This window comes from Coffea arabica, chromosome 6c, assembly GCF_036785885.1.
Source record: "Coffea arabica cultivar ET-39 chromosome 6c, Coffea Arabica ET-39 HiFi, whole genome shotgun sequence".
Classification (NCBI taxonomy): Eukaryota; Viridiplantae; Streptophyta; class Magnoliopsida; order Gentianales; family Rubiaceae; genus Coffea; species Coffea arabica.
Window position 1 is genome coordinate 15,977,238 of NC_092320.1, and position 144,179 is coordinate 16,121,416.

General features: G+C 34.3%; 9 protein-coding genes, 1 long non-coding RNA gene and 1 pseudogene across 20 annotated transcripts in view; 5 read left to right on the top strand and 6 right to left on the bottom strand.

The window, feature by feature from the left end:
* Positions 1–227: 227 nt before the first annotated feature.
* On the top strand, positions 228–6,246 carry LOC113691931 (uncharacterized). Its single transcript, XR_003448825.2, has 2 exons — positions 228–584; positions 5,843–6,246. It is a non-coding gene; the product is annotated as an uncharacterized lncRNA (long non-coding RNA).
* A 19,965-nt stretch (positions 6,247–26,211) lies between these two features.
* On the bottom strand, positions 26,212–28,850 carry LOC113692426 (zinc finger protein WIP2-like). The gene is made up of 2 exons (XM_027210838.2): positions 28,079–28,850; positions 26,212–26,997 (listed from the first exon to the last, which is right to left on the bottom strand). Exons 1-2 carry the CDS (start codon positions 28,730–28,732, stop codon positions 26,554–26,556), a joined length of 1,098 nt encoding a protein of 365 aa, XP_027066639.1. The 5' UTR covers positions 28,733–28,850; the 3' UTR covers positions 26,212–26,553.
* A 9,690-nt stretch (positions 28,851–38,540) lies between these two features.
* LOC113692355 (potassium transporter 5) lies at positions 38,541–43,777 on the bottom strand. Of its 2 annotated transcripts, XM_027210750.2 has the most exons (8): positions 43,418–43,777; positions 42,798–43,023; positions 41,961–42,203; positions 41,037–41,087; positions 40,497–40,757; positions 40,230–40,397; positions 39,696–39,950; positions 38,541–39,598 (listed from the first exon to the last, which is right to left on the bottom strand). In XM_027210750.2, exons 1-8 carry the CDS (start codon positions 43,637–43,639, stop codon positions 38,670–38,672), a joined length of 2,355 nt encoding a protein of 784 aa, XP_027066551.1. In that variant the 5' UTR covers positions 43,640–43,777; the 3' UTR covers positions 38,541–38,669. The 2 variants fall into 2 exon arrangements, with proteins under 2 accessions (XP_027066551.1, XP_071909209.1); XM_072053108.1 differs by lacking the exon at positions 42,798–43,023 and having other exon boundaries at positions 43,418–43,776.
* A 1,705-nt stretch (positions 43,778–45,482) lies between these two features.
* LOC113694136 (NADPH-dependent aldehyde reductase-like protein, chloroplastic) lies at positions 45,483–46,684 on the bottom strand. The gene has a single exon (XM_027212991.2). The coding sequence runs from the start codon at positions 46,508–46,510 to the stop codon at positions 45,722–45,724; it is 789 nt and encodes a 262-aa protein (XP_027068792.1). The 5' UTR covers positions 46,511–46,684; the 3' UTR covers positions 45,483–45,721.
* A 2,938-nt stretch (positions 46,685–49,622) lies between these two features.
* On the top strand, positions 49,623–55,323 carry LOC113694100 (target of rapamycin complex subunit LST8). Of its 4 annotated transcripts, none has more exons than XM_027212950.1 (11): positions 49,623–49,894; positions 50,078–50,194; positions 51,845–51,946; positions 52,068–52,180; positions 52,282–52,351; positions 53,242–53,319; positions 53,614–53,730; positions 53,886–53,980; positions 54,229–54,308; positions 54,412–54,471; positions 54,976–55,323. In XM_027212950.1, exons 2-11 carry the CDS (start codon positions 50,087–50,089, stop codon positions 55,098–55,100), a joined length of 948 nt encoding a protein of 315 aa, XP_027068751.1. In that variant the 5' UTR covers positions 49,623–49,894; positions 50,078–50,086; the 3' UTR covers positions 55,101–55,323. The 4 variants fall into 4 exon arrangements, 3 of the variants coding, with proteins under 3 accessions (XP_027068751.1, XP_027068750.1, XP_071909210.1); XM_027212949.2 differs by having other exon boundaries at positions 49,636–49,894; positions 50,082–50,194; XR_003449252.2 differs by having other exon boundaries at positions 49,668–49,894; positions 50,082–50,194; positions 53,886–53,967; positions 54,976–55,052.
* A 2,222-nt stretch (positions 55,324–57,545) lies between these two features.
* On the bottom strand, positions 57,546–84,028 carry LOC113691473 (DNA-directed RNA polymerase I subunit 1). 3 transcript variants are annotated; one of them, XM_027209616.2, is made up of 21 exons: positions 83,648–84,028; positions 82,941–83,113; positions 81,455–81,614; positions 80,987–81,292; positions 79,626–79,904; positions 78,647–78,826; positions 78,373–78,535; positions 76,392–76,582; positions 75,171–75,434; positions 68,775–68,863; positions 68,535–68,682; positions 68,196–68,414; positions 67,686–68,003; positions 67,443–67,581; positions 66,269–66,474; positions 64,667–64,869; positions 61,432–61,630; positions 61,085–61,323; positions 60,387–60,527; positions 58,841–59,612; positions 57,546–58,313 (listed from the first exon to the last, which is right to left on the bottom strand). In XM_027209616.2, the coding sequence occupies exons 1-21, from the start codon at positions 83,663–83,665 to the stop codon at positions 57,681–57,683; spliced, it is 5,040 nt and encodes a 1,679-aa protein (XP_027065417.2). In that variant the 5' UTR covers positions 83,666–84,028; the 3' UTR covers positions 57,546–57,680. The 3 variants fall into 3 exon arrangements, with proteins under 3 accessions (XP_027065417.2, XP_027065416.2, XP_027065418.2); XM_027209615.2 differs by having other exon boundaries at positions 76,392–76,585; positions 83,648–83,900; XM_027209617.2 differs by lacking the exon at positions 76,392–76,582 and having other exon boundaries at positions 75,171–75,463; positions 83,648–83,900.
* A 13,710-nt stretch (positions 84,029–97,738) lies between these two features.
* Positions 97,739–98,834, bottom strand: LOC113693024 (uncharacterized oxidoreductase At4g09670-like; annotated as a pseudogene).
* A 3,728-nt stretch (positions 98,835–102,562) lies between these two features.
* LOC113692395 (triacylglycerol lipase OBL1-like) lies at positions 102,563–104,658 on the top strand. Of its 3 annotated transcripts, none has more exons than XM_027210798.2 (5): positions 102,563–102,911; positions 103,027–103,220; positions 103,388–103,421; positions 103,500–104,113; positions 104,201–104,658. In XM_027210798.2, exons 1-5 carry the CDS (start codon positions 102,605–102,607, stop codon positions 104,492–104,494), a joined length of 1,443 nt encoding a protein of 480 aa, XP_027066599.1. In that variant the 5' UTR covers positions 102,563–102,604; the 3' UTR covers positions 104,495–104,658. The 3 variants fall into 3 exon arrangements, with proteins under 3 accessions (XP_027066599.1, XP_027066600.1, XP_071909212.1); XM_027210799.2 differs by having other exon boundaries at positions 103,078–103,220; XM_072053111.1 differs by having other exon boundaries at positions 104,178–104,344.
* A 3,121-nt stretch (positions 104,659–107,779) lies between these two features.
* LOC113693739 (1-acyl-sn-glycerol-3-phosphate acyltransferase 2-like) lies at positions 107,780–114,347 on the bottom strand. 2 transcript variants are annotated; one of them, XM_027212381.2, is made up of 12 exons: positions 114,153–114,347; positions 113,943–114,069; positions 113,473–113,595; positions 112,494–112,533; positions 112,296–112,369; positions 111,430–111,489; positions 110,236–110,313; positions 109,899–110,057; positions 109,120–109,245; positions 108,626–108,718; positions 108,314–108,400; positions 107,780–108,213 (listed from the first exon to the last, which is right to left on the bottom strand). In XM_027212381.2, the coding sequence occupies exons 2-12, from the start codon at positions 114,021–114,023 to the stop codon at positions 107,974–107,976; spliced, it is 1,161 nt and encodes a 386-aa protein (XP_027068182.1). In that variant the 5' UTR covers positions 114,024–114,069; positions 114,153–114,347; the 3' UTR covers positions 107,780–107,973. The 2 variants fall into 2 exon arrangements, with proteins under 2 accessions (XP_027068182.1, XP_071909213.1); XM_072053112.1 differs by having other exon boundaries at positions 113,943–114,159.
* A 16,740-nt stretch (positions 114,348–131,087) lies between these two features.
* On the top strand, positions 131,088–131,744 carry LOC113693025 (hyoscyamine 6-dioxygenase-like). Its single transcript, XM_027211614.1, has 2 exons — positions 131,088–131,204; positions 131,298–131,744. The coding sequence occupies exons 1-2, from the start codon at positions 131,088–131,090 to the stop codon at positions 131,742–131,744; spliced, it is 564 nt and encodes a 187-aa protein (XP_027067415.1).
* A 4,905-nt stretch (positions 131,745–136,649) lies between these two features.
* Positions 136,650–144,179, top strand: part of LOC113694184 (uncharacterized) — an 8,363-nt gene continuing 833 nt past the window's right edge. The window contains exons 1-15 of one of the 2 annotated variants that reach the window (XR_011815910.1): positions 136,650–136,875; positions 137,425–138,012; positions 138,298–138,391; positions 138,870–139,056; positions 139,146–139,401; positions 139,850–140,065; positions 140,154–140,240; positions 140,326–140,460; positions 141,349–141,462; positions 141,604–141,851; positions 141,967–142,047; positions 142,219–142,450; positions 142,693–142,791; positions 142,889–143,074; positions 143,703–144,179. The exon at positions 143,703–144,179 is cut by the window's right edge and continues 171 nt beyond it. Coding sequence is in view for 1 of the 2 variants with exons in the window: in XM_027213047.2 (XP_027068848.1) it covers positions 137,563–138,012; positions 138,298–138,391; positions 138,870–139,056; positions 139,146–139,401; positions 139,850–140,065; positions 140,154–140,240; positions 140,326–140,460; positions 141,349–141,462; positions 141,604–141,851; positions 141,967–142,047; positions 142,219–142,450; positions 142,693–142,791; positions 142,889–143,074 (2,385 nt within the window). In the remaining variant the exon portion in view is untranslated. The remainder of the gene's footprint in view (positions 136,876–137,424; positions 138,013–138,297; positions 138,392–138,869; positions 139,057–139,145; positions 139,402–139,849; positions 140,066–140,153; positions 140,241–140,325; positions 140,461–141,348; positions 141,463–141,603; positions 141,852–141,966; positions 142,048–142,218; positions 142,451–142,692; positions 142,792–142,888; positions 143,075–143,702) is intronic. The other variant, XM_027213047.2, reaches the window with a different exon arrangement.

Here is a 144,179-nt window from a genome sequence, read left to right on the forward strand (position 1 = left end):
TTAAAAAAAAGAAAAGATAATTGAGAAATTTATTAACACTATATTCCAAAATTTTTCTACAAAGAAAAATCACAATCCAATTGGGCTCTTATAGTTGTCCGTTTTTTTTTTAGTTAAAAAGTTGTAATATTGTCTATTAAATCAATTATTTAAATGAAACATCACAGGAAATATAATTATATTATTACAATATAAACATTAGTAACCATACAACTTGTGGAATTATATGGCTGTATTTAACTTTGGAAATAGAGAAACCTTCAGCATTCGGAAGAATGCTATGTCTATATAGTAATAAATAATTTATCAGGAAATTTGGATTCGTATGTATCTATTAGTATTATCATATACCGCAACTTTCTTTATAAATCCTTACCCAAAACGGCTACTATGTTTGCCGCCACTGGATTGTCTGCTGAAACAATTATTCCCTCAGCTGGGACAATTCCTCCGGTCCTTTTCCCTAACTCCAAAACGGGAAAAAAAGAAGGAAATTTCCATTCTGGGCTTGGAAAATTGCTAGTCTTTGAAGCTGTTCATCATCTGGTTTGTGGAGTTCCAAGAAAATGACAATCTAAATTAAGGTTATTCTTCTGTTTCCCTTTAATCTATTCTTCTCTTGTGATCTATAGTTTTTTTTAAAAAAATTTTTTGATGGGCTAATTTGATAACTAGTGGGAGAAAGTTACATTTTGTAGTTGTGTTTGAGCTTATTCGATGTAGTCATGGGTTTTCCTGATGAATTTTTTGGCAATCGAGAAGAGGGCTTTTCTCTGTTGTGGCCGATTCATATTCCAGTTGTTTCTTTTTTCCTACTAATTGCATCTGATACCTGGCAAAATTCGCATACTGAATGTAGGAGTGGTTCGAGATGGAAAAAAAAAGGTGGTCTTTTAAGGCCTTCGTGAGATTGGTTTTAACAACTGCTTGCAGAGACCTGCAACAATTGAAAAAAAAAGTGTTTGAGCATAGACAAGAATATCTGTGTATGTCCTGGTTTTGATTGGTCTATCAAAGGATTTTGATAGGATCAGTGAAAGTCAAAGTGCAATTAATTGAGAGCAAGAACTAGAATCAGATGGTAGTAATCAATTAATTAAAGAACTGGAAGCAGGAACCAGTTCTGGATATTGATTATGTGAAGAATAGAATGATCAGAGTGATCAATGGTTTTGCTTCTGCAAATTACACTATCAGAAAAGAACTGGCTACAATCAACATGGCTAATCCTACCTCATTATACGTAGTTACATAATACAGCTGTCAGTTAGTTATGATGCTACGCTGACTAACTACTTGTGACTGCTGAGCCTGACTAGCTATCATCTTGACAACTACCAAGCTGTCCAATCACGTATCAGATCAATCTTAAGCTGATGATGAGCTATACTCCTGATGATCATGGCTTCATCCACTAGTCTCTGATTCTCTTACTTCTCTTGATCAAGTGCACATCTATCAAGGATTTCTTGTCTTGCTACATGGTGCTCTTTGGATCTCTAATATCGCTAATTGTCTTTCGCCTTAACATTCCATTAACCTCCCAAACTTATCCTACTTAGTTTGAATGTGGTATCTAGACATTTTGTTTTCTATTAAAAGTTAACACAGGATGCTTACCATTTTTTTGGAGCATGCTATTTTGCTTTCTAACTTTTAATTCTGACGATGAATACCTCAAGAGTTCTACCTACGTCTAATGAAAGAATCATTGTCTGACATTTGTCTACTCATGCACCTTTTTGTAATTGATTGTGTTTTCTAGATATAATGTTTTCTTGAGAATTGAGGGGTTTCTGGTGGACTTTCTCATCTTTCAAACTAAGTTGTTTGCTTAATGAGCTCGTTAATAGTGTTTTGCTCCTGTAGTATTTTCTTTTTTGGTGCTTATGTTTGTTGATATTATGACGCTTTTAGACTTGCTGAATATCTGGAGTAGCTCTTTAGCAGATGCTCTGAGCTTTCGGTGAACATATACCACAATGACTATTGTGAGTGATTGAAGTTTATATATTAGCTAATATGTTCCTGTTCAATTTTAGGGTCCATCAATAGCAGAACATCAGGCTGGTTGCTTCCACAAAAGAAGCATGTGTTAGGTGCTAGGTTTCTTCATGCAATAAGTTCTAAATATACATTGTGTAGAATAATTGTGCTGAAAAAGTTGTCATCTCTGTTTGAAGTTGCATGTGTTTAAGCTAATGGTTGGAATACATGGTTGAAAGGTTAAAAAAAAAAAGATGGACCATTTATAGAGGCTTAGGTGTTTTCAGTTAACAGTTATTTGGTGGTTTTTGGTTGTCTAGGCACTTTAGGGTTGCAATTTCTAGTTCAAGAACATAGACATCAATGGTAGAGTTAAAATTGAGTTAAGACAGTTTAAGATTGAAACCATTGCTGGAGCAAAAATTTTCTTATTCAATTGCTACTGAGAAGGAAAAGAATGGGGAAGCCTAAATAGACACACGTGATTTCCTGTTACATTCAGTTACTTATTTTCCAGGTTTTCAGCATGGTCAAGTAAGCTTACTTTGTTGTATATACTCTGCATTCATTTTGCATATCTCCGCCATCTTTCCTGGAGTTGACTCTGGAAAGTTAAAGACCATGAAACTGCTTATGCTAGATTTTGTCCCTGTTCAATCTGAAACTGGTTGTATTAGTTTTGCAAGATATGATCTAGAGGTTAAAATGGCTGCAGGTGGTGTTGTGCATGAAATCCTCATAATGCCCATTTTCAGTGTGGATAAGCTCTCTACATGTATGTTCTTTCATCTCTCCCTCTTTCTTTATAGATGTGTGGAAGCCTCTGGAAATATTAGATCCTCTTACTGTGTCATAAGTGGTTCAAATGTAGAGTAACTTCTCTCAGCATTACAGCTAAAGTAATAGCTACCATATATCAAATTTTTGCTCATTAAGTTTTTGCTTCCGTTAAAGGGAATGTTAAAATTGATATAGTGAAGCAAACTAGAGAGTTGCTGGAGAGCAGTCTCAGACTCTTACAGGGTTGTGTTTAGTTTCAGGATCCTTTCATAGTTTGTATTATTATTATTTGTTTACTAGCCCGTGAGCATACCAAGTAAGGATTTTCTCAACCATAGGTAACTAACCAGTCAAGCACTCAAAATGTCATATGTCAACCCAAACATAATACTTGAGCTCAAACTAATATTCTCTGCATCCAAATTGACAACAAAAGCAAGATGGTTCAACCATCAAACTCAGATATGAGATCAAACTTGGGGCTTATATGAGCATAAACAAAAGAGACTAGAGGTAACTTCTCACTTATTGGTCCTCACTCGACTTGCTTATCCAATGAAGGAAGCTTTGCACATTTATAGAATTTAAAGTATTGCAACACTCATAATAGTGGCTGGCCAATGTTGTAGCTTGTAGTACGTTAAGACTACCGTTCTGAGTAGATGTATCTACGTAGTTTTATATGACACATTTGTGAAGAATTTCCCAGAGACTGAGAGGGAGTGGAGTTAAAGATGTCTGATAGTCTGTCTCAATGAAATTCTGGCATCCAATCTAACTGGTTAAATTTGTTTTTATATCCAGCTCTTGGTAAATATGTCAGAAACTTTATAATCTGTGTTTATTGCTTTCATCTCAAAGTCACATTCACTTTCTATGAGAGAGACTTGACGTGCTGTCTTCTTGGCTCTCATCTGTAAGTCATAAAACAGCACTCTATAGGACAGAGCGATTGCAGCAATGGATTTACAAAAAGCTTTATATCTAAATTCCTTGGGCCAACCACTAGGATCAGAGAGTAGTTCTTGATTCCATTTCCCTGATTCCTCTCTTGTTCATCCTCCATGTACTTCTTTACAATGAACTTGCTGTATAGCCAATTTTTCAAGTCTTTAGGGTAATAAACTTTGTTGTCTACATTAGAATTTTCCTCAGGACAGGTGAGGTTGTTAAGTGGAAAGGAAGTCAATTGAGGGTAGAGTTGGGAAGCTACTAGCTCTAATCTCATGTCCATATGTCTATAGGAGTCACTTATGCCTAAGTTTGGTTTTATGTGCTGAGCATGACGGCATGAAATCTTCGAACTGTTTTTTTGGTCGGTCGAGAATCATTTCTTCTGTTATGTTCTAGAACTATTTGGAAAAATTAAGAATTGGTGTTTTGAAGTGGAAATGAAAATTTGGATAGGTAACAAAAATGTGGATTCAAACTAGGACAGGATTATATTATTTTCCACAATGTAGTTAAACTTGTGATGGGGATTTACAGGAAAAGATGAACCTATTTTATTTGTTCTTGAATATTGAATACTGCAGCTCACATAGCAGGCCACAAAAATTTGGCCGTTCTTTGGTATCTCTCTAGCTTACTTCACTAATACTTGCTCACTTACATGTCAGTCTCGAAATGATGTAACGAATGGTTTTGCTAAAAAAGACACTTGATTACTATAGGCTGTTAACTTTTTCAGAAACAATTTATACATGCCTGCCCAAAATTGTGTTTCTGAATAGTTTACTACTTCTGACTGTCATGATGATGGTCATTGAGCTAGATGTTTTTAGAGGGTTTCTAACATGCTAAGCTATGAGAATGATATGGTATTGAGTTCACCCATTTCACATATTAGAGGAGGTTGCTCTCAAATGTTTCTTGAAAAATAAAATGACCCATTCCTGATTTCTATTGATTACCTAGGACATATTCTTGGATTTGGGCCCAAGTTCCACCATGCATTTTCATGCTTTTAACTTGCAATTTGCAAATCTTGTAAAGCCGAGGTTAGGTAATGAATTTATTGCAATAACTATTGAAAGTAGAAGAGAAAACATGTGGTAAAGAGACTTCAAGTTACAATGTTCAGAGAGTAATGGGATGCAGAAAGCATGTTTGAGTACTGGTTTAGCCTCTTGCATTATGATATCTGCTATGCTTCCAGCTTTGAAAGGTATTCCCATTTTCAAGTCAATGGTACTTATCCTTCTTCAGAGATTTTACAAGCCAACTTTTTTTTTTTCAGTTCATGAAGAACCAATATACTCATTTTACCTTGTCAAGATTGGGGGAAAACTTACATCCATCTGTAATGCATTTTGAATAGTTTGGTGATCAAATATTATGCGTAATTTGTTCTATAAGTAACACTGCAATTAATTTGCATATGACCAACTTGATAGATTAAGTTGTTGAAAGCATCAGTTTTTTCGTAAGTATAATTAGTTTGTGCTTTTCTTTTTCTCTTTCTTTTTTATTTAAAATTCTCTAATTCTTCTTTTTAACTAAAATGATAATTTCATAATTAAACATCACCAAAATGAAGTTATTACTCAAAATCAGACAGTATTCAAGGAAGTTATTTTGGACATCAAAAGAAATCAATCATAGCAGAGGATAACAAAATAAATTCACATTACAGGAGTAAACAAAATGAAGCCTCGTTTTATAAGTGAACATGTCTTTTTTTTTTTTTTTAATTGTTTTTTGGTAAGTGGGAGGTCTTGAACCAGGAGCTCCTACTTACAATTGCTCCCATTTTATCAACCAACCCAACTGTCCCCCTCTATAAGTGAACATGTCTAGAGACAGAGAACTTGGAAATGGCTAGGTCTCTAGAATGTAATCTTCCCAAATAGACGAGGCTGCCTTGTCTATTGAGATTTATTTTTATGAATTAATTAGAGTGAGCTTTACAGTTAGATCTCTATAAACAATCTTTTAGATAGCTGCTTAGAATTGTCATGATGAGCCTGAGTTTGTGTATATCTAATACATATCAGAGAAGGTAGTTTAAATTTGATACCCTCAATGCAACCTTTTACGTTTTGGTGTTGACCCAATGTTGTTGGATTCTAAATAGCTGTGGATGCTGAAGACTGGTTTTAGCATGCCTGGATGCAAAGGTATAAAATCGAAGGATTGCTTTAGCTGTCATTGTTTTGGTGTAGAAGGCAGGGTGGGAACACAGAAGTTCAAAGGCTTGAGAATGTGCTGAACCTAGCTGCCTCGGAAATGAGCGCTTGGCAAAACCACCATCACAGTGAAGCATTGGTGTTTTGTTGCAGATGTCTTCTCTTAGAATATGGAGACAAGTATTACATGTATAAAATCTAGCATGAACTTTTCACCATCTGACTGTACAGTATCCCTCTTCCACATGTAGCATTCACTCTCTGTAAATAATACTGTTACCTATTAAGAAAAACTCGGAATCTGATAATTGAGCACTCGAGTGATAGGTCACTTGTGGAAATTGAAGTTTAATCAAGATGTGCATGTAGATCAAATCTTGAAAAATGTACTTTTCTTTCCCATTAAGAGTTGTCTCTTAGGTTTCCTCTTTTCTTTTGCATAATAAGGCTTTTTTTTTTTGTGTGGCTAAAAATAAAATCCAGGTTTATCATTGTAAGTAGTACAATTTGTACAATCTCCTCTGGCTCCTGTTTTTATCTTCACCCTAAAAACTTATGCAGCACTTTCTGCTGGGGGACAAGTTCCATTGAATTCCTCCTGATTTGCTCTCTTTACTATTGCTGTAACTCTAAGCTGGTCTTCATTTTGGGAAAACTGGTTTCTCTTGTGTGGAGAACTCACATGACGAACAGCTATAGACATGTTCAAGGTGACTCTAGATTTGCGAAACACTTACCTCGGATTGCTGTCACTTCATGTTTCTTTCCGTGGGCTTGGTTCTTGTATGAATTGAAAGTATAGGCTATAGCTCTGTCCTGTCATAACTTATATGGGCTACACCTAAATTCAGGTTCTTAGTGAAATACTTCAAGTAATTTTCAGGTTCTTGGGCTCTTGGTCACCAAGACGTCTTTAAATCTTGGTAGAGGTGGGAGGTCAAGGGTTTGATCCTTGCCTCCTATCAGCCACTATTTGTGGCTTCTCCCTCCCTCTTCCTGTAGATTAGGTTAGAATGGATTATACAAACAGTTATCGTTGTTGGCAAAAAAAAAAAAAAAGTAATTTTTAGGTTCTTAATGCAATCATTTTTTCTAAAAAATTAAATGATACCCGTTGGTTCGATCCTATCTCGGCGAGTACCCTATAATCGGGTTTCCGTTGATATGCAGGGCAGATAAGAATCAAAAAATGGTTGATCCGTAAAATATGAGTCAGATCAGTCAAATGATGGACGGGCCGAGTACGGCCCGCTCCCATTCCTGCTACCTAAGTAGCTGCCATAAAAGACAGTACTTGGATTGCATAGTTTTGAAATAAAATAATTTACTTTACAAATTTCGATTACCTTTTTATCTTTTCAATCACATTTTTATTTCATATATATCACATCACAAAAAGTGTTACAGTAATTATCTCAAATAAATCATCCAAATAAACTCCTATCCAAACAAACTGTATAATCCTGTGGATTCTAATAAGTAGTAGCCCTCTCCAGAAAGGACCAAAAGAGTAACCACAGAGGGCCCTCTTACTGAAGAGGGATACATGAGCATATTTGGGCTTTAACTGAACCAAAAGCGTTTTCGCATACTGCGTAGTTTTCTAGGCATTCACTACATACTAGATAATGCTGCGGTGTTACCCATACCCCAGTTTTGTACTTTCATCATGAATGGTCTTTTACAAGTGGAGCAACTTCAAATTCTTCTTCCCTTCCCTGCTCGGCTTGCCCTGTGGGGGTTCTTTCCCACATCGATAATAGGGGGTTTGGGAATGGGTAGGTAAGTCTCTTGGACGCCTTCAAAAGTTACCGGCTTTTGAAGGTTGCTCAGAAATCTAGGTTTATCTTGCCGAATTTTTGAGTTTCTTCAAGAAAATGTCAGAAAAAAAGGTCACAACTATTTGCAATGGAACAAACTGAAGGTTCAGGAGAGAAAAAAATGTGAACCACTGAAGTTCTAATGATCCTTAAAAAGATCATAAAGTTCTTCTTGAATGTGTGTCGTCTAATTGGCTTACACAATAAGGTTTATGAACAGAAAGGATAGCTGGTTCTTGGATTTTTCAACAATCACTAATTTTCCAAGAACATGGCAAAAAAAAAAAAAAAAGAATAGTATGACCACAGAGTTTTTGTTTATTTATTTATTTTTTTATTTGACTGAGTCAGATTTTATTAGTAACTAAAATGAAATACTACCAAGTATAAGTGGCATACCCCCGGCACCGACAAGAAACGAGAAGGCAAAATTGCATCACTGATAGACTTATCAACGAAAGACCCCATACAAGTCTAGGACAAACTTATCAACAAACCTAGGAAAGTCAAAATGGATTAATTAATGGATCATTTGATGAGGGTTCATATTAAATGTTTGGCGGATAATATTAACCCAACCCACTTTAGATTCATTAAGCTCTCACTTAATTTTCCCAAAATCATTCTCTTACTACTACTAGGTGAATAGATAATTGAGATCTTTACTTGTAAAACTCGTTTTTTTTTTTTAAATTTTTTGAATTCTTTTTTTTTTAGCACCAAAAAAAGAAAGAGTTAAAAAAAAAAACAAAAATAAAACGGGTTTTACAGGATGTGAATGGCTAGACCTTCCACCAGCATTAAAATCACCTCCGGAAAAAGAATGCTCATATCGTTTGATAACCACGAGGAGTCATAGCTGAGTTGGAAACTTCCTTTTCAGTACAAATGAATGTATATGGATCCACATTGATTGTAAAACCACCATTTTAATGGGTTAAGTTGGATAAACCATTTAGATCCAAGATACATTTTTTTTTTCTCATCCAAATCCATTAAAAGTGGATGGATCAGGATGGATATATGGTTTTGGATTAAAATTGCCCCCAAGGAGTTATTTTTCTTGGAAGATTAACATGCCAGTGATATCAGGTACGTGGCTCATAATTGGAAGCTTATATCTGCCCGCTAGTTCTGGATGATGATGGAGCAAATTGGCAGGATGAGCGCTTAGGTCCATTGATAACTTCTATGTGCAAGTAGCAGCAAGCTAGTCAGATACAACATGGTATTACGAACTTCCTGTCCTTTCTTGTCCAAACGATAGCTGCCTTACTTATTATGATGCTGCATAACAACGAAAGAAAATGATTTTTGCAACAGTCCATCAAATTTTGTTCATCTGCAGTCTCATTCTCTTTGGTAGATGGATATTCCTGCAATCCATGTGGAATGCAGAAGCTTTTAAGAGATCTAGTTTCCAGCTGGGAGTGATGTTGACTGCCGGAGAAAAATCTCACGGGCCTAAGAGTGCGGGTGAGTGCCCTGCTAGAATGCGACTGTAGGGTCATTTTCCCGTTAGTTTCTAGGTGATTTTCTATCGTCAGTGCCCGGTTAATTTTTTTTTTTTTTTTTCACATTTTTCAGTTTGTTATAACTGAGTTCCAACATGCCATGCCCGGGACATGGCCAGTGAAAGATATTTCTTTACCTGTCTATTCTTCTTGCCTTTATTGAGAAAAAGCAGTGCATTGAGTGCATTTGCAAAAGCAAAGTTTAGGAAAGGATTTTGGAAAAGGGAGAGACAAAAGATACCTTACCTTAAAGCAAAAGAGGGATAAAATTTACTGCTGTTGTAATTTCTCGTGTAGAAGTAGCTGATTGTAGGATATGTTTGGGATTTTGCTGTCCTCCTTTTACCTCTTAACAGGCTTTAGGGAGTGATCTTGTCTATCTATAGCTAGGTGCCATTTTTTTCCCTTTGTTTTCTTGAGTTGATTTTGTAACAATCATCGAAAGCAAGAGTATAGAACTAGCTATCGTGAACCTATATGCTAAACTAAAGTTTCATTTGTAAACAGACTATTGCACATTCTACAACCAATTGTTCACTTGTGTTGAATGCTACATGAAAATTTAGAACTCACCCTTTCCTCTTCTTTGCTCCTGTCATCCATATAAAAGAAAATGACAAAGTAAAAGAGGATATTTTGAAAGCCTAAAAGAGGACTGGTTTTTGAGTGAAGCTTTTCCAAAACTAAAAACTGGCTTGGCAAAGCTGAAATTGATGTACCATATAGAGACTGCCTCAAATATGACACTGACATATACGGATGAAGTTAGAAGTTGATTGGCATCCTTAAACTGATTGGTATGGGCTTTAAAAAGGACGTTGTGGCTCATGAAGAAGACCAAATATATTGAATCCCAACTGAAAACCTTTATTTACTTTTTAGCTTATAATAGGCTTTTATTTCAAGTTTGAAAAGGAAATAGAAACTAAAGAATGCTCACTGGAACTGGCCCCTCGTGCATTAAAAACGTTATGCTGATGTTTATCATGTTAACAAACTCGTACTAGTTGTCATGTCGGTTTAATAGTTTGCATTACCCTTTAGGTTGTATGATTAAGGGATTTCTACTCTTTAGGGTGTTTAATGATTGGAGGAAAACAACGGGAAAATGAATTTTGAGATCGAGTTGGAAATTATCAAACGGATGTCTCAGGATACAGACAATCAAATTGCTGGACAAGACTAGACAGGCACCAACAACTAATAGTTTTCCTAATCTTGGTGATAAACGTTGCTCATTAATGTCAATCAATAATTATCTCCACACGCGGGCAGTAACTGCATACTTTATCATTGATTCAACAATCGTTGAAAAAGCTAAAGATTTTTTTTTTTTCTTGTGTTTCTTTTACATGTATTATCAACTGAAGTAAAGTTGCTAAGGCGCAATCCCATTATACCCAAGTACTTAGGTATCACGGATGTTCCAAGCAATCATGAAGAACTTGCTAGTCCTTCCTGATCGATCCCAAGTAAGTCGAGGCCATGAATCTCCAAAAAGCTAATTTTTTTTTTCTTTTCGGCAAAATGGGGCTTACTTGATTGGATATACCAGAGTTAATTCTGCATAATATCAAGCCTTTTCAATAAAAAAGAAATGATTTGTTGTTTTCTCCTCCTTTTCTCACCATCTGTTTTTGGCATTCGCAATTTCTCTAGGAGCAGAGTAGGTCCTTGCCAACAATAATCGAAGACAGCGCGGTATGGGAATATGATTGGCAGATTTCTACATCACAGTAGCAGCAGTACTGCATGCATCGATGCAACCGTGCGCTAGATACAATCACTTGTATGCCATGTCTAACCAGATTTGGCACAATAATTATTTCTCTATCAAAGTATGGAGATATGTATCTCAGTTTGATCAAGCAAAATGGGAAACATGATAAATTTTTTCTTTTCAAACGAACCAAAATGAATGGGCTTAAATGGTTCATGAAGATTTTCTAAAGTTTGAGTTGGATATGCCTGTCCTCATGGATTGCCTACACTTTTTACCATAACTGGGGACTGAAATAAGGAAAAAAAAAAATCCACCGTGAGAATAGAGATCAAGTAAAATCACGTTTCCAAACTCTAAAAGCGCTAACAATGGCAGAAAATCGATGCTTTAGCAACAAATACTTCTCTCTATCTAATATATGTTTAAGAATTTTAGTAGCATCAAGACACGGTAATATTAAAAGTTAAGGACAAGTATAAGGATATTGCGTGAGTTTCTGAAACATAGGATCGAGGTAAAGATGTCTAAAATTTAGGAAGATAAAAATAGCCATAGGTTTGAAAGAATAGTCAATAAGGATAGTCTCCAACTTTAGTCATAGTGTCTCTATAACTTCCCATTTTTCATTTGTTTTAAGGGTAAATTTCACTTTGCACCTTTCTATAGACCTGAATTTTCACTTTGAATCCCAATTTTGATACTGAAATGCTTTACTCCCTCGAATATAAAATATGTTCTACTTAAATAAAATCTGTCCCATTTTAGTTTTTAAAGTATAAATTTTTTTTCCACTAAAGTATACAATTTGTCACACTTTAGAGACTAAAGTATAAAAAAAATTGATATTTTAAGAATTAAGGTGGAATAGATTTTATTTAAGTAAGATAGACTTTAGAGACTACAGTGTCCAGTTTAAAGTTGAGAGATCAAAGTAAAAGTCTAAATATCATTGAAAGATGCAAAGTTGTTAGCACAAAAAATCGTGCAGCGAAATTAACATTAAAATCTTACAATAATAAACAATAAAAAAGGCACGCGAGGAAGAAAAATATTCTGCTTCAATTCATTAATTTCCTCGAACTACAAACCTAGGACTGCAAGTGCTTAAATAAAGAAATATAACCACAAATTCTATTCTAATGATAATACTAAAATATGACAACTCTGTTTCTCAAACCAAATATGACTTAACTCTATAGCAGTATAGCTCACACGTAACTCTAATTTAATTGTTATCTCCAACTTCACCGATAGGAGTAGGACATGCTTGTACTTTGCATATAATTCGACAGCCAATTCGCTTGATCAAAAAATTCATCCATATTGACCCATTCACTATTAGAGTCTCCATATTTTCTTGAATAATAATAATTCACACTATTTTCAACCAATAAATCATGGCTTCCATAATATTCTTTATGGCAATAATTTTCGCCGTAAAAATTTTCAATAGACTCAATCACCTCAAAAATATTGTCATGCACATCTTCATTCAAATCAAAACTTTCACTAACAATTTCTTTTTGCTCTTCGTCTACAACCAAATTAATGCATTCACTAACAAATTCTTCTTCATCAATCACCCAAACAAAGTATGCAAATCATAATTTTCAATCATATAAAAAATGTCGAAAATCTCTTTGTCATCAACAAACACATCCTCTTCTAAATTAACTGCCCATTTCAAACCAATTTTTGACTTATGATTAGATTCATATGGAAATTCTATCACCAAAATATAAAAGAGATCTGACTAAAACTATTGAAATGATTCAGAAGAGATGATAAGTCTTTTGTAATACTCTTCAACCATTGATTTTCGCATTATTTTGAAAAATAATTTGGCCTTCCTTCTCTTAATTTCTTTTGATGGACTACTATTTAAATTGATCTCAAGAAATTCACCCAAACAACACCTTTTAAGATATTTGTGTACTCCCTCCGTCCCGTTTTGTTAGTCTTGATTTTTTTTCACACAGATTAAGAAAGTGTAATTAATTTGGTTGGAAACATAAATTTAGATTAGTAATTTCCTAAAATACCCTTATGCTAATCACGAAGAGTGCCAATTAATATCAGTTACAGCTAATGGGTTAGTATTGGAAAAGTTCAATGTATTCAATGTAGTGGGTTAGTATTTAATAACAATGTATTAATAACAAGATATTTAATAAGGGTATTTTAGACAATTTGAAAGATTACTACATTTCTTAATGGGAAAGTGGACTACAATTTGGGACAGACGAAAAAGGAAAACAAGACTATCAAAGTGGGACGGAGGGAGTATTATTCTTGACCATTCAGATCTTTCTTTATCACTGCTAAGTGTGCATAAAATTTAAAATTTTTCATCATTGGTAAATTCTCTCTCCATAACAATTCAAAACAATTTACTTACCTTCACAAATATTTTTTTTCCTTGCTTGAATTTCTTAGCCTCTCTAGCTTTAGATTTGATCAAAGACCACTGTGATAACCAACAATTTGATAGGATTTTTTTTTTCTGATTACTACACAATACCAACAATGTCAACAGAGTCCTCTTTTTAGACCTCTGTCCAATTAGATTCACTTTTCCCCAATTCCAATCAATGAATGAGTACACTAAGACTAACTCTTGTGGTTGAATTTTTTTAATATACAAGTACTCTACCACAATTTTTGTACCCTTGTATGGCACAAATTTCTCCATCAAAAACTTTGCACACCCTTCAGACACCATAGATACCCCAAGATCAAACTCTTAAAATTAGGATTCTGATACCACTTGTTAGTACAAAAAATCACGCAGCGGAAGTAATATTAGAATCTTACAAATAATAAACAATAAGAAAAGCACATGAGGTAATGAAATATTTTGGTTCAATTCATTAATTTTTCTCAACTACAAACCTAGGACTCCAAGTGCTTAAATAGAGAAACATTACCACAAATCCTATTTTAATTATAATACCAAAATATAACTCAACTCTGCTTTCTAAACCAACTATAATACCAAATTTAATATACTTACCAAATAACAAATCAATTTTTAAAACTATTAAAATTCCAAATATTCTTGGTTTAAAATATGTCAACAAAAGTGAAATTAATCCTATGTTTAATTACGATTTTACCTAACAGATAATCGAATTAGTTTTCAACGAACGGCCGAGTCATGTCAAATAAGAGGGCAAGAGAAATGAATAATTCCCCGAAGAAAGTCTCCTTTGGAACTAACATTTGAACTGAGGGTCCAACAAGTGAATTCTTACACGCCAAAAACAAACCTTTACAGCCTCTTATAAATGCTTGCCTTCCCCGTTACTTAATCAAAAGCCAAATTGTACGAAATTCAATGTACAGGAGAGCTAACTCTAAATAGTAAATGTGGAAATAAGCAGTTGATGTAGGACCTATCTATGTTACTTCAGGCAAGATGGCCCTTATTCTCTTTGTCTGTAGACTTCAACCAGCTTTTAGATCCCGGTATGGTGGCTTTTGGGATTTTGCCACAGATTTAGAGGGGGAAAAAAAAAAAGAAAACAAAATGAAGAAATATACGGGAATAAAGAAGTATTATTTGGATTATAACTTTTTTAGGAAAAATTTTTGGGAAAATGACCAGTTTCATCTCTTATATTTCACAAAATTATTCTTTTCATCCCTCACTTTTAAAACGAAACAATTTCATCCTTGACATTTAAAAATAGAAGTTATTACGTCCCTGAACCTAATTTTCAATATGAATCAAGCCATCATCAACCTAATTACAAATTTTGGGGGTATAATTGGTAGATCACTTGACTAACTCAACTTGATAGTTACGTGAAATTTAATGAATCCAAAAATAAAAAATAAAAAATTATAACATAAAAAAGAAGAATGAATCTTTCCTACATTGTCATTGTATATACTGACGGGTTTATGTACCTGCCACATCATTTCAATTTAAATTTAAACACCAAAATTTGTATTTATGATATACATATAGACTCGCAACCGTATATACTAACGGTACATGAAAAGATTTACCCAAAAAAGAAACCCTATTACTCCAAGACAAAGAATGACATTTTATATTATACTTTTTATTTTTTTTTTTTGTTTCAATAAATGTCATGTGTATATGATGGAGTTCACGGAATGATCTATCAATTCTATCTCTGATATTTATTACTGGCTAATTGCATGGCTTGATTCATATTGACAATTAGGTTTAGGGATGTAATAGGTTTAATTTTTAAATGTCAGGGACAAAATTGTTTCGTTTTAAAAGTGAATGACAAAAAGAATATTTTTGTGAAATGTAAGGAATGAAATAGATATTTTACCCAAAATTTTTATATTTTTTGTGAATATATTTTTTTTATCATTTTTTTTATCTTACATATATCAATTTATTATAATATATTTTTTATAAGAATTCTTAAAAATAGCAATCGAAACAGAACTGTGACCACAAAATTGAAGTTGGCAAAGCACTGTGCCATTCGAGCATATATAGTACGCGAATTTTGGTCTGCATGGTAGAGTAATATGTCAATGTGGAATGCTTTGCAATGGACAATAACTCCTTTTCTTTTGGAAACTAAAATGTCAAATACCAATACGAAAACTCATGATAATATTTCACTATCCCCCTATTTTATATCTTTGTGACTTCTTCAATACTTATTAAGACATTAAGGAGCCAATTTCGGAAGTTGAGATTAATGCACTTGTATTTGAGCTAATAAATAATTTTTATGGAGTGAACTCTATAGAATTCCTAAAATGGAAAAAAAAAGAAAAAGAAACAATTGACTACAAGGAGATTGTAAGAAAGAATGCAATTGATATTACATGCAATTTTTTCCCTCATTACTGTTCTCTTTCAATTTATTCTTCTCAATTTTCTTCGTTTGTCAGACTGTATACAAAATTGACCATAATATATAAAATAGAGCGGAGAAATTAATGAGTAGTGTACAGAAAAAAAAAAAGACAAAAGAGAGTCTATGTGATAATGTCATGCACTTTCCTAAATCGCAAAAGACTCGTTTATTTGCACTTTAGATATGCTTATCTTTTTACTTGCATTCTGATTGGACTTCGAACTTAGAAGTGAACCCTTCTCTCCATTAAGTTGGTTTTTATCTACTTTAGCAAGTTTTCAAAAGACTGGAGATGGTTAAAGTTCTTCGTTTTGCAGGAGTAGTTTGCCTTTAAAGTTGTGATTCGATTCTTGTTTTTAACAAACTGCAATGATTATTGGGACCCATAATCTTCAAAAATATATTTAGGGAAAATTTCAGAAACCTCCCTTGAGGTTTTAACAATTTCATTTAGCTCCCTCAAGGTTTTAAAATTACACATACCTTCCTTATCATTTAAAATGACAATACTACCTTTAAATATTTTAATAAAGTTCCCTTGTTTGGTATGCTTATACTTAGAATGACTTTTAAAATTATTTTTCATTATTTTTCCTTCTTATTCTTTTTTTAAATTTTTTGCCAATAAAATTGTTGAACTAGTACTATTACCTATAGTTTCTATTGTAACCAAATGTCGAAATAGTTTTTTTATGAGTTAACTTATATGTAATCCAATATTTTTGCTAATCTTTATTTTCTATCTTTTAGTATTAAAATTAATAATAAATAAAAAAGAAATGGCCCTAAGCCCCTACTAAATTATGATAATCCCACTACTCGAAAAAATTCATAAACTCTAAATAAATTACTTCAACATTTTCTTTTCTATCTTATAAATCTAAATCTATAATAAAATATTATCAAAAATATCCTATCATAGTGATAAAATTACTATTATAGTTGTTTATCAAATAGTAGGTATGGACATGAAAAATTTGGCATATTTTCTTTATAATTATATTAGATAATCTTATAATTGTATAGGAAAATAAATTAAAACTCATTACACATGGGCATTTTTGGGTATTCATTTAAAAATTTGACTGAGTCAATATTATTTTAAGGTTTTGTTACTAAAAGGGAAAATTGTTCAAAACATCCCTCATATTTTGTAAAATGACTTTTTTCATCACTTACTTTTAAAAGTATAATTTTATGTCCCTTACAAATTCACATTGATCAAATTTGGTTTCTGTCTAGGTTTTCAACTAGTTTTTTATCAGAATTCATCATGTGCTTTACGTGTGATCATTTTTAGGGGCAAAATTGTCAAATTAAAATTTATATAATCCAATCCATAACCTCTCACATTTGACAAAATAAATTTTTTTGTCCCTTATATTTCAGAAAATGAATTGTTTCATCTCTCATATTTTACAAAATAAATTTTTTCATTCCTCGTTGATCATGTGTATGAATAATTTTTTTTAACTCATGTATATATCTATTTGATTTTACCTGAACAATACGAATAGTATCTAATGTATCTCTATTTGATTTCATCTAAACGTATTGTTCAAATGAAATTAAATAGATATATACAGGGAATTAAAAAAATTATTAGTTTTCACTCATGTTCATTTCCTTTTATTTGAAAATTAAAAATAAAGAAGAAAAAATTAACAAAGGAAAAGTATGATAAAAAGAAATAAATGATTGACACTTTCAAATTTTAAAACAATCACAAGGCAAGAAATTCAACTATTAGTTTAAAGGAGACGAGTAAAAATTTCAGATTTAAACTATAATTTATTAGCATGACTATAGAATTCGATTTAGCACCGATTAATTATATGGCGTTATTACACAATTCAATAAATGAATTATTATCAAAAGAGAAAATGCTATAAATATTGAGTAGATTCACATAGTGAAATCAAATAGATATGTATATATATATATATATATATATATATATATATATGGGGTTTAAAACAAAATTGTTAGTTTTAAATTCATGTACATATCTATTGAATAGCATGTATATAACTATAATTAGTCTGTTTATGTGAAATCAAATAAAGATATATTACATACTATTCATACTATTCAGATAAAATTAAATAGATATATACATGGATTTAAAAAAAAACTATTCATACATATGATCAATAAGAAATGAAAAAATTCATTTTGTGAAATATGAGGGATGAAAAAATTCATTTTATGAAATGTGAGGGACAAAATAATTCATTTTGTGAAATATAAGAAACTATAGATCAAATTATGTAATTTTTGATTTGAAAATTTTACCCCTAAAAATGATCACATGCAAAGTATGCGACGAATTTCGACCAAAATCTAGTCGAAAATCTAGATGGGAATCAAATTTAATTAATGTGAATTTGTAAGAGACGTAAACTTACATTTTTAAAAGTGAAGGATAAAAAAAGTCATTTTACAAAATGTGATGGACATTTTGAACGATTTTTCCTTACTAAAACTATCAAATCAAGGGAGGTAGGTATTTCCAAACCTGGAGGGAGCTCACTGAAATTGTCAGAAACAGGGAGGTTTCTAAAATTATCCCATATATTAATTTAAGAAAGCAATGTCTTTGGTCCAAAAAATAATGGAATCAACACAAGATTAGATCAGAACCTTGATTACTAATTATTTAGTTAATAAAGTTCATATGCCATAATGGTGTTGTTATTTACATGAACATGCAAAATACCTATTCCTAAATATTCTTCTTAAAATTTAAAATTTTCTTAAGGTAATCCAAGTCTGTGTTACATCAGCCATTACAAGAATGACAAATGAATCCTATTCTGAAGGACCGAGGCTATGGATGTCAAACGAATTCTTTTCCAGTCTACATAAAATTAAGGCCTTATGAAATCTTTAAGTTATTCCTGTGTTAGAAAATATTATTTGTGTTAGATAACAAAATTAGTTCCAATGACATCATTCATTGGATGTCATTATAAAATTTAAATGCATATTCTACATTAATGGCATTCAGGAATAATTCAAATTCACGAAAGAAAATTTCGTATTTATAATTTCCCTAGAAATCTCTAGTTCAGACGTTGGATTGAGATGATCGTACTATTGAGGCATAACAATAAGAATTAAGCACCCCACTTTTTTTCTATTGCTTCTTGTAACCCAAAAAAAAAAATTGCTATTGCTACAAACCTAAAAGCCATTGCAAGTAACCGTCAGTCAAAAAATCCCCCTCACAGCGAAGTTCACATTACGAAACAATTTTTACTAACCGAGGCCAAACCATATATCAAAATTTTCAGGATTTTGATTTTGAATATCTCATTTTCATGTTGGGTTTTATTATTAAATCCACATATGTCAAAAACTAATTCATGCTATCATTTCTTTATTACTTTATTAATTTGTTGTAAGCCATTTTGAAATTGGAGCAAGAATGCCTACATGTGTGTGTGTGTGTGTGTGTAGGACATGCAAGAACTAAAGATGTTTCAGTTAATTATATGACACAGCTGAACCTTTTATTTATAGGTCCTGACTTTTAGCCTCTCCCCTAACTTTTGTTCATGTTTAGGTTAATTGCACTTTAAAATGGTTACAGCTTTTTCTTTGAACTAGCAATTACATCATTCATATTTTGAATTTATTCTACATAATCATCTCAGAATGTGTCGCAGGAAGTGATCTTTAATTTGATTAAAATTAATTAGCTCATTCAATCAATTAAGTTACGAAATTTTAGTATATTCTTTCTCATAACACTGAGTACTAAGCAAAAGAGGCTGTCCGACTTTCCATGATCTGTTATGGAGTAGACAGGAAGTGCTTCTGCTCTTTTTAAAGGAGACATTAATCTTCGGATTTCAGAAATGCATAATTATGTGAGCTTCTTATTTTTTACCAACATTTCGTTGAATGAAGGATTTGTGTGGCAAATATCAAAATCAAACATTTGGGAGATCAAAAAGTAGGTTTCTCTTGGGCACCTTAAAAGTACCTTAAACTTAGCTCTTGACTGCCAATGGCGATGCAAAATTCTCCATATAATTTCTTAATTAATCAAATCAATCCTTTTAGCAAAAGGTTACTACCGGTGCCCTCAAGACATTCGTTAACATGCTAAGTATTCACCTAACCTATTATATATGTATACACACACACGCACACTAACAATTGCTATCCATCCTTACATTTATATACTTTTTCTATTTAATCTTACCTACCATCCCTTTTATTTATTTATTTTTTCTAATTAATCTTGTATTTTCAAAAATGTAACACCTAAACTATATATTAACGAATAGCCTATGGGCACCCATTAAATAGTACGTTAAAAAGATACCAATCATAATTTAATCCATGGTTTCCAAACAATGATTAAATTTAGTGCTTAATTTATGCAAACAATGCAAGATCTTTATGAGTATACAACAATTAATTCTAGCTCAATCCACTCAAATACGTAGTAATATGGTTCTACAATGTACAGTAGTAAAGAACAAACTGCAAAATACATATAGAGTAAATTGTAGTTTCGTCACAATTTTGAGTCCATTATGAACACAAGTACAAGATTTATAAAAATAAGATGTCTAAACAATATTATTCCAAACAAAAATAGACGTGTATGTTGTATAGACTATACTACATTGGCTAGTTCCTGACATTAAATGGTTTTAGGAGTTCTTTTAGAGTATTTTGAAAAAGAAAGCCACAGATTTTTTTGTTGTTGTTTTAATACCTCAATTTCCATATTCTAGTTGATGCCAAATTAAGAACCTTTTCTTAAAGTTAATTTAAGGACATTAAGGGCAAGTCACCAAACGAAGGAGTATATATATATTTAATTTTTTTTCTAAAAATTGAGGGATGGAATTTAAAAAACGAGAAAGGAATGGAGGATTTGAAGTCAAAACTTCTAATTCTTGGGGTGATATTTTTCTTTGCGGAGGGATAGCAAAAGCACCAAAATGTCGGGCCACAGCAAAAAAAGAAAAGAAAAGAAAATAAAATAAAATGCCTCAAGGATACAAAACTTGTCAGCAAATTGGTGAGGAGCTAATATTTTTCCCCCCAAAACAAAAAAAAAAAAAAGTACTTTAAGGTTTATATCGCGCATGACTGCATATGGGCAATCTGTAAGCTATCCGGGCTTTACGTAGCTTTTTAGCTATATGCTATTTTGGTACGTAAGGAAACAAGTTCTTGCTTACACAAGTAGGCTTGGTTGGTCGATATGTGTCTCGATTATGTACGAAGGTTCTTCTTTACACCATATTGGAGAAAACATTCCAATATCTTGATTTGATGTTCATGAAAACGTCAAACTTTACTTTTTCTCATGAGCCAAATATTGCAGAGAGAAAAGCCTAGATTGTGCTTTATCTTTCACATAAAAATATGCAACCAAAAAGAAAAAAAAAAAAAAATTCTCTCTTGCTTCATCATGAAGATTTCGTCCATATATACTATTATTCCCATGAAACAAAGATACCCCAATACCAACAATTTGGAGAATCTTCAAAAATCAAAGTGACAAAAGTTTAGCACAAGACGTATATAAAAAAAAGAAGCTAGGCATACAGCATGGATAATGATAAGGGAAAAAGGGTATCACCAGGTATTGTCCAAAAGAAGAATTTTTGTTACTTGTTGTCTTTCTTTTATTTTTCTACAATTATTTTCTTCTTTTCAAAGGTGATCATCATGGGGTCAAAATCATTTTTTTTGCCTTTTCCCCTTTATCTTTTTCTTCAAGGGCCCTGCCAACAAAGTTGTCTCTTGTCAATTATACGGAAAGAGGTCTCTAGCTTGTTCTTGGACATGGCTTGTCATAATTTAACTGGCTGATTCTTTTTGTTCTTTTTTTTTTTAAGTTTACATTTATATAATGGACTTAATTCAGGACGAAAAACTTCAAGGAGTTAACTTGGAAAATCTACCAAAAAATTACGTAAAAACCAAGAAGCAAAATAATTTAGTTGCTCCATTTGAAGCAATTTGACTCCGAAAGTTCCAAGAAAAGGGAAAGGAAAAAAGAGAAATTCATCACTCGGGAAAGAGGTACGAGTATTACTGTTAATGCTAAAAAATAAGTAAGTTCCAAACGATTAGTGAAAAAAGAAGAATATATTAACAACAATTTCTTTTCTTTCCTAACCAACCTTGGGAAATCTTTACGATTAATGAAGATTTTTTCTTTTCGAAAATCAATAATCTAATAGTAGATGCTGTGCATGTCAAAGTTCCATGAAGCAATAATGTCATATCATAGAGAAATGAAAAATACATAAAGAAAAAAAGAAAAAGACTAATCTAAAAGATCTCTCTCTCTCTCTCTCTCTCTGAGTAACAGGAACAAAACTTCAACTTAAGCTTGCTACTACCCATGAAGTGTGGACTATATCTTGAGAATAGAAACGAGTGGCTTGAACTAAAAATTATGGAAGAAAAAGGCTAGTGATTCGAGCCAAGGGAACAAAGCTGTCTCCCTTGTACTGGAATATGAATACAAATGGGAAGGATAAACATATACCCATATTCTTTCTAGCTTGTTGGGATGCTTGGTCTCCTTGAAAACTCCACTTTCGGTAGCAGTATATATGCAATATCCACGGGTGGTTCAAGACTAGTCCATTACTAATATAAATCAACAATCTCTTGAGAAGCTACATAGGAGATGAAGAAAGTTTCTTGGGATTTTAATCAAACTATCACCCCAAAGCAGATGTTTCTGTTAATTTAATTTAATTTTCATACTCGCTACACCTGCTAATACCACCATTACCAGTTCTTAGGCTTGCTATTATGGTATAATGATAATACACTTGTAATTTATCTACCTAATTAATGCATCTCTGGCCAACAAATTATAAAATGTATTGTAGGATTTTTAAATTTTAAATCTCATGTTTTTGTAATAAAGGTACTAATTAGCAACTTACCTAACAGGTGCAAACACCGTTCCCAAGTGCATTGCATGGGTTAAAATGGGTGTACACTCCAAAAAATGTTCAAAGTGCTGCAATCAAAGTTCATCAAAATGACAGAATACCACACAATTGGGAGCCAGGGAGGGAAAGGGGTTATGGCATTTGCTGATGAGCCATGTACCTATTGCCATTCACGGGTATTATTTATTTTAAAAGAATTCTGCTTTCATCCACTCAAAGCCAAGGTTTATGCCCTATTTCAACCAAAAAGATGTTGAGATCAAGCTGGTTATTTCAAAACAAGTTTTGGATAGGAAGGGGGAAATGATCTCATTTATCATTAAAAATGGGTTCTGGCTTCCAATATCTTCAATAATTGATGTCAGAGACGCAGTCAAATTCTTGTTCAAAATGTTTTCGAGGTGCATGTATTTAATTGTGAGTACAATTTAGTTTTCAAATTAATGTGTGTCTTTTCTAATATTGAACAACTTTATCTCTGTTGTAGAACATTTTATAACAAGAATGTGAAAACCTTCAGCAGAAGTAAAAACAGGCTTATGGATTACAGAATAACAGCAAATGTGCCATTTGACAAAATAATAATACTAGTAATAATAATACTAGTAGTAATAATAATAGTAATAATAGTATTAATAGTAGTATTAATAATAGTAGTAATAGTAACAACAGTAGTAACAGTAGTAATAGTAGTAATAATAGTAATAATAATAATAATAATAATAATAATAATAATAATAATAATAATAATAATAATAATAATGATAATAATAATAATTGGGTCAGAGCGCCAAGTGGATATTTATTATGATATGGTTCAGGTATTGATTATTTTAAGATATAAAAATAAATATGACAATGTATAAATAGAAAAAAATAATTATTATAAATATGTGTATTCACACGATAGATTATTAGGTTAGATGTAGAGGTGTTCAAATTTTGGAAAAAATTCAAAAAAATGGTTGATCCAAGCCAGATTGGATTTCAGATTTTGATAGAATTGAAATATATCCAATTATAATTTTTGACAAAATAGTTTGAGAATGAATAGTTGAATACCAAGAATACATTACCGAATTACTGATTACCGATTGAATTACTGATTTTTCAATCGAAATCTAATTACTAATATTCAATTTATCAAACTAAGATTTGGACAATAATAGAAAATTGGTCTCAAAAAATTGATTCTCAAATTTCAAAAATATTTTGTTACCAAAATTTCGGTTGCTGACTCGTGAACATCCCTAAATAGATGTGATTTAATTGAACGAGTGTGCCGTGCCATAGACATTCGTGAAAAAAATCGATAATAATAACGTTAGGAACAAGAGAGAGAGAGAGAGATTGGTGAATTGGCAGGCTGACAGTAGGTAGAGATGCAGGTCTTGGAGTTGCGTTGATGCACCCGTCAGAGAAACTTTTACGTTCATGCAGACAAAAGGATGGTAAGAATTCGTAATATTTTGTTCGTTACTTTCATAGTATTCCCCACTGCCCATTATTATTGTTTTTCCCATGACCTATTCACTCATTCATTCTCACTCATACATGGTCACTCACTAGACTCTAAACAGTAAACGGAAACAGCAGAAGCAGTAGGAGTGTTTCAGGCTTCAGAACCTAAACGGATATCAGTCAAATTAATTATTGAAATGTCGCTTCAATCTACAGTATATATCAGATTGGTTTTCCTGTTCATGTACTGAAACTGAAGGCGATAACAGTACTTGTATGTTTCATATCTGCTCAACCAACCAACCCTCCAAACTAGGCCGTAGGCTCTATACTGTTGCACTTCGTCCCTTCTTCAGTTCTTCTTCCTCGTGTCTCTTTCTCATTCCCCCACCAGCCGGCAGTATTCATTTAATGCTAGCTGTTACAGAACCTTTTTAGTTTCTTTTTTCTGTTTTTCTTTTTCTTTCTTAAACATAGTATGATAAGAGTATAAAATTTGCATCCTTAATCATGTATTAAGTTGGTTGGATTCTTGATCTTTAGCTTTTAAATCTGTACAACAACCATTTGAATTGTACCTCATCTTTTTATCCATCTAGCTATTGGACAATCTCCAGTCTCTCTCTAGCTTCTTGCTAATCATTTGCTTTTTTCCAAGCAACAGTGAATCTCAAATGGTATATGTTCCAACACCATGAATAATCACATGATACACAACTCCACTATCCAAAGCAAAAGGGCATCATACGCACCCCAAAAGCTGATTTTCTTTCTTTCTTTCTTTTTTTTTTTACAGGATGAAAAGCCTAACTCAAATAGATTTTGGATCAAATATGCTGGCCTGGTCATGTTATCCAGTCACCTTTTGCCTAAGAATATGTACAACCTTTATACCATCTATTTATGATACTACTTGCCTAAGTTAAGTCTTCATGTGGATGATTGAAAGATGTGTGTTCCCACTTGGAGGATGGATCATTCCTATTGCATGCATAGTATTCCCCATAAACAGTTGCTATGTGCATTTTGAGCTACTGGACATCCCTTTTATCACCTCATAGCATTACCAATACCAACAAATAACTAGCAAGGACAAACTTGGATTTGCCGATTCAGTACGCGTATACAGGCAAAAAGTAATATCTAGGTACAAAAGCAAAGGCACAGATTTTCCCGGGTACTCTTGGCAGTGAGTTCTCTTAAGTTTAAACTTTTTACCCTTTGAAAAGCATACGTGAAAAAACTAACCAGAAAACCTCAAATTAACTTTTCATTTAGCCAAAAAAAAGGTTTGGACTTATTTTAAGCAAGAATTAATAGCCAGACTTTTTGCATCTTTTCCTTCTTCTTCCTTTTTTTTAATTAAGAAATTTGATTTTTGGTTACTTTATCACATAAACAAGATTAATATGAAGCTACTCTAGCTTATTACCCTATCTTCGTTACTAACTGTGACCTAGCCGGCTTTGGAATGTATATTAAAAAAGGGAAAAATAAACTGCGAAAGGTGTTACTCATGGAACCCACTATAGAGGTCTGAATGAAAAATTGGAAGATTTGGAACTGCTCATTCATTATGGAAATGAAGTTGAAGATGCATGGATTTGGAAAAACCCCTTCTATTTTTGTCCTAACAGAAAACATTCTCCATGTCCGGATGGTGTTCTTTCTGGGAAAACTCCGTCCTACAGAATTTATCATTATCTGTCCAACCAAAGCTAAATACCCAATTCTTGGGTAAACAAAAAAAATTTCCAGTCCTTGCTTCTTTAATTAAAATGCCAGAAGCTTTTGGCATTGCTTTCCCGTACTTTATGGGACTATGTTTCCCGTGTCCACTGCCCATATGGTTTTGCTTCTGCTAAGTATAACTCTAGTTCCTTGATAGGTGAGTAGCTATGCACAATGTTGTCAAACTTGGTCTTTCTTCACTAGATTTCAGTTGTTAAGTCCTCTATCATAGGTTGCAATAATAGAGAATCACGCTATCATACAGTTAGAAGAAAACATCATTAAAGCATAAACTGAAAGCGAAAAGTTCTTTACATGGAGAACATAATCTAAACGAAACTTATGACCGATCCTTCATTTTCTTTTTATCTTTTTTCTTGATCCTCGGGGAAGGGGAGATGCTAGAAAGTTGAACTCTTGAATCATTACTACCTTAATGGCTGAGTAATACTCAGAGAGGTAACTAGTTGCAAGTCTAACTAAATCAAAAGCTTTGAGGGATTTTCAAACTTGAGAAGCCATTGATATGTAAATCCTACTTGAGTTCGACTACTTGCTAGTTGCTAGTTGAGTACCCTAGACCACCATTATATTTCTGGATTTGTGGTCATGAGTGCATGGACTGGTCATCATCTTGTTCGATCTCAGAAGCAGGTTCGTCATCTTCTTCAAAGCTATTGACACCATAAGCTCCATGTCCATTTCCAAAAGCTTTAATGTGATCCTTGAGGGATCTCTTGTGCTTAAAATCCGACCCACAAATGCAATACCAGAGCTTCCCACAATTCTTCTCATGAGTCCTCCAATCTCCTCTTACTGCAAAAGCTTTGCCACATTTTCTGCACATGAAGGGCTTGATCCCATGCTTCCTTTTGTAGTGTGTTTGGAGGGTTCTGAAATCTTTTAGTGGCTTTGCTCTTGGATGATCAATATTGTTTCTGCAACCCGGTGCACAACAATAGCAAGGGAGCCTTAGCATTCCAGTAGGTTGAGTCCCCCTTAGAGATTCAGGCCCTTTTCTGTACTGAGATCCATGCCCCCACATATGCATCTGCATCACCGACACATTGAAAACTTCTTGGTGAATCTAACAGTACTTATGTCTAGAAGAATTCTGCCAGATAAAAGGGGAAAAAATACAAAATGGAGGAATAAAAGACAATGCAAAACATCTTCGTGGATGAAATAAAGCATGTAAATGTTGAATATCATGACTAAAGGATCCAAGAGCATATCAGTAGTTATAGGAAGCATTTCTACACAAAACGAGAAATTTAATTGTAAGTAGTTAAATGAAATGGTTCTTGAAAGAAAACAAAACAGAATTCTTGATTTTTTCCTAATTTGTTTGGAGATACTACTATAATGGTGGTAAGATCTCCATATCATAGACAAAAATAAGATAGTAGTTCTTAGTTAAACAAAATATTAAGTTGACTGGAGCTAGGAAGATTTGCGTCAGATGATAAAGGGCTTTGATTTCTTAAGAATGGGGTTTGCTGGTTTGCAACCTGTAGTTTTGGTCTCGACCGTGGGGACAGTGGATAAAAGCTTAGAGGTGGGATTCTGTTCCTTAGTACTTCAAGGAAAAATCCCGGAAAACTGCAAGATTTTCAGTTGGAATGCACAGTGCAGATATGTGTGCAGACAACAACAAACTTCGAAATGTCTAAAGCAACAAGGAACATTGTCTGTGTTGTTCAATCACATAAATGAGTTCACTGCTCACGCACCTAGCAGCTTTAGTTCAGTTGGATCAGGTGTGGAGAATTACGGCATTGAAATTGAAAGAAGTCATAAAGAACATTGATAAATACCGAATAGTTAATTCCAAAAATCCAATAGTACTTTTAAAGTAAATGAAATTTTGGAAATAATTAACAACTCCTCCATATCCATATCTAATCCTTTTCTTAAAGTTCAAGCTTTTAGAAAAAAAAGGATTAGAAATTGGGAATTTGGGAGCCTATTCTTATTGAGTTTAGGAATTGAATTTGGAAAAAGGAAAAGTAGAGAGAGAGAGGGGGCAGGGAGACTCACAATAGAAAAAAGAAGAATAAAACGAGGAGGAGAGAAAGCTTTGGAGTTAAAAATATTTCCTGCGGCTGCTTTGATCTGTGAAATTGACTTACTTGCATGTTGTTGTATCTGTTGAAAGTTTTGCAGCAAACTGGGCAGGAAAACTGAGTAGGACCAATAAGAATCTGGGAAGGAGTAGGGATCCAATACTGGCCCTTGTTGAGTCTGTTCATGATGGGGTGGTATCCAGCAGCTGAGACATCTCCATCTTGATCATGATCTTTATCAGTGGTTTCAACTGAAGAAGAAAGAACGGAAGCCAGATCAGCTGCACTAGGGTTTGGTAGTCCTATATGTAGTGCTACAGTAACATCTTCATCATCATCTTCAGCTTCAGCTTCTTCATGAACCTCATGAACAGCTCCGGGAAAGAGGGTTTTTTGGCTGTCTTCTTTGGATTTACTGCTGCTACTTCTTTCCATATCCATTTCCTGGCAACAGGGCTCTTCTGAAATTGCTCCATGATCATGCCTTGTTGGACTTAAGCTGAGGAGAGGAAGGGCTTCTCTTAGAGGAGGTGAGCTTGGTGGGCTGTTGTGAGAGTGAAAAGAGGTGCTAGTACCATTGTACTGAATGCAATTGTTCGAGTAGTAGAAGTTTTGGACATAATTAGGAGGCTGATGATTTGAGGAGATTGAGGAAGAAAAAGGGTATGGAGTGTTGAATTTGAACCATTGATTGTAGAAATTTGAGTAAGGATCAGTCATGGTGAAAAGGTGAGCTTTGAGGAGAGAGAAAAAGAGAGAGAGAGAGAGTAGAAGATGGCCAAAATGTGATGGTGATGAGGAGCAATCTGGAGACTGATTAGCACTCAACCTTTTTCAAAAGGAGCTGAATGGTGAAATATATATCACCTTACAGGTTCCTACTATATACTTTTTTTTTTATCCCCCTTTAATAGAAAACCAAAGAAAAAAAAAAAAAAAAAAGCTACCTTGCCTTTTACCGAGGTGGGAAATAGATCCATGGACCGTAATTTCTTTCTTTAACTTTCTTCATCTCATGCCTCTTTTCTCCACTAGGTTTTTGAATATTTATTGACCCAAACATTGCATTGATATCACATAACTTTAACAAACCTTGTAGTGTGAAAAATGGATTTCCTATGTCAAATACACAGAACTGCAAGTTTTGTTGAAAAAAGTTCCTGCTAAATAAGAAATTGTGGGACGTTATAATTGGGAATGCATAAGTTCCCAAAATTTAACCAACTAGCATTTCTTCTATTTTTACGAAAAGAACTCTGAAATGAGTACTACTTTCTTTAGGGTTGTAATCACCTATTCTATGAGAATTGACAATAAATATCTTAAATCTTCAAATCTTTAGTGAAATGTTCCTGTGTGATGCATGAGAGGGTTAGTGAACACTATTAGTCAGCACATTTGAAGATTAATTTTTTTTTATATATCTGGCCATTTATTCTAGATGCCCCATCGAATAAAAGAATGGTTTTAGTTCTTAAAATACTTAAATATTGCGAATTAGTTGTAACAAAATATTCAACAGCAAAAGAAAGGATGAGTGGGAAGGTTTAGAACATTTGTTGATTAATTTTTTAGAATTAATTTCTCCAACGCTAACAATTTATACAGATTAGCACAACTAGATACATGATATATATGTAAAATTTAGAATATAATTTCCAATCGAGATTATTATTTGTCAGGGCTTACTTGTGTATACTATCACTATAATAAATATTAACTTTTTTTTTTTCATATCTAATCATTTATTCTAGATGCCCCCTTGATGAAAAGACTGGTCTTAGTTTGTTCTATTGAATATTAGTCTTACCGGAATGATCAACAGCAAAAGTTCATTTCTGGTTTCATTTGGATGTAATCAAGAATCCCCCTCCGATTACTAACTTTAGGGGTTTTTATAAAAAATGATACTGCAACGATCTGATATATGTAAGGTAATAAAATAATTAAAAATTGTGTTCACAAAAAATATAAAAATTTTTCAGTAAAAAAATCACAATTCAAACAAGGCAGTTTAGAGGGGGAGGAGATTAGTGACACAGTATTTAAATTCACATACCCATATCTCTCTTTGCAGCAAAAATCCAAACTCATATCTTGCACGTTTGCCTAACCTTTACCCCCCAAAAAAAAATTTCACTTGTACGGCTTTCTTTCTTTCTTTGTTTTTTTCCCCCCGTAAGACTAGTTGTTATCAAGACACGAAAGTAACATTTTACTCGATCGTCCAACATTGAATTGTAAACCATAATAATCTTGTCAATTTCAACTGCTTGACTTGTGTCGCTGTTTTCCACCAGATATAGACTGATCAACTTCCTGTCTTCTGTCCTTATAATGCACACATGACATGTTATACATCAACTCCAAGTATTCCATATCTTTGTTACATTACCCCTGGCCTAGGATTGATGCTAATTTTTCATAATTAAGCATATAAAATTTATTGTCAATTAATTCTTCTCTAATTTAATTACCATCTGTTCCAGGTAAAATAAAAGATCCTCTTGACCATTAATAATGTTTAATTTTAAGGATTCAAATATCCCTTGTCCATAGGAAAAAAAAAAAACTAGGGGTAGAACAAGATAACATGAAAATTACACAGTTTAATTTATTGATGGGGTTGTGGGAAATGTTTCACCAAACAAATACTGTACTATTCATGATGCTTTAGTTTTTCTTCTTCAGTTCTTTGTATTTTTTTTTTTTCCCTTCTTTATATGACTATGATCTTAACGTTGTTGAAATACATATGCTGCAGCTCATAATAATTAAAAACAAAACAAACATACTTGTTGACTTCATGGTTGACCATGCAGTCAACGTTTTCCATGTCGAACCTACCGCGGAGGTGATGGGCGACTTGCCGACTGACGATGATTCGATAAAATCTTAGTGCGCGGATGGTGAAGTTGACCTTCGTTGCAAAAAAGTGTCCACCAATTTCTATCTTCAAAAGGATGCCCTGCGAATTACAACTGTACGAAATTTACATACGTATTGATATAATTAAGAAGTATATCTATTTTCTTTTCAAGGGTCCCAAACACATTTCTTGTGTTATTTTATTCCTAGTACTCAAAACTTGCAAATGGAAAGTTAGGAATGGATCCCCCAAAATTTTTTAAAAACACACTATTAGTTATGGAAATTTATGACAGTTTTAAAAAAATTCCAAATATGTTGCCCCCTAATGCAAAATTTTTTACCCATTTATTCTTTTTAAGAAGATCAACTTTTTATCAACTGGATCACGCTTCACTGTTAAAAAATTTGATGCCCAACTTTCTCCTTAACATATCAATCTTAGTTTCCCTCTAACATACCAATCTTTAGTTTCTTAACCCAAAAAAAGGGAAAATCGTTCAAAACATCTCTTACATTTTGTAAAATATCTTTTTTTCATATATATTTTTAAAAGTGTAATTTTATGTCCTTTACAAATTCACATTGCTCAATTTTAGTCCCCTATCTAAATTTTTGACTAATTTTTGGCCGAAATCTACCACGTTTCTTACACATGATCATTTTTTAGGGGTAAAATTGTCAAACACATTTCACATAATCTGATCCATAATCCCTCACATTTCACAAAATGAATTTTTTTGTCTCACACATTTTGCAAAATAAAAATTTTCATCCCTCATTGATTATGTGTGCGATAGTCTTTTCTTATTTTTGAAAACTCATATATATATATATTTATTTATTTATTTATTTGATTTCATCTAAACGGTACAAAATAGCATGTAATATATCTTTATTTAATTTCATCTAAATAAGCTAATTGTAGTTGTAGATTAAATCAAATACAAATATATTACATGCTATTTGTATTGTTCAAGTGAAATCAAATAGATATATACATGAATTAAAAAAAAAAAGAAACTATTCATACACATGATCAATGAGAGATGGAAAAGTTTATTTTTTAAAATGTGAGGGACGAAAAAATTCATTTTGTAAAATGTGATTGACGAAAAAATCAAATTTTGTGAAATTTGATTTGATAAATTTGCCCCTCAAAAATGATCACGTGCAAGGCACGTGGTGGATTCCGGTCAAAAACTAGTTAAAAATTTAGGTAGGGACTAAATTTGATCAATGTGAATTTGTAAGAGATGTAAAATTATACTTTTAAAAGTGAGGGACGAAAAAAGTCATTTTACAAAATATGAGGGACATTTTGAACGATTTTTTCAAAGCAAAAGGTAAGATACCAATTAAAATGGAATTTCAATCACTAGCTCGCTACTATTATGGGAAGATTTTTTTAGGTCATTTATTTATTGACTTGTATATCTCTTAATCATCATTTGTAACCCTAATTCCCTATTAGTTTCGTAGGATGAATCTTGATCACAATCTTATAGGTTTAAAATTCTCATTTCAAACATAATAATCTTTTGTGCTTTCCTACTACACTTTGATAGTTTTCTTAATGAATTTGGGATGGATGGGAGACTTATTCACATCCAAGGCAACATGTGACTTGTTAAGTTAGATTGAGGTCGAGAATTTAAAGATCATGGGTTCAAATTGCTCTTCTCCCTCTGTGTTTCTAAAATCACACCTCTCACTTGCTAAAAAACAATTACTCCCCTTATTAAAAAAAAAGGGTTAAAAACAAAAAAAAAACCGTGGTATATCTAAAATACAGAAAAGGCCCCCGTAGTTTTAAAACATACAAAACGACACCTCATGTTTTGAACTAAATTGTAAACTAATAGAATTTGTTAAATTTAACGGAATCTGTTAAATTTAACGAAAAACTTAACGGAATCCGGTAAACTTAACGGTAAATTTAACGGATTCCCGTAAGTTTAACGGCCGAAACTGTCATTTTCGTTAAGTTTAACGAATTCTGTTAGTTTACAATTTAGTTCAAAACATAAGGTGTCATTTTGTATGTTTTGAAATCACGGGGGGCTTTTATGTATTTTAGGTATACCACAGGGAACTTTTTTGTTTTTAACCCTAAAAAAAGTGACTTGTTAAGTGATTGACTTCGTAATTACATGATGATAACAGAATATTGTATAGGGAAATTACTATGTGGATAATATTACATCTAGATAGTACTTTGAAATAAAGTGTTTTTTGTTTATTTTTAATTTTTCTCATGATCATTTAGTTGAGTTAGATATTTATAATCTGTTCCCCTAAACAAACATCCTGCCTCCATCTATTAAAGTTAGTGAAGTTTCATTTTCGTACTATATACATGCTTTGTCATTTCAATTAGAGAAGAAAATACATTTTTTGTTTAACATGCATGCACTCACGTTTTGTTATATAGGGATTTAATATTTAAGAAATTGGCGCCTCCCACTTGAAAAATAGAAACTAATACGACAAATATATGTACTAACACAAATATTCTGTGCGTCCGAGTTCAAAGTGAGTTTAGGCTTTGAATATGCACTGATTTAGTTTAGGCATCCACAATATTTTAAGGGAGTTGAGTTTGATCAGTACGTCCGAGTTCATTGTGCCTATAGACTACACTATCTAGAATTGTTTCACCTAAAGATTACTTTATAGCCAATGGTAGCTAGAGATTTCACATTCTCATTAAGTTTATTCTATCAATTGTTGTTTACCCTTCTCAATGATGAACAGAAACGTTACTTCTGTTGACAATAAAGTATGATACTTCTTCATTAAGTTCGAAAAGCATATTAAAAAAAAAAAAAAGAAAGGAAAAGAGTAACATGCCAAACGAGAACAGATAACCTTCGTTTCTTGGTTTTTTACAATTAGTTTTTCTTATTGTGATTAATTACTAGGAAACTGATGAATGGGACGTAAAAAATGTCTGGTTCACACACAAACATATGGGCGGCAAAGGACATAAATGGAGGCAGAAAATAGCCTAACAAGAACAAAAAGGTCCCTAGTCTTCTATCTGTTCCGGCAATTCCTTTGGGATGTGAAAAACGCTGCTCCTCCTGTTCCAACTGCAAGTTGGAAGCCTGTCTCTCTTGCGCACCAGAAGAACTCCCAAGGTTGAAAATTGCTCATCATTTCAAATATTTTAGGAAGTACAAGGACCCAAAACCGGGACCAAATTCAATTGATGCTTTTACAAATCGATTTTGATACGTGAACAATAAAGACGGGTACTTATTAATGACTATGGTAGGCACTATTCATCTGCACCACCCTATCATAGTTTAGACTTTAATCCCAGTTCATATCTTCATCATTTACGTTCTAACAAAGAATAATTGCTGAGGCCCTCATCCCCAACTTTACTTCCTAGCCAGCCAGCAGAAAAAATTGACCATAATTCTTTCTGGATCTATAATATATTATTCACTTTTCGAGATTGCACGAGTGTATAGTATAAATATAAGCTTCGAAAGGCGCGCCACTTGAAACTTGTATTCTGATCATCAAACATAGTTGTCCCCTGTACCGCAAAATCCCATGAATAAACAATTCAACATTACGGTTTTCTAAATTGAGAACTACCGCAAAAATATGTTCTCTTGTAAGTTTTTGCTAATTAACATGATAAAGATCAACCCTGCAAGAAGTGAGCCTAATTATACGTATTAACATGAAGGGATAATTTCAGAAACCTTCCTTGAGGTTTTTAACAATTTCATTTAGCTCCCTCCAGGTTTTAAAAATTACGCATGCCTCTCTTGTCATTTAAAATGACAATACTATCTTTAAATATTTTAATGAAATTTCCTTGTTTGGTATGTTTATACACATAATGACTTTTAAAATTATTTTTTTATTCTATTTCCTTCTTATTCCTTTTTTTTTTTAAAATTTTTACCAATAAAATTGTAGAACTACCACCACTATTACCTATAGTTTCTATTATAACCAAATGTCAAACTAGTGATTTTTTGATGAATTAACTTTATATTGAATCCAATGTTTTTGCTGATCTTTGTTTTCTATATTTTGGTATTAAAACTAACGCTAAATCAAAAGGAAATGGCCCAAAACTACTACTAAATTATAATAATCTCACTACTAAAAAAATTCTTAAACTCTAAATGAATTATTTCAATAATTTTTTCTATCTTATAAATTTAAATCCATAGTAAAATACCATCAAAAGTATTCTATCATAGTGATAAAATTATTATTATAGTTGTTTATCAAATAGTATGTATAGGCATAAAAATTTGGCACATTTTTCTTATAATTATACTAGATAATCTTATAATTGTACGGGAAAGTAAATTAAAACTCATTATACAAGGGCATTTTTGGATATTCATTTAAAAATTTGACCAAGTCAATAATATTTTAAGGTTTTGTTACTAAAACTATTAAATCAAAAGAGGTAGGTGTAATTTTTCAAATCTCAAGGGAGCTCAGTGAAATTGTCAGAAACCTCAGGGGAGGTTTCTGAAATTATCCCTAATATGAAGTAAGATCTTGCATTGCTTAATTTAATATAGTAATATACAAGTGTCATAGTGTATGTACATATGTGTATAATCCATACCAAAAGCTAGTTACTATCCAAGAAAATGGAGTACAAATCTAAGTGCAAAACATTGTTTTAAGAATCTTTATAGTAAAATTTTGCAGTTAAACTTATCCTTCAAAAAAAAACAACTTATCCCCCAAAAAAAAAAAGGGACGAACAAGAAGTTTCTGGGCTTGTACAAGTTTACAAGATGGTAAAACCGGGCTCAAAAGTAGCCCATTTAGAACTTTGGTTTTGCACAGCTCAATCTTGTGAGTTGTTCATATACAGGGTCCAATGCTCATGCTCCAAAATCCCAATAAATCCCATGATTTAACCATTTTTAGCTAGATAGAACTTACTTACAAACTATTAGTCGTTGGACGATTGTCTGCTGGTGAAAACAATTTGAACCCAAGACTGAACCAACGGCCCAACTTTCGGATCCCTAGTACTGACAGTTTTTTTTTTTTTTTTTTTTAAAGCTAGAAAAGAGTGCAAGTGTGATAAAAAAAAAAAGGCCATTCAGGATTTTTGTTGAGAAAATTTTTTTTTTTAAAAAAAAAAAGTTTTCCAAACAGAAGTAATTAAGTTTTAATGAGATTATCAGTTTACCTATTGGGGTAATATGATGGAGTAGTAGTATAGAACAATTTTTTCTCAACATAATAGCTTCTGCAAATGATGTGTAAAATTAAGTTTGAATTAATTTTTTTTTATCTGCTGGGAAGTTTTAACCCAAAATATTGGAAACATTATTAAATAATGAATCCAAGCTGAATTAGAATCCTATGCACGAGAAGAAGTAGTGGAACGTTACGTTGTCAAGAAACGTCCAACAAAAGCCATTATTTTCTATATAATCAGATGTAGAGAGATGAGATATTCAGAATGAGCCCCCGGGACTTGGTCTGGTGGCATGGGATTGCTGAAGAAGGGAATTGGTCCCTGGTTCGAGTCTCATTGCCAGTAAGTTACGGGGGCGGGGGAATTAGTCTGCAGGTGCACTCTCTGCGGGACACCAAAAAAAAAAAAAAAAAAAGAGATACTCAGAATGAAAGAACTGGGGATTAATCTTCACCCTCATCACCATGAATGTGACATATTTCAAGTTCTTGAATATGTTGAAATACAATAATAATTCACTGTTTTTGAATTCAATCAGTTGCAAAATATATACAAAAGAAAGTTGAGAGATTTGTCATGTTGAAATGGACTCTTGAATCTTGCATGGCTTTAGCAGCAAGGTTACTATCTAGCATCTAGTGCAGCGGAAGATTAGGCTGTAGAACAGATTGCTGAATTGTTAAGCAAATTTTTTATGTAGTATAGGGGTGGACCCTGGAGACTTCACCGTAATTTTATTGATGGAAAGGTTTTTGAAACTGCTTCCCATCCTATTACTTCATTGGTGGACCAGAGTTAGGCTAAACTGGCAAGACATAAATGGACTAAATTTTCAAAATGAGTGATTTTTTTTTTTTTTTATAAAATTAACTCTCAAAAGATGGCATTTTTCAAGCCTCTTCTCAAAGGATAAAATCCGCAATGCCTTGTTTCCTTAAAAGGCAGGGACATAGAATGCGTTATTTTATTTGTCTAAGCATCTTTTTTTTTTTTTTTTTGGAAATGTATTCAATAAATGCATTTTTTAAAAGACGCATTTGGTGAACACATTATTTCAACTTCTCACTATTTGGGAAAACTTCTTTAAAACTACCAATATTTGAGAATTTGCTCTATCTTATAACAAAACTATAGTCAACTTTTAGTTCTTTTTTATTTGACAAAATGCTAAATTATATTCTCTCAATCTTTGTTTGGATAGCTTCTTATTTGCAAAATGTTTGATTTGGTTGCGTAATAAATACGTTGTTAGTTATCTTTTTATTATTCCAATGATCATTTTTGTTTCACATACATTACATTACAAAAACTCTATGTTTTTATTCAAAAATTTTCAAATAATCTTATATCCAAACACACTTGTTTTATGAATATCTCGAAAGTAAGGCATAATTCATTCAACATGTAGATGAGTTGAAAACTACTTTATACGAAGTGTAAAGCAAATTTGTTTTTATCTCTGTAAAATCAAAGTAGCCTTAACTATTGCTTCAAATTTAATTTAGTTAATTTAGGTTTTATAAAGTGAACTTCCCGTTCTTCGGTTAATTGCTTTCCAAAAAATTTTCTTAGCCATAATATTTTTTTTAATGGCAAATCCCGTATATGGGGAGAGATGCCAACCTCTTATTTTATTAATAAATAAAATAAATAATACAAGAGTTTAAAGGGAGCCAAAAGGACTCCATAAACTCTTGTTCTTAGCCAAAATAGTTGTTTTCTTCCTTCATCTAATGAATGATTATTATTGTTTACTTTACCAGTACAAACACAAGAACTAAATACTGATAAGAAATTTTTATATTTTGTACCTTAGAGGCATAAGGTAAGCATACAAAATAGGAAAAGTAGATTCACTATAAGTTTCAAATACTATTATCCACATTCTGAATTATCGTACAACATCATTTGTATGATATTAAAAAAAATAATATTATGATTTAATGGTAAAAATATTGTGAGTATATAGCAAATTTGGTGGAACATAACGGCATTAAGAATTGTTTATCAAAGTTGAATCCATAATTTACCAAAAAGCTCAAAATAAATCCAAAAAGAAAAAGAAAGCTCAAATATATTAAAAAATCAATATATCAAAGAGTTCGTATTTGAATAGTCTTTCTAACAACAATTGGTTAAGGAAATTGAAAATATAAAATATTCTATTAATAGGTAAACAATCAAATTTCACAAAAAAAAAATACCTAAGAGATGTTATATTTGAGTTAATAGAGTTACGCGCAAAGTACGTGAACTGTTTCTAGTACATATAGAATTAGTAATTATGCTTTAGACATATATCAAGACGAGGAAGTGATTAATCTTCAATGTCATTGAACACTTTTATACAATTTTGATCGAGTCTTTACTTACTACTGTAAAGTTACTTATAATCAATACAAATCACTTGCCGCTTTGGAATATATATTTATATATATATATATGACACACATTCCATCGATGAAAGAAAGAACTTAAGATATTGTACTGCTTCAATAGTATTTGAAAAGAGAGTTGTAATAGGGAAGAAAATTAGAGGGTGAAAAGAAGGCAAATTACACTAGTAGCTATAACTTGGAATATGTCCTACAGCTCGTAAGTCATCCCAACTTTGAGCATTCGCTTTTGAGGAATATCGAACACCTCATTGCTTTGCCTCAAGTTCCTCTTCAAGAAGTTAAATGCATAATCTATCAAAATCCTCTTCCCTAAGCTAGCTCCTTTTCCTGCCACCACCTCTTGTTCCCCTACAAAATGAACAATGCCTGCACGCCATGCCTCTTCCAGTACTTCAATGTCTCTTTTCACTGCCTCCTGATCATGGTCAACATTTTCACCATTGCCTGATCCATCACCGTCCATTTCTTCATGGTTTCCCTGAGATTCTTCAACAATAGAAAACTTGTAGTCTTCCTTTATAAACTCACCCAGCCTTTCAACCAGCAATTTCTCAAAGGGCTCTTGCTCGTTACGCACATCTGTGTATCCATATCTCACCACACAGCGGAACACATTCAGATCATTAGGCCTTACTCTACGAAAAAGGAACCTCTCTTCCATTGGAACTTTGCTGATAGGCAACGATTTGATGGATACAAAAACCAGGACGGAGGGGAGTGCTGGTACATTTTCGACATAATGCTTAAAAATTGGTGGGATGCCATGGACAAGTTCTGAATAGAAGATTGCAAGCCCAGGCAGGCGGTAAGAGTTTGTATCGATGATTACCTCCTTTAGCTTCTCTGGAGAGACCTTGTGATCTAACTCAAAGTAGTACTTCTTCCTATAAACGTAGTTCCAAGTGAACATGATGGACATAAGGAACATCGCAAAAGCTACTGGCAAGTAGCCGCCCTGATCAAACTTGTAGAGAACCGAACTTAGGTAGACAAGCTCCACTGATGCAATGACCAGAACATACAAAATAACAAGAAGAATCTTGGTTTTCCATATCATAATCATGATGAGCACTAGAAATGCTGATGTGAGGGTCATCACGAAAACCACAGCTATCCCTGCATTGAGTAAATGGTACTAGAACATCAGACGCTGAACTAAGATTCGAAAACTTTCTTTCCTGGAAAAAAGGAAACGAGAAAAAAGAAGACCTACCATATGCGTTGCCGATTTTGACTGTATTCTTAAATGCAAGAGTGACAGCTACACAAGCCACCATCAAAAGGTAATTGATTTCGGGTATGTAAACTTGGCCTTCATACTTGCTTGATGTATGAACAATTTTCACCCGAGGAAAGCATCCCAGTGATAGTGATTGTTGAATTATCGAAAAAGTACCAGAGATCATCGCTTGACTTGCTATGATTGCAGCAAAGATAGCCACCACAAACATTGGCCAATACATGGGACCTGTATTACAAATTTCGTACCTACTTAGCAATTATAAGCATATAATTGCCCTTTCCTCCATCCCTGGAAGTCCAATTCTATATTAAGGATAGGTATGGCAATCAAATTTATGAATTGTCATGCATGACTGGCTTCCATACTTCGTTGAGCCAATATTACTGGGGAGCTTTTTATTCATGCATAATAAAATGTGATGCAATTTCTAATTTGGAGAAGAAAAAGAAAGAAAGAAAAGACAAAAAAAAAAAGGATTGAAATCTAATAGTCAAATTTATCGACCTGGAATAGACTTGAAGAAGGCATCGGAAACATCTGAGTTGTTCTTGCGAAGATACGCAGCCTGTCCTGTGTATGCTAATATAAGTGCAGGGTAAGTCACAGCACACGTGCTGATTCGTATGGATCGAACACTGAAGTGACCAACATCAGCAAATAATGCTTCAGTTCCTGCATTTTGTGGTAGGTAATTCAGGAAAAGATGTTCAGAGAATAGAGCAACATTTCCTTTTGAGGTATCCAATTCTATGGAGAGAAATACAAGCTGACCTGTTGTACAAAGAACCACTCCCCCAAGGGAAATCCAAGCATTTTTATGATTTCTTCTGAAGTAGTCTAAGATGTATTTTGGGTTCAGAGCTTTGATAACCAGAGGATCATACTTGATGAAGTTGTAGATGCCAATGCCAGCAATGAATATGAACCAAACAAAGATTATAGGAGCGAACGCGTAGCCAACTTTGTCCGTTCCCATTCTTTGAAACATAAATAGGAAGACTAAAATTCCAACTGATATCCATACAATCCTCTCTACAAGAACAAAACTCAATTTCTTGAGAACAAAATAAGTACCTCAAGCTTTACAAACCCAAAAATAATAAATGATATAGTTACTGAAGTACGAATACAAACCATTGGATTCAACATAGATAAATGCATGTTGCACATGTAAAATTTTTTTAAAATGCAGTATACATACAACACATTGTAATGTTGTTGATATTGCAGAAAGAAGGCAAGCAAGAAACACATAGTGATATTATTGATACAACACAAAAGTTTTAAGTTAATTTCTGAGTTCAATAGTACCTTCTGTCATGGCAGAGGTAGCTTCTTTGATCCCTCCTACTGCTGATAAAACTGCATTTTTACAAATTGAATGTCAGAGAACATGTTAATCTTTGACAGTACAAATTGTTCAAATTTCATAAAGTTGAGTGAGGGGAAATTAATCAGTATTATGAGGCCTAGTTGGAAATAGAATTCAAGCTGGCTAGAGCTATTGAGATACTCGAGCCCAATAAGGACCACATACGTATGGTTTGCAGTGCCCCAGCAGTTGTACTATCCCACTTACTGCAGCTGAATCAATGGCATTACCCTATTATACATGCGAGTAAATAGTAACTTTCACAGAACCCATGTGCATTTGATTTTTTTTTTTCTTTGGGATGTTTATTTTTGGGGGTTGGGGTTGTTTGGTTGGGGGGGGGGGCTCGGAAGGAATGAAAACCGAACAAAATTTCATGATCAACTTGCTAATGTTGCTGTCAGTTGAGTGGGTCTTGGAAGCAAACTCGAAGGGAATTGAAATCTGATCAAAATTTCATGATCAACTCGCTATTGTTGCTATCAGTTGAGTGGATCTTGGAGACAAAATATATCAAAATTATATTTACAGTACTTATATATTATATGTCAACCAACTCTCTTTATACGAGTTGGCTATCAAGTAAAATATAAAATAATAATAAAATTCAAAAGGTTCGGAGTAGTGCACTTCTAGAGGTCGAATCCTCTTCCTCTAATTCTCGCTGGTCTAATTGGATCCTCTCCTAGGCGGATGCTATTACATGCCAATTACATAGGTAGAATAATAGGAATAATACCATGTACCTATTCGCAGCGCATATGGTACTTATTCATAAAGAGATGTAAAACTGCAAATAGGTAATACTAATTATTTTAGAACAGCTTAAAGTCGCATGAGAATGAGGTAAAGGAAGAACATACCTGAAATTGAAGGAGTGAGAATACCATCCCCAATCACCATGGATGTACCAAGCATTGTGATTATTAGGAGGAAAAATTTGGCAAATTTACTTTTTTCTAGCTTGGATTTGAATATGGATGCTCTTAGCAACCGATGATTTTCCAGCTGAAAAGTCGAAACATCTTGATCTGCTGGTTCTTGACTTGGGATCAATCCAATCTTGGCATGACGACATATCAAAGAATACATTGCGAATGTTCCACCTAAATACATAAGACAAAAATTTTTTGTATGTAAAAATAAGTGAATAAGTGATGAAATGATGTAAATGTTAAAGATTTAAAATGATTATCTTCATTTACAAAAATAAATTTTATCTTTCAATAACTTCCAACAACTTTATTAAAAGTTTCCAAGCGAAATATTAATTCGATAGCCAGAACTTTGATATTAAAAGTGTCCTTGGTTTAACATTCCCCAAATCCACATAACAAAAGCGTTTCTTTTCTTCTATGACTATGCATATTTCGGTCACAGAAGCAGTACGTATGCAAGATATCTCTTCAAATCTTCTCAATTATGAGTGACACAAATCTGCACTTAACACTAATCACGGTAACCTACAAAAGGAAAACATTATAGACAGTATGTACAATGTCTAAAAATTAAACTCCACTTTTTTTTTTTTTTTGGTAACACCAATTTTTATTTTCCTTGTGAAAACCCTTTCCATTTGTTATTTTCTCTTGAAAAAGAAACTTGCAAGAATTCGTTTCAAACTGCTCTGATGAAGTAAAAACAGCTGCCGAGTGAAGAAAGTTCAAAACTTATTTAAAGAAATAGCTGCTAGGTCTTGCCTTCTCCATTGTCGGTTGCGCGTAGCACAATGAATACGTACTTGATGAGGGGGATCAAAGTGATGGTGTACAAAATCAAAGAGAGAACAGCAAGTATATCATCGTTATGGTTAATTCCCCCTGGAAAGGTGCTGGAAAGTACGTATAAAGGCGATGTCCCAATGTCTCCATAGACCACACCAATGCTTTGGAAAGCCAAATGCAAGGTTACTAACCATCCTCCATTCTTCAAATTGCAATAAATAGCAAGCGAAAAAAAAAGGGTTTATTTAGACAAACAATTCCCAATAACTCACAAAAAGAACAAAGATAAATCAAATCATATCAACCTCAAAAGTCTTTAAATCGCAGTATAAATAACTTTTTAATCGCGAAGAATAGATGGTTGAGTTGCTTACCACTCGTGCTCGCTTCTGACTCTAAGTTAGAGTAATACAAGCATATTTGTATTAGCATAAAACATAGATGTGTGTATTTATATATATGTCAATAGGTAATCGATTTCTTGTTTCTAAACTCTTTGGATCACTTTAAATCGATCATAGATCAAACATATATCGCCCCCAAAAGCGAAAAAATAAAATAAAATGAAAAGAAATTACTGTCTTGGAACAACAAACCTTGGAGCTATGGTGATTAATGGGATGAAGCTTGTTGGCTTCAACGTCCAAGGAGTCATATCTTGAGAATTTCCGGCAAGAAAGTTTCTGCTCTTTGAGCTGTATTTGGGATGGAGGACTTTCACCGCTGCTTATTTCATTGGTGATTTTAGTCTCATGAGTGTTGGTTTCTTGAGTGGCAACCTCTTCAGCAATACTACTAGTAGACATTTTTATCCACATACAGATTCTAGTGGGAGAAGGGCTGAGAGATTTAGTCAGCCAGGCTGAGGAAGTATCAAGGAAAGGAGAAGCGATTTATATTTACACGCCGTCGCCATGCATGAATGAGCTTTTTTGGGATACCACACGGTTCCTCCGTGGATCAAAACTGCCCATATTTATATCATCAGCAGGATTCATGAGTGGGAAAAAGGTTTTCTCCTTATATGGATTCATTTGGCTAGTGTGATTTTTTTTTTTTTGTCGTAACGGCACATGTCTAGCCTACTCCTACTCCTACGGGAGCGGAGGGAATCTACTATATAAGGAGGCCCAACTAAGTGTAACGGCACATATCTAGCCTACTCCTACTCCTACGAAGGCGGGGAAGGGGGGAATCTACTCTATAAAGAGACTCAGATCTCATATTGAAGCACATTAATGTGGTGGCTAACTCCTCTAGATGGAGTTGGTTGGCTGGTTTGGGATTTGATTGAAAAAAGTTTGACTAGCTTTACCTAGTACGCGTACAAGTCGCGTAAAGAAAATTGAATTAACATCATTCATCAACAATTTCGCGAATTAAGCTTGCCGTTTTAATGCTTGGTATGCAATCTTCTTCTTTTCTTTCTTTTTTTTTTTTTTTGTCATGTTGTGGAGTAGGTATACAGATATTTTATCACGTCATATGTTTCTAATTTTCGATCTATTTTAGAAATGTCTTTTGTCATTGTTCTTTTCTTGTTATTGCTAAGTTATATAAAGTGTGTCTGGATAGTAAATTACATACACAAATTTATCTGTTTACATTATAAACATATTTTTTAATTATTTTTTTAATCTCATATACATCACAATAAAGAAGTGCTACAGTATTTTAAAAGCAATTATTCCAAATAATCTTCTATCCAAACATTATATACTACTTGTTTTCTTTCTTTTTATGGGAGCCCCGGCACAATTATGAGGACAATTCAGACTTTTTAGTATGGTAGGTGTACTAATACTTATCTGCAGACACGTACAAAGAAAAAGAAAAGGAAATAGTTATTTGTAGACGCGTTAAAAAAAAAAAAAGGGATTAAATTAGATTTGGTTATTTACGGGGCTTTGCTATCAGGGTGAATGTGTAAAATAGGCAGGTAGAACTTGACAGATATTTTACACTGATTAGTACGATTTAGGAGCAGTCAATTCCGAATCCAGTCATTTTTGGCTAATAAATTTGTACCATTAAAAAACTACAAAAAGGAAAAAATAAAAGAAAATGAATTGGTAGTCAAATTTAACAATTGCTTTTAACAATTGTGATCATATACATTTTTGTTTTCCAAATTTACCCAGAGAGTGATTATAACATGCCTTGCATTGAAGCGCTTAGGAATTATCCGGTCATAAAAGACAACAATATCAAGAATGGATTCTGGACTCAAAAAAGAAAAAAAGGGGTGCGCACACACACTTTTCTTTGTATGAATGTATTTTACAGCCTCTTGAGGCCTTTGAAGGCAATTCTTCACCATTTTCCCAAAAAAAAAAATTTTTTTTTTTTGCTCCAACCCTAGCTTGTTTTGTGATAAGAATAAAATGGACACATTCCTTTTTTTTTTTTTTTCACACTTCATGGAAGCATTGTTATTATTATTATTATTATTATTATTTTGTTTACAAATGCGAGTTTCGATGTGCTTGGGATCGATATATTTTATATGTTGCAACAATATTATTGGTTGTTTAATTCAATTATAAAAAGTCCAATTAATTAAATGGTTACATCTCCAATTCTTTTGAAAAAAATTCATGGTCGCTACAAATTACACTGTTCAAATCCTTACTCATGAGAGTCTATGCCCCTCAAGGGAAGTGCCTATATTGAACAGTCCCTTAGAACCTTGTAAATTGTTTCAAAACATTTGACCATGGATGATACAAAAAACAACCCTTCCCTGAATTTGTGTTTCAAAATACATATCATAAGCCAAAAACTTAGAAGCAAAAAAAAAAAAAAAAAAGACAAGAAAAGGTTTTAATTACCAGAATTTGTCAAAGTGAAAAAGGGGCATTGACTATGAAAATAGTGACTGGCTAGTGTATTAAGTTTAATTAAACAAAGCCGCCATTGACTCGAATAATCTGTCCATTAACCCACTCCCCTGCGTCACTTGCCAGGAAACCAACCAAGGGAGCCACGTCCTCCGTCTGCCCCAATCTACCAAAGGGATTCATGTCCACCACCCTCTTCACCATCTCCTCCGTCTTCCCCTCAAAGAACAGCTCAGTTGCAATAGGCCCCGGGGCGACGCAGTTGGCCGTAATCCCCGTCCCTTTCAGTTCCTTGGCCAGTATCTTCACCATCGACTCCACGGCCGCCTTGGACCCCACGTATGCCGCGTACCCGGGGTATAACGCTGCCACCAAGGTCGTCGTTAAGCAAATGATCCTCCCCCCTCCACCGCGCTTGATCCTGTTGGCGGATTCCTTGCAGCACAAGAAAGCCCCCCGAGCATTGACGTTGAAGATGTTGTCGAAGTCTTCAATAGTTGTGTTCGCAACAGTGGGATACTTGGGGTCCATGATGCCTGCCGAGTTTACGAGGATGTGGACAGGAGAGTTGAAGGCTGACTCTGCAGAGTCGAAGAGGGTCTTGACCTGAGTAGGGTCTGAAATGTCGGCTTTGACGGTGATGGCACGGTTGGTGGAGTTACCATTGATTTGGGAAGCGACGATATTGGCTTGAGTAGGATTGGAGGAGTAGTTGATTACGAGTCTGGCTCCGAGTGAGGCTAAATGGAGGGCTATGGCCTTCCCGATTCCTCGGGAGCTGCCAGTGACAATGGCTACTCGGTCTTGGAGAGGGAGGGATTGAGTGGAATGAGCGGTTCCTTCAGCCATGGAATTGGATTTTAATTGGAGGCTGCCTATAGCTAATAGCTACCTAGTGAGTTGCAACTGCTACAGCTACAAGTGATTGGGAGAAAGAAGATCCCAAGCAGCCATATATATATAGAGTTAGAGGTTGAGGCAGTAGGAGGGAGCCATGCAGGGAGCTGGATGTTTCCGAATTTGTATTCGGTTATCATTTATTCGTAGCAAATTGAATCGGACTTGTTTTGACTTTTGATAATTGGACGATGATCTGTTAGCTTCAGTCGTCACTGCTAAGGTCACCAAATGCAAAGAGTTGGACCATTCTGCCCTTCAGCATTATATAACAGTGCAAATTATTGAAAGTGGGAGAAACAGAAAACAAGGACTGAAAAAAGTCCAATCTGGACAGATAGTCAAATAGATTATTTGGATCGGAGGTTATTTGAAATAATTGCTGTAGTATTTTTTTTGATGTGATGTATGTAAGATAAAAAGATAGTTAAAAATTGTGTGTATGATGCAAGCAAAACAAAATTTGAGATTTTTATTTGAAACTCTTGCAATCCAATGACTCCCTACTTGACAGGGGCTTATTATATAAAGGCTCATGAAAAAGAACCAATTATGAAAAGGGATAAGTTCATGGCAGTAGTATTTTGTTGAAGCTTAGACTAAATGTTCTGGGACAAACAAATTCTGGTCTTAGACAATTTTGAACCCAGTCTTGAGAACTTGCATTCGAATATAGAGTTTCTAAATTATATCTTACGTATTTGGACGCTAGTTTCAAAACAACTTATTATTATTATTTTTTTTGTCGACACAGGGGTGTCTGGGTCAATTCTTATAGGACCCGACTAATCTCCTATGGCTCGGGCCCGGCGCCTCAACCCGATCCGAAGGCGATAAGTGCGCTACTACTGTACTAATGTGCATTTAATTTGGCAGGTATGCATTAACTTAAGGGCCTTGAAATTAGAGAAAAAAGATAAGTATCATAACTAGTTGTATCACCAATGCCATGTCAAGCTCTAGTCTTTTTTTTTTACTCCCTGTTGAGTAATTTCTGATACTTTTTCTTCATCTAGTTTTTTTTTTTTTGGAATGTCATATGTTTTGTTTTATTCCTCATTCCCCTTCCTTTCGTCTTACAACCATGCCCCCTCTCCTCCCATACTCGGGCCACCACAACTATTAACAGTGTCTTTCCAATGAAGCCATCTGTATTACAGGACGTTTGGATTATCCTTGAACCACAAATAAATATGACAAAATACTTAGAAATCAAATCCAAATAAAAAGTTACATATTGCTTTGAGCTAATTTTATATACACGTACAGTGCCTACATTATTACACATGACACATATAAATTTTAAAATTAAAATTAAATTTGAGTTAATTATCATACATAAAATAGTGAAAGTGTATAAACCATCAGTGCATAAAAGGTTTATTCTATTATTTTGTCCACCTAAATAATACACCATTAGTAGATATATCTCTTTTTTAGTATGGCCTCTGTGTTCCACAAGTATACATGTGTTTCTGGTCTTGAGTTGTATCTCCCTGTCTCGAAGAATAAAAGAAAGGAGAGCAGAAGGCGATGAGTTTTTGGGGAAAGAAAGTTATGGGAGGTGGAGGGAGGCTGTTGGTCTATATCAAGGTTGAAGGACGAAAGGCAAATATTGATTGAGAAAGGGACATAGATGGGTTTAATTGAGAAAATTCTACATCATTTTTCTACATGGGAGCAATGCTAACATGGGCCCCTTTTTTTACATATTTATTTTAGATTTCAATTTAGCTATAGGAACTTGATAAAACACCCCAATTTCTAGAAAAGACATTTTCCAAAATACTTTAAAACACACATTTATTTTTCTTTTCTGCCACCACCCTTCATAAACCATTTCTACTTCCACCCCCACCTTATTTCACCACTTTCGTTGCTTGCCACCACCTCTATTATTGCTAGCTTTCCCTTTCTCTCCCTCCTCCTTTCCAAACAAACCTCTTCTTCATCACTACCCACCACCCCTCTCTCTCTTTCTTCCTCTACCCCACCTTCCTCCCTAGCCCTCCTCCTCCTTTTCTCTCACCCCTTCTCCCTTTCCTCTCTTTCCGCTCTCTCCTTCCCCCACCACCAACCTCTCCTCTCTCTTTTTCGCTTCCTTCTCCTCCTTCATCTTTCCTTTTCTCCATTTACTTGATGACCAAATCTAAGATAGATATGGTTGAGCGTCCGATTCTGAGACCTATCACAAATTTTTTATCTCATTTCTACCCTTTAATTGTGTTTAACTACACATTGTAAACTTAAATTTTTCCAAACAACAATATATTCATCCCACATAAGGTTGTAGAAGAAAAGGACTCATGTTATATGAGTACTAATTGAATATTATCTTCTAAAACTATGACCTGATTGCATATGCCTCCTATACTTTCAATAGTGACATTTTACCATCATATACTCTAAAATTGTTGAAATCAAAATGATTTCACTACTTATTTAAAACTCAAAAGGTATGTTACCAGTTCTTCCAAACACACGAAACGAGGTAGATATAGTTAACCTTGATTATTTCAAAAAGGAAGTAATTTTGGAGAGCTAATAAGCAAGTTTATTCTAAGCGATTTCATTATAGAAAACTGCTATATCGTATCGTAGTTTCTTACTACAAAAATAGGACAAGAGTGATATTTTCTTTTTCTTTATATTAACTTATGTGTAGGATTTAGATTATATGGGATGCACAATTGCTTTCCTAAAATAAACTTTCACATTTTGTTTATTTAGTTGGAGTTCACATTCTTTCTTTTCGAGTTAAAAAGTAACAAGACAAGGCTAAAAAGGCAAAATAAAATGAATTAGGCACAAAAAGATTGAGTAAAAGGAGACTACAACAAAATCAATTAGGCCCTATCAAGAATGACAGAGTGTGGATTTAGATTTTATGTAGCTTTGGCACAATAATCTTCATTACAATAACTCGTTCATAGGGGCTTTTGGCAGTTTTCTAAACCTTACGAGGTTTTCATAATATTTGGTGCAACTCCAAGGGTCGCAACGCAGTTAAGCCAAGAACCGAAAAAAAAAAGTCAATAAATAGAAGAAAAAGAAATGACGGTTTCTTTTTCTTTTTTGTAAATACCAAAGTGTCAAAGTCAAAATCAAATCCCCCGCAAATGGAAGTACCAAATGTTTCTCGTTCCCAGCCACTGCCATGAGATGTTACCTCTTCCCGAGCTCACCCTGTTGGCCGGAGACCCAGAGACCCAAAATAAAGCCAATCTCTCTATCATTAGTTTACTATATCCTCTGACAAAACCCCATTAAAACCCTAATGTAGAGCAACTGCGTTGAGTCAACCAATGATCTAAGGATTTTCTACAGCTTTCTCAGGTGAATTCCTTGACAACCCCACTAATCCAAATTTCGTTCCCGTCCAACCCTATTAATGTTTTTATTAGTTCCTTCAAAGTTCGTTTCTCTTTTCAATTATGCCTATTTTATGCAGATATAAAGAGATAATTATTTTTTTCTTGTTGATATTTTTCTTTGCAAAATTTGAACTTCGATGGAAAGATAGATAGGATGACTCAGCCATCAGTGATCTTGGCAACTTCAAGCTATGATCATACAATTAGATTCTGGGAGGCAAAAAGTGGGCGTTGCTATCGGACTATCCAGTACCCGGAATCTGTAAGCATTACAAAGTTCTTGCCTTTCATTTTAAAGCTGATCATTTTTTTTTCGTTTTTCGCAAACAATGTCTCTATGTTTTATATCTTTTAGAATGTATGTTTTGTACATTTATGTGTATGAAAGTTGTGAAATTTAGGTGACTAATTACCTAATATTACAAGAGTTAATAAGCTTGAATGTACTTCTTGGACAGCTGTGTATATTTCTTGTATGCATCTTCTTGAGCAAGAATGCTTTCGTATCGAGAAAAAGAAGAAAAGCCTGAGCAGTATCTCTTGTTACGGTTTCCATGTGCCATACGAGATGGCATTACTGATTGAATAAACTTTGAGCTTATTTTGTTTTGATATTTGAAATTGGTTGATAACTCGTCTATTTGTTGTTTTTGGTATCCTCATCACAGCCCCAAGATTAATAGCTGCAATGACTGGTGGAGCACCTGAAACTGACTCTTTGCAAACAAAGAGGATATCAGACCTTTATAAGAAAATGCCTTTTATTGTCATTAGAAAATATCAAGTGTCAAGTCTTCAAGCATATCTTTGAGGAAGAAGTATTTATTCCTTTGAAACATCTCAGTGAATTAGATACCCCCAGCAGTACTCCTCAAACATGTGCTTAACTCAAAATTCTTAGTTCCACCAATATTGAATAAAAAGTTTGAGCTCAAGCCTGTTATTGGTTATATTTTTATACCTTCCATAATTATTTGTCTCTAGTTTACTATATCCAATACTAGATCAGTCAATAACTGCGTAACATAGACAAGATGTTTGCAAAGTTGAGGTGCATAGTGGCAACCCAAAGCACCAATCAGAGGATAAGCAGCCAAATCAAATAATGAAGTGAGCCTACCCATAATCCCAATGAATTTCGTTTCCTCCTTTGATTCCAAAACAGGTTAATGAAGCATTAATGGAAAGTCAGGTATAAGAGCATATCAGTGGCAGGGAAATATTTGCCTAAAAAATGGCTGGTCTATATTCTAACTGTTGCAAACACCATAAACAAAACAGGACACCGTATTGAGACTTTTGATCCTCTAAATGCTTCTTCTGCAAGCTTCTGTGCCAAATTAATTATTGGGTAACATGCCTTTACTTCTTGAATGTTGATGAAGACATTACATCAACCAAGATTCTACTTTTTTTTTGAGCTACAGGAAAATTAAATATCAATTGGAGACACACATTAGACACTTTTACGTGTGCAACACCTGTGGGGCCTCTCTCTCTCTCTTTCACTGAATTATAGTTTCCTGGGATACCAAATTTTGGTAGGTTGGTTGCTATACTTTGAAGAGTTGCAGTAGCAAATGTTTAAGTAGGGAACCTTTAGATTACTTCCTTTTCCGAGACTTTTTGGCTCATTGCTGTACCCTTTTTGTTTTGAGATATAACTTCTGGTCTAGAAAAAATTTAGAGGTTTATATTCTGAAAGCATAAGATATTTGCTGAAGCCTGTTGTTTATTTACTGCTTTGTGGACGCATGTTTTATTCATAGCTAATCTTCAAAATGACAGGCTAAGAACTGGAAATAATTGTATAAATCCTTTTGTTGCCTAAAGAGTACCGTAGATACTGGACTTCCAATTATGAACTTATAATGGTGTTGTGGAATCTAATGAATCAGTTTTATTTCTTCAGCAAGTGAATCGGCTTGAGATTACTCCAGATAAACGGTTTCTGGCTGCTGCAGGAAATCCACATATTCGACTGTTTGATGTTAACTCCAATAGCCCGCAGCCTGTATGTTTCTAATGACCTTTTCTTATTTGGCTTCATCATTCTATCTCTCTCTTTTATGAATCCGTTCAGGGGTATTCTGTATTTATAGGTGTATTTGAAATTCTATTCTGGTCTATGGCAGGTAATGAGCTATGATTCACACACAAATAATGTTATGGCAGTGGGATTTCAATGTGATGGAAATTGGATGTATTCTGGATCTGAAGATGGGACAGTAAAGATATGGGACTTGAGGTACATTTAATATGCAAAAATAACTTCTTGAATTGTTTATTTTGATGTGCTTTCCTCTTATATGGAAATTAGAAGAGTGATCACTCTGATTGTTATTATAGGGCACCAGGCTGTCAAAGAGAATATGAAAGTCGTGCAGCTGTGAATACAGTTGTTTTGCACCCGAATCAGGTGATGTATGAGAATTTTTTATGGTAAAAAGTTGCAGATATTGTCTGAATTTCTCATACTCACATTTGTTCCCTAATGTTGGTGGTGGCAAATTACTGATTTTTGTTATCTTTGTGATAGTTTATGATTTAATTGCTTGTCTAAATATTGTTAATCAGGAGTTCAGCATTGTTGGCAAAGTTTTCCTTTTTCTTTCATCTGTTCTTGAAGTCAGTGTTAAGTTTGGACTGGTAAAGGCTTTGTTGGCACTTTTAGGGTCGTAATGGATAGACAGATATTTTACTTGATAAACTTGTTCAACATGTGATGGGCATGATATCCAACTTTTATGTGACTTTTATTAACCCCCAACTTACAGTTTAGGAGGTTAGGGAATCATTTGGGCTTTCATTTTGCCCTTAGAAATTGAAAATTTGATGTGGAGGTATTCTATGTGGAATATAGCTTTGGCAATCAATAGTTTCAACCTCTACAGGAATGATTTATGTATTCTATCACTACCCTCTCCCTGGTTCCTCGCACACCAACCCAAAAAAAAAAAAAAAAACACACGCGCACATAGAAAAAGGGACCAATGGCATAAGTATGGATACATTAGAGCTTCACTGTGATCGCTGATATCTGATTTGATCTGTGGCTGGTCGGTAGAATGCTGTTGCGTCTTTGAACCAAGAAGGTAGTTATTTGTGGTGCATCCTAGTGTTGGATATTGAATTTCACTTGTAACTCTTCGATCTGGTGTACTGCACGACTGATGGTTTGCACTAGGATGAAGTCCTTGAATACTGTACTCAATGTTCCATCGCTATAAAGTCAACTTTTCCTGTGCATGCAAGGTGCTGCTTTGGCTTGCTACTCCTTTAGCTGACTCTGATGATTTGAAATTGTAGACTGAGCTGATATCAGGGGACCAAAATGGCAATATACGTGTCTGGGACTTGACTGCAAATTCATGCAGCTGTGAGTTGGTATGTTGGCTGTTCTGCTTCTTAGTAATTATTTGGATAACAGTCACCTGTTATGCTTGCCATGAGCGTGTCAGAATTTGAGAATCAATTTTTGCTTTCTGGCTTAGTTTTTATATATGGTTCCATCGAAAAAAAGGTGTGTAGATAAAATTTCCTAAACTTGTGGCCAATTGGCTAAACTGATTCAGGGAGTTTAAAGCCATTCCTTTTGCAATTTAAGTTCTCTCTCTCTCTCTCTCATACATGCGTATTATGTTTCTTTAGTTGATTTCCATACGACTTTTCTGATCTCAGGTTCCTGAGGTGGATACCGCTGTGCGATCGTTGACGGTAATGTGGGATGGCAGTCTGGTGGTTGCTGCAAACAATCGTGGAACTTGTTATGTGTGGCGCTTGTTGCGAGGCACCCAGGTATCTTCATCAGATTTTTACTGTTAGTTTTTTCTCCCCTTTCTTTTGGTTCACAAGGAAGCACTATTTAGCCACCATTAGATTATTACCTTGTTTTTCCATAAGAAGCACTATGCAGCCTACCGTTAGTGACTCATGTGGACTTTTTGTTGCAGACTATGACCAACTTTGAGCCACTACATAAGTTACAGGCTCATGATGGCTACATCCTTAAATGCCTTCTTTCCCCTGAGTTTTGTGAGCCTCACCGGTATCAATTTTAAATTACATTTCCTGTCACACACACACTCACACACACCCCATTATGTTTATATATAGATATACATGGACACGCACAAACACACATACAAAAAACACATGTATACATATACATAGAAAGGGTTTTCTCATGATACTTTAGTTTTCAGTTTAATATTCTCTTTACATAGAAAGGGCAATGTACGTTCGTGTCTCTTCTAGTATATTTTGTACTCTTCTTCTGACAGGCTACGCTTTCAGGTATTTGGCCACTGCATCATCTGATCACACTGTCAAGATATGGAATGTTGATGGCTTTACTTTGGAGAAAACATTAAGAGGTCTGGATCAACAACTGATTGAAACGTCTTTTTCATTTTTTGCAGTCATATGGACCATTCAATCTAGCTGTTACTCTATTTTTCTTGCTCTTCTGGTTGTTAGGGCATCAGCGCTGGGTTTGGGACTGTGTTTTCTCTGTTGATGGTGCTTATCTCATCACAGGTAATCACATCAGAAGTGAGCGGATACTGGCGTATGTTTAGTTACCTGAATGACAACATTCTTGATCATTAGCAGCCAAGAAGGATATAACCACAAACTTTTTTACTTTTTAGGTCTCCATGAATGACCTGACCTTATCCTAACTCTGTTTGACGGTATGGTGCCACAAGGGCTTGTATACTTATATTGCGGGAAAAAGTCTTCAGCCACTAATCCTTAAACCATGCCATTTCTAAAACTACCCGCATTATCTGATTCCTACTAAAAAATGCTTTGTGCTCTTGAAGTTTCTGAACTCCTCCATGTGATATAATCGTCTGATGACTTGAACATGTATGAGTTTACTTTTTCCCCTTTTATGAAAATATTAAAAGAAACGCCTATTTAGTTTTTGGACATTGGGAATTGCAAGCTTTTGTTTCAGACTTGGGGTTGAAGGAGCCTCTTGCTTTCTTTATATGCCTTATCATGTTAATGACTTTATATAATCTTCAAACAATGCAGCTTCCTCTGATACTACAGCTAGATTATGGTCAATGGCTTCTGGTGAAGATATCAGAGTATACCAAGGGCATCACAAAGCAACAGTATGCTGTGCTCTCCATGATGGTGCAGAACCTTCTTCTTAGTGTCTTCCTTCTTATATCTCCTATTTGCAGCGAGACTTGTCCATGCATGCCATGGGGATTCTTTTAATCTTTTTTTTTTTGCCCTTTTCTTGTTCTGTAATTTCCATTTTTTAATTGAACATGTTTTCACAGTCATAATTACACATTTACCTTGGCTGCTGTGTAAATATTATCCATTTAAAGCTCACCTAATATATTCATGTGCTTGCCATGCTTTTATGCATTTGATTTATAGGCTTTGCTCATTGGAAAATTGCTATTAGTCATTTCTTGTAACCTTTAAGCTGTGCATCCGGGCAGACAGGTATTGAGTGGCAGTTTAAACCTTGCCACCAGATGCATGCTTAGGGGAGAATTTTCTACACTGTTGGGTTCAAAATGGTTTATAAGGCTAAGTGCTTCCATTTAATTTTTAGGTAAACGATAGAATTAGATCAACATTCGGCATAAAACACTAGAGAAGCAGTAACCGTGCACAACTGTTACAGTGCCTAAACTAACTAGCCAATACCACGATGTTAAGTATTAGCTGCATTGTCTTTGGAATTCATAGAACCAATGCAGTAGAGGATCATAGCAATCTTCTATGCTTGTACCCCCGCTCACTTAGCGGCGGAGTCACATTTAGGTAGAGGATCTAGCTCACCAGCATTGGCTGACCGAATGGCTTTAAAGAAAAATGCGTTCCCATTATTATCCATTCAGCATATGAGTATTTCATTCCCTAGCATCACTGAACCCATTTTCCATTTTAGTCAGAGCCAGTGGGCTAGAATCAAGTAATCAGCAACTTGCACTCTTCTTGTTTGTTTGTTTTTTTTTTTTTAAGTAGTACGAAAGACCAGTACTTGGTAGTCTAAGAGGAGTTTGCAAAACGAGGCAGACAGAAACCTCTACGGTCATCTTCTAATAACTTAGAAATTAGAAATACAAGAAGGTCTACAAGGGAAATTAATGAAAACTAGCTTCTCCTTTGCACCCATTCTTGCCAAAAAGTCTGCACTTTTATTTGCTTCTCTGCAGATGTGTTTAATAGAGGCAGTCCGGAAATTCTGCATAATTGTCCTGCAATCAGAGATAATAGAGAAGAGTTCATGAGTGTTAGCATGTGAATCCTTACCAAGCTCGAAAATCTGTAAATTGGAGATATCTAAGGATTGAGCCACAATGAGTCCCATCTTTTAGTGCAGAGTTCAGCAGCAATCTTTGAGGCAATTCCCATGTTTCTGCAGAATCCTTCCACTCATTCACCAATGTAAATGGTGAATTAGTCCACTTGCACTAGCTTTACCTGGATTTTCCAAGGATGATCTTCCGTCAGTGTTAAATTTATAAAAGAAGAGGTTCTAAAGGTCCCCGTTTAATGATGATTTGCTGCTGCTTCTTTACAACACCCGAATTTGTTGGCCCCAAAAAAAGTTACTCTTGATGCCAAAGCAAGGTTGATCTAGAAGGAATCTTTCATCATAGATTGAGGTTTGAAAAAAAGTTTATTCCTTTGTTTCCAAAGGATCCAGCATCCAAAGGCAATAATTGTGCCCCATTGACACTGAAAGAAGGGGAAGCTGATGAATTCAAGCAGGCCTCCTTCAGTTTGGTAGGGAAGTTCTGATCATTCAAGGAAAGACCGTGGTTAGGAACTCCCAGCTTTTCCTATACATATTTTGCATTCGGGCAACCAGAAAGGACATGAACAAAGTTGGCTGTCACAGAAGGGCCAAGACTCCTATTGAACAATGTTTATGCTCAGAAGGTTACTTTTCGTGGGAATCCAGTCCACGCTAGCCACCCAGTTGAAGTGTTTCTGCTCAACTCTCACCGATCCCAATTCAGAAAACAGAAGTTCCCTGCTAGATTTTAAAGAAAACTCCCCATAGGGGGAGGTTTCCATCTCATCCGAGGTTGGAGCTTAGAGAACTGGGGATGGATTTGATTCTGTAACATATCAGCAAATTTGTTTTCATTCATAGTAAGAATTATTCCTCTGTCGGCCTGTCAGGCAAAGTTGCGAATTACAACATTGGAGGAAGTGAATTGTTTTCACTTGAACTATTGACACTAAATTAAATAAGACATTTGAAACACTTTACAGAATTAAAAATTTAAGGGGACTTATCAATGACAGTCATCCCAGCAGATGGTGACACTAGAAGCCCGTTGATGTAGCAACAGGGAAAATCCAGCTTCTAGTTTTGTAGAGTCTAGAACAAAAGAAAATGTTAACACGAAGACAAAAAAATAAAAATAAAAGAGAGTGCTGCATCCACATTCAACCCGTCAAAGAAGACGAAAAGCAACAAAAAGGATGAAGAGAGGCATCGCAATAGCACGAACCAAAACTGAAACCAAGGAAAATCGATGACACGTTTTGTTGTAAAATTTCATTTTTTTTTCCTTTGTTTCTTTTTGGCACATCCGCATGCAGTAATTACTCTTCCATACAAGTTTCAAATCCAAAAACTGCACTGGCATTACGGTAAAAGTAGATCAATATCTACTTAAGATGCAGGTGAAACAATCAGATGACAATTTCCCTTATAATTTATACGTTATTTTCGAGAAAAACAGAATTTGTAAATCCTATACATTGATATCAGTATCCAACTGCTGCATCAAGTCAAAGCACCCAGTACCCATTTTAACTGGCAAGCCAAGGCAAATTCTTGAAGATGGTGTCTCCAAGTTGTCAGTCATCCCATGAGATGCAGCTTCAACTATAAATTTTCCAGCTGTCTCAAAAGACATTTTAGCCAATGGTGATAGAGATTCCGCTATACTTCCATGTCTACTCATTGGCCGGTAGCCACCAGAGTGAGTCATGTAATCCGCAATTAAGCTTAAATGCCGGTAGTCTATCTGTACTCCATAGATACCAAAAACATTCTTCACCTCTCTTATGATGGTCGCTCTAGCAGCTTCAACTCCATATGTTTCCAGCATCGCATGAATGCTATTAGAATATATACGTGCAGTGTCAAGATCATCTTGCATTTCCCAGAAAGGAATGAAGTCAACACCTGCAGCCTTGAGAGCCCAATAAGGCAATAGGTCATCTACATTTGCTTTCATCTGTTTTTTTGCCTTGATTTTTTTATCCACTTTCTTCGCATCCCAGATGACTGTATTTTCACTTACATCATGTTCAACCATTTTACACTGATTGATCTTGCCGGAGCTCTTGATGTACACATGCTTCGCAGTCTTCTGAGCAATCTGCACCCCAGGCAAGAAATTATTGTGGAATCAATGATTTATCAAACAACAAGCTATAAGACAAAGAAAGAAAAGAGAGAAGAGAAAAAAAAAAAAAAAAAAAGCAATTCAGATCAGGACAACAGCGCAGAGAAATAAATCTAGAAAGCAATTTCAACTTGCAGCCTAACTATGATAAGACAAGGATCTATTAGGATTTTCATTTGAAATCTGCATTCAGACATAATATTCAGCTGCTGTTAAATACCTATTAACAAGCATCAGTTAACCAATTTTCATCTAGTAAAGATAACGTGATGCAGTATTTAAACTTAAAAAGGCAGCCGACTAGAACTCCAAAATGGTTTTACAATTGGAAGTTCATCAGTTCTGCCTGCTATGGAGTGCTTGTGAGATGTATTGTATCTCAGGAGTCACTGGGGGAATAATAAATGAAGGTCACTGTTTCAGAAGCAGCAATTATGTCTAAGGTTAACCTACAGGTAATAAATGTAACACATTTAAAAGAAGTAAAGACAATAAAGTACCTGAGCTAGCAAGATATGGGGTTCGTTGGTAAATCCAAAATGGGCTTCAAACTTTTGCCCTTCAACTTCCACAAATATATTTCTATCAGTTTCCTTCCTGAAAAATTTTTTCTCCGCCTTCTTCCTCTTTTTGAGTGTTGATTTTCCATTTTTGCTGCCCGATTTAGGCTTTGACATTTCTTCATTATCATGTTCCATTTCAATAGCATCATCATCAACATCCATGGCTTCCTTACCCTCCCTAATTTCACCCTCATCATTTAACTGACCATCTTTTCCTTGTTCATGATCAGCAGTTGACTCATCCTCAGAGATGTCTTCATAGTCCATCTCATCAGTAGCCTGCTGTTTCCTCTTCTGTGCATCAGATCCAAGATCTTCAGCCATGTCATCGTTGCCCTTTCCACCATCACCATCATCATTTTCATCATCTCCCTCTTCATGAGATGTCACACCAGAAGCATCCTCATCCGTCTCATTTCCTTTGGAACGTGTGTTTGACATTATATTTTTTATTCCACTAATCCTGGAAAGCAATACCAAATGGTTTTGTATCGCATCCTCTAATTCCCTCAAGAATGAATGTCTAAGAGTTTCCTTGCAATCTTCTAATGAAGCGAACTCATGGTGTTTAAAGGTCATCATGAGCTTATAAATTATTCCAATTCCATTGTTGAGGACAGAAAGTGGCAGAAGATGCACTTCCATGCTCTCTATAATGTCCGCAACAGTGATTTTCTTGACTTTTGCCACAAGAGACTTAGCATCATCCCTGCAAAGTGGCATATTTCAAGAGATTATTCACTGGAAGGGAATAGAAACGGGGGCCATAGGCAAACAGGAGGAGGAAGCCTCAGGTAAAATAACAGAAGTATAGCTTCAAAGAAGTTTGACCATGTAGCACAAAAGTTTACAAGCCAAAGGTCACCAATATCAAACAATGTTCACTGACTGAGAAACAATAATAACACATGCATGTCCAGCCAAAATGTCAGGCAAGTTCTTTGCCACATTTTATGCACCGCATCCAACGTGCCTGGTCGAAAAGCTAACACTAAACCAACTCTTTCTTTTTGATGTACACACATAACACCCATATATACTTACATAAGCTTGTAAACATATAGATAGATTATCTATATATCCACAAGAGAACTGGGTATCCAAAATCTTCAGATATTCAGCTTTCTGCATGCTTATTTTGATTGTGTTTGAAAAACCCTGGAGAGCAGGGGGTGTTACCAGACAGTAATTTGCTCTGTTTGTCTTACAACCACTCAACCATGTATATATATTCCATTTGGATGGTGCCTTACAGACTATAAATCTTGGAGGTTCGTGTGGGTGGTAGCTCTAAAACCATGATTAAGTTTTCAAATTAACTTTCACCTAAAAAGTTTTGTGATGTATTATATTGCTTAGTCCATCCATCAAACCGAAAGAGAATTCTCTGATCAAATTATAGTTATTGTATGAAAGCATGCCCTGTTTTCTCGAGGTTAAAATTATTACTACCTTGAACTAGTTAAAGCTTAGAACAACTTACATGGACTTAAACTGCAGAAAAGGACATGTCATAACGGGAGTCTTGATAACCTGAGCAGCAGTCATCAAAATCTCCTGCAGACGGGGAATACCAAGGGTCACATTCATTTCTCCGCGGCCGGCTAGATGGAAAGTGTTCAACCTGTAAAAAAATGTTTTAACAAATCATTAAACAGAGCTTATAGATTGCAGCAATCCATTGACTATCATATCCAGAAGTGTCTTGAATCTGTGAATGACAGTTGTTTTTTCCCTCAGAAATAGTAAGAACAACGGATATGCACATTGACGCTCATATCATTATCTCAATCTTCTAATTAGCAATTCAGATTATTTATAGCAATCTTTAACGCAAGTCAACCATCACCCCGTTCCTCAAGGTGATAAGATTTAAACCAGCCATTCAGTATGTACTTGTCAAACACATGGGAGAAATAGTTTCTAGGCAAGAGGTGTACTGATCTTAAGCCTAATACTTGAGAGAGTGTATACTTTATTGAACAATTTCTGCATCAGAAAGAGTAGCATAGAATTGAACCCTTTCTGTGCTCGTAGTCAATAGCAAGGTTTTACATATAACCATTAAAAACAAAAAGAAGTTTTGCTTTCAAGTCTTCTCACCCAAAGCCCTTGGATTTAAGATAACTTACACTGATCAAACATGAAAACAATAATTTAGAAGAACTTTATGAATCTTACGTCATCTGGGTTGATGGTTCGCCAACAGATTGAGCAGCAATGACACCAACTGGTTCCCCCGAAGGTGCAAGACTTGAGAGATATTTTTGTGCAAGCAATGTCATAAAGTCCATGTGAGAATCAGTATTTACCCCTTTTAGAAAACCTTTAGCTTTTCTTTTCAACCCATCTGGCAACTCAACAATATAAGCATTGAAGTCACGCTCACGTTCATATTTTTGACGGACAGGCACCTGATTCTGAACATGGTTAATGACAAAAATAATCATGTCATTTTTCATGTACTTTCTAGATTAAAAAGCAATAAACACATAGAGGATTCAGAATAAAGAATCTTATGTTCTCACAAGAGCCAGCGCTCTGAGGTTCTTGAGAAAGCTGGTCCGATGAACATCAACACCATCTTCCCCATAATAAAACTGAACAATGGATCCGTCAGCATCACGGACGGTATAATCATAGCAAACTTTCAGACTCTCAAGATTCTTTATTAAGCACCTCTGGAGGTATCCACTGCGAGACGTTTTAACAGCAGTATCGACTAACCTGGGTGAAAAATAAGATAATAGTTACATGTGAGAAAGGCCTGACACTAGCATTTTCAAGGAAAACTTACATTTATATAAAGAATATAGATACAATAAACATAAGTTCTTAAAATTCAAAGTTATCAGAAGTATGATCACTGACAGCAACATGCACCACAAACAGGATGAAGGTTCCCACATGCACCAAATTATAAGCACAACGTTCAGATGTCATCAGCACACTTGTCAGTTGTCATCCAGGACAAGAAAAGAAGAAGCAATTGCTGTGTTTCTTTTTGAACTTCCTAATGACTAGGTTGATACATTTGATCACCCATAAGTCACTAGAAGGATGCAATGGAATTGAAAAAGTAAAGTAAGTAAACAACTTTGGAAACAGTGTACAAATTCAGACAATAATGGAACAAAAGATTTTGGCCTTATAGTTAACAGACTAAATGGCCCTTCATGAACTATCTAAGTGGAAACCCATCAGCATAAATTAGTATCAACGCTGTTCCAACAAATGGTTGATCAGTCTTGCATGTGCGGGCAGTATGCACAAAAGGAGATAATGCTTGGTTTGTACCAAATCCACAGTTGATAGAGAACTGAGATTTCTACTATTCTGTTTTTAAAACCACAGTGCCTTTAGTTCCAAGTAGCTGTAGACAATAGTACAAGCCTTCATCCTAGAGATAATAGTAGTTATAATTAAAAACAAAGAGGAAAAGATGGATACGTATGCCTGAAATAGTTGTAAAAGAGACAATTAATTCTGACAAAATAAAAACAAAGGACGCAAAGTGATTCATGATAAGCAATAAATCACAATCAACTAGGATAAGATTGGACAGATAAGCAAAAGAATCAAATGTTAATTTTGTGCTCAAGCAGTTACTGTAGTGCGGATTCCACTAGAGAAAGCATCAGGCATCAATACTTCTGCACATCCAATAAGATATCTTTTAATGCTTTGATTGACTGAAAAATTGAGAAATATGACAAACTCAGCTAAAAGAGGATCTTGAGGTCCAAACCATGAATACTTGCAGTTAACCAGCTCAAAATCTGCTAAGTGTAGTCAAGCCAAAGACTCTGAAACTCTTAATCAATCAGTAACCTTTTACACAAACTGGACATCACATCATTATACTTATCATTCAACCACGACTCTTGTGAGACAGAAACCATCTGTGCCAGAATGGTGTTATTAGAAAAAGCAAACCAGTGAAACTGCACAAAGTGGATGTATTTATTTACTACAACCAAGATGGAAAAAATACAAAAATAAGGGGCACCTTAAACAAAGGCAGAGATACAAGATAAATCATATTTACTAATTTTGAATCTCTCCTTGATTTTTGTAGAACATTATGCGATATTTTGTTATTCAATCTGGACCACAAAAATATGCTGACAATGTGCTCAAAGCTCAAATGGCTTAGGTTTTTTTTTTTTTTTACACTCACCTACTTTGCTTTCATTATTTATGCTTCAAAATAGGCCCAATAGGCTACCAATTCCTTCAAATATCCTAAACTACCCTTTTTGTCAAAAAGATAAAATGGAAAAATAAAAAAAGCTTTGTTGATTGCTATTCTTCCGACACCAAAACCAACAAACTCTTTCTAACAAAAATAAAAGTTTGGAAAAAAATTTTCAACTATAATGATTGCCTTCTTCCAAGCAACGCCACCACAAAAGCCAAGCAAACATACCAATTTAAATCAAAATAAATTCCAATACTTCTTGCACTCAAAATACTACAACATAATTTATCTCCAGTAGCCCCAACCCCTACATTTACTAAACAAGTCAATTAAATCCGTCATTTGGTGCTAAACTGGATAAAATTCGACCTCAAATTTTACCCAAAACTAACACTTCATCAACAATCAATAGCACAGCTCTTTTATCTTTCTCTCTTTGCAGCCTCCTTTATTATTTTTTTTCAACCACCCATTTCTCTAAAGCCCACCCATCCCTCAAATTCTTGACTTTTGACATCACTAAGTTTTATCACCCATAATCAACCAACATTGGATAAAATAAATAGACACAGAAAAATCAAACCCATTACACTTAGAATTAAAAGGATAAGAAGGATGAACCTAATCATATTTGCAAAAAAGAGATGAGAATAGAGATTAAAAAAAATGAAGAAGAAGAAGAAGGGGAGGAGGAGGGGAATAAATACAGGCAAGGGATGATAGATAGAATTTGGTTTTGAATTGGAGGAAGAATATTAGGCAAAGAGGAATTTAGCAAAAAAGGAAATGGAAGAAAGAGTAAGGTATAAAGGAGGAAGCGCGCGCGAGAGAGAGAGAGAGAGAGAGAGAGAGAAAGAGAGAAAGAAAGAGTCAATTTGGTTTTTCTTGGAATTTCTGAAATTTTCCAAAAAAAAAAAGTCATTAAGTATACTATATAGCGGTAGTAGAGTACTTTTGCAGCAATAGGGGAGGTATGTGTAATTTCGAAATATTAAGGGGAGCTTTGTGAAATTGTTAGAAACCTCAGGGGAGGTTTCTGAAATTATCCCTAGAAAATATTCAAAACTGAGCCAATTTTGCAGTCACTCAAGAAAACTAGTGCAATCCAAAATTTGGTATACCAATACTTTGCAAGCAAAAAAAAACTAACTAAACTTTATTATGACCATGCTGCATAAAAATTTCATTCCCAATGAACAAACTTGTCATATTTGATGTCAAAAACGTCAAGTACAGAACTATAAACCTCAAAACAGAAAGCCAGGCTACTCTCCCAATTGTCAAACACCAAAATTAGATTACCTTGAGATAACAAATAAAACATCCCAGTAACTGATTTTGGAAAACATCAAAGTTTTAATAGGAAGATGATATGAAAAAGGTGTAATCAGATTCAAATAAACAAATTCCACCCACCAAGATGTAATCCTAACCAAAAGAGAGAAGCATACAGAAATTATGTAGTAGCATACAAGCCAAGTAAGAGAGAGGGCAAGAACTAAAAACAATGAAACATTATCAGAACTTGTACCAAATAAAACAGAAATTACTGATTCACTTACCCTTCACGACCAGCCATGCAGTGAAAGTAATATTCCTGTGGGCGAAGACCAGAAAGGAAACGATCCGTGATGTAGCCCCCAGCCCTAGAAGTAAAATCCCATGGTGGAAAACAAGGCAAAGTCTTTCCAGAAACCATTCGTGGAACCCTTTTACCTTCTAACTCTTGCTGCCCTAGGTATGAAGATATTTGCTGGAAGTTGACCTATTTACACAAGAACCAAAAAGAAATTCAGTCTATCAGAACCACATTAAAAAAAATTGTAAAATGACTGGGTTAAACTACTAGAAATATGGGGTTGATATTACATGGGATTAACACATAGTACCATTGTATGAAGTTGATATTAAAGGGCATTAATAAATATAACCACCATTTTAATGCCTGCTCTGCCGACAAGTACTATAGGGCTTCTTCAGACATTAACACAAAAAACACAAACAGATTCTTCAGACTTGAAGGATGGTATATACTTCCGATAATTTTGCAACAATCAGGAATTATTCTACATGTACTTGGACTATGCAGTAGGTCCTCTCATTCTTCTAATGTTCGAATCCACAAATATTTGTATCTAAAGTGTATAGGTACAGATAATTCTATTGCTAACAGAAATCCGCCATCAGCCCAAGACAGTAATCAGAGATACAAGTTTTTCAAGAGCATATCCCGAATATCCCCTTTCTACAGCCAAGTAACCGAGAGCAGTATAGAAACTTTTCATAATTAAGAAACGATTTTGTTTAAAACTCTTGAGTCCCAAGAAATAGCTCCTTGTTACTCAAGCAACCAATGCTCACAGTAGTAGAATTCTTTGGCTGCTGTAATGTCAAACTGATGTTGGATAGAAGCACAGATAATGCTATATATGTGGTCTCTAATGTTAGGTAGCACTTAGAATGGGAATTGACTTTTTACAGACAGATCTAGGCTGTAGCCACAAGATCCAGTTTAGTTATACAATAACGGGCTTTTAGCTTGATAAGGTCGGGCAAAACCAAATATCTTCTTAAGGGAAGAAAGTCATATGAGCAGGATAAAAGAGAAGCTAATCAACAGAAATAAGAGAGAGAACAGAGCGGCTTGCCTTGAATTTAATTAAGTCCATTATAAATCCTAAGCTTCCCATGAACTAATGGAACCAAGACAATTTAGTTGATCCAAAACCATACCAGACACCCAGAAGTCACCAGAAAGCAAAAAACAAAAAATATAAATACAAACATACACACATGATGTACATCAAAAATAGGGGAATTTTCACAACAAACAAAATAAATTCATGGGAAAGAACAACTATAACTTAGTTGCATGGTCTAATACCTAAGAGGTTCCAACCAAGAACTAGTTGCATCAAGGCGGCCTTCTAAAGGCACCAAAAACATGGGATGTCGAGAAATATTCATATAAAGAGTAGAAAAAATGTAACATTCCTCTACAATGGATCACTTTTAGTCTATCTTTGATGTTTATACTCATTTATACTGCTTTTCCATATAATGGACTCTCTGATCAATGGTTACAGCAATCACAGAACAAGCAGCAAAAGTTAATTCTAAGTATCAGCATATATTGGCTTCTGCGTTAAACTGCATCAACTCACCGTGCTACCCTTAGCCCCACTTATTGTCATAAGAGAGATGCAGTTCTTAGGAAAGGGTTTTAACAATCCTTTAAGAAGCAATTCCTTGCTGATCTGTGAAGCCTTCTTAGTAAGTTTATTTTTCATCTTCATGTCTAATGATGCTGTAGCAGCTTCTCTGTCTCGGCAAATTACTTTCTCAATTTCCAATTGCAGTTCTAAAGGACCTGCCAACCATGAATGTATGTAACACAAGAATCATCAAGAAGAAACAGATGGAAGAAAACTCAGAATGTATAAAGAACCAAAATACAAATGAAAAAAAATGGAAAACTAAAATATTCTTAAAATGATGCTCCTATGAAATCACCAGCACCGACAGGAACAATTGCAGTGCTTCCTTACTGACATAGAACATATATTTGCCCTGATTGCAATAGGAATGTCACATAGAATAATTAGTCAGGCTTCTAGATGAAAAATTCCTTGCATCACCATCATTTAACTAACTTAAGAAAGAAGTTGTCTCATCTTTGTCCAGTGTTTCAGAAAAAGATGGTAAGCTACTTGTTTGCAATGTAGCAACTTCAACTAGGCCATCTCTAGCTCCCTTTTAACCATGTTACCCCCTGCATCCTTTGTTTCTTAATCTGATTTCATCAATGCACTACCCTGATCAGTAATCTATCAACTCACTTCCTTTCTAACCATCCCACTTCCGACGATCCTTTGTCTCATAATCTAATTTCATCCATGCATTAGCCCCAAAAATAATCTTCCAGATACACCATGAATTTTCTTCAAGGTGCTGTACCCTTCCACCTCTGTGTTAATATGTTCAAGAACTGGACAAGATGATGAACTCATTGATGCGGCTCTATATAACTAGTGGTTTGATAAGACTAATGTGGATTTTTAATTTTAAGAGCTATTTCATCAGCACATCAGGAAAAGATAGAACATGAAAAAGCTACAGTACAAGCAACAAATGAATAAACTGTGTTATCTGAGAAAGGCTAGGACTCCTCCAATACAAGTCAAGAGACTAAAAACTTTCTTTTCTATTTTTCAGACACCCATACATTAAAATCGACAAGATGCCCAAACTCAACTCCATTTAGACCAGCCAAAGTGTGTGTGAAATGGACAACCTACAGAAAACTGCACAATGTACAAACACAATAAGAGATCTTACCTATTTGTCCACGTTTGAAGTTGACAAATTCACAGTGAACATCTTCACCAACATCTTCACCCTCAAGCTCCTCCTTCCTTCGCAAATCAAAATGAGGCAATATTATAAGGTCCTCTACCCCACATGTGAAGCCATGCATCTAAAACACATAAATACCACACAAAAATCACATCCTTCCACTGTGCACCAGGTGTAAATACAGTTATCCAGAAAACTGAGAGACACGTGAACCAAAAAACCCACCTGTAAAAACATTGTAAACAGTCGACTAAGTGCAGAAAGTAAAAGGCCTGCAGTGTTTGCCCCATAGAGCTCCTGTATACTGTGCACAAGACCAAATTGGCCAAACTGTGCCTTATCTATAACACCACGAACAAGCTCATTTTTCCAAACTAATAAACAATTATCAGCTTTCTTTTCGCCATTTTCCTTATCGTCATTTTCACTCTGTTGAACCTCATAGGTCTCAGTCGGAAAATACTGCTTCGGAATTTTCATCTCTTTTTCAATAGAACAAGGCGCGCACCCCTTTGTCAATTGATTTAGTAGTGCAGTGATAACCTACACACAACAAACATTCGTTATAATAAACAAAAGGAACAGATTCCCGTGCCGTACCAGGATAGGCCATTAAACTATACAGGTAGATTCCCAAAACCAGGTGACTTTGGCATATCTTTCATTTAGTCTCACCATGTATGTATATATGGTGTTGTATAGAGAAAGAATTTGCTTGTATATAACTTATCTAACCTGCTTCCCTGTCCACAGAGGCTTTGGTTTCAATACAGCTGGCAAGATAGGCTGGATAATACCTTCAGAATCTACAATGGAAATTTTTCCAGAATAATTGCTAAAAGTGCAACTACTCCCTGTTGTAAAGACACCAGAACCATAAAGAAGTTGATTGAATTCATCATAAGTCAAAAAAGTATCCTTCATAGTTAGAAGCACGGCACTTCCAATATGATCCTGCATAAACAAAATCAGAAGTTCGATATTCAACATTAATGGAAAAACAGATTAACTGACAAATAAAAACTGGTTTTACAATTAAATTCCATAGATTCACATTCACATAGATGCAGAAACCTGAATCAAGCCTCTAACAGTATCTCCCCTGGTTGGAACTATATACTGTTCGTTGGCATTCACAATGTTATAAGCTTCAGCACGAGAAATTTCATCTTGAGGAAAATGAACATTCATTTCGTCTCCATCAAAATCAGCATTGTATGAACTGAGGACATTTGCAATCATATGTCAGCCCACTGAAATAAATCTTGAAACATAAAAAAGCTAACATTGCTGAAAGCACCAAGTAAGGCCAACCTGCAATTTGCATAATGCATGCGAAGAGTTTTTTCCCCTTTCAACACACGAACTACATGAGCCATTATACTTGGCTTGTGAAGAGTAGGCTGGCATAGAAATATCAATCATAATAAATAGACAGCATCTTGACAGGAAAGCTCGGTAACAACATTAACAAGTGAATCCAGATGCTAGCATAACCCTTCTACTACTTTGACAGATCATTTTTTTGACTAACAAAATAAGTGCAGAGTTTGAAAAGAATTGACCTATAATGAAGAAACACAAAGTATCCACCTCTAAAAAGGAAGAATGGTTTGAGAGAATTTGAAGTTAAGGTATTGGGACGCCAAGAGTAGAAAGGAAGAAAGTTGCCAGTCCTCAGAGGGTTAAAGTAGATTCTACCAAAGTCTTGTAGCCTTGAAAACATCCAGCTCAGACAAATTAGCCACTCACTGGATCAAAATTAAACATTCTAACCAGTAGGGTATCGTAAAGTTTTCCCTACATTTGGTCCAGTGTAACAAGGATATTCTGTAACTATACGAATTTAAGAACAAGGATATTCTGTAACTATAATAATTTAAGAATCAATTTTGCTAGCAGTTTAAGCTCCAATAGGTTTCCACGCCATACACTACCCAGTTCATTAAGCTGATTGTCGAAGATATTATCTCCTATGATTATGGGAGATATTATCTTCCATAATTACCTCCCATAATTATGGGATTTTATTGCTTATGATCAATCAAGTTTGAATAGATAGGATATGAGTTGATTATGTAATCCCTAAAATCATGGTTCTATTACCTTAAGTGGTGGCAGAACTATGATAGGGTTGTCCTATATATGCCTACCTTGTAAGCATATTTAGTGTGTGGGAAAATAAAGAAAAGGAGAGTTTTTTGTTCATTTTTTCCTTTTCTGTTAAAATTTACATGGTATCAGAGCTCCGGCTCTGTACCAATTCCTGCCATGAACTACCGAGCAGCCATGACTGGATCGACTGCTCACACAAGAGAAGACTCATCCTCGTCTTCAGTAGTTATCCAAACTACAGATTACTCCGCTTCAAATTCTTCTTCCCTACAAATAACCGTTCATAAATTAAATGGTTCCAATTATCTGGAATGGGCTCAATCTGTAAAGGTGGCTATCGATGGCAGAGGTAAACTCGGCCACCTTACTGGAGAAATTCAACAACCAGCTGCTGAAGATCCCAATTTGAAGAGATGGCATTCAGAGAACTCTCTAGTTATCGCTTGGTTGATAAACTCTATGGAACCAGCGATAGGAAAGCCGCACTTATTTCTGCCCACAGCCAAGGATGTGTGGGACGCTGTCCGGGATATGTATTCCGATATAGAGAATTCGTCTCAAATTTTCAATCTCAAGACGAAATTGTGGAAATCAAGACAAGAAGATAGAGATGTTACAACCTATTACAATCAGATGGTAACTTTATGGCAGGAATTGGATCTTTGTTATGAGGATGAATGGGACTGCCGTGCAGACAGTGTTCGATACAAGAAACGGGAGGAGAACGACAGAGTCTATGTCTTCTTGGCTGGACTAAATCAAGAACTCGATGAGGTGCGAGGTCGTATTTTGGGCAGGAAGCCTCTCCCCTCCATTCGTGAAGTATTTTCTGAAGTCAGAAGAGAAGAATCCAGGCGTAAGGTGATGCTGAAGTCATCACCAAAGTCCAAGGCAGAGGATGAAGTTGAGACTTCAGCATTGGTTTCTAAGGGGACAGATTTGGACGGGGATAAAAGAAGGAAGCCTTGGTGTGAACACTGTAAAAAGTCGTGGCACACAAAGGACACATGCTGGAAATTACATGGGAAACCATCGAATTTCAAGAAGAAAAATGGAGGTGATAGCAAGGTGTTGCAGACTGTGAATGAGGATTCTCAAAAGCAACAGACTGACTTTGAGACACCAGCCTTCACAAAGGAACAATTAACCAACTGTACAAACTCTTTAAGTCTCCACAATTTTCAGTCACTGAGCCAAAAAGCTTCACTCCTTTCTGTTCTTTTGCTAAAAATGGTAAACCTTTTACTATTGCTCTTTCATGTAAAACATCAAATGCATCTTGTCCACGGGTTATATGGGTTATTGATTCTGGGGCCACTGACCATATGACTAGTGTGTCACAATTATTTTCTACCTACAGTCCATGTGCAGGCAATAAAAGGGTCAAGGTTGCTGACGGATCATTATCCGTCATAGCTGGCATAGGTTCCGTTGTCATCTCTCCTACTCTAACACTTCATAGAGTTCTTCATGTTCCAAAGTTATCATGCAATTTGCTGTCCATAAGTAAATTAACTAGGGATCTCATGTGTCGGATTAATTTTTTCCCCTCTTTTTGTGAGTTTCAGGAACTGACCACGGGGAGGATGATTGGATGTGCTAGAGAAAATGGGGGACTTTACTTCCTTGAAGATGGATCAGATATGACAACACCAATCAAAAACACATGTTACGGGTCTGTCTCTATTACTAGTAATAAAGAGATTATGTTATGGCACTTTAGACTAGGACATCCTAGCTTTTATTACATGAAATACTTATTTCCAGATTTGTTTAAGAATAAAGATTCATCTTCTTTTCAATGTGAAATCTGCGAATTGGCTAAACATCATCGGTCTACATTTTCTATACATCCTTATCAGCCCTCAAAACCGTTTTTTCTATTACATACTGATGTTTGGGGTCCCTCTAGAATTTCAACTTCATCTGGAAAAAAATGGTTTGTTACATTCATCGATGATCACACAAGAGTTTGTTGGGTGTATTTGTTAAGAGAGAAATCAGAGATTGCAAGTGTGTTTAAAAAATTCTACAGCATGGTTTTGACACAATTTCAAGAAAAAGTCAAAATTGTTCGGAGTGACAATGGAAAAGAATATTTCAATAAAATTTTGGGAAGTTTTTTTCTTGAAAAAGGGATTGTGCATCAAAGCTCCTGCAATGATACCCCACAACAGAATGGGGTAGCTGAAAGAAAAAATAAACATCTTTTAGAAGTGGCGAGGGCATTACTTTTTTCAAGAAATGTTCCTAAATATCTATGGGGCGAAGCAATTTTAACTGCTATATATCTCATAAACAGAATGCCCTCAAGAACCTTGAATTTCCAAACTCCTCTGAATTTTTTCAAAACCATTTATCCCATGTCTCAATTAACATATGAAGTCTCATTAAAGGTGTTTGGGTGCATATCCTTTGTTCACAATCATGAACAAGGTCGAAGTAAGTTAGACCCTCGAGCAAGAAAATGCATTTTTGTTGGATATGCACCCACGCAAAAGGGGTATAAATGCTTTGACCCCATTTCGAAAAAAATGTTTGTAACCATGGATGTAACATTTTTTGAAGATAAACCTTTCTTTGGAGATCCTCTTCAGGGGGGGACTCGGCATGTAGAAGAACTTGTAGAAGATGATGATGTTTTTCGTATTGCAAATCAAATTCCTGATCAAAATTTTGTTGATAGGAGAATTGATTTTTCTGATTTTTTAGAAGAATCTGCAGCACAATTTCCTCAACAAGAATCTTTTCAAGATAATAATCCTGAAAAAACAAATGACACTCTTCAATTTGCCCGTCAAAAGGATTTTGAAAAACGTGAAAAAATTGATCAGGGATTAGAAGAGGATCTCTCGTCTTTAGTGCCAATAACAGAGTCGAATTCTCTTAGTGAAAGAGATGGGAATGTAACTGAAAAAACCTTGAAAACCTATGTCCGGAAAAATCATCGAGGAAAAGATAAAGCTCCCCCTTCTCTTCACGACAAGGAATCCGAACCTAGGACAGAATTTAATGTTTTTGAGTCATTAGATAAAGTTTCCTCTGATTCAAAGATTGCTGATTTGGATCTTCCTATTGCACTTCGAAAGGGAGTGCGTTCTTGTACCAAACACCCTATGACTAACTATGTCTCTTATGAAAAGTTATCCCCTACCTTCTTGACATTTACTTCACAACTTTCTTCTGTGGAAATTCCAAAGAATGTACAGGAAGCATTACAAGTTCCAGAGTGGAGAAAGGCTATTGAAGAAGAGATGTATGCTCTTGAGAAGAATCAAACATGGGAAGTAACAAATCTGCCACAAGGGAAAAGGACAGTAGGATGTAAATGGGTCTTTACCATCAAGTATAATTCCGATGGGACATTGGAACGGTACAAAGCTCGATTGGTGGCTTAAAGGGTTCACTCAAACCTACGGGATCGATTATCTTGAAACTTTTGCTCCAGTGACAAAATTAAACACTGTTAGGGTGCTTCTCTCAATAGCAGTAAACCTTGATTGGCCGCTCCAACAACTTGATGTCAAGAATGCATTTTTAAATGGTGATCTGGAGGAAGAGGTGTACATGGAGTCTCCCCCTGGATTTGAAGGGAAGTTTCAGTCTAGAGTTTGCAAGCTAAGAAAATCGTTATATGGTCTCAAACAATCTCCTAGGGCCTGGTTTGAAAAATTTACTAGGTCGGTAAAGAATCAAGGCTATACCCAAGCTCAGAGTGATCACACCATGTTTGTTAAACACTCCAAGGACGGGAAGATAGCAGTACTCATTGTGTACGTGGATGATATCATCCTCACAGGAGATGACTTAATTGAGATGGAACGGCTGAAGAAAAGTCTTGCTTCTAGCTTTGAAATCAAAGATTTGGGAACACTACGATATTTCTTAGGGATGGAGGTAGCTCGGTCCAAGAAGGGCATTGTTGTGTCCCAACGCAAGTATGTTTTGGATCTTTTAAAGGAAACAGGGATGAGTGGATGTCGACCTGCAGACACTCCTATGGATCCGAATCACAAGTTAGCAGATATAAAAGATGGAACACCAGTTGATACTGCTCGATACCAAAAGTTAGTAGGCAAGCTAATTTACTTGGCTCACACTCGTCCTGATATAGCTTTTTCAGTGAGTGTTGTGAGCCAGTTTATGCATTCTCCATATGAAGAGCACCTTGATGCAGTATATCGAATTCTGAGGTACTTAAAAAGTACTCCAGGAAAGGGATTGTTCTTTAAAAGAGGAGATCGAAAGACCATTGAAGCTTATACAGATGCTGATTGGGCAGGATCAGTCATTGATAGAAGATCAACCTCGGGATATTGTACCTTTGTATGGGGCAATTTGGTTACTTGGAGAAGTAAGAAACAAAGTGTTGTAGCTCGTGGTAGTGCAGAGGCAGAGTACCGAGCTATGGCTCATGGTGTGTGTGAGATGTTATGGCTGAAGAGAGTTTTAGAGGAGCTGAAAAGACCTATTGAACTTCCAATGAGGCTCTATTGTGATAACCAGGCGGCAATTAGCATAGCTCATAATCCTGTGCAACATGATAGAACCAAACATATTGAGATTGACCGCCACTTCATAAAAGAGAAACTTGAAGGAGGAATTATCTGCATGCCATTCGTTCCATCAGCTCAGCAAATAGCTGACATTCTCACCAAAGGACTCCTCAGACCAAATTTTGAACTTCTTACAAGCAAGTTGGACATGATAAATATATACGCACCAACTTGAGGGGGGGTGTCGAAGATATTATCTCCTATGATTATGGGAGATATTATCTTCCATAATTACCTCCCATAATTATGGGATTTTATTGCTTATGATCAATCAAGTTTGATTGCTTATGATCAATCAAGTTTGAATAGATAGGATATGAGTTGATTATGTAATCCCTAAAATCATGGTTCTATTACCTTAAGTGGTGGCAGAACTATGATAGGGTTGTCCTATATATGCCTACCTTGTAAGCATATTTAGTGTGTGGGAAAATAAAGAAAAGGAGAGTTTTTTGTTCATTTTTTCCTTTTCTGTTAAAATTTACACTGATATTAGAGCAAGTCATTCCCAAAAAATGTGAATAATAAGCAGCATACAGGAGAGAAGATCCTATAGCACCTTGTAAATCAGAACAGGTTTGGTTAGAACTACCAGTTCACCTAATTAGTACCAGCTGATTATAAAAACAAAACATATGTAATGTATATTTGATAATAATCCCATTAAAGACAGTAAAAAAATGAAACTATTGAGGTACAGCTACATCCCCGCACATGGAGATTGGCTTTCAGAAGAGGTATTTAAACCCTCATTTGATTAGTGAATCAAGTTTTCCAAATAAGAATTTATCGCATGTGAACTAAAGACAGTTTTATGCATTGGTGCTAAAAGTCATTCAGTTGTGCAACAAGAAGGCTAGATACCTATCAGATAATTTACTGGTGAATGCATTGGTCAGCAGCCTGAGTGGAGGTGATAAGACAGAGACTAAGAATGCCAGTAGACCCCACACACCTCCCCTTCAACCTAATGAAATACATAATCTAGGATACAACATAATATGCAAATAACACAATACAGAAATATAACGAAGCATACCTGTCGATTGACAAGTACAACATCTCCATCTTGTAGATGGCGATAGACAACTTTCCCCTCAAATTCATGCTCACTATTCTTCCCCAGCTGTGTTACCACTCCTCTAGAAGAAGGCAACTTTCTAGATATTGCTATACGCATTTTTTTGCTTGATGGAAGTTTTACAGTAGACACTTTATCAGTATAGGATAGAGCTCCAGGATGAATTTCTGGACCATTAACTATGGCACCTCTTAGTTTGCCAACATTCCAAGGAGTCACTCTCTGCAGCCACATTAAGCAAACCTCCTCAGCTATTGAAGAAAAGGAAATATAAAGAATCAAAGATCAGAAAATAACTAGCTATTTTCTTCTGTATTTATCATTTTTTGGCTCTCATAGGTAATTCAAACATATGACAATCAACAAGCCCTTGAACCAAAATCAAAGATATAAAAGAATCTAGTCAACAAGAGATCGAACACTCTATGTTACTACAATTTTGGGAATTAATCCTAAACTACTAATTATGTTTGTCTAACTGTAATTGTGCACATATGAGTGGTGGGGAGGAGGGGGCTTTCTCCTCCTACGGACAGCAAAAAGCATCATTCAACTTAGATTTGCAGCATTTAACTTCTCCCGTAAAACTCCTTAGATAACTTACAATATCTTACCAAGTAATCATAAAAGCATCAGTCAAAATGAAAGAAACCAAGTGTTGTTTTCCAAAATAACCCCAACCCCACAAGTCAAAACAAGAAAAAAAGAACCCAATTTAGGGTGATCCAGGTGGCCATCAACAAGGAATAGCCATGTCAGATGCACAACATGTTATACAAGATCATTTGGAGTTCTAATAAGATATGCAAGACCATCTGGTGCTTCTAATAAGATAGAAACATATTAGAAGTTTCTGCTCAGAAAACCATTCATTACTCAGAGATCAATTGCCAGAATTATGCTTATTCTTCATTTAAATAATCTTATGGTGCTTGATCATTCAACACGGTATGTTAAGTCAGAAACTCACACCCAATGCATCTAAACACGGGAAGATAGTACTTTATCCAAAGACACACAAGATATGATAATGGACAATACCTAGTTTCTCAGGACTGTATGTCCTCATTGCATGTGTTAAAGTTATCACAGAGAAGGTAATGATATGGTCTTAATGCATCCACTTGTTCAAAAAGCAAAGAAGAAAGTCACTGTTATAGCATTGAAGATCTGCCATACCTCAGGATAAGTTAACCTCAAAGCAAAATATGGAGGAACCCCAATTTCATTGACTGCCAGATAAGGATCTGGAGATATAACGGACCGGCAAGCAAAATTCACCCTCTTTCCCATCATTTTTTGTCGAAAAATACCCTCCTTTTTTTCCAACAACTGACAAATTCCTACAGGCCCAGCTTTTTGACTTTGACCTGCTATTAGTTATGGTAGGAAGGCGACAGTTAGCAGCATATGCAACAAAATCAAACTCTCAAAAAAAAAACAAAGAAAATAGGCACACCGATCTAGTTACCCAGAAGTACCAAAATCACATGATTAATTTGCATCAACATACCAATCTTTACACACACCAAGCAAGAGTTACCAGACAAAAGCATCTGTAGACTTTTGAAATGCAGGAATCCATCTCTATGAATGTAAAGAACAGAACTTGATGCAAAGAAAGACTCATGTGATCACCAATGATATTGGCTCAAGAAACAATTGGAAACGAAATCACATATATGGAGCAATTACCTTAAAAAGCTTCCAAGAGACTACATCCAAGTAAAATTCTTACATGTTAAAATTGAGGGTACCCTCAGAATGACTTGATGTAGTCAATATGAATAAAATTTGTTTCAGACATTTTCCACAGCTAACTTAATTCAAGAATAGCTTTTCACCCTGTACAAAATATTTGCCTTCATTATGATCCCTATTTGATGTTTTGGCCAAAGTTAAGCTTCGAGATCCACTACAACAGACTAACAACAATAAATAAGGGGAAGTAAGCAACACCTCTTCACTTCTAAAGTAGTTGAAATTTCATTCCCTGTTTTTAGTCATTGATGTCAGTATAAACTAAGTCAAAAATGATGGTGCCAAGCTGAAATTGCCACATTCTAATTCCCAAACTAGCAGGTGCTAATTGAACTCAAAAAGGGGGACCAAGGCCAAGCTGCCAAGGCCACCACCTCCTTAAGAACCTGTATTTCGAAAATCAAGCTAGAAAACCTTATAGAAGGTGTCTACCAAAGCCTGCATTGACAACACGTAGGGTATTGCTATTTTACTTTATTAACATATAGAATGAAGTGCAATTAATCTCATTACAGTCAATACTAACGGCAAAGCAATTCACTATATTGGATTAGAGGGTCAAATGAAGCACCAGACCAACAAATCAATCCAATATGCATACTAGACAGAAAGCATGGATACTAGACAGAAAGCATGGATTACAGCCAATGATATCCCAATTTTGCACATTTGTGCCAATATTCTGTATCTAGAAAGAACACACAGCAGGAACTTTGCCATCCAAGTTCAATTAATAGTAGATGCACACATGCATTAAAAGAAACACATTAGCAGCCTGAAGTTGTTTTAGCTATAAAAAAAATAAAATAAAAAATAAACACACACACACAAACACACAGGCAAAGCTGAGCAACTGGAAGGCTCTAAGTCAAGCAACTGATGCTCCCAAGAAATGATAAATCTAAGTGGTCTTACGCCTGCATACATACACAGGTTCCTTCTGTTCTTTTTCTTCAAAATCAAGGCCCAAAAGAATAAGGAACCTTATAATGCACCTAACCATCACTCCTAAGTCTAACAAGGATTGGTACCTTCACCAACAGAGCATGATATCACTATGCTCCCCATGTTTAGCAAGTATAGTTGATTCAGGATTTAGATTTCGTCAACTTAAATAAAGGAAGAGAACTAGTCCCATCTAAATGACCAACTATGACTCCAAATACCAAATTCTTCAATTTAATCTCTCGAGTACAACATTAACAGAGAATTAACTGGAAAGAAGTGAAAATATTATGTCTTAACCAGCTTTTTTCCAGTCTGCGTCATGCATAGTAACCCGTTCTACTTTAGAAATGACAAATAACATAAATCTCCACTTCCCCAGAAATCAAAGCAGAGGCCAAAAGTTCATAAACCCACTATAATATGAATGACATTATCAAGAATGAAATATCACCTGTAGTTGTTTTGCTATCATATAAAACACTAATAGACTGCTGAAGATCCATCCAACGATTGACAATCTTGTAGCGCTCAGCATTATTAATGTAAGCATTGCCTAGAGCTATATTCGATTGCAGCACCTTGCTTAACAAATTAGTATGAGGATGCTCCATTACCTGAACGGAAAATTAAACTTCAAACTGTAGGAACTTTATTCATTTAACCTGTCACAGTAGTAATCAAGAAAACGCATTGTACTACTTGAATAAACATGTAAATATACTTACTGCATCACCAGTTCTGGCCAGAGGACGAAATTTGATTGGTGGAACAAGAATGGAATCCAAAAAAAACATTGAATAACCTGCGATTCCAGCAGCTGAGTTATGTTGCTCCCGCTGAAGGTCACAGATAAATGAGCAGAGGGGAGCCTCATTTTCCCACAGTCGTTTCACTACATCCCTAACCTGTCAGATGGGAAAAGGCTGTTAGAAGTGAGAGTCCAGCTGTAAGATGGGTACAAAGCTATATGGATAAAAGGAATTGTTCCTAAATATATTCAACATTATCGCTGCTAGATCAATAAAAGCAATGTACTCTAGATAGATTAAGGCATTAAGAATGATAACATTGAATATTAAATACAAGCTGCAGAGTGTGGAAGGAAGAATTCATGAAGCATTCAGATTCAGTGTTCTTCTGCCTCTGGAGGAAGATCCAGAGATTATGCCGGGCTTTATGCTGCTCATGGCAGGAGGAACTGAATTAGTTAGTCAAGCATAACTCTTCAAGCTCCTTTGCTTGTAGAGTAAGAAGGCTGGATCTGGCAACAACTGTGTATGAAATTTGGAGCACGAATAACACAACATTCAATTCAGTTGCTTATTCGTTCCAAAAAATTGTGCTAACTCGTAGCTGGTTGAAAAGTGATCAGGAGAGCAGAAGAAACCTCGGATTTAGCAACAAAGCTGGCTTTTCCCACAAGTTTTTTACTTAGGCTCTGTCAATCTGTTTCTTGTCAGGGTAGTTTGCAAATAGACAGCTAATTTAGCTTTTATTTTTGTCTGTTGCATACAGGGTCTAAAAAGACAGTTGTTAAGTATCATGGTTTATCAATAAAATATACAATTTTGCCTTGAACAAAAAAATAAAATAATGAAGATGGTAAGGATTAACAGTGGAAGATGTCAAAGATATAAAGATACATGCTAGCAAGTTCTTACAAATCTTAAACCCCCAACTCACCAATGTTCAAAGAAATCATACCTCAGATGGTAAAAGATGCTCTGAAAAGGCTTCCTTCTGCTTCTTCAACTCCTCACCCACTCTTCCAGGTTGATTTGGAGATTTTTTTGCCACAGGAGTATCTATTCCATCAGAGACAGTATATGACGCAGTTTTGCCTGTTTGGGAATCATCCTCCCACAAAGAGTCATTAGCATTTACAACCTCAGAAGAAGATCTTTCCTCAGATCCACCAGAGCGAAACCCATCTAATCTGTGGCCCCGAATTATGTTCGCACGAGTTTCAGCATTCGAAACAACCTAACAAATCAATACCAAGAAAATTCAATCGCAAATACTACCGAAGTTGCAATAGTTTGAGTTACTAAACCATAAGAATCACAATTGAACAAAACACACACTGCCCCTCCCCCCCGGCCCAAAAAAAAATCCATGGGAGCAGGCCCAACCACCACCTAAAAAGGAAAAAGGGAGATATGAACATTTGCATCAAATGATCAGAAAAGGAGAAACTATAACCAAATTATAGTTTGGCAATATATTATACAGGCATAAATTGCTGTCTTATTTACACTAAAGGAGACCAGTAAAAACATGTTTTAATGACTTTTATCACCCTAAACTTTAAACTGCCTTCCCAAACTGCAGTTCTGCAGTACCATGGTAATCCATAAGAAAGTAGCTTGAAGCATTATCTGCAGAAAATAAGTAAAACTAAATATGCAGAAGCATTTTCTAATTGGATATATAAGTTAACTTAATCATTCCTATTTTTCTAAAACTAAGTCATCAGGTCGAATAAACACTACAAATGTCTGAAGACTAGATTCTCTTAGTTCCCAACTCTAATCTTTTTCAGCAAAACACGGAGATATAACCGTGTCAAACATCTCATTTCAAATTTCCTGAAAAGGTACTTTACGTCCCAGATCATGAGATTTGAAAAAGGCTAATAATCCAAGGCTTCAAAGGTTACTACATCTTACAAGAGCAACATACTTAATCTGCACATGAAATTATCTTCCAAAATCAAACAGCAATCCATGGCATTTTTCTATCCTCCTCCTCATTCATGTAAATTAAGAAGCCTGTAACTGTATATTTCCCAGCCACAACTTTTTAGGGAGAAATTATGTAAGATTTCTAAAGCCAAAGGGGCCAACAACTGTTCATACAAAATAATCGATTTGTCTGGTCCTCGGACTTCACCAAATGCCATATTTCTTAACCCAAGACCAAATAGTCAATATGCAGTGGCAGCCACCATATATCATGGTTAACGACAAATAGTCTACGAATAAGCATTAGAGTTGGTAAAATGATTGGTCATTGAGGAACATATCTACCCTTTATGAAGCATAAATGGATGTAGTTGCGCATACCATGTGAAACCATCCGAAGGTTGGTTTCTTGATCTTTGGATTTTTAGCCTCACATTTACCACACTTGGAAAGTTTTGGCTTCAGAAACATATTTAGAACAGACATAGCTTCAGTAAACTGAAAAGAATCCCAAGAAGGCTGTTTCATATGCTCTTCTGCACCATGATAGACATTACCACAAGATACGTGGCTCCCTTCACTATCCTCTGAGTTAACCAAGTCAGCTGAAGAGGCTGCATCCAACCTTTTTGCACCTATGACATCACCCTTTGCAATTCGTTCCAATTGAAGTACACATTTATCCACCTAATAGATAAGATGCACATATAATGAGCAAAAATCATCAGTAAGGTTGCAAATTAACAAAACCTAAATGAAGTAAACCATGAAGGATAAAGTGAACAAAAAAGGTTATTGAATATTTACACCTGCAGGTCACCAATATGTTAACCACACCAATTGACATACCTCTTCTGTACTTGATCGAAAATGAAAGCAATAGAAGCAGGTTCTTTGCAGTAGGTTGTACAGCATATTAAAAAGTAATGGATTGTAGGCTGGTGAAACAAGCTCAATATGACCACAATGACCAGTGCAGTGGAATGACCGCTGACCGCAAGATTTGCATCTGCAAAGTTATTCAAGACCTCAATATTTTCATAAGAGTGTTGCTACAAAACAAAAACTAGCCAAATTCTCCAATTGTAAGTATATACCAACCCAATCACTCTATGACAAGCTCTGAAACCAGCATGCATACATATATAACAAAAAATAAACAGCCACAGATAAAAGCATCCACTTGTTGAGGTTTGCTTTTAATATTCCTCTCTTGTTAATGCAATTCATATACCCCTTGAATTACCGAACTTTATAACGGTTATTTTAGAAACAAGTGAATAATCTCCACTTTTTCACCCAAGCATTAGGAATCACATTCTCTTCAAACATTGTGTGCACAATCAAATCCCTTGGCACCAAGAAATAGGATAATTCATATTAATCCAGAAATAACAAGTTGAAGGAATCACAGAAGTTTTGTCCATATCAAGATTAAAACCTGTAAACAATTGACACGACAAAAAGTTCATTTCTTTCTATAACACATGCAATAAAGACATGAATCACTATCCACTACCATTTTCAGTTTAAGTCAGAGAAAAATGAATGTTTTGGTCAAGTTAAGCTTAATCCATCAGAAACAGTGGAGATATCGTCGCTCAATTTTCCTGATTCATAAATAGGCAAGCAACTTTCTTAAGAAGGGGTTTATCCCACTAGCTTACAAGCACAACAAAAAATGGAATCCATTACACGAACAACCAAAGAGAACTCCATATGTTTTCGTACACAAAAGGATGGAGTATGAACTCTTAAAGTCACCCAACAAGGGCTCCTTAATCTCCATTAAAAAAAAACCACCAAAATAGCTCTTTAACGTTGCAACTCCTTCAAATTCATCCATATCAAATGGATATAGTAGAACATGGAGAAATAAAGTGCAGCTGCAAATGTCTATAGAAGATATTGACAAGAAATTCTTTGGGCAAAAGTGACTGCAGTACCAAGTGTTGGTAAATTAGAATTCCATAGTCGAATTAAGCAAAGGCAGAATAGCACCAAGTACATACTTCATGTAAGTAAAAACATCATCATAAAATTACGGTAAAGCAACAAATCCAGAAACAATGTGCCACTACGAAATAGCACTAGGTCCACATTTAAGACCCCTTTTATCCCGTTCATTTCTATCTCAATAAACAAACTATTAAGCAAGATAATGATTAGCAAGTCTTACATTGGCCCATCTACTTTTTTGAATCATAACCAACTAAATCGCAACCAATAAAACATTCTTCTATATACTAAATTTCACAGAAAAGGATACAAAAGAGTGTTGCTCTGAGCTCGAACTAGCTAGAAACAAAAAAGGAAAGGTTCTTTGGATACTTACGGAGACTGTTCATCAAAAGGACCCATGGCTGGATCATATAGCCCACCCGGCATTGGCCTTCCCACGGTATCAAGCAAGACAGGATTTTTAATCTTTACAACACTATGCTTCCTGACCTCCTCAGAAGTCATAAAACTAAATAGAACCTTCTCCACTGCCTCCGATGCACCACCCTATTACAATGAAAACCCAGCACAATAGATGCTTTAAGTTTGTGTTCCAACTTTAGACTTCATTACTTCAACCAAAAATGAGTTTTTTTTTCCTTTACTGTGTTACAATACCCGAATATGACTGCAAAGGACTACATTTTAAGATACTTCCGGAAGATAATTTGCAGAAAACCACCCAGAACCCAAAAGTTAGTTTCCCCAGAGAAAAAAAGATCACAAACTTCAAGTTGAAATCCAATAAAAACCTCAAGAATTATAGACCCCAAACGCCAAAACACCTTTTTTAGGCCAAAAAACCAACGACCATGAATATTATATAAAAAAAGGGAAAAACATCATTCGTGAACACTGCCCCGAGAACCCAATATAATCATATCTAAGAAAATGGTTCAAATTTACTTAAAACTTCACGAAAATTTGAAAAAAAAAAAAAAGAGTTTTTACTTTCCTATTCAAGAAAAGCAGCTAGCCAGAAGCTTAAAATTTTAAGAAATATTCCTGAGACATGGTAATTAAGGAGATAAAATTAGCTACCTCAGTAGTCTGAGCCATCCTTAATCTCCTCCAACCTCGAACAGATTCAAATTACAGGAACAAACGAATGAATTAATAGAAGGGATATATGGACACGGGAATTTGGGCAGAAAAGCTCAGGAGTTTCAGCAAACAGCAACCGCAACAGCAGCAGCAGGACTATTTATATTTATATTTATATATACGTGAGAAAAGAAGGAAAGCAGCAAAAGGGTTTAAGGCTCCAGCAGTTGGCTTTAGGCGTGAATGCAGCACTCTTAAACCCTTGACAATGGGAGAGGTAATGCCATCACAGCAACAGGGTGCTGATGTGCGAATTTGGAAACAAGGGGCGAGACACCTTAGAATTTGAGAAATAACCCTGACACTTTATGTTGTTATGCGCTGCCCTTGAAGATCTGAAGCTTACACTATGTACCCTATGTAGTCTATTATCACCATAGTTATTAAATCCACCCATGAATATTAATTTAATATTTATTAATATAAAATAATAATTTTAATATAAATAAAATATAAAATAAAGTATTTTTAGATACTAATTATTATGCACTGCCCCTAAAGATTTGAAGATTACACTGTGTATCCTATGTAGTGTACTGTCACCATAGTTATTAAATCCTTGGTTGAACCGATGAATATTAATTTAATATTTATAAATATAAAATAGTAATTTTAATATACATAAAATATATAATAAAGTACTTTTAGATACTAATTATTATACTTAGAAAGATATACGATATATATATATATAGATATTAATAGAAGATTTAATTTTATTTTATCATATTTTTAAATAAATAAATAATATAGTCAAGTATAAAATAAAATTTATATCACTTGTTTTAAAAAATATAGCATTATTTTTTCATTATTTTATTTTTATTTAAAAAACAAGGTAATTTTCTAACTAATCAAATATTGTCAGTTTAAAAGTTAAAAGGATTAGTTGTATAATAAAAAAATAAACAAGTTTATTAAAAAAATATTTAGTTATCAAATAAAAACTAACCAAGTGGTAAAGTCTATATATATTTAAATGAAAACCTAATGTACAATTCCTATCAAAAGCATATATGCATTTTGGTTCAAAAAACAAAGACCCGCAATTGAAAAAGAAAAAAACAAAGAGTAAACAGGTTCATTCCCGGTTGAACCACTGGATCAATCGAATTTGTCTGGATTTGACCAGATCAATTGCTTGTCCGGTCAAACTAAAGACCCAATCCGATCTAATGCCCAGATCACCAGGCTAATCGATTCAACCATCGGACGGGTCCGGATTTAATAACTATGATTATCATAGCCTTGTATGATAAACTAACTAATGCTTCTACATGACTATCTAAACTAAGAAGAAATAATCTTTTATTTGAAAGTGTAAATGTAGCTTTAACCAATTTATAGGAATATCAAGCACCAAATTTCAGTACTATAAACAAAATAATAGTGAACTTCTAGTACAAAATTGATTATTCATGCAAGTTGCAACTCACTGTGGCCCTTTTTTGCTTTTACATTTGTTAAACAATGTGGTCCAATTAGAAGAATAACATATAACTACTAACAAAATCCATTAATTTCCTCAAATAAGAAAGAGAGAAAAACAAAACTATCACTCTCAACAAAAAATTTTTTTGTTCAAAATCATCACAAATATTCTTTTTATTACAGGAAAAAGGAAAAAACCATCACGGATATGCTTTTTATTATAGGAGAAAGGAAATACTAAGGTAAGTGTCAAACGACAACTATGTTGGGAAAAAACTAGTTCCACTATACTAATAAAGTCTGCTTAAATTTTGGTCAATTTCTAGATAAATGAGGTATAAATAAGTATCATGAGAAAAACTAAAGTTATTTGTTTAGTCATATGTGATATTGCAAGAGCTAAAAGTTTCCTTCTAGAGTAATTTTCACCAAAATGCATAAATTACCCTTTTTGGTAAAAAAAAAATTAAATGGGTCTCATAATCTTGATTCGGTCTCTTCTTTCTCCTTCTCAATGTTTTTTTTTTCTTTCAACTAAGTTCCCTGTCCTCCTCCACTTCATTTCCTATCGACCTTCTTTCCTATACATCTTGATCTAGTGTTCTCTTGCACCCCAATGGCTATTTCACTTAACAACTTCTATTTTTGCCTTTGTAACCCTCCAGGGTCACTCTCATGACTCATGCAAGTTACATGCCTTTTAGCCATCTTATCCTATCCCTTTTCTCCAACAAATTTCTAGCCCCTTCATACAACCACTACTATCACTACACCATCCCTTCACCAATCTATGTCCTAAATCTCACTATCATCCCAACCCACAACTTGGAAAAATCTTTGTCTCAATTGATTATTAAAAAATTAAGGAGGATTTTAAGGGTTGAATTTATGTTTGATAAGTTATTCTAGAATCAGCACTATTTATGTGTTTTTCTAGAGATGCATCTCTCTTCCTAATTTAATTAAGAGATTATTATACATCTTCTACAAACAAAAGCTTAACAATAAATCTCTTCTTGCATGATAAGGGAAATAGTTTCTTGCTATATTTGTTGTTGAAAACTGGAGTATTAGGTAGCATTGTTGTTGTGATGGTTTTTGTGACTGCAATTGTGTGTTTTTTTTTTTTTTATCTATTAGAGGAATTCTAAAATGGGAAAAATATATCGAAAAAAAAAGAGGACAAGTTTTGAAGCGCAGAACCACAATGAATTGGTGTAGTGGTGATTAGGGCTGCAAACAAGTCGAGTCGAGTCGAGCTTTGAGCTAATCGAGCCGAGACTCGACTAAATTTTACCAAGCTCGAGCTCGAGCTCGAGCTCGACGAGCTGGCAATTTTCGAGCTCGAGTTCGACTCGAATCAAGTCGAGCCGAGCTCGAGCTCGAAAAAAATAAAAAAAAATATTTTATTTTTTAAAAAAATAAATAAAATAATATTTTTTCTGAATAAATAATAAAATATTAAGGATATATACGTAATTTCACTATGAAAATAAAAAATAAAAAATAAATATATATAATATACGTAATTTTATTATTAAATAAAAAAAAATAAAAATATATATATATATATATATATACTCAAGCTCGCGAGCCGGCTCGCGAGCTAACGAGCTTAATATTCTGAGCTTGAGTTCGAGCTCGAGTTCGACTCGAGCTGGCTCGAGTTCGACTCGAGCTTGACTCGAGCCGCTCGCGAGCGGCTCGATTCGTTTGCAGCCCTAATGGTGATGATGTTCTTGTCCATGGTGTTTGTTGTGATGGTTGTTCTAGGGATAATAGTGCTAGTTGTGGCAATGATGATGCTTTGTGAGAAAATAAAACTAAACGAATGGGTAGATAGGGTCAAGTTGGTATTGACTTCATAGATGAAGTCTAGGCATTTGAGTGAAAATTGTTCTGGTAGGAAAATTATTGCTTGAACAATATTGCTAGCCATTTAGATAATATTCTTAGTATGTATCATATCCTACTGATACTAGTATAAAACTTGAACATTCTAATTAGGTGTATGCAGTACTATAAGAAACATCTCAGTTTGAAAATGGAATTCTCAAGTACTCGTAATACTAATTTCTCAATGTATATCGTAACTAAATGTCTAAGACAAAATCAAGATAAAATCATTCAAAGTGTTCCTCACTTTTGCCATATATATATATATATATATATATATATATATATATATATATATATATATATATATATATATATATATATATATATGTAATTTTTTCAAAAAATTCTATAATATTTTGTCTTTATAAAGACTTCATAAACGACTACTCAATGGCAAAAAAAGATAAAGAAAATACATTTAATGTATGAATAATATACTAAATTTTAGTTTTAAAGAGGTTACTTTTCTTCATCCATCATAAGATAATAGTGATTAATGATTATCATATTATGCTATTGATAGTTTTGATAAACAATGTTACAAGTAAAGCATCTTTGATGTCATATCAGGAGACGATTTGATTAGGCATGTTTGGATTATAAATACTTTACACAGTCGAAAATTATCTATATGATATGGTTATTTTATTTATATCTTTTTATTTGTAATAATATATCTAAATTATGGTCTAACTTTAATACTAAAGAAAAGTATTAAAATTTAGAATACAAGAGTAAATTTTTAGATTCTTTTTCAAGTAATAACAAATACATTGCTACTAATATTGAATTACTTTGCCTAATTTGTGCTCTCGCTACTTTTTCTTCCTATTTTATTTTTCATTAGACATATTAGAATGGATTAGTAGTTACAATATCTAGAGAGTTAAAATTATGTGATTCATAAACGCAAAAAGTTCTACTATACATAAATTCTAATTCATAGTAGAAAACAACTAATGTTAATTATTCATTCATTAAGACATATATTGAATGTGCTTTTAGTCAGATATTATTTGTCAATGTCTCTTAGAAAAAAAAAACACCATAATTAGAACATGCAAATTGAGTTTATGTCAAAAACTATTACGTTAAATAAGCTGCATTTATTACTGATCTAATGTCAAAAGCTTGTCCATTCCAGCTAAACTCTACATGGTTATGTGCTTACTTTTTAAAATGACAAAATCTCAATCTCCACATATATAGAAGTAGGCGTATAAGGTTCAAGTAAGAAAAATAAGTTTGATTAGAAATTAAAACTATAGTATAGTGCATGATTTAATCTTAACAATTGAACTAATGCAAGTTCGTAGGTTCAAATAGTTTAGGTGTAGCATAGAGAATGCAAATTTGAACCTACATTACTCGGGCCTTTAGTTTACCTTTACCAACCCATGTAAACACTTCACAATATTGATATTGATATGAAGTATACACTGACATAGTTAATTTAACTTAGGGTGTTATATAAATCTATTTTTTTAGAAAAGTAATAGAGTAGAAAAATATAATTTACTAGATGTTCCTAATATTTTTTTTGTCTCCAGAAATCAAATAAGTTTTTCAAACATTAGCTACTAGCAACTATATATTAAATAAGTATCATTGTTTACCTACTAAATGATTTTATTGCATATTATCTTTTATACACTAGAATATTTACATACACACATACCTATATACTAGTTTTAAATGATTGAAAAATCACTAATATTTGAAACCTATATCCAAGTTGAGTAAAATATATTTTGAATATAGTCTTGATTTGACCTTCTTCTTTATGACCAATTTTTTCAGTTTTCTACAATCAAAGCATTATCAACATCCTTAATATATGAGAACAAGAATCAAATGTAACTATAGTACTCAATCATCTCTTATGCATTTAGGGGGTTTTTTGATTATTTAGGTGTCTAGGAATCCTTTTACTATGGAACCATAGTAAAGGTACTTTGTGATTCTTTTTAGTGCTATTGTGGTAGAGGTGTTGGTTGTCGGACTTGCCCTCATGAGCCCATCTTGCCTTTCAATAGTTGATTACTCTAAGGGAAGCCTAATTCAATTATTAGCATAACATTTGTACCGCTCTGTTTGAATTTATGGAGTACTTTTACTGCTTCTCTTATGGAATTATTAGTGATTTCTTGAATTTGCTTAGTCTATCATCTTGGTTAGTCTCGACTTAGCTTGTCATGCAATGCTTTAATGATTGCCATCTACTAATCTTGCCATCTAAGAAATTTAAAAAGATCAATATGCTATAACCTCTTTTTTTGTAATTTACAAAAATTGGATTTAGTCCTTTTCTTAGTAGTGATAATATACACATATATAGTCCAATTATACCTAGTCATACTTTTAATGTTTTTTTTTTTGGCAATTACTCAGGCAATAAAAGCAAAGAGTTTCTAGAAAATTATTTTATTTGTATTGACTTTTTATTACTTCTCCAATTAATGTCTAGATACATGAATTACTTTGTTACTTTGTATGTATTTAGAAAATTGCAATGTTATAGGTTTTTTTGCTACTTAGTTTTTGTAGATATGTATTGTTGTAATCTTTTATTCGATTGATATTATAAATTTTGTTAGTTGAATTATGACTTAATAAATGACAAGAGTCAAGATATTAGATAATCAGAATTTTTTTACTATGTAATTTAAAGATGGTTTATCACTATTTAAAAGTCATTTTTTGGTTAGCCCTATGAATAAGAAAATTATCAAAGGTTATGCGTGCAAATGTTGTATGCATGATATAGTTCTTATGCATATTATTAACTTCGGACTCAAGCTTATTTTGCATGTGCATGTACATGCTATGGGATATTTAGAAAAAATCAATAACTTAAAATGTATTAGTAATTACGTAATCTATTTTGCTACATATTTTCTGTAGGAGTCATAGAAGGTATCTATTTATATGCAGTTATTACTGTCTTCTTCACTAGTACGTATCTATCTTCTGACAAGTTACTATACTTATATGGTATAATTGTGTATATATATTGGTACTCAACCTAAATTTGCTCCATGATAGAAAAGTTTTGATTAAAATTTGTTTAATTTAATCTAGTTTAGTGTTTGTTTAACTTAAGCCATTATTTTCATTTGAAAATGGAAATTATACAGGGAGTATAATAATGACGATACTAGAGGCATTTCTACCTTAGCATTGATGGCAGTCAAGATTAGTGATTTGGGTGTCGAAAACTTAAATAAAATGTATAATTCTCTTTACCTATCAAACCTATATCTGAATTGTGTCTGGACATAGATAAGTCTCAATAAGTACTATTTCTATTGGTTACCTTGATGACAAAGCATAAACAAATTTGCTACTGTCTTGATAATGTAATGATTATACAATTGCAAATAAATATTTTTCAGGAAATATAGATCCAATATTTTAAAAAAGTACATATAAAGTGTTTATAGTATAATAATTATCCTTCCTAGAAGTTAATTAAATCTCAATAACACAAAAATCTTATTAATTATGAGCTATAATAATTATAACTAGCACACAAAAAATGCACTAACCCACGATCTTATTACAATACTAGGGAGAAGGCCCATGCAAAGCATGGGAATTTATACCTATGGTGTTGTTAAATAATTTGGTAATGTTGGACAATTTGTTTTTACCTTAGGCAAGGCATACTATTAATGATAGCCAAAAATGTCATACCATGTGTAGATAAAAACATTGCATACTATTATAGTAGATAAGCAGTTGAAAGATTTATAAAAGTTTACGCAACCATAACGAAGGGATAATAGACATAGTTGTAGTTCAGATTGAGAGTTGATGTTGAATGGTTCTACTATCCAACCTCATATTATTCACATAGATAAATAGATCATGTAGTAGTCCTGAGATGTAAGTAGGTAAATAGTTGAGGTAGCAATCTCACAATCCTTTCTATTGAAAAGTAGGTGGAATAGGGATGAGAATGGACGCGATTAGATTTCTGCTTCTCTAGGTACGGTGCTTCTTGATTGGTGGCTAAGCACCTTCTACAAAGTTTTGAGTTTTAATAATTGTGGTCAGAGCTTACGGAGTGAGGCTTGGTTTTGTTGTTACTTTCAAAGACTTTTGTTTCATGAGTTCAACTAAATTCAGTAAGAAAATAACAAACCATATGAATATAGAGACCTGTCCATTCAAATAGCAATTTCAATCCACACACACCATCTCATGCACTTAAATATTGAAATAAAAAATTGCATCATCTGTTATATAATTTTAAAACTAGATCAATCATTGACACACTTTTTAAAGACTCCACATAGTAGTAATCAATGTAATAAAAATGTAATCACATTTAAACAATAGATGACATGCATCAAGTGGAAATACACAATTACCTTGTATCTTGAGGAACAAAATGCAATCTAACAAGAAAATCTGCCCACACTTCACTCACCTATGATAGCTACAACAAAAGCTAATTTAGGAATTTTATTGTGCAAACAAAGCTATACAGTTCACAAAGCGAGAAACACGAGTGAAAATGAGCATACCTCTACAAATCTGACTCTGATGGTGTGAAATGGAAACATCTGAACCCACAATTTTATATATTAATGACTGTCGTTTTTGCCACTTAGTTTAGAAACTAATCTACAAATGGTGGAGAAGATGGAGGGGGGGTCTTCAGTTATAGTTATAATGTTGAGCTCAAATGATTCTTAATCTCTCACACTTTAATGAGTTCTTCAACATGCTGCAATTACTGGTTCAAATGAGTATGTTTTATTGGAAGAACTCAATTAATGATTTTTGAGCTTTAACATGAAGAGCACAAAACTTCCTACAGTTACAATTCACAAATAGTTTTCAAATGGTTTTTCTACTTTGGCCTATTAATATCATCTTAAATACATTTAATTCAATCGGATGACTTTACCCCAATTCACCCCACTTCCTTTTTATCTTACCATTGTACTAAACAAGTAGTTAAAAGGGTAAAAGTATCACTAACAATACATAAGCACCATTTACGAATGTAATCATCATCTCACAAAGGGCACTTTAGTAAACTCATACTCCAATAAGCATGCCCTGCTTGTACTCTAAGGTGAATTACTTATATGATGCTTATACAATCCCTACTTGTCTACACCTTGCATGCAATGCTAGGGCAAATAACCTGTAATAAATATATTAAGAGTCTAAAGGGGTAATAAGTTCTAGTGATTCTTATTTGAGTTGCACATGCAATTTGAAATCTCATGTGAGCCTTGCATACCATAAAAAAAAAAAGAATATTTGTTGAAAACTTTGGTAACGAGTCGTGGCATGATCATTGGTTTCTTATAAGTAGATTCATAGAGGAAATCAAAAAGCCAACATTTAATAGCTAGGTTGAAATAGATAAACCATAACCACATCAACTTAAACAAACATTAACTAGAGGAAAGTTCTTTCTTTGTTTCATTAACTTGATTTCATATCACAATCAATTAGGAGATTAACATACTGATGTTATATAGAGTTTAATTTGACTTTTACTGGTAATTGAAAAATACATACAGATGTTTGGTTCAATGCCTTTATGTTTTTCATACTCTTCTTCTTCTTGAAAAATAATGTGTAGTTCATGCACTATGAATTATTCTTTGATTGTTGTCTTTGTTCAGGGTGAAATAAAATTAGATGTTGTATATCTCTGACTTAATTTTGTTGCATATTTAAAAATGATGGATAGGTGTTTAACTCTATGTAATCTTAGTGTTAGCAAATTACATTTACTTTTGGACATCATAATAACAACCTTTTTCCAGTGTTTTCTTGTTTGCATTTGCTCTAAGACTTGGTTATTAAGTATGTTTCCAACATGTATTTAGTTTCTACAGTTTTCCATACATGTTTTCATCGAGGACAACTTCCCTAGTGATCTTCAAGTTTCCATTACTTTTCACTTTTAAATTATGTTTCTACTTCAATTTTAATCTTTCTCATGTATATATACAACAACTCTATTCCCATATTTTGCCTCTCTGAAATATTTTTATATCTAATTGGGCATTTATATAGCAGGCATTAATACAACTACGTGAACTGTGGATGTACCTCCTAGTTGGTATAGCAAAGCGTAATCTATCGACCACCTTTTATCAAATGCCACTCTCAAAACATAATATCGTATGCAGGGTATGTGTGCCATTCACTTCACTTGGGGTTTTTGTGTCCTCAAAAAACCCAGTTAGTAGTTTTAGACTATCATTCTATAGTCGCAACCATATCAACGTTGAAAACTGTCACATTTATAACCCAACTAGTTAGCATGTCTATTAGTAGTCCATTATCAAAGTATTATATGTCAATACATTCCATGAATCATAATCTATGTACTATAAAGGATTACATATGATTCATCGAGACAATTAATTAGCTAACAAATTATGAACGAGATGTAAAGCTAGACTAATGGCATCGGACTTCTGATATAGATCCATGCAATTCCATTGAGCAAAATTCTAGTTTTTTTGTTAAGACTGTTAACAGTATACTACAATTTGTTAGTATACAACATATGAGTATAGCATATTATGAATCTTTTTTTTTTTTTTTTTACGTATGAGTTTAGTTTTTTATGTATATTTTTGTTTACTAAAAAATAGATACATAATATACTATATTTAATTGTATGATCAATTATAGTAAATTCATTCATCAAGACTTTCCAGTTATAAATATGAACAATATATACCATTAAATTTCAGATATTGGTTCCTACTTGCCATTGAGCAATTCTTAGTTTTTGGCAAGACTTTTGACGCTATATATACTACGAATTTTGAATTAAAAAAATTCCACTATCCTTTTTAGGTTTCATAGTCTTTAAATTCATTATTGGATGGTAAAATAAGTGCTTTTACCTTAGATTATAGCAATTTTTACACTGTAAAATATAAGTCAGTTACAAATTGAAAGAATGATTTTAAAAAGGAATCATATATAGAATTCTAGTTTTTGGCAAGACTTACCACACTATACTATCGTTTTTGAATGGAAAATTCTACTATCTCTTTTAGGCTTCATAGCCTTTAAATTCGCTATTGGATAGTGAAATAAGTGCTTTTAACGTAGATTATAGCAATTTTTATAATGTAAAATATAAATCAGTTAGAAATTGAAATAATGGCTTTATAAAGGGATCATAGAATTCTTCTTTGTTGATACAAGGATGGATAATACGAATCACTTACAATAAATTCTAGGGGTTGATGGGCAGATGCAAATATCTTGTTTTGTAACCATTAGCAAAAAAAAAAACCCTCACTTAATTAACTTAATTAAGGATGTATTAGGAAAACATCGGGGAAAGAAAAGAAAAGAAAGTAAAAAAAAAAAGGGCGAAATCATTGAAGGCTTCTAGAGAAACATTTCAACTCTATCCAATCTGTTACATTGTATTAGAGAGTGAATAACACAATGCAAGGAATTTAAGAAACTTCCTTAGATGGTAAACAAGGTAAAGTTACGAACTTCCGTCATGCATGTGCACCTTTTGTTGGGAGCTTTGGAAAATCCCAACTTTTCAGGCCCTAGACATAGAAGACCATAATGGTTTTCATTCATGTTTCAAGTAAAGTTTTCTCTATCTTTTTCTTTTGGATTTAGTTTACATGGCAGCAAACTAACTATATAGTAGAATTTAATAAAACATGTATTTTTATCAGATTATATCACCCTCTCAACGAAGGGCGAAAAAGCATGTGTACATGAAAGTAATGTGCTGTTACCAATACATAAAAACAGGAAACAAAAGAGAAGCAGCATCTCATTTTCTACAAAACCTGCACCATCCTCCAGCAGCGGAAACATCTGGGATGTCCTCGAAGAAGTTTGAGATAAGATCCTCATCCAATTCCCCTATATCAAGATCAGGAACAGAACCCGAAATCTCAATTTCGGAGAATGGCTGATAACATATACAATTTGATGGTGAGGAAGGACTAGCTTCCCCATCTACAAAAGGTTTGAACGTATCAAAATCAAGAATAGACTCTTGAGGTGTACCATCCTCTAGCTCTAGTGATTGGCGACGTGCATATTTTGATGGCAGATAGATATTAGCACCCTGGTAACATAAAACAGTTTGATATTAGTCCATCCTATGGCCAAAAGTTGTATCAACATTTTTTTCCATAAACATTATTTACTCACCCTTACAAATTTCTTTTTAGTCCGCGGTTTCTTGAATACATGGTTTGGGAGTAAGTCGATTATTGGTTTTGAAACTTGTTGTTTTCGGGGTCTTCCTCTGCCTCGACGAATACCATGCTCTAGTTGTGTTGAGATTTTCTTGTGAAGGCTTGGGGGCCTTCCTCTACCTCGACAAATAGCAAAACTAGGTTCTGCTTGTACCAAAGGTCTCTTGTTAAGCATTGGGGGTCTTCCTCGTCCTCGACCTCGACCACGACCACGACCTCGACCTCGACGAATGGGGATTGCAGGTTCGACATGTCCAAAGGCTTCATTGTATAGGATTCTCATCATTGGTGAAAAAGATTCGAATTTGAGAAAGATGAATAAAAATGAGCAGGTGCTAGGCTTTATATAGATATCCAAATTAAATCTTGAGAGTAGAAGAAAGCACACGTTTCTTTACTTTTCCAATTTGGAGAAGGGTAACGGTACCTTACTCTTAAAGATTAGGACGCCACTATATTGGTGGAAGTTTCCTAAACGGGATCAGTGGAAATCTGCTCTGGACAAGACCCGCCATAAACATGGAAATTGTACAGAATTATGGCAAGTGTTTGTTCTATGAGTCTGATTACAAGTGGTGATTTATATCCTTTCCTTGCTTTGTTTTAAATCTTTGTCATAAATATTAGTAATAATTAGTGGTAATAGACATGACATGTGGGCCCACTGATGGTGTGTCATACGATGCATCAAGGCCCAATATATATACAGACACATACACGCACATTTTTTTATTTTAGAATAGAAAAAAAACGTGTATACGAAAAAGTACGAATGCAAGCCCTAATTTATAAAATTGATAAGAATAGATGTAATCATAAACCTTCAATATGTTTTCAAATGGTTAAGCGTTTAAATAAAATTGTAAAATTGTTGGTTGAAAATTGTATCACTTTAATCACAATATAAATTTAAAATATTATTTTGAAAAGTCCACACATGTTGGTAAAGATAATGTACAATATATCGTAATTTACTGTAAAATATGTAGAAAATTTTTTACGTAATTGGGTGTTGAAGGAATGTATACAAAATTATCTCTTTTTTTTTTTTTGTTTTACTTCCTTTTCTTTTTGCCTTTCTTTCCTCTCCCTTCATCTCCAATGCCGCCACCTCCCTCTACCCTCCCCGTTTTCTTTTTCCTCCTCTCCTTCTCCCTCTTTTCCATTCTCTTGCCTCTCTCCCTCGCTCTTGTGTTATCGTTTGGCAAAATAAAAAATAAAGAAAAAAACAACAGATGTCTTCTAATTTTCTTTCTGGATTTCTTTGATGGAGCAGTATCGAAACTCGATCGAAAGAACAACTAAAGTAGTTGTAGCTGTTAACCGTGGGAATTACATAGAAACAATAATCCCTAAAAGTCATGTGCCATAAATATATATATATATATATAGACACACATACGTATATTGGGCGGTTTGTAACGTCTTACAGGCAAAGCCATCTCAATGAATTCATAAAGATTATTAGATTGCAAGATAGATTACTTAAAGATGTACAAAGAACTGACTAGTTGTCCATGCAATTCTAGTTTCGGTATAGCTGAAAAAAATGACAGGATTGGTCAAACCTCCAAATTCGATACTCAAGTATTCCACACATTTAATTTTGAAAAAATTATACGTATGGATTAAAACCTACCAAAACATACATTATTTCATCACAACCCGAAAGCAAATTCCCTAAAACAAAATTAGAAAGTATGATGACTAACAGTCTCAGCAGAAGAATGATGATAGGTCCCTTCCAAAAAAAAAAGAAAAAGAAAAAGAAAGAAAGAAAAATTCCTACTATTTGAAAAGAAGTAGAAACATGGAAAGTAAATGGAAGTGATAAATTTATCAAGTGGAAACAACTAAACCCATAGTTGAGATTTTTTTTTTTTTTTTACGTACATTATATAGTACATGTTTACATCACAATCTTATCCTAGAAGTACAAAACCATTTGGAGTTACTTGTTATACGTTACACATCGCTCCTTTCATACCGACAATTTTACAAAAATTTTTACTGTTTTACTACTCTATCAAATAAATGTGTTTGGGAAAATAAAATTGGTTAAAAATGTGCCTATTAGAATTTTTTTTCCCTTAAAAACACGTTTCTAAAGAACTCCCCCCAGATACAACCACCCAAAAAATAAAAAATAGAAGTAGGAAAACATAGACCTACAAATTGGGATGGGACAGAAACCAAGCAGCTTTCCCAATATTTATTACTTATCCTAGTTTTCTCGCAAAGCCATTGAATTTGATAGTATTAGATTTGACCCAATTTCGAGTTTATGAAGAAGAACAAAATTGTTTCTTACATAGGTAGTCTTACAACTCTTGCCCCGTCGCCAAGATCTCAACCCTCTCGCTATCTGCTGGTGTATGTAATGGACCATCTAGCCCCATCCCATGTTTACATGTATATATGAACAATAATATGCCTAACAATTATGTAAAATCACTATTGGGTTGAACTAATTCATACCATGCCATACTTCAATAGATTCAAAGCCCTTGTCAATGCATGGAAGTCTCGACTGCGTCAAGAACCAGTTGTGTTTTCCTGCTGAGGGTTGGCCATTTCATCTCCGGCTTCGCAATTTCAGCTTTGATGAGTCCAACCAACCTAGAAAACTCCTTCACCAGGTGAGCTTCTTGTGGAAGATCTGTGGTGACAAGATGCTCTCTCGGATTGGGCATCCACCAGGTCTCGAATTCGGCGAACCCTGTCTCCACGCTGGTAGAGAATGAAGCGTTGTCCTCTTCAAAATTGACAACGAAGTCATGAAGGTGCAGAGAACCCTTTGTTCCAGCAACTGCTATGTCCATCATCAAGTTGGACAGGAAAGAAGCCCCACATGATAAAATTACTCCTGCCTTGTTGAAAACAGGTTCGCGCGATGCGATGACTGATTTGTGTGATAGTGTACCATCCGGCATCACCAAGAGCACCTAAAGCATCCAGGTCAGGCTTCACCCAGATATCGTTTTCCAGGAAATAAGGATCAGCAGCAACTGTAAGAGCACTGTCAATCTGCAAAGATTAGCAAATTGATAGCAACGATTATCACTCGTACTTCTGTGGAAAGGAAATTTAGGAAACTGGACTGGAAGTTTGATTTGTTACGAAAACTACACTAGTGTGTGAAAACAAGCATTAGAAATTCCACTCAATTTGTCAAGAACTCTTCCACTTACAACCAATATATACAGAAAGATGACCAACAAACCGAAGCGTAATGTGTGATTATCACTCTTGCATGCAGAAAGATAAGCAAATCATACGTCTCCAAATTGGATTCTTGTGATGATACCAAAAATAAGAAGCTCAGCGAGCTCACGAATTCTTGTATTCATTATGAAATATGAAATACAAATGCTAACATATATACAAGAGGATCAATATTGCACTTGGTCTTCAATTAACAGCATGAAGTACATTAATTGTTAAAAAAGAGTACATTCAGAGCAAAAGTGATGACCAGTAAAAAAGATTGTTTTGGGCGGAAAATAAATTATTTATACCGATTTGAGTTGACCAAAACGCTGAGGAGTAGATATATCTTCCATTCTTATTGAATTTCTTTTGACGGGCAGAACCCAAAGATTGGTGTCATACAGAATCAAGGAACGAGTGGTGGAACTTGAAAGGTTTTGTCAATGATTCCATGTGCAACGGATGTATCATAAACGTTCAACTACAAAAAAAAAGTATGAAACGGAGAAGAAAGGTTGGAATAGCTTAAATCTAAGAGATGAAATATTCTTTACTTTGTTTCTACTGCATAAGGTCATGTGTCGTACAAAATATAATTTTCATTTTTTTTAGTACTAGGAGTTCCCTGGTATAAACAATTTATCTAGTTCAAGTACTAAAGTAGAAGGTCATATAAGATACTAGGATCCATACTCTGTAAAAGTTGAAATTCCTAGAAGTCAATCATGTGCAATAGAGTATGTTTTTTTTTTTTTTTTTTTACCATGCATGCAAATTCACTTGGGAATTTCGTGGATGGCATATCATATAAGGGCACTCGTCGCTTCTCCCAAACTTAACCAAACGAAGTTCCATACGGATATTTATCTTCATTGACTAGTATCAAATCAAAACTGATTAAAGTATCTAATCCGGTGGACAGATTAAGAAGTGTCTAGTTTTTCATTCTATTCTAATTTCATATCATTAGTTTGAATTTGCAGAAAGGTCAGATTTGGTCAGATCTCAGAAAAAAAAATAAAGTATTCCACAATATTAAGTTGTATAAGAAAAAAAATTCAAATGTGCATGAGATGGATTAAATATATCAAAAGACACAATTATCTGTATAGAACTATGATCATTAGGCAGTATGATGATTAACGGGCTTGCTAGAAGAATGATGATGTGCGCCCGAGGTGCCTTGTCGATTACAATGATTGATGTCTACATTTTACTACAAATCCCAGCTCTGCCAATTGCTTCCACTTTTCCTGCATTCGCAAAGAATTTAGGAGTCAATTACGTGTCTAAAACAGTTTTTTTTTTTTTTTGGTAAATTTTTGAGCCAACATCTAATATAATTGAGACTTTGAGAAAAGTGGACAACAATAGCATCCATACTGGGGCAGAATGGATGAACATGAACTTGTCGTGATGCTACGATTGCATGGGGAAAATGGAAAGGGGCTTCTCTGCCTATTTAGGAGTCGCAAGCAATATCACAGCCGAGTTCTGGGGCATCTTGAAAGGTTTGCACATGGCATGGGATCAAGGACACAGGAAGTTTACCCTGGAAACAAACTGTAAAGCGAGTCTAGAACTTCTAAAAGAAGTAGGAACCACATCGCCAAAATTTAATCTTGCGAAGCAGAGTTAGAGACTGGCAATGCAAACTCCAACAGATCTGGGGGGAAGAGCAATAGAAGTGCGGATTGGCTAGTTACAGCAGGGGTCCAAACACATGCAGATATTATAGTGGTAGCTACCCCCAAGTTTATTCCATGTTAAGGGCTCAGGAGTTCTTCCTCCTCATTTTTTTTGTCTAGTGCCAATCATGCATGTAAAAAACCTGACTAATAATGGCTTGAATCTGTGTCATCCTAGTAGAGGACCTTCAGACATTTTTATTTGTATGTCAATAATCGAACGTAAAGAACATTTTCCACTGACCTTCCAGGCAATGCTCATTCTTATCAGAAAGACCTTACAAGAAATCTGTTTACCTTATTCTTCGAACAAAAAGAACGTTCAACTTGCAATAAGCAATAGACTTCACTTGGATTTATCAAACTAAACAATTTGACAAGGGATAAACAAAATGCTATATCAGTAGTGATCAGTGTAGAACACACAGGCATTAGTCAAAAGTGGCAAAACAGTGAAGAACGTTTTCGATATGCATGAGCAGAATCATTATAAACAATGAACAAATGCTAGCTAGGCCCAGGAAATTAATCATGTACAACTCCAATAATAAAAATCTCCTTCCTACTCCATTTATATATATGTGCCTGCCTGATGCATGGCCATCAATTTTCTATATGAAAATAATTTATTGATCCATTTTCATTCAAACAAAATTCAATGGCAGAGGAAGCTGGCCTCGTTGCCTTCTTGTTCTTCGGTAACGTGAATAGAAGAAAATTTGTTGACTGCACAGAAGGGAATAAGTTGCCTATCAGACGCAGGTGGCTTATATTTCTTTCTATCTTGGCTTAGAAATTTCTGCAATCAGTTTCAAAGCCCTTGGCATCCTTCGGGTCTGCGCTCGAGCAGTGGCTTGACCTTTTGTCCAGAAATCGCAACATTTGCTTGCTTTTCCTCAACTTCACTCGGGGTACCTCACTCTTCTTACGAATTTCCTACCTAACTCGTTCTTGTTTTCAATTTTTTTCACTTCTCTGTCTTTCCTCTGAAACTTTCTTTCTTTTTTTTTTTTTGGTTATTCCTTCATCGTAAAGTATTTCTTAAGATGGAAACCATTGCTTTCACTGTGCATGTTAGTATTTGATTTGTGACCATTGACTGAGTTTCGAGAATTGGAATTTGGAACTAATGATTCTTCTTTTACCATGTGATTGGGAAATTATGGTCCACTTTCTCCTGTCTCCAGCACAATTTGCTACCAACACTTTTTTTTTCCTTAATTAAAGGTGATAATAAGTACCAACATAGAGTTAAAAACTCAACCGTTCAGCATAAATGGTTTCATCTCCTACTAGTTTTTAGGACAAATCAGTAGACTGGTTAGGTTCAGACAGAGTCCGGCAAACAATCATGATGGCTTTTAACATTTCCAGACAAAGGTCGGTCAACCACTTCACTTGGTTTTAATCGATTCCTTGTTTGTTTTTTAATCAAACTTTCAGAATCCTTACCCAATTTTTAATGTAAATCAATACAGTGAATCAATTTGCGTGTCGAAGTTGTTGGAGTATGCCATAGTGCAGTTTCCTCCTCCTTCAGTAAGATGCACGTACTCGAATAATGTTAAATGCCCCTTGGAAGCAAAAGTTAGAAGTATTTTTTACCATTCAAGAATCCAAGGCTCAACTGTTGGAGAGCCCAAGAACAACAAAGGGTTGATCTTCTTCTGAATTTATAATATGAGTTCAGAGATTGGCCCCAGTGGTTTGGTTGTTTGGGCTAGCAAATCCGTTTTCTTCTACTTAAGTTGTGTCCTACATGCATTAAAGTAGAGGAACCCCAAAAAAAAAAAAAAAAAAGGCAATATCCTATGTAACGTGTATGATGTCTGATGATCACATTTCATACCAATTGTTGTTATGATTTTTCCAGTGACAGCCCAAATTGACAATTTATGGGATCTACTCCGTTTATATCACGTGCTGCAGTCCTGAAGGCGAAGGCAAAAGTGTTCCAATTTCCAACTGCTAGGTCATAAAGGACTGCCTATTGGCTAAGAACAGCACAAGCAAAGAATTAGTTTGCCCTCTCAAGTTGTTTTCACGGGTACTAGATTTCTGCGTATCAAAGTAAAGCTTGTATCAATACACTGGTGCACTTTACGTGTAGGACAAATGTTAGTCAACATTTCTTTGGTTTACATGTTCTAGTTTTTCCGATATTATTTGGTTTGCTTGTTCTTTAAATTATGCGCCTAGAACTAGTACTGATATATGAAGTGAATGTATGATTTCAGAGTTTTAAGGAATCTAAAAATTTAGTTCCTTGGTTATTCACTTATTCTTTGCTTCTTGCAAGCATCTACGTTCGGGTCCAGCAAGGGCTTCTTGCTAGTATTGTGCAGAATATATACCAATTACTGTTATATACCAATTGCTGTTATCAGATCTCATTTGACCATCTTCTTCTTGTTTGATCCTATTACCATCACACCATGGCAGCCTCCAATGATCAAACTAGTAAAAAGTATATGGTGCTGAAACCTGATGAAGCAAGCCTTATAGGCCTCATTCGTTTCCTAATTTCTGGTAACATAGAGAGCAAACAATTCATCGAGTGCCTCAGGGTGAAGAAGACGAGCCTCAAGCATAGAGTGTATATCTTTTTCTCAATTTTCATTCAAAATGTTCTCCAGTTCGCAGCAAAGCCCTTGTCTGTTTTTGGTTCAATCTTTGAGTTGTGGCTAAATCTTCTTGCATGTAATGGAAACTTCTGTCTTTTCCTACTGAATCTTTTGCGAGGTTAGTTTATTTGTCCATTTCATTTTCTACACCTCTAGCATGCACTACTTGTGTGCATGTTGATCTGTTGCATCATGAAAATTGAAGTGATCATATAGATGTCTCTGACATAAAGGGAAGGTGGTGGTGCCAGCAGAAGGATCAGCTGACTTTATGTCATTTCTAGGGCATTTTGACAGAAGAGTAGAATTGGATAAGAACATCAAGCCAGGTGACAAAAAATATTTTGCAGAGCTGTCTGTAATGGCTTCTAAAATTGCATATGAAAATAAAGCATTCATCAAAGCTGTCGTTGAAGATAAATGGAAGGTAATATAGTGTTTCAGATTACTAATGCCATCCTTCATTTTCAAAGTTAAAAATATATGGTTGATAAGAAATTTTTAAAAGACAACTAGAAATCTGGTAGCTACCAATAACTTCTGCAAGTCTCTAAATTAGCTATACATAAGTTAATTGTCTGCTATTTTATGCAGATGGAGTTAATAGGGGAATATGACTTCTGGAATGGTAAGCATCACATTGTGCTAATAATCAAGATTGTTCAATAGTTATCGACCTTAATTTGCTTCACCACAATATTTGCAGAGTATCAACAGAAATATTCAACACAAGGGCTCATAATCCATGATAAAACAGCTAATCCTGATATGATCATTGTGGCCTTTAGAGGAACCGAACTCTTCAATGCAGATGATTGGTGTACAGACTTTGACTTATCTTGGTACAAGTTCCAGAGTATGGGAAAAGTCCATAGTGGCTTCATCAAAGCTCTAGGATTGCAGAACGATCAAAGTTGGCCTCCTACAATTGACCATGATAATGAAAAACCGATAGCTTACTATACCATCAAAGAGAAGCTCAGGAAACTTCTTCATCCCCACAGTCGGACCAAATTTATTCTGACTGGACACAGCTTAGGAGGAGCACTTGCTATCCTCTTTCCGGCAGTTCTGGCATTGCATGATGAGACTTGTATATTGGAAAGACTGGAGGCAATCTACACGTTTGGGCAGCCAAGAGTGGGAGACGTGAAATTTGGAGACTATGCCAAGGAGCAGCTTAAGAGCTATGATATAAAATACTACAGATTTGTGTACGGTTATGACATTGTGCCCAGGCTTCCCTATGATGATGACACAACACTATTGTTTAGACACTTTGGACCATGCCTTTTCTATAACAGCCTGTATGAAGGAAAGGTAAACATTTGATTGTCCTCTAATATTCCTGTCAAAAACTGTCCAATAAATTCTTTCAAAAAAGACTTCTTGGTGCCTGTGATGCAGATGTTTCCGCAAGAACCACATAAAAACTACTTCTCCATCCGTGCTTTCATAACAAAAAGGCTTGATGCCCTTTGGGAGCTTGTAAGAAGCTTTCTTCTTCCCCATATATATGGACCAGAATACAGAGAAGGCCTGCTGCTACTAGTATGTAGATTGTTTGGTCTCCTAGTTCCTGGTTTTCCAGCACATGGAATCCAGGAGTATATCAATGCAGTCCGGTTGGGATCTGCTGAGTTTTGGAGATGCAAGGAGGGGATCACGGGTGGTGCAAATAAATGTTTTTGTTCGCAATGACAAATGCCAGTTGTAAATTTAGGCCAATATACAGTGGAAACTAATGAAAGTAATGTCGTCAATTATTGATTTGATCAGTATCCTGGAACAGAAACAATGTTCTGTGAAATTCAAGCACCTTGATTTCAAGTGGAATGAAGCAAAATTTTATACGTGGATTGAAAGGCCTTGTTATGAATTTGCTTTTTCATTCTTTTTAATTGAAAGCAGATTCTGAGTTTCCTTGCTTACGAATCGAAAAATTATTCTTTGACATTAATCCGAATAGTCCAGCAAGCAAAGATCGTTACAGTTTTCTCAATTTTAAGTTCAAAATTAGGCTGAAATTCGAAATTTGGATGATACTATACTTAATGTATAGGTATACTACCAGATTCTACAGTTACAACTTACAAGTGATGTCAATGCTGAATCATAAGGTAATAAGACACTTTATGCTGAAAGCTCACTCACGAAATCTTTAAAAGTAGCAGTACTAATCAGATTTGTTTAGAAGAATCGGACTTTTCCAGCACTCTGATGATGTATTATAAATTTATGGGATAATTTCAGAAACCACTCCTAAGGTGTCTGACAATGTCACTCGGCTCCCCTAAGGTTTTCATAATTACGGGACCTCCATTAGTGTAGTAAAAAGACAACAACATCCTTTATTTAATTATCAATTCATTGAAAAACTCTACCAAAATTTAACCTCCCTCATCCATTGTAAACCAATGATTCAAATAGCAGCCTTCCCTATTTAACTCTCTATCCTTTTTCTCTTACATCTTCTCCCTTTTAAATTTATTTATCCATTCCCATTGACTAAATATGTATTATTGTTACCAACAAAACCATCATGCATACCAACCCATTGACTAAATATGTATTATTGTTACCAATAAATATGTGTTTATCTATCTTGGTGTTTATTCTCAATTCTTTCTCTTTCACTATTAAATAGCTTCTCTATACCCATTTCTATTTTCAATTTTTTTCAGGTATTTTTTTTATCGCAACGATAGGATTCCTATAACCTAAGTTAGCCTAATCTAGGGAGGAGAGGGAAGGGACTCGATGTGAATAGAAACTCCATCGAAGATGGTCAACGAAGACCGTCAACTAAGTAGCCTAATTTTTTTTCAGGTATTAGCAAATTGAATTTGTCAAACAATAGGTTGAGTGACGATTTAGTTGTTAAACTAGCTGGAGATGAAGATAATGGCAGTGATAACAAAATAAAAAATTAAGAATGGAAAGTCTAAAAAGAACTAAATAAATATTATACTATTATGGTTGTTATGGGAAAGAAAATATTCCTAATATATTTATAACTGCATTGCATTTATATTTTCTATTGCAATTCCTATTGATGGTATTCCTACATAGACAAAATTTGATTGATTTTAAACAGTGTGCTACTGGAGTATATTGGATATTCGTATTAATGGTGATGACATAGACTAATTTGTATTGGAAAGGTAGCAGCCATGGAATTGGAGTTTAGAGTTATTAATGAATACAATGTTGCTGGATATTAAGGAAAATTTGATATTAATATGAAATTGTAGATAAGTTTTTGGATATTTGATTCGACATTTTTAGTTGATTTAAAGAGAGGTTTTGGAGCAAAGACAAGCGTTTATTCATGAGTGATTTGAATGTTGTGAATTATAATCCAAGGGCATTCTATGATTTTTGAGGCTTTCTGCAATTAATAAAACCCTATATGTGAAGTTAGCCCTAGGCTTATTTCTCCGATTATTATTAGCGTTTGGCCCCAGGAGAAAGTTTCATATACCCTCCTTTTGAAAGTTACGCTTCAAAGAGTTCATTCCCAAATTAAGTTCCATTAAACACCAAATTATGGAGTAGCAAAGATGATGACAAAGAAATGAATGGCAAGAAAATCTCAACGCTCAGAGTTGATAATCACAAAACTATAGCCCTTCAAAGAAAATTTATTTTTATTACGGATGAAAGAAAAGTTTATGACAATCACAAAACTTACAGCCCCACCCCACCTACAACTAAATACATTCGTCCAATAGCTCAATTAAATGAAGACCATGGTCCATTCGGGCTCCTACCCACCGTACGATCAACTAATAGCTTCACATTCCGATTGACTGAAATAGACAAAGTTAAGATGAAGAACTATATTTGAAATGGGCGTCTCTTTGATTTTGCATATACCTGGCAATTATGCCCAAAAATCAATAACCCACCCAACCCATCCACTAATTTTAGAGGTTGGGTTGGGTAATTTGGGTGTTGGGTCAATTTTGGGTTGGGTAATAAAAATCCAAATATATTTTAGGCGGATTGGATATTTGTGTTGGATATCCATTACCCAACTTCCACTTTCATTTGACAGAGATGTAAAACTTGTTATTATACTATTGTCTTCTCTAGTTTGTGCAAATTATAAATATTACTACCCAGATTTCTGGTTAGCATAATTAAAGTTTTTCTTGAATAAGAGAAGAATAATTTAAGTCTTGGCATTCTTCGTTAAACTTTTACTAGAATTATATTTCATGTTACACTATGAATTAGGTGACACCCATAATAAGGATCATAGGAATGGCCAACTAATCGTGAAGGATATATGGTGTAATATGGAGTATATCACAAAAATGTTGAACGGGAGATCAAATGCCAAATTCTACTCATGATATATTCAAAATAAATTTCAGATGCAAATTCGGAAGTTATCTTTTAGGATGCAACATGATTCATTTTGTGTTTATTTCTAATTTCTAATTTCTCCATTTTACAACGGCTCAAATGTATTATCATGCATGATTCTTTTGTGTTTATTTTTTGGGTCAAATTTTCAATATATAACTTTCTTTAAAGTGTGATTGGATCCAAATAGTTTAAACAGTTAATATATGTGTGTATTTGTGAAAGTATATTAGTGTCTATTTTAGTGTGTTTGTATGTGTAATTACGTATTTCAAAAGAACTTAAAAAGTGAGTGTGCACTTATATCTGTGAGTATTTTAGTGTGTGAAAATATATCTATCTATATGAAAATGTATTTATGTGTGTGAATTTTTTTTTAATATGTGAAAATATATTTGAAAGAGTTTATGTATCAAAATCTATTATTTAATATATTTGATCATATTTGAATCATGGATTTGGAATAACCTAATATGACCCAACCCAAAATTAACCCAACCTAATATTGAACGGATTGGATGTAATCCATTAAAATGAAAACCCAACATCAACCCGCCCAAAACTCGCCCAATTGCCAGGTATAATTTTGCACACTGCATAAGATCAGCCCAGTTGGAAAGCAATTCACCAATTGATATGCAGACGATGTCTATCTTCGTACAAAAATCGGTCCCAGACAAGCTTACCGTCAAAAAATACAAATTTAAAATGGAATGATAGACTACATGATACAAATGCCACATGTTTCTATCATAATGAAGGCTGAAGTCGCAAGTTCTATCTAAGGCCTGATAAGATGATGAGTTTCATTGCTGCTTTTGTACACTTACTGAAGAATCTCCCCCATTCTTAGGCTTTCCTGGAGCAACCTTACCAGGAGTTGAGCGCTCAGACTGAGAAAACCGGATCAAAATTTGCATCATAAGTGTAACCACCAATAAGGCAACTGCTGAAAGTGTGAGACCTTTCCACGACGAAAGAAGTGATGACCACTGGAGAAACTTCAAGACCCCAAAAGCCAGCAGACAAGACCATGAGACCACCACCTGTCATCATACGCAGTTAGCATATAGTTTTAAAGACGTGTGAATGCAATGATCCACCACAGCCAAATCTCATGATCTAAACTGATAAACGGCATTTTACCAGAAGTGATTTCTTGGGGCGACCAATGTCTCTCAACAGTTGCTCACCAAAAGTATCCTGTTTTTTGTGTTTGTCCAATAACTCATCCTGGTTATCACATAGTGAACAAAAGACAAGCCACAGTTAAGATAACACTGTAACTGTTATTACGATCAAAACAAATAAAGAATAGGCGCTGCAGAAGCAAAAATTAATGAATTAGATAAGCATAGATGAATATGAAACTTGTCATGAAAGGCCGGAAACCCGCAAAATTTTGGCATGACAAATATCCAACTAAACTTATCAATGATAAAGGAACCAAGAGTGCACCTTGGCCACAAAAATATCTTTACACCATTGACCAACATCATCATCTGTTTCTGGCAAATCCTTCATCAAGTGCCGTTTGAGATGCACATGAACCTGCAGAACTCTAAACTGTTATCACCCAGTACAGGTTGAAAAGCACTCAATACATTGGAGTCTCTCAACCATTGTACCCTATGCAGATACACATCCAAGTACTGGATATGGATGCAAACTCTGTTCTAGTACTGGGTATTAAACTCTCAATTAGATTGAATTAATGTTTAAAGGGTATGTAAATGCCTAGTTTGAAGTAAACAATGTCACATCTTTTTTGTATATTTTTTCCAGGGCATTAATACTACCACGAAAAAAAAAAAGGATCTTGATTTCCTTGTACATGATACTAGTAGTACGTAAGGCTTTCTCTATTTGTATTTGTGTAAAATGGTAAAATGCCATATTTAGGCTTCAATGGATAAACTCAATGCTGACGGTCAAACTGAATTGCAGCTTACCACCGAAGATTGCCCCTTGAAGAGTCGTGTCATTGTTGGTGCTTGTGAACTTTTGGGAATAGCAACTGTGACATCATATATGGCTGGGACAAATGACCGCATGTGACTGACAGATGTAACAAAACCCTGGAAGTAATGATCAAGAAACAGCAGTAAGTTTGAGAAAATAAGTGGGTGAAAAGAACTTTCTTGCCTTCATTTAGAACCATCACGTTCGGAACTTAAGAATCCTCATGATGGTCTTAAACAAAGGGAAGAAAGTTAGCACAGACTGGTGTATCTTTTAGGTTGAATAAAATAAAATTCAATTAAGATCATTTGACAAACAAGCTTCACAGAGATCAGCCTACTTCAAAACATGACAAGTATATGTTCAGAATCATTTCTAATATGTACAACTTCTGCTATGAGCAAAGAAGAGAAAAACAAAAAGCATATTTAGGTTCAAAGACACAATATCCTTCACTACAGGATTAGAATTGCTAAAAGTGAAGATGACAGTGGCCTTACACTAGTCAAAATATACTAATGGGGAAAAAATATATATTGATGGTCCTTTACAACATGAATATGGTTATAAAGTGAGTGAGTATGTCTAACCATCTGCTGTCAGTTGAACAGAACTGATATACCTCGACAGAGAAGAAAATCAAGACAAGCAAATAAAGCCAAGCGAAAAATGAAATATTCAGGATAAGCAAAAGAACACAAACAAAAAGAATAGCAGTTAACATCTTTACAAACTCTTTTTAAGGAGTAGAGTGAATTTAGATCTCAACCTTAGTACGGGGAATCAAAACATTCCTAGGAACAGGCAACCCAGATGATGCTGCATATTCTTGAGCAGCTAAGAGCTTTGCTTGTGTAAAACGAGTCCCTTCAACAAAAAGCGCTAGCCAAAAGGGCAGAGGATAATCCCTTAGCCGTTCAAGCCCTGACTGTAAATAGAAGCCAATAAAAGCTCAGACAAATTCAATTAGGATGGCTCCAAAACAATGAACTGGAAGAGAAAAAAAAAAAGAAAAGAAAAAGAAAAGGAAAAAGAAGCATAAACCTGTATGTTCAAAAACAAATAAGAAGTAAAGGCAGTCAAGAACCTACTTTAGATTACCATACCTTCAAAGTGCTCTCATCTTTGGCCCAGCTTCTTTCAAGAAAAAGATACTCAGAAAACCACATGGACCAGCCAATGACCTGCACAAAATAGAATACAAAATCATTCTCATTGAATATGTAAACTCACAACAGAAGCTCCAAGGAAATGTACAACAAAAGGAACAAAGAAGCGTCCGGCCAAAATGGAAATATACAAATTTAAACTTAAGTAGAAGAACATCCATCACCTACAAAAACCAATGCTAAAATTTGTTTGGATACCAAATTTTTTCAAATAATTTTCCCTTACATCATACACACATTTCCCAACCCATCTTTTTATATTTCCGATCACCTTTTTATCTCGCATACATCACATCACAAAAAGTGCTACATTAATTATTCCAAATAATATTTCAAATAATACTCTATCCAAACAAAAGTGTTTTCATTTTTTCAAATAATACCCTATCCAACACGTGTTTTCATTTTTTTCTCCTTTCCTGAATTGTTACCCTCTTAACTTTAATATGAAAGAATCATTACAGAGCGCCTTTCATCTGCCAAAAACAAATTTCACACAAAATAGAATAAAGTAGGCAAGATTCAGTTCTGCTTCTTTAGCTGCAGCAGAAAAAGGTTTCTTCCCCCAATCATGCATACTACCAGGGCATTTCGTATGTAGGGCATTTCATATGTTTGCCCAAAATTACACAGGACAAAAGTCCACAATATACATCACGTAGACAAAATGGGCTGCCAACATGGAAAATTGAGTGACTGCTTTTATCCGAAATAGTTGAGAATCCAAAATACATGTAATAGCACAAAAAGCATGTTCTTTGAAAAAATTTGAAAATCGAATCAACACCTATTGCAATTTTCTTCTTTGTGCAACTATTCTAGTAGCAGCAATATGCTTTACAAGGATTTACTCCAAGAAATTATTTCAAAATCATATAACAATGGAGTACAAAATACAATTTCGAAGTCAAATGCTAATTTCTCAGAAAGTACTTGCATCATTGAAAAGCTTTTTGTATATTGTCAAAAAGCAATTAGAATACATGTACCAAAAGAACAGAACACATGAAATTCACAACAGTAGCATGTTCAGAAGAAATTAGTCCGCGAACAACTTTGTCAATTATGACAAAATTACAGAGTAGTAAGAGTTGCATCACATATGCTAAATGCCAAAATAAAACCCTTTACCGGAAGAAGCTTTGATGATTTCTTCATGACTGCCAGAGTGCTACCCAAGCAACCTGATCGCTGTTCAACAGATTAAAGATTAAAGCAATAGGTAGAAGCAAATAATGACAACAAAGAACCAAAAAGTTGGGGTCATACTGCAGATTCTATCAGAGTATCTCAGTTTGTCTTCCTCAGGTAAAAATTACTGCATAAGGGAAATAAACTATATTTTTCACAGAAAGATGGTACACTCCTTGTCTACTGGTTTACTGCTTAATTTACATACAAATTAGTTCAAACAGGCATCTATAACGAATTCTAAGTGTAATATCAAGCTCTCACATATCCAAACACTGCAAAATACAGCAAAGAAGGCAAAGCATAGATGGCAGAGGAAAGCCAGATTTATGTGAGTAGCTATTTTTTCTTATGAAAGCGCATGGCCAAGACACATTATATATACTGTAAACTAGATCAAGAATGTTGATGGCTGCTGTTAAGCATATTCCAATGTCGGTGGGTTATGCCAAGCAATGTTCTAGATGTCATGTTTTGCTGGACCAAGGCAGACTAAATACATAGAATAATAAGAGCTAGACACAGTGCACCAGTGAAGTGATTTCGGTAATATGAAATGAGAGGAATAAGAGAGTTTTCAAGTAATCCAGAAACTGGTGGATAATGCTGGGCTTTTATATTTGTTGCCTTGGATTAGGAAATCATTCTTGCATGAATAGACTCTTCAATGAACTTTTTCTCTGAACTTCACACGTAATCACTCAATTCTTGCATATGGGAAATACCATCTTGCTATTACATGTCTTACTTTACTTATCCAGTAAAAAACAGCTGGCCAAAGGAAAAGCAGCAGATATGAAACAGACCTGAGCCAGAACCCATCCAACAAGCCAATCAATATCACTCTTGTGATTAGATATAACAAGTGCATGTTCTTTACCTGATAAAAGTTAACCACAACAAATGCATTAATCACACATCCTGGGATAACAACAGTGAGAGAAGAACTGCAGCAAGCATTAAAAATACACACACAGAGGGAAGATGGATACCCTCTCACTTACCCATCAACTTAAAGGTTTCAGAATCTGTATAGAGTTGAATCTGCACCAAAAAAAGATTAATATTTTATATTAATGATTTGCAAGTAATATGCCATGAAATTTGTCTATTAAGATGGTATGTTTTATGGAACCTAGCTTTATGCATTGTGACCACCCTCTAACATGCTAAATAGAAGATTTTAAATTGGCAGCATTCAGACTTCAAATTTGAGCACTAGAAGGCCTTTACCTTCAGTGCTACTTGCACTTCAAGCTGGTCACGCATATTCAAATTAAAGAATTATGTGCCAAATTAGAGATTCCCTTTGTTGTTCCAAAAAGGTTGCTAAAGGGTATAAAAGAGAACATGTGGATGTTTCTTGACAAGCAAAGCCACACTGTGCTTCCTGAATGTTCGCTTTCCTTCTATGCACATACAAAGTTCCTTGCTTTCAAACATTTATTACACCTTCCTTCGAGTTGCCAAATGCCTTAAGTGATAAAAATTAATGTAACCAGCAATAAGTGTAGGTTTCATCATGTTTCAAATGGAGATGAAGATCTTTAATTGCATTAAAGGCTTCACACGATAATCCAGCCCACTTCTAGTTTGAGAGACTTCCTTTAGACCATAGTAGCACATACAAAAAAATTTACTTAAGATGACAGTTGTTTCCGTACTTAAAAAGGAGTACAAAGCTAATCGGTCTCAGCATTACTTGATCTTGATAAAATACACAAAAATACACACATGAATGGCCAATTCCCAAACTCGAATATGTCACATGCGTTGCTTCACAATTAACCTCCTTAACTAAATGGTGCCGCTACTGGAATAACCTTATATTAGCACCTTATTTACAACCTCTATTCGAGTTAAACAGCCCCATCAAGTTGCATGTCTAGAATATAACAGCCAGATCAAACATCACAGCAATGAGCTAACTTTAATAAAAATAGAAATAACACTTCTCTTATGAAGGAAAACAATCATCATTACCTTAACTCCAGCCCACCAATCAACTATCCAAACGAGCTCCAACCACAGTAGCTCTGCCAACACTCTGTTTATCCTCCTGTACGTACTCTTGGATAGTGGCCTTATCAGGACAAAAAATATCGCCTGAAAAATTATCCCACAACCAAAAAATTCGTCACTCGTACATTAAAATCCACAAATTTCACGCACTTTCAACTGAAGGATCGATAGTCACGCGAAATGCATTGAAAATATCGAATTTTTCTGACCTAAATCAATTTCATCCATGAAAGAGAAATTCAAACGTAAAGAAAAAAAAAACCTAATGCATAAACTTACCAGACAGCTAAATATAACGAAAACCAAGATTTTGGAAACCCTAACTTTTAGGCATTAATTATTCATTTTTCGATGCAAATCCTTAAATTTTTTTTTTAAATACAGAAATAAAATTTAAAAAAATAATAATAAGAGGAGGATGCAATAGGTACCTGAAAGAGATTGATGACGAGGCCAGAGAGGAAGAAGAGAACGCCCAACGGCACTATTACAGCTGCCGCTAATTTCACCATCTTTTCCCCTACCCCTACCTTTCTCTCTCTCTCTATGCAACTGCAGCTGTCTCCCAAAAACTATATATCTATAAATAAAATGCAATAATTTGAATAGACAATTTACAGAAAATGAGATGGGCGATTTACTTTCTCGATGCTGGGGAAAAGATGAATACGAAGAATCGGATTCATATAAATGATAATTAAATGAGAGTATTAAGTCAGTAATTATTTTTTTAACATTTAATATAAGAGCAACAGGGAAAGCGGGGCGGGCGGGGACAGGAGAGGAGAGCTGAGTGTCGTCAGAAGAGGCGGCGTTGCGATAAACTCGCAGTTACCAATTTCAAGGTGCAACTGCTATTTGTTGCTTCGGGTTTTCTACGGCCGCGTTTTAGATCAGAGGCCGGTGGCTCATAAATGACACATGTGCTTCTGCTCCTAATAAAAGCTCTTTTAAATTACTAAAAAGTGGGCTCCATTAATTTACGAGCGAATTATCCATATAGTCACTGAATTTTTGAATAGTAAAGATTTGATCATTCAACTATTATTAATAGTATGATTTTATCTATCAAATTATCAAAATTCACATGATTTACGAAATATATTATTAATAGTTAAATCTGACAAAATTAATGATAAAATTAAATAAAATTATCCAAAATTTACACTTTTGATAGTTCAATTGATACAAATATACTAGAAATTGATTACAAATACTTTAGAAATTGATTACTTAAAAACATATTTTTTGTGCACGCATTGCCAATCCTAAACAGGGTTTTAGATTAATTGATATACCACTAGTATTTGTCCTTTCTTCCTTTTTTTTCTTTTTTTTTGAGGGGCTAAATCCACACCCCTTTATACTAAATCCACACCCTATATACTTATTAAGCACTTATGCCCTTAACTTTTATACATTAAATCAACACTTTTTTATAGTATTTAATTATCTTTTTACATAATGAAAAGAGAGAGTAATAACATCTTTTCTATATAAAAACTCACACATATATCGTTATTTAAGCCTTATATAGAAATTCCTTTTCTTGTTTCTCTCATTCCAAATTTATGTTTCTTGACATGTATTGGAGGTAAGGTTCGAACCTTCTCCATTTTTTTAAATAATTAATAAAATTAGGGTTGGCATCCCCACCCCGTTTACGGAATTTTTCCCAAAAAAATGGTAAATATTACTAGTATGAAGTCAATATGATTGCATTTTCACCTCAGAACTCAATGGATTTTAATTTTATGAAATTGAAATTTGTGAACATTTCTATTTACATGCTTATTAGTAATTGAAAATTTTGGATTTCTAAATTAAATTTTAAATTAGTAAATATTTTTAAGCCCTTGTAAAATACTTGAAAATATTTTTTTTACAATGTGACCATTTGTTCTCTTTTTTATTATATAATATATATTTTCTTGAAACTACAAAAATCATCAAATAAATTTAATATATGTTTCTTGAAACTACAAAAATCATCAAATAAATTTAAAATCCAAGAGTATAAAATCTAATAAGTGTTTAAAGTATGGATTTAGTATCAAGGGGTATGGATTTAACCCCACCCTGTTTTTCTATGTACTAGAAAAATTTTTAAAATATTGGGAAGTGAATTATCTTGAGGCTTTTATTTCTTAAGAAATTCTAGTCTACAAATTTGGATAATGGTTCACTTTGTAATTTTATTGGGGAGGATAGTGTGCGGAAATTCATATTTTTTAAGAAGGAAATTCCACTCTTTAGACGTAGAAATAATTATAAGGTGCACAAAAAAAAAAGAAAAATAGAAAATTTATGGAAGAGAAAAAAATATATGGAAGAATAGTGTAAATATTCTTACTATAATGGTTATGACAAATTAACCTCAAAAATACTTAAACACTCTGGAGTGGGTCTGAAAAAAAAAAGACTTCTATTGTGAATTTGGAAGTAATTCTCATAGTATATAGAATTGGTCAAGCCAAAATAATAAATATTCAAAATTTTTGTGTTCAGCAAGTCAAAATTGAGTCCAAGTTGAGAATTAAAGAATGTATGATCTTATTTAAACTCTTTCCCTTTTTTTAAGTGTAAGTCAGGGTACTTGAATTTAGGACCTCTTATTTATACTCCCTCATCCGAAACCATTCAACTCATCTCTTCCCCAAATCTTATTTAAACTTGAATTCTTCAAATCAATCCATTAATTTAGTGAGATATTATTTACAAGAACTCATGTAGATCATCATGTAGCTTTTTTTTATCTCTTTTTTTTATTATCGTGGAGGAGGAAAAAGAAAAATTTGTCAATCTCATGACACCTATGGCAAGCGGATGATTGATTTTAATGTCAACAATCAAAATTTAATTTGATAGCAATTTTTTAAGAGATTTCCAAATTTGTCAATCTCATGTTAAGGTTAATCTTATCATTTTCACAAAAATAGTTATGCTGGTGGGTGCTTTAATTTTGGTTTTTTTTCATGTCTATTGTTAGAATAAAAAAAGAAAGCCTCAATTTTAAGGAAAAATCATTCAAAACGTCTCTCATATTTCATCAAACGAATTTTTGGTTCCTTCACTTTTGAAATAATAACTTTACGTCCCTTAAAAAATTAAGTCAATAGTCTATTTTTGACCACTTTTTATATTGAATCTATCACGTGACCTACCCATGATTTTTTTTTTAGGGCAAAATGGTTAGATTATATTTGTAGTTAAATAAATGACCTGATCCATATTCATCTTTTATCCAAAAGAAAAAAAGTAAGACTTGACACGAACCATATTTACTTTTTCAGTAGAAAAATGGGATCTAACATTTTTTGCGCATTAAAACTGATTGTATGTGGGTCACATGGTAATCTCAGACTAAAAAAAGGTCAGAATCTTAGGTCGGAAACAAATTTTGGTAATCTGAATTTATAAGGGATATAAAGTTAATAATTTAAAAATAAGAGATAAAAAAATTTATTCAATAAAATGTGAGAAAACGTTTTGAATAATTTTCTCTAATTTAATGATGATTGGGCTTCCCATTAAATTCTTTGAGCGTCACAAGTACCACGCGTTTTTTCTGATTAGTAAGCTTTGTCTTCTTCATACGTAACAAGCGTGTGGTGCTTGGCAAGAACCAGGAAGTCATCCCAAATCAGATAAGCAGATATTGAAGTCTCTAGCTTCACCTGTCAAATTTGCTCGACTGGACTCGATCTTTTCTTGAGGATGAATTTTCCCTATATGACTAACGACAAAGGAGCTTAATGACTATTATAATTGATTTTGATGGAAGATCTCGGGGCTGAACTGGATGAAAAGAACAGGGATCTATATCTATATAAATTTGAGAAGGTATTTTTAGCAACAAGCCTTCACTTATCTGCCCACTACCAATTCCATTTTTCTAGCATGGCACATTTAATTTAATTCATAAAATATATTCCTCTCAACTTCCACATCTACTCTTCACATTTGAAATTGTTGGTTACTTTTTAAAATTATTTAATTTCAAATACTTGAGAATATTATAGATATTATCAGTTTTTCATTTCTATTTTTAGATACTAATAATTGCAATCATTGTAATTAATTTTTAATTTTATATTTTCATTATGATAGGTAAAGTTAAAAAAAAGGGGAATTACAAGGATATAATAGAGATGACAAAAAAAAATAATTATTTTGATTTGAAATATAACCAGTGCATAGCACAGGTCAAAATACTAGTTCTCTCTAAAAGTTCAAATGGCGAAAATTCTTGATTCTCTTTCGGACGGGACTGACCAAATGCCGGATTCTGTACAAAGCAAAGCAAACTGGTAAATTATAGTATATGTTTTAGGCAAATGTATGTATTCAAAAATATATATCTGTAACTATTGCAAGTTTATCTCTCTCCTTTTTTTTAAGGAAATTAAAATTGAAGATCATAAGGAGAAAACAAAAAGGCAAGTGAATTGGTTAAAATCTGACTGAAAAAAAAATAAGATTGGTACTTTTGGATGAATGTTAAGTCACGAAAAAAGATCACATCAAAAACGTTAGACACGCAATATGAGAACAAGTCGGTTCTTAAATCCATCGTATATTTTTCGCTGGGCAGGTGGCCTACAATGATGGAGACATGGTACTGTATTTTATTTATTTTAGTTGCTGAACTTGGTGGCCGAAGGTTAGGAAATAGATGTACCTAAGCTATAAAACCTGGGCCCGAGAGTTCCTTCTAGAAAAAATATTGGAATAATTTTAGAAACCTCCTCCGAAGTTTCTACAATTTCACTGGTCTCTTCTGATGTTTGCAAAACAACACTGACCTCTTTTGTCGGTATCTTGGATCCAATTGCATGTATCATATGGGAAGAAATTATTCATATAACCTAAGATATTAATTAGAAACTAACATATGACAATTAAGTAATTAGAGTACTAATTAAATACAAGTAACTAATTAAGGGAAGAGAATTTTGGAAACATTCCTTGAGGTTTTTGACAATCGCAACTATCTTTCTTGAGATTTAAAAAATTACGGAAACCTCTCCAAAAATTACGTTTCAGTAACACTTGATGATGTAAACAAAAAAAAAAAAAATCTAATGAATATCCAATATTACCCCTCTTTGATATGTAATACAAATTCGCCAAAATGTCACCGTTATCCCTTAGGTGAAATTTTCAAGTTAGTTTTTTGCAAAAAAATTTAAGCCATGTTTTGATTCTTTTGAAAGCATTGTTTCTTGATACTTTGGACTTATTTTTTTTGTTTTAAGTAATTTTTTAACATACTTATTTTAACAAATGCTTCCCTATTTGGTTGGTTGATTTTTTGTAAATTGATTAATAAATCTAATCAGAAAAACAGAAATGAAGTACAATGTACTAAATTAAATAACATTAGAATTTTAAGATAAAGATATATTACCAAAAAAGAATTTTCATTTTCTCTTTTGAACTCATTTTCATTGAAAATTTGTAAAGGATATCATAGTATTTTCATATCATCAAGAGAGATAAGTGTAATTTCCCAACCTCAAGCGAGGTGGCTACGATTGTCAAAAATTTCAGGGTAGGTTTTTTAAATTATTCTTTAATGGAAATAGCTGTAAGGGGACAGGGATTTCTTTAACGATTGAACAATAGCTTGCAATTACAAAATAGTGCCAATTCATATACCAAATATTTATTCACTCTCATAAATTGATACACCTAACAATAATTTATCTTGATTTTTTCACTCTAAAAAATCTTCACAGTTGCCTTGATTACACTTGCAATATTTAAATTTCATGATTCACCCTTTAGCTTAAAAAGGCCACAGTTTTGCAACCTATATTTCACCTTCAGCTTGCTACACAAAACCACCATTTTCCTACCTCATATTCTGTTGCTTGGAGTGAAAATAAGATCCGTCATAATGCTTCATGTTGCCTTTATATACAAAATGGCAAAGAATCGGAAAAATAGCCATTGTAACCCAATGCACATATGCCTTTTGTCCAACTTTGTAGAAAAAGCCAATTGCTACTTATTTATGGTTTTTTTTTTATTTGTACTTGCTTTTTCTCACTTTTATTAATATGTTTTCAGTCTTTTATTAATACAACTTGCACATATGCATAAAAGGCATGTTTCAGTCTTTTATTTATGATTTTGTTATCAAAATCTTAATCTCAAGAGAAGTTAGTCTGAGTTTTTAAATCTTAAGAGAAGTCAGTGAAATTGTAAAAAACCTCAAAGGAAGTTTCTAAAATTAGGAAAATGTAAGAGGCACATAGATATATATTGGCTTTCCAGGAATTACTGGGACAAAAACATTTTTTCTTTTTTTAATCTATTACCTACAATGTATTTTCTTCCTGGGTGCAGGCAAATCTATAAATTTCTACTATAGACTTTTTTTTTTTTAAAAAAAAAAAGTTGCTATACCTTAAATTGTAGTTTTTCTTTGACCAATACATAGATCCATGCACCCCTGATTCTATACCTAAACATTCACACATGATCTAAAAACTTATGAGAAATGCCACACTCAATACCAGATTCCAATTCATCTTTATTCATATTTAATTCCTAATTATTTTATTTAGGAGGAAAAAAGAATCTTCACTTGCAATGAAATCATTTTTCAAACTGATATGACCAAAAACTACGCTTCATCTTACCCAAAAATCAGAGTATCAAAAAGGAGCTACTGTTAGAAAACTATTTTTTGGGTGTGAAAACCAGCATAGACTAGGATCAAAAGAAGTTAACCTTAACATGGTAAAAATAATAAGCCACCAATAAGTATAGTAACTAATAAATTTCTCAAGCAGCAATTTCCTAATCATGCAGTGCTCTCTTCTATATATATGGTTCTTGAAATATGTTCAAAAGTAATATTCACATTAGTTAGCATTTAAAAGATATCGAAGTAATTTATAAATGTGTACAGAAGAAATAAATATATAAGTAACTATGAACTTTGCATGAGAATAGCAGAAAGCTAAGCCTTCAGGGCATAGCTTACATACTCATATACAGTAGTTGTACAAGAAAAGAAAACAATGAACCAACAACTTCAGACTACACAATCAGCATCAACTACGTACATCGAATCCAATTAATATGCTTAAAATTGGCGACCACAAAGTGAATAATTTGTATGCAGAAATTAAGTGTATTAGTAAGTAATCACAAAACCAAGAATCAATGCTTAAATGATACGATTATCCACACATGAAAAAGAAAAAAAAAAAGTTCTTACAAAAGCAGTTAGATGGCATTTTTCAAAGTTTGGAAATTTAAGAAAAAATAAAGAATAATAGATAACTTAGGTGCTTCCTTAAGTTTCCGAAGCTTCCAAGTATCACTTATTTAGCAGACAAACAGCACCAAAGTCGAAGAGTGAGAAGTAGAAGCATCACAAGCTTGATTCAAGGTGATGAACATCTATATCTAATTGTACATCCTTTTTTTTTTTTTTTTTTTGGTGTAAAAGTTCATACTTGAGGAAAAAGCCCATGTTGTGGCATTAATTGATTTTAGAATCATGCTTGCGTGAAAAGGTTCAGCTACTGAACATATAGAACTTCAGAAAATGGTTATCCAGTTTCTTTTTCTTGAAGAGAACAGACCAAAATGGAAATGCACAAAAGCCAGATTAAGTAGAATACAGTAATAGCACACCAAAAATCTTTTTGCAACGAGTCTTCAACCAAAAAGAAGGTTTTCAATAGGAAAAACACTCAATAGCTTGAAGCTATATCATGTGCCAAAATCCCACATTAAACGGGCCTCCATCAGTTTGTTGTTAAACTGTATCCAGTGAGAAACAATTGACTGAGAACTAATCAACTAAAGGGAAACTCAGCATTGAAGTGTCAAACAAGATAGATTCCAAAAACTATTCCGTTCAAGCGGATGAAGTTTGAAAACAAGTAGAAAACAACAGGGTGACTTGGAAATTGTCAAGGGTTATGAGAATCACTAAACTGAAACCAGAAGTAGGGGATGAATTATGCAGTCCTTTTTCGTCGATTTTCAATCAGGCAGTTGAAGTTCAAGGCTGGGATTGACTGTTGAAGAACTTGACTGGTCATGACCCGTTATTCAAGTTTGCCATCAAAATGGTCAGAAATTAATACTTGAATTCGTTTTGGAATTCTCAAGTCAGATTTTGCATGTCTTGACCACATTACTTATAATTTGATCTAGGTGACATAAACAATTGTAAATGCACAATTTGTGAACCCCCTTTCGTGCGTTTCCTAGCCAAACACAAGATTATGCACCAAATATAACCTCCGGATCTTGAGGTTTACATGCCTAAAAAGTGAAAAAAAAAAATCTCTTATAATACTCATCAAGAATCAAAATAGAACCAAATATTTATAAATACGAACTCTAATGGATCTCAAGAACAACTGTTTCTCTTATGGTCAGCATTCACAAAACCTGTACCCCGTGGCTCCGTCCTCTTAATGCAAATCAAGAACACAGAGGAATTGGATGCGTCTAGGGATGGCAATAAAATCCAAAACTTACCAACTCGTCTACTTATTTTAAAAATTGGGTTGGATAAGTTGGGTGATGGGATTTTGTGGTTTGGATTAAATAAATACAACTTGTTTATTAAGCGAGTTGGATTTTCTCGTTAGATACTCGTTTCCCAACTTGTATTTGAAGAAAAGAAGATTAAATTCAAAGAATAAAAAGGCAAACAATAATGCTCTTCCCGTCCTCAGTCTTCAATGGCCGAGGACACTTTGTCTTGGTTGTTACTATCATCACCTTGTTATGTGTAAAGAGTTTGGAATGCTTGCAAATTACCCATTTCACTCAGTAATAATAAACAATGTCTACATAGAATAGTCATAACTTGCCTAATCGTAGTTTTCCTTAATCCTAGTTTTTTCCTATCTATTTCGGCAATGAAGTAAGGCGTACGTGGAAGGACAGCTTTTGATGTTATCCTCATATCCTTTGTTTATGGCAAGAATATAGTTTTATCTATATCTATATAGCATATAAAGCTAGAAGGATGGCAGTTGGTGAAAACTTTATTCTTTTGTCATTTTTTGAACTTCTAATTTTATTCTTATAAAAACTAATTTTTACCTTAATTACTTAATCACAATTTGCCAATATAATCACTCTAAGTGTTGCAATTACCAAATTACTATACCTTTATAAATCAAAGTTCTTTAATAAATTTATATAAATTGCATTTATGTAAAAAAACAAAATTTATATAATACTAATTTATTTTGATTATTTCTAAATTGCACAGATATTGAGTATGTCTTTAACACTAGTATCGATTATCTGGCTGCTAACTAGTACCCCTTGTCCTAAGAAGTATTACTTTTATTTTTTTTTCTACATGTTTCAGAAGTATTCCTTTAGAACATCTTTTGAAAATAATGATAACTATGTGGGTATTATACCACACATGACATCTAGGCTCCACAGCATATCTTGAAAGATAATCTATGAAGTTTTTAATGTTATGACAGATGATAAAAGAGCGATTCGCATTTTCTTTTGTATTTCCTAATATTTTCCCAATATTTAGTTATTTATAATATATTTTGGAATTTTTTCTCCCATACAAATAATATTACTTGTTCAGTTGTACATGCACCATGTTTTCCTTTATATTTTAAACTTATTCTAGGGGAAATTATTTATTATTTCTTTCAAAACATTTGTTAGGATTCTATCGGGCAACCTTCAAAAACCACTGTTAATTGTAGCTATTGATTCTCAGCACAATATATATGCTTTTGAAAGACATATACCATCTTCTAAAAAAACACACGCTATATTTGGGGGTCTTTTGGGGGTATTTGTGCTTGATTTGTCTCTTGTGTGGGGTTTATTTACCATCGTTCCTTGTTTTTTCTCTCTGCTTTTTTTTTTTTTTTTCTCTTTTTCTGCATTTTTAACTGAATTCCAGTTGATTGGCTTGGGAATTAGAATCAATCTGGGCTGATGCTTTGCCTTTTGAGGCTTCTTTTTTGGCGGATTGTTTAATCAATTTTCCCCAGATGGAGTCTTTATTTTAAATCCATTATCACTTGATTTCTACATAGAATTATAATGTCATGCACCAACATGCATTCGGATTGAAAAGAGATCCACACGGTAAAATGATCATCAGAAAATAACAAGGGAGAAAAAAAAATAGAAAAAAAAAATAGGGGAACATATATATGTTTAGAGAAAGTGTGTAGAAATAGTGAAATGGTGTGCATATGCGGTGTGAGTGTGAGTTGATAGTTAGAAAATGTATAAGAAATAGTTTACAAATATTTGAAGTGAAAGTGTGTGAAAAATGTCTGTAGATATGGACATAAAAGTGAGAATGTTTAAAGGTGCATACCAAAAAATATGTTGGGTAACTATTGGGTTTATGGGTTTTAGTTGATCCACTCCAAAAGTACACCCATTTAATAGTTGAAGGGGTTGGGTTGTAACCGATGATTTAATATCAATAACACATTTTTCAACTCGTCCAATAGTTTTTTAACCTGCCCAATTGCCACCTATAGATAGGCAGGCACCAAGGAAGTTGCTTATTGATAACAAGCAAGAAATAGGGAAGTATTTAGCACAATCCAAAGATCTCAATCAAAAGCCTTATCTTATCATAATGTCATCACAATTTGTTAGTCCTAAAGTGACCTCATCTAATGTGAAGAATCTAGAAGATGAAATTTTGTAAATAATTAATAAGATGAAGAAAAATAAACAAAATTCAAATCAATCAAATTAAGCTAATAAAAACCACAATTAAAAGATGAAAAGGGTAGGAAAAGAGAAACTAAAAGCAAGAGATTTGTAGTGGTTCAATCACTCTTGTTGGTATCTATATTTATTCCCGAGTTTTTTTCAAGACTATTTTTTCACTATATCCTTATATCCCTCTCTTTCAATAGGTGAGATGACAAATTAATATGCACTTGAGAATCAATCTTTCTTCTTGGATTCACCAACTCTTGAGTTAAAATTTTTACTCCACCATACAGTAATCTCAATATATTACAATCTAGGATCACCTTCTCCAAAATTTTACTTCTTTTTAACGAGAAATCTCATATAAATACTCAAATAATTTGTGGTACAACAAGAATCAATACTCTAGTATTATAGATGATAAAAATGAAAGCTCACTAGCATCCTCAATGGTCTAAATTTTATAATAGAAATTCAAGAATAAAAGATATTTAAAAAATTGTTGAAAAAAAACTAGTCATTATTTTGACATGATGGCCAATCCAAATTCTCTGTATTCGATGCCCGATAGCACGATCAAACCAAAGTTTCATTGTCTTGACCGCGCGTATGCAGGTTGCCAGTGCTACTATCTTCTTGTCAGACGGCCGAACCAAAGGGATACGGGGCACAAACGGTTCCTCATTTTGCACTGCGCGTAACATTGGTTAAACACGATGTAACTTTTTTTTCACAGGATATATTTTCAGAACAGATAGTGGTGGGTCCCACATTTGACGCAAAAATCGAATTACATGGTATAATCTCAACCGCACAAATTTTTGAGGGCAAATCTTGGCCCTTAATCGTGCAGGGACGGTCATCAGTATGACCGTCCCTGCCCCAAATCCCGAACCAAAGGATTGCATCTGAACCACTACGTTTGATATTCATTTTTTAACTTTTGGCTTCTTTTTTCTTTTTCTTTTCTTTCCTTTTCCAATGATGCACACTCTTTTTTTTTTTTTTTTGAATGTATTCTATCATTCAATTCAATTAAACTATTAGTCACTTCATCATTTATTTTGTTAACCATCAAAATTAGAGGATTAAAGACCTTGAGGTCTTTACAATTCTTAAACAAAGTGTGGAATTCACAAAAGTGTCTATTGACTACAATAAAAAATAGCTACACATTCAAAAATTAAAATTATAAATGTAAATCTATTTTACTTCTAAGAACAATCAGTACATGATTAGGTTTAAAATATCTGTTGACTAATTTCAGAGCAATTAACATTCAGCTCTTTTTGCAACAATTTTGTCAGACATATAGAAACTCACTTAGGTTTAGCATATCGTATAAAGATATGCAACACAAATCACAATATAAAGAATTCTAACTGTATAACTAATTCTTCTTGCTATTTGATATCCATCTAATTGGATAGTTTGATCATGTGTTAGTTATCTTGTTCCATATCAACTTCACAATATAAATAGCTCTACCTCTATAACTAAATTTTTTTGCTACATGGATATCCATCTTATTTATTAGTTTATTTATTTCTTAGCTATGAAGGTACAAGTAATCAAATGGTCTGAACATCTGTGAGGATATACACTGCGTTAGTTACTTTGTTCCATATAAACTTCATAAACTTTCAGTTTTCAGTGCAAAATTTAAACAAGTTTTAGGTAAAAAACAAAAAAACCTACTGTGATAAATCTAATATATAGAAAAGCTCTATGTGGTTTCAAAACATACAACATGACACCTTATGTTTTGAACTAAATTGTAAAGGTGACGAAATCCGGTAAAATTTACAATTTAGTTTAAAGCATGAGATATCGTTTTATACGTTTTGAAACCACGGAAGATTTTTCTGTGTATTTGATTTACTACAAAGGGTTTTTTTGTTTTTCACCCCAAGTTTTGCAATCAATTGTGGTCCATTCAATAATGTGGACCAGAGAACACATAGACTTAGTTCTACTGTTTTGAAATTTCCATAGTGAAAAAGTTCAAGCAAATAGCAAAATTTTTGAGGTATAAGTTACAAGCATATAAGTTACCAACCACCAAATTAAATTGTAAAACACTCAAAAACCTTGAATAGTTGCTTGAAAATTTATAAAATTATTGAAAAACCTTTAACTATAGGTTGTTAAAACATGATTCACATGTAAACCAAGAAAGATCCTAGAATACAATCAATTTACATAATAGTTGAACGTATCAAAATTATAAAATTCTTGTTAGTGGCAGATGATATGGATTTCATAAAATTAGAAGATTGACATGTAAACCAATAGTGATTAAAGAAGACACTCAATTAACATAATAGTGAAACTTAGAGAAAAATATTATTATGGTAAGTGATATAAGTTCATATAGTATTAACATTAGTTAAGCTAAAATTTAAGGTACTTTGTTTGGAGTTGTGGAGGGAATTTTTTCATAAAAATAAGTAAGTTTCTTAATGGTAGTTAAAATATTATGAAACGATTTTTTACTACAAAAAAATGCTATTAAGGTACTAGAGTATATATAGCTATAGGGAGCTAAAACTCTTAAACAAAATCAAATATATATCCAATGGATTGTTTTAACCAGTTAATGTGAAATTGAGCAAGTTTAAAATTCTAAAACATAATTAAGCAAAAAATTTCACAAATTCAATTAATTTTCTTGCTTTATATTTCAAAAGGTACATATCATCTTTTAACTATTAACAGAAGATAAATTTTATTTCTTGAAATTCATCTAAAAATAGTGCAAATGTAAAAGTTCATGCTAAATTTAAATAGAATGCAATTATAAATGAACAACTATGGAATATATCATTAATATTATTTGGGATAATACATGTAACTGACAAGCCCTACTATGATAAATTAGGCCCGCAGGGATGAATGAATGATAATAACCGACTGATTGAAGAAACATAAATAAGAGCAATAAAGTGGAAAAAATGCGCATGCAAGAAATAAATAAGTCAATTCATCTATGAGACTTCTCTCTTTTGTCCACCGTGCTTCCTTGTTATCATCATTCTATCTTATCTTTCCATTGCCATTCTTAGCTAGCATATTCTAAATACATATTGTTGCATGATCAAGATCAATCTTCGATATTGGCCTTTTAGGTTTGTTTTCTTTCCTACATTTGTGAGGAAGTATTGCACCATTTTGTTCTCGCACACAAGTTGCTAGTTTCATATGTGCGACTTGCATTTGGATCTCACGCAAGTTGCATGCTTTCATCCCTCATATGTGAACGCTCTAACTTTTGCATAAAAATGAGCCCAACTCTAAAATGCTAATTATTTTCTTCGAGTTGAAACTAATATAAAATAAGGTCCAATTGTTATTTTCGAAATCTTGAATATTTGAAACATTTTCTTTTGAAAAATACTTCTGTCTTAAAGACTCATTATGCTATGTGTGGTGTGGTATCTAGCAGACCTAATCCCAATTCAAGCAAGCCATTATCATACTCCAGCTTGATTGATTTATATTGTGGTAGAACTAATCCCAATTCAAGCAACCTATCATCGCACTTTAGTTTGGTTTCTTGAATTTGGTTATAAGATTACACCTTTGTTGCCACAATAATAAAAAAAAACTCAACCTCATTCTTCACTAAAATTTGATTTTCCAATTGAAGCAAGCCATTATTTTTTTTTTGATAAGAAACAAATTAATAGTTTTATTACTAAAGTTGCTGGAAATCATCCAACATGATTTGCTTGACAAAATTTGGAGAAAAATTCCAAAGAGATTCAGAAAGGCTAGCATTCTTAGCTTAATTGGTCAAATTATGCACGACCTTATTTGCTTCCCTTGAAATCCATTTGATATTAATACAGTGTTGATCTAGTAAAGCTAAACGCATATCCTCAACAATCGAGCCATGTGATAAAGCATACTATATTGATAATTGTTTGAGGATATACATTTACCTTTACTAGATCAACTCTATATTGAAGAAATGATTGGATGGATATCCTCGAGCCATTATCACCCTACAGGTTGGTTTCTTGAATTTGATAAAGGACTTCAGCCCTTCATTTGCCTTATTTGTCGTAGAATTTTGATTTCCTACTGGCAGATCATCAATACGACCCTTGCATGATGAGGCTAATGAGAGTCAAGTGTCTACACCCAAAATATTTGAAGAAACTCTGAGAAAAGTATCGCTTAGTGTATAAATTTTAGTAATTAGTAGATTATTGTTGCTTGGCGTGTGACTTTCAATATTTGGAAATGATGTTACAAACATATCATCTCTTCTTTTTTTGTGGCATCTTTTGTACAGGAGGGAATGAGGATGGACAATTCTATGGCCTTTTAAATTATTGGAGAAATGATTCTCAATTTGCAAATACTCCACCTGAAGAGTATAAATAAAATTAGCTTTTGTCCTAAAATGAGTAATCAAACTATCATCCAACTATCAATCTTTCGTTGATTATTTATTATGAAGCTTTTTGTTTTAACAATCTTCGGTATTGAAAAGTTCTCTTTACAATTGCAATTGCAACAAATAAGATAATAATTAATTTCATAAGGATATAAAAATGGATATACAATATGTCTCTCGGTTTATTTTTTAAAATATTTTTGAACTCTTAAAATATTTTCAAATAATTTTTAAAGAATATTTTATCAACTACCAGTCATTGGAGTTTTCATTTAAGCAATCTATTTAGAATGTAATAAAAAATTATAGAAATCATTAATAGAAAGGCCTAAATCCTAGTTAACTTCCTACTTAATCATCACAATCTATTGAATTAAATAAGACAAAAAAAAAGCAATAACTACTATGAAAGTTTTATGAATTTATCACCAACTAATTATCAGGAAAGAAAATTGTTTAGCTTATATATAAAAAGAAAGAGAGGTTACTCTAGCAACCTCTTTTTTTTGTCACGTGTATAGTCTCTTATTTTGACAAATATCAGTTTCTATTTGTAGTTGAATTTTTGCTCAATTATTTTTTTTTGGTTAGTCAAAAGTCATAAATATCTCTCCTTCCAATTCTTTTTTTCTTCCTCTCTGCCTTTGCTTTTAATCTTCATCTCCTTTTTTTTTTCTTCATCTTTCTTTTTTCCCCTTTCAAATTTTTTCTTTATAATTAATTATACTAAAATTATTTTCTCACTATTTTTTTAGATGATTATTGTTGACCATAGAGAGGTTCACAACAATCAACTGATTTATACCGTCACTTCATATTCCATCAATTTTAACTCTTTAATCTAGTATTTTGCTTTTTCTTTTCTTTTTTTTTTTCTTCATCCTAATTTTTCCCTGCCTTTCCTCGTTCCGCTCAATCATTGCAGTTTTTCCTTTTTCCTCTATAATTAATTGAATGTATGTTTTTCTTTGCACGGGAATGGATATTTCTTTTATTCCATTGTTAAAAAATCATGATCATCTTTTCTTTTAGGAGAAATATAGACAATAGATCTTTTACCTCTACTACTTCTATTGTCTAGTATATTCCATTTTCTTTTTATTCCTACTCTTCCCCCGTTTCATGCTGCCAATTATGGACTTAAACTTTTTTTTATTAACTGTATTTTTTAACTTTTTTTTATTAACTGTATTTTATTTAGCCTTTATCATTTTTCTTTTTTCTTTTTGCCTCTTTATTCTATTACCTAGGTGTATTTATTTATTTTGGCTTGATCTCCTTGATATTCATTAAGCCTTCCATTATTTTGGTTCTACAAATCGATTTTTTCTTTTGTGTGGTTTGTCTTAAATCTAAATGCAAAATTTATTTTTTGCAATTCTGATGTTTTAATTCCTTTTTAATGCGTAATTGAATCTTGCACTTCCTTTACTAATTCTTTGGTACTGAATTTTTGTACTCTTTTTATGCATTTAAAAGCCTTCCATTCAACTTTCTTGCAAGTTTATTGTGAATTTGTAAGATAGAAGTTTTTATATGATGATGTCTTGTTTGAAAAAGAAATAGTGATGAAATTTTATACATTTGTAATTATAATAGCATGATATTTGAGTTTTATGAAGTATATATCAGTTATGTTAATATTGAACCACTTTGCATTTCTCATGTGTTTGGTTTTTGAATTCCTTGCTGTTGTTTGTTCATACAATGCAATATATATCTCTATTGCATCACAATAATCAAGTTGGAGCAAACTTTTGGAACATTCCACTAAAGGTAAACTTTTTTAGACTCATTTTTTGACAATTATAATTTCTTTTTATTTGAAAGCAAATTATAGTGTAATGAATTTTAGTTATAATTTTATAGATGGACTAGACTGTGTCTAGTTCTAGTACTACTTACGCGAGAGTCTGAGAGATAAGTCAATATCTGCTGAACCAAAGCGGCCCCATGGATACACCCGATACAGAGCCACCGACACAGCATAGGGTTCAAACGCTACATCTTGTCTAATGATAAGGGAAAAATTGACATACAGTGGCAATATGATAATATAATCCAAAGTTGGGCCACACGATATAACTTGTTATGCACAAAACAATTTCTACCGTAGTGTAATTAATGTGAAATACCAATTAAGCCTGCCTACTCATGGTGTCCAGAGGAGACCTCAGTACTATTCATGGGGCCAACCCTCCCTTTTCTTTTCCTAAGAATTTTGTACTTTAGAAATAAAACGTCGCATCTTAAAATTTAAGAACCAAAATAATAATCTAGATATGATTGAATGGTGCAAAGTGGAATTAACCCTGAGGGATGGCCAGGTTTTGCGCAAGAAATTCTCCATGCACTAATTAGCGGTCACTTTACAATACTGCTATATTGTATGTATTTCAGCCTTATAGGTCGTTAGATCTGGATCATGCTCAATTAAACTACAGGTACTGCGACATTGTGATGGATGGAGAAGCAGCGAGTTTTGCGATGGTTTGACGTGCAATCCGTGCCCGGTGATTACAGCTTTCCGCTGGAGGATCGACCAGGACGGCTTCCCATTCCTTTTTGCGACACAGTCCCTGTAGTTGACCTCTAAAAGGCAACTGCAAGTCCAGAAAAATTGTGCATAGTCCAACAAATTGTAGAAGCTGGTCAAGAATATGGATTTTTCCAGGTGATCAACCATGGAGTATCTGAAGATGTGGCGAGGGAAATGAGTACCGTGTTTAAGGAATTTTTCAACATGTCTGCAGAGAACAAGAAGGGTTCCAGTGCATTTGATGGAGATTTAAGCCGGCCGGGCTGGATCTATATGGACAGCTCTGATTTTGCAAAAGATGGTATTAATCTAATGTTAAACTTTCTTGTCACCCTGGCCCTGGATGAATGCATGCAAAGTTGGCCTCCAAGACTAACCCGGTATAGAGAGGTGGTTGCAACATACGTAGTAGAAATGAGGACACTGAGTGGAAGAATTCTAGAGCTGATATGTGAAGGATTGGGGCTGGAAGCTGGGTACTTGGAAGAGTTGAGCAAAGTTCAATTGGTGGTGGGCAACTATTATCCACCGTGCCCGGACCCGAGCTTGACCTTGGGAGTTGGGACTGCTAAAGCATTGTGATCCCAGCCTAATAACCATCCTCCTTCAGGAAGGAAATGCATGTGGACTTCAAGTTCTGCCAGAATAAGCATTGCCACCTTCATCAACCCTTCTCACAACTCCATTGTAGAACCTGCAAAAGTTTGGGTTGATGAGTTTCATCCTCCTCGGTATGCTCCCACTTTGTGCAAGGACTTCGTTCAGACGTCCAAAGTTGCTTCCATTGAAGCAACAAAACCGCCTTCGCCCCTTGATGCCTAGTGGAAATTCCTACTCCATCATTTGCACAAAAAGACGAACCAAGTAACATACATACTTTTATTTATAGAAACACACTTGAAACAAAGAAGAAGAAATGTTTAGATTTAGAGCTGGTTTGGCAGATTTATTTGGTTGAAACAGGCAGAAACCTAGGATTATTCTTTTGGAGCATTCCCTTCGACTGACCCCGTTAAATTGCGTATGTGTCAATTGCAGTTCAGCCCTATGCCGTATCCTGATTATTCTATAGATATACATACATGAAAATTAAGAACAAAACTACTAATGAAAATATATGGAGAAAAGGAATAAAATCAAACATATAGTACTAATTGAAAAATTAAGAACAAAACTACTACCATTTATATATATATAAAATATTCTACTAATCCTTAGGGGAAGGTCTTGGAAAAGCTAGCAATAACTCGATCAACAAGCTAGAAATTTGCCGGAAGTCAGTTTGTTTGGACAGGAGTTTATTTGGATGATTTATTTGAGATAATTATTGCAACACTTTTTGTGATATGATGTATGTGAAATAAAAAGGTGCTTAGGAAGATAAAAAAGTGATTGAAATTTGTGAAGCAAATTATTTTATCTCAAATCATTTCAATCCAAACACACAGTGTATTTAGTAGGTATTTTTGCTGTATTATCACCTTTTTTGGCAACCTTGCATTTTGAAGCAGAAACTTTGTTCTGCAAATATATAGTAGGAAAAGAAATTGAATCCTTTGTTCTGCAAATCTATAGTAGGATAATAAGCTGCTTGAAGTCCCATTTAATTATGAGAGTCATTTCACCAAAATAGTGATTGAAGTGCTTGTAGTGGCTTTATAATATCACTCTCTAAAAGATCCTCTGATAGTCTGATTAAAAACTCTAACACCTACCATTTTTCAAAAACTAGTTCAGATCATGCATGCTAAAAATCAATTTGACTTCTACAATTATTCTGTATATAAGAAATTTAAGAAAGAGAATAAAAGCATTTATGGAAAAAAGCAAGACGTCACTTTTTTTTTGGGTAAGTAAGAGCTATTAAATCCACGACTTCCTACTTACAATTCATCTCACCTTACCATTCAATCCAATCCTCCTCCAAGACGTCACATGTTACGTATACTCAAAGTTGCAAATTTGGGGTATTTGCTTTTTATGAGTTTTGTTTTATTAATTAGAACTTATGCTCTTCTAATTTTGGTTATGCTTGACTATTATGGGCAGCAGTTATATACATGCTACACATACTCAAACTCTCTTATCTACTTAAAGTTTAATTTTTAAGCTAATTAAATCTAGTTAGGCTATATAGGACCACAATTTGCGAAGTATACACCTAATGCGTTGTGTTCAATTAAGATCTTGCGAGCTATACGCCAAAAATCACATAGGGTCGGCAAGATCTAGGCTCTGAACCAATTACTTCCACTTCCTTCAAATTATCCCATCAAAAGCAATTCTGTCAAAACTTTTGGCGATGAATTAATGTGCAGGGATGCATTTAGTCAAATATGTTCTACAAGTTGACATAAGAAAAGCTTTCAAATTTAATTCATTTAATAACAAACTCTTTTTTATTTTATTTTATTTTATCTGTGCCTAATCTCTGTCAATTGCTGCTAAGTTTATGACATCAAGCTGTAAGTCGTGGCATTTCAATCGCTATTTCTTGTGATGCATGGGTTGCGCTAATTATCTTGAAAAATATTCTACATAACCGGCCAGTTTTATATTTCCAGAAACAAGCAGGATGAAAGTTAGATAGGATCACAACTTCAAATAGACTGCAACAAGTTAATGACTCCTAATTAATAGTAGTTGGTTTCCCTAACACTACCTAGATTTTCAAAGCCAGAGACTGGGGGCATTGTTGGCCATAGCCACCAAACCATTATTGACAGGGATTGGCGATTGATGCATTAAATTTTCTTTATCATCTGGTGATGTAGTAGACAAGATGGAATGACCTCATGAAATCAGATGTCAATGCAAAAAAAAAAAAAAAAAAAAAAAAACCATTTACAATAGTGAGGAATAGGACATATTGGGAGTTAATTAAAAGTACCTTTCTTTGTGTTTATGCTCAATCATACATTTTAAATGAATCTACAAGGTTGAGATGATGTTGGCGAGCACAAGTTTGTGATTGTAATGGGAAAAGAAACCTTTATTTGTTTACGGTGGAGGAGAAAAGTCAATGCCATTGCCGCCTTTCAGCCTGTAATAGCCAATATATATGCATAACCCTTTTACGTTGCTTTGTGGATGAATTCTTTAAGCTGCATCTGAATAATAAAATGTTTTGACTAGTACTCCCTGTCATTTTCTCCCTTTAATGCCTCTTTGTAATTTGATCCCTTGGTAAAGTTCTCAACACCACAATTGTTAATTAAAAGTTGTAAGATTTTAGTTTAGAATTCATGTTGTATACGTGAGATTGTTTGGACTCTTAACATTTTTGTAAGGAGGGGCACACCTCAAAATCAAGTTCAATGAGGTGTTTTGTTTCTGGTATTAATTAGCACTAAACTATTTTGTTTTCTTTAACTTGACAGCATAAAAAAAAGATGTGCGTAATAAACATGAAGATCATTATTAGTTCAAACATGTCACATTACGTCCATAAATTAGTTTAAACATGAAGATCATTACATGTCTTTCCATGGGAATGTTTAAACTAATTAGTTTCCAGCAGCTACTTAAGGATTCAAGAAACATGTCACATTACCTCCATAAATTAACACTTAAACACTCTCCCATGATTTTCATGAGAATGGGGCACTAAAAGACATGTAAATTATCAAAACTGCTCAAAATTCCAAAGAATATGCCGGTGGTATTGGGAAATTCGCTAATCAGGTTCAGGAGTATGTTTGTTTGTCAATTTCAAGCTAAAAAAGGTGGTGAATTGCAATGTTTGAATGTTTAGAGTCAAAACTCAACCTTAATTTCACTTTTCAAAAGGAGCTGCAAAAACAAACAGTTTTCTTTCCAATGGCTCTGCTTTTCTATTTTATTATTATTCTTGTAATTGTAGGCGAGTCCGCGTATTCTTGTTGTAGTTGGAAGTTGCCAAACAAGTTGTGGACTTATAATTCATCATCAAGAAGTTGACTTCATTAGAAAACTACCAATTGCAATTAAACTATTTTGTTATCATTCTTGTAGACATTTACTCCATGTTCAAGTATGTGTTCTTTTTTTTCTTTTTCTTTTTTTTTTAAAGAGGATTTGTTGACAAGATCTCTTGATATAATTCACAGGTATTCGCATCCATTTTATGGTCTACCAATCATGTTCGAGTCGCGCCAGACCTTTACGGGGGAAGCTCTCTCAACGTTATCTTTTTCCATTCCCATGAATTTCGAACCTGAGACCTTATGACGAAGAAATGTAAGCCCCTTCTGCTTGCATCAAGATCCGTTGGTTGCGGATTTTTAATTCATCATCAAGTAAAGGCAAATTAGTTGACTTCATTAGCAAACTACCAATTGCAATTAAACTGTTTTGTGATCATTCTTGTAGACATGTACTCCATGTTCAAGTATGTGTTCTTTTTTTCTTTTTTTTTTTTTTTAAAGAGGATTTGTTGACAAGATCTCTATCACCACATGATTAAACAACTGAATCACAGCAGCATCTCAAAAGAAATTCAAATCCAGACAGGTCATTGTGTTGTAGTGGATGCAATCTACATAAAACAACGTGTATTTCAACCATCAAATACTAGTGAGGAACAAGAATATATTGTCGACAATAATGCTCGTTTAGGCCTGCAATGATGTATTGTTGGAAAACAAAGTAGGGTAATTCACTTTCAACTTCCTTTTTGCTTATAATTATTAGTTTCATTTTACTCACTTTAAAATTATAGCAAGATTAACGGTGAAATACCAAAGTATTGACTAAGAGTTTTAATTATTTCACTTTGTTTTAATCCCATTAGAAAATCTGAAGTCCGTTCGACTTTTTAAACACTTTAGCACTGTGGATCATGAGATGATATATATATATATATGGATTTTTTTTAAAACATGATAATCATAAGTACAAAAATGCACACGTTCGAATGAAGAAACACATATAATGGGACTAATATTAACATAAATTAGACTATATCTCACAATTAATAAACTCAAAATCAGACCGACCTCTTATTCTGAAGGATACAATTTTGAGTGTATTTATCACCATAACAAGACAACATTTCGAGTTTGTCCTTTTCTTTATAATAAAAAATATTTTATTCCTAAATTTGCTAGAATTTGTCGAATACGAATTGTTCAATAAAAGTATGAGAAAATTCCACAGAAATTTAACACAGCGAGATATTTTAGCGAAATGCCCCAGTCCATGAGCTACTTTATTGTCTAAGAGCACTAGGTAAGCTACTTAAATGCAATTGCTCCAAGAATGTCCCCTCAAGCTCACTAGACTAGAGTTCTGCATCAAGGCGTCAACGCCTGTTACTTTAATTTATTATATTGAGAAAATGCAAATAGTAAATGTCCAAAAATATCCAAAAGCTGCTGTAAATATGCAAATAAAATTCCCATATTGCCCTTTAGATTCACGTGGAAACATGCCAGAAATAGGGGTATTTTCTGTCATTTTAACTGCAACCTTTCCAGATTCCAACCTTCACTGATTTGTTGTATTCAAACACTTCCAGCCAAAATACTTGGCGGCTTCCTTATATTTACCAAAGGACACAAGAACATAAGACGTTTCAGACGTTTATACCAAGCCCTTTTGTTGTTTCATCGTACATGTATGTATTCAGTATTCACCCACCCACATATGCATGTGCGAAGTCAGCATTCAAAATTTGGCAGTAATTTTCATCTGGGCTGCATCATAAACAAACAAATTTCTCCCTATTCAACTGGTAATCCCTTTATTAATTTTTGCTATAGTGTGTGTTTTTGCCGGTGAAATTCAACAAGACTTTTGGGATTTTCTGCATTTTTTGTATTTTCAAGTTCAGCTGAAAATTTTCAGTGTGTGTGTTTCAATTGAATTGAACGGTTTCTGGTAAGGGTTCTTGATTCTATATTAATATTGAGGTTAATTGAGATCTGCAGAAGGCATTTCAGACTCCGGTCTGCTGTCTTAGTTCAGAAGAGTTAGCATTTTTCTTGAATTCACATTTTGTGATGGACAGAATAGCCACTCTGAGTTGGAATCTGTTTGCCAAAGTTGGCAACTTTTGCTGTGTTTCCATCTGTTTGAGTTGGCTTGACCTCAATTGATCATCTCATTTGACAAAATTAAAAAGTTCTGTTCATGAAAAAGACGTTGTGATGATGCAAAATTGTGCCTATTATTTTGCATGATGACTTAATCTGCTGAAATTTGGCTGTTTTGATTGTTTACCATGTATCTCAGGGTATGCTGTGATTTCATGATTTTTTTGACATTTCCTGGAATTTCATAGGAAAATAATTGTCGGAGGCTAATTGAAGTTGGTAACTGGTAAAACTGTCCCACAAGCCTGAGGATGAAGTAGAAGATTGGTTGGTGAAAGTCAAAGACTTGACTTTTGGCATACATAAGGTGGAGAGGATTTTCAGGGATGATGTTCACCTTCCAAAAATGGAGCTCATGGTCCCTGATAGGAGTTATTGCTACAGTAGTGGCCTTAGTGACAGTGGTTCATTTTTTTCTTTCTCCAGAGAGTCCTCTAGACAATTTTGGGGCTAGGCAGGTTGACATGATTGAGAACTCATCTATTCAAGTAATTGGATCTAGACAAGAAGGCAAAACTGTTGTCCCTAATAATATATCAGATGGTGGTAATATGCCGGTGAATGGCTCAACTGATGGTAGCAAGCAATTAAGTGGGCCTGTTGAACGAGGCAAAGACGATGAGAATCAAAAGCAACAGTCAATGGTTGATTTAAACATCCAATATCCTGCTGATTCACGAAACGCTGTTGTCTATCGTGGTGCTCCGTGGAAAGCAGAAATAGGGAGGTGGTTATCTGGTTGCGACTCAAAGACTGCTGCTGTCAAAATTGTCCAGGTACTACTTATTTGTAGTCGTCAAGGATTCCTTCAACTGGCCCTGTCTCTGGAAAATAAATCAACCATTTAACTTAGACATGCATATGATTGTTTACTTTTGATTATTTTCAAGTTTTCGCTATGTTTAGTTCTGATATCAACGGATTGGAGTTTGCATTATGCATCTGTACAGTTGCTGCATTGGGTGTTTTTAACTTTGAACCTTTAAAAACTTGTGTTGCTATTAGAGTTTGAGTCCAATTCATGCTACCTCTGTTAATATAACACAATATTGCGGCATCAGGAAATTGGTGGCAAGAGCTGCAAAAATGATTGCAGCGGGCAAGGCATCTGCAATAGGCAATTGGGTCAGTGTAGCTGCTTCCATGGGTTTGGTGGTGAGTCTTGATTAAAACAACAGATAATGTTGAAGTTTGTTTTGGCTGTGCTTGTATGGGGAACTTGACACATTACTTGTGTTTAGATGTCAAATAAATCTTCCTCACTGCATTCTGTTTGTTTTGTACTCTATGACTATAAAAGGATATTATTTGGCTCGTTTACATTATAGGATTTCTTTTCTTTTTTATTTGTCTTGTGAACATTTTCTTTTCTGGTTAATTTAGTAAATAAAAGCTTTCTTTCCTGTCTGGGTTTAAATTTTTCTAGTAGTTCATAACATGAGTTTCCTGTAAATATTATAAATATAATCAGAATCTTCTAGTGGTGTTTCCCCTGCTTCTAATTCATTTCGAGTTATTTGGATAGAGAACAATTCATGGTGGCATATTATTTCCTGTTTGCTGAAAATTTGAATGCTCATGCTGTTTCAGCACTCATCCAACGATATTGTCATGTGATCTCTATGGATGACAGGGGAAGGATGCTCTGAAAGACTGCAACTAAATTGTAATTACTCTGGATCAAAAGAGGACCCATATGGGCGATGGGTTGTGTCGATTTGCTCAGCTCATTGTGACACAACAAGAGCAATGTGCTTTTGTGGAGAAGGCACAAAATACCCAAATCGTCCTGTTGCGGAGGGATGTGGGTTTGTGATTAAGTAAGCATAAGTAAATCCTTTGATGTAACAATATTTTTGAGTCGTCTCGTAATTTTTTCATGATTCAAGACTCTTATGAATTAGTTCAGCCCGCCTTCTGAACCTGGAGGTCCGTCTCTTGCTGATTGGACAAAAGCTGATGTTGACATTTTCACAACTAATGGAAGTAGACGAGGATGGTGTAATGTGGATCCAAAGGAAGCTTATGATGGTAAAGTGCATTTCAAAGAAGAATGTGATTGCAAGTATGATGGCCTCTGGGGTCGATTCTGTGAGGTGCCTGTACAAAGTGTTTGTATTAACCAATGTGCTGGTCATGGGTACTGCCGTGGTGGATTTTGTCAGGTAAAACTAATGATCATTTACAAGGGATGTGGAACTTTCATACTTATTTAATATCTATTTTAATAATTTAAATTCTAATTATAGTTTGATCTGCACAAGAACCTGTACAGTACTGCCATGAAATTCGTCTATATAGTACTGAATATTATCAAGCAGTAGCCATTGACATACTCTACACTACAATAAGCTCATAGTGTGTTCCTCAGTTTCTTATGCAGGAAAACCCAGTATAAAGATGACATTCTACTAAAAAATTGAAACCAAAGTGTATATCCTGCATGAGATCCTCACACAACTGATGTATGGAAATCCACTTGTGTGCTTTCACTGTTGGTTTCCTTTTGCAAAACTTATATCAGTCTAGCTGCACAAATGACACAGGCTCTGATATGCTCATGGATTTTGACCTTACCTGTCTCTTTTGATCCCTTCATTGTGACTTCTGCAGTGTGACAAAGGCTGGTACGGGACAGATTGCAGTATTCCTTCTGTTTTATCCTCTGTTGCAGAATGGCCCAAGTGGCTTCGACCAGCTCAGATCAAAATTCCAGATAGTGACAAACAAACTGGAAAAATAGACAATCTAACTGCTGTAGTGGCAAAGAAAAGGCCTCTCATATATGTTTACGATTTGCCGCCAGAATTTAACAGTCTTCTATTGGAGGTCAGGTTGCTTATATCTTAGCCCTTGTAATCTTTCCTACTCCAGATGGAAATATTTAGGCTTCTGTTTATTGTATTGTAAATTTCAGGGTCGGCATTTCAAGCTCGAGTGTGTAAATAGAATCTATGATCATAGGAATGCGACAATATGGACCGATCATCTTTATGGTGCACAGGTATTCCCGAAAGTGTATCAAAGCATCTAAAGAAAGATGTTATATGGCAATATTGACATTATTCTGTCCCTTACTCTTACTATAGATGGCACTCTATGAGAGTATGTTGACCAGTCCTCACCGAACATTGAATGGCGAAGAAGCGGATTACTTTTTTGTTCCAGTTCTTGATTCTTGTATAATAACTCGTGCTGATGATGCTCCCCACATAAATATGCAGGTATTATGCTGTGACAATTTCCTTTCTATACAGTATACACCACTTAATGCAGCATATGTGTCTCTTTTCCTTTCGCAACTTACTCCATTGCTTCCTCTGTTGTTATGCTCTGTCGTTGAGGTTGTCTGAGGGATAAAATTAAAATCCTGAGAATATATTTATTGACTTTCACAATCACGTTTGTGTTGTTATTTTTGGTTCCTCTTTGGAATTTCAAGCATCCTGTCTCAGCTAGGGATGTCAGATGTTTTATGCCATCTTTGTTTGGCTTTTGGATGCTAGTGTTTACAAATTTAACATATTCTGCTTCCCGGCCAACCCTTGGTCATTCCTAACTATGAAACCTAAGCTACATGGGCAAATTTTGTTAGTGAAACTGAAGAGACCAATGTAATCTATACTTTCTCTTCTTTATGCTCTTTACGCCTGCGCCATCTTTATGCTAGCATGTGTACATGAAAATATTGCTAAGTAGGTTGTAAATGGAAAATGATTTAGCAATCCAGCTGTGGACATAACTCGAACTAGAAAATCTGTTTGATAAACACCTTATGACTGCTGGCAGCGATCTTTTAAACCTCTTTCCTCCTCCCTTTTCCACTTATAATTGTTTGTGACATATTTTTAGTTGACCAAGCCATGCTATAGATATTTTGCAATCAAAGTCTGGATTGCCTGACCTTAGATTAGTTGTTACTTTTTGTTTCCTGATGCAGTTTATTGGTCTAGGTCTATGGGAAACTATGTAGGAAAATGATAGAAGCAACAAATATTTCTTCATTTCTATGTTGTGTGTATATGGAATCTTATTATATCTGTGGATTATTTATGTCTTTGAATCTTTTAGAAACATGATTTGATGGTGTACTGATAATATATCAATTCCAGGACCATTCTGGCTTGAGGAGTTCTCTTACTCTGGAGTTCTATAAGAAGGCTTATGATCACATTATTGCACAGTATCCTTACTGGAACCGCTCATCTGGAAGAGATCATATATGGGTACCATATCATTAACTCTTTCCGAAAATTGTCAGTTTGGAGGTCCATTGGCAGAGTTCTATTTCTCTGCCTGCTCCCTTATTTTGGAATAACATTCTATAGTGTTTATGCTAATAATGCCATGCTCATGTCTCAAGCCAGTCCTTTATGTGGGATGAAGGTGCTTGCTATGCCCCAAAGGAAATATGGAACAGCATGATGCTCGTCCACTGGGGGAATACAAATTCAAAGCATAATCATTCAACAACCGCATATTGGGGTGACAACTGGGACACCATTTCTCCTGAAAGAAGAGGAAACCATCCATGCTTTGATCCAGATAAAGATCTTGTACTTCCTGCTTGGAAACACCCCGATGGAAGTTCACTGAAATCAAAACTTTGGTCGTGGTAAACACATCTTTCAATCTACATAACATTAGTGTTTAAGCTGGTTTTAATTTACAGCTCTAGTGCTCTGATGCAATGAATTTTGACATAGTGCAAGCTGACATATCAAATGCAGGCCTCATGAGAAGCGGAAGACCCTTTTCTACTTTAATGGAAACCTAGGGCCTGCTTATGAACATGGAAGACCAGAAGATACGTAAGTCAGCCTGAAAGTTCTACATTGGACACTTGAAAATTATCTGAAATGCTTTTTAAAGAAGCCTGTATGTGATGTGCCAGCACATTAGTATATGAGGCTGTCATTTTAACTCAGTTTATATATTACTGTTTCTGAAAATTCTAATTCCGTATAAACTCTGAATTTCAGGTATAGTATGGGCATTAGGCAGAAAGTAGCTGCAGAGTTTGGATCAAGCCCTAACAAGAAACGGAAACTTGGGAAACAGCACGCAGCAGATGTGGTGGTGACCCCTCTACGTACTGATCATTATCAAGAGGAATTGGCCAGTTCTATTTTTTGTGGGGTTATGCCTGGAGATGGGTGGAGTGGCCGTATGGAAGATAGTATTTTTCAGGGCTGCATCCCCGTGATCATTCAGGTTGTGTCTTGCGCAATTCTTGTTTCTCTGCTATATTGGAGGTTAAGGAACTGAGCAATCATATACATATCAAATTCCAAACTGTTATACATTTCAATTTACAATGCTGTGCCAAACTGTAGGATTCAGAAGTTATGAGTACCTGGAGTTACTATTCTTCCACTTCCTTCTTTGAAACAATACTGCAATATAGACTGGCTATTAACAAATAAAGTAATATTCTTCTGTTTCCATATTTTCAGGATGGGATTTACCTGCCATATGAGAACGTCCTAAACTATGAAAGCTTTGCTGTTCGGATACAAGAAGATGAAATTCCGAAGTTGATTAGCGTTCTCAGGGTAACAGTTTTTTGTTGATGCTAAGAAGCGAATTAATCATTATATTCCATCTAGAAGGTCACTGAATTTCACTCATTGGTGCTTTGACTTTCTTTAGAGTTTCAATGAGACGGAAATAGAATTTAAATTGGCAAATGTAAGGAAGATATGGCAGAGATTCTTGTATCGTGATTCTGTTCTTCTGGAAGCTGAGAGACAAAAAAATATTCTTGGGCTTGTAGAGGACTGGGCTATTGAGTTCTCCAAATTGCTTGAAGATGATGTGTTTGCGACGCTCATACAGGTATATTACTTGAAGCCTATTTCTCTATCCTTTTTTTTAATCAAAATAGTACTCTTTTTTTATCCAAAAAAAAAAAGAGAGTAATGCTTACATTACTCTTTCCAAATAAGGGAAGCTGGTTTTACTAAAGTCGACTTCTTTCTTTTTTATCTCAAACTTCTTGTCCCATCCTCTGTCCTCCTCCTCTTCGCTCCCCTTCTCCTCTTATCGACTCCTTCTGTCCTTGTCTACTTCTCCTTCTCCTCAATTCCCTTCTCCTCGTCCCCACTCCTCCCAATTAAAAGTTTAAAGATTTGAAACAATTTGAAAACGTAAGAACTTGGATTCCTATCCCAAACTCGTTCAGGCAATAAATAAATACTTCAACTCCTTATATTGGGATGCACACACACGTGCATGCAGTGTAGGTATTCCTGAGTTGATTTAACTTCCCAGATCCAGTCTTAATTTTGATTAAATTCCAGTGTTAAATGATTAGCGGATACAAGGTCAAGACAACTTAGTAAAATCATCTTTTCTTTTGTAGCCAAAACTAGCTTGATTTCTGTTTCCAATTGTTTGAATATTTATTACTCCTAAGATCTTTATTCTGGGAAATCTTAGTATAACCATGTGAAGTTTTGTGCAGACCAGATATAAGAGTTTCTTGTGTTCTGTAGTGTTTGCACCTCTAACGTACAGCAGCTAGCAAGGTAAATTTTGACGAGGAGAAAGAGAGAGTGGAGAGAGGAAGAGGAGGAGAAGGAGAAGAGAGAACAGAAGGGACAAGGGGCTTGAAAAGACAAAGAAACAGAATTTGATTTCCGTGAAATCCATTTTAACAAGATAGGAGATAACCTGAACTATCCTTCTTACTACACGAGAACATCTGACTTATGTGCACCACAGATTTGATATAGCATTGTCTACATTGGCATGTTGAGGATTTGATGTTAGTTGGACTTGATCCGAATAAATCTCTTACGACTCCGAGATAGATTTAGTTTGTTGTCTTTTTGGGGTTTTTTTTGGGGGGGGGGGGGGGGGGGGGAGTTGTCTGCCTGAGTTCTCATCTTAAGAAGGACCATAAGAACGAGATTTGTTCTGAAGTTTGGGTATAGACAAC

What these genes read in the sequence shown, in the direction of transcription:
- LOC113694136 (XM_027212991.2), bottom strand. Translation starts at nt 46,510, where the DNA reads ATGGCTGAAGGAACCGCTCATTCCACTCAATCCCTCCCTCTCCAAGAC.
- LOC113692395 (XM_027210798.2), top strand. Translation starts at nt 102,605, where the DNA reads ATGGCAGCCTCCAATGATCAAACTAGTAAAAAGTATATGGTGCTGAAA. An exon ending in TCGTTGAAGATAAATGGAAG is followed by an intron (nt 103,221 to 103,387) that starts GTAATATAGTGT and finishes TATTTTATGCAG; the next exon opens with ATGGAGTTAATAGGGGAATA. An exon ending in ACAGCCTGTATGAAGGAAAG is followed by an intron (nt 104,114 to 104,200) that starts GTAAACATTTGA and finishes CCTGTGATGCAG; the next exon opens with ATGTTTCCGCAAGAACCACA.
- LOC113693025 (XM_027211614.1), top strand. Translation starts at nt 131,088, where the DNA reads ATGGAGAAGCAGCGAGTTTTGCGATGGTTTGACGTGCAATCCGTGCCC. An exon ending in CTTTTTGCGACACAGTCCCT is followed by an intron (nt 131,205 to 131,297) that starts GTAGTTGACCTC and finishes GGATTTTTCCAG; the next exon opens with GTGATCAACCATGGAGTATC.
- LOC113691473 (XM_027209615.2), bottom strand. An exon ending in CCTTTTGATGAACAGTCTCC is followed by an intron (nt 81,615 to 82,940) that starts GTAAGTATCCAA and finishes ATAACTTTGCAG; the next exon opens with ATGCAAATCTTGCGGTCAGC. An exon ending in TGCATGGCTGGTCGTGAAGG is followed by an intron (nt 61,631 to 64,666) that starts GTAAGTGAATCA and finishes TTTTTCACCCAG; the next exon opens with GTTAGTCGATACTGCTGTTA.
- LOC113694100 (XM_027212950.1), top strand. Translation starts at nt 50,087, where the DNA reads ATGACTCAGCCATCAGTGATCTTGGCAACTTCAAGCTATGATCATACA. An exon ending in CTATCCAGTACCCGGAATCT is followed by an intron (nt 50,195 to 51,844) that starts GTAAGCATTACA and finishes TTATTTCTTCAG; the next exon opens with CAAGTGAATCGGCTTGAGAT. An exon ending in GAGTTTTGTGAGCCTCACCG is followed by an intron (nt 53,981 to 54,228) that starts GTATCAATTTTA and finishes CTACGCTTTCAG; the next exon opens with GTATTTGGCCACTGCATCAT.
- LOC113693739 (XM_027212381.2), bottom strand. Translation starts at nt 114,023, where the DNA reads ATGGTGAAATTAGCGGCAGCTGTAATAGTGCCGTTGGGCGTTCTCTTC. An exon ending in TTTTGATTCCCCGTACTAAG is followed by an intron (nt 109,246 to 109,898) that starts GTTGAGATCTAA and finishes CATTACTTCCAG; the next exon opens with GGTTTTGTTACATCTGTCAG. An exon ending in AAGATATTTTTGTGGCCAAG is followed by an intron (nt 108,401 to 108,625) that starts GTGCACTCTTGG and finishes TGTGATAACCAG; the next exon opens with GATGAGTTATTGGACAAACA.
- LOC113692426 (XM_027210838.2), bottom strand. Translation starts at nt 28,732, where the DNA reads ATGACTGATCCTTACTCAAATTTCTACAATCAATGGTTCAAATTCAAC. An exon ending in ACAGATACAACAACATGCAA is followed by an intron (nt 26,998 to 28,078) that starts GTAAGTCAATTT and finishes TCGGTGATGCAG; the next exon opens with ATGCATATGTGGGGGCATGG.
- LOC113692355 (XM_027210750.2), bottom strand. Translation starts at nt 43,639, where the DNA reads ATGTGGATAAAAATGTCTACTAGTAGTATTGCTGAAGAGGTTGCCACT. An exon ending in CGCAACCGACAATGGAGAAG is followed by an intron (nt 42,204 to 42,797) that starts GCAAGACCTAGC and finishes TTATGTATTTAG; the next exon opens with GTGGAACATTCGCAATGTAT. An exon ending in TCTCACTCCTTCAATTTCAG is followed by an intron (nt 41,088 to 41,960) that starts GTATGTTCTTCC and finishes GTAAAAATGCAG; the next exon opens with TTTTATCAGCAGTAGGAGGG.